This window comes from Tympanuchus pallidicinctus, unplaced genomic scaffold (genome assembly GCF_026119805.1).
Source record: "Tympanuchus pallidicinctus isolate F22 unplaced genomic scaffold, pur_lepc_1.0 scaffold10, whole genome shotgun sequence".
Classification (NCBI taxonomy): Eukaryota; Metazoa; Chordata; class Aves; order Galliformes; family Phasianidae; genus Tympanuchus; species Tympanuchus pallidicinctus.
The window spans coordinates 5297505-5441683 of record NW_026294619.1 but is presented as its reverse complement, the minus strand read 5'-3'; the positions used below and the strand labels follow the sequence as shown (position 1 = coordinate 5441683).

Genomic DNA, 144179 nt, shown 5'->3' with positions numbered 1-144179 from the left:
GGGGAAGTTCTTTACAAGGAGAGTAGTTAGGCCCTGGAACGGGCTGCCCAGGGAGGTTGTGGATGCCCCGTCCTTGGTCGTGTTCAAGGCCAGGTTGGACGGGGTCCTGGGCAACCTGATCTGAATGTGTACGTTTGGTGGCCCTGCTGGGCAGGGGGGTTGGAACTACATGATCCTTGAGGTCCCTTCCAACCCGGGTGATTCTGTGATTCTGTAACCGAGATCTAAAGCCAAACACACAAGTTTCTTATGTTAGCAGCTGGGAATAAGCACATAGATTTGGGTCCCAGGTTGTTCTGATTTTGTCTTTTGTGCCCTTCCTTCAGTCTGCTGACACTCTGGATTTTTGCTCTCAGCTGAGAGGGGGAAAATTTATTTTATTCTGACTTACACCTTTTAATCTGGTATTTGATTGATGAAGTAGGTAGTTACGTAGCTTCCTCACTTCTGTTTTTGCCTGGTATTCCTCACTGGTCCCTCACAAATTGCTGGCTGGGCACTGTGGAGAGAGAGGTGAGCAGCACAGCTCCACTGTTTGCTCTTTGCATGTCTTGTGCTCCACTGAGCACACTTGCAGATGCACAGGCTGAACATGGTGTACAACCACACCAGAAAATTATCATTTGAATGCTTTTTCAGAAGAAGTTTCTGTTTTATAATGTATGCCATTAAGAAGCAATTCAGTAAGTACTTCTGTTCTGTCACCATAATGCCTGACACTCAGTCTTTATGTTAGTTTTCTTTCTATTCTCGAAGAGCATACTGCTACATTGACAGAGGCCAGTGCCTTGCTTCACTCCTGAAATGCAAGTGCTGTATGAAGGAGGAGGGAATGTCAAACGAGGCTCCCCTAGTTCTGCCTGCTGTTGCAGAATCTGCAGAAGAACATTTCATTTCTAAATGTGAGGGGAACAACTGGGATTAAATAGCACTGTTCTTCAAGGAAATGGTTTCAGCTTTAAAGCATCAGGTTGTCAAAAACAATCCAGCAATTTGAAGTGCTGTTTTAGACAGCAGGGTGCAAGCTGGAGGCATGGCTGGAAGAGGGCGTCAAGCACTCCAGCATTTGTTTGTTCTCCCTGTAGGTATTCCATCTGGGTTTGGCTTCCAGCACTCTAGTTACAGCCATGTGAGGATGCAAGCATTCAGTGGTGGAGAGAAAGCAACTTCCCAGAGGAAGGACGAGATGCTGGTTGTTCTGCTTATACACTTCTGCTTGGCTTTTACTTTCTAGTTCATAAAAAGTCAAAGACCCTAAATAAGCATAGATAAATGTAAACATTTACAAATACTTTAGCTCAGGTGCTGTCTTGAAGAGGTACATTTCTGAACTGGGATCCTACTCATTTTTATTGGTGCCAAAGTTAAAGCAGATCTTCTTTATTCCTAATGTGAATTCCACAGTTCCTTTTTAAAATAATATTTTCTTTTAAATGACTTTATGCTATTATCCCAAAACTGAGTGGAGAGTTCCCTGAGATCTGTGAATGAATCTTTTTCCAGTGGTTGCTTAGGAATCTGTTGGGATGTTGAATGTCCAGCATGGCCTACACAGTGAAAGTACTCAGCACAGATGCCTGTGGTTTTACTTAGTGTTGGTGCTTTCCTTGCAGATTGCCTTTTACTCTTGCCTCTTTAGCTATTACATTGGGATGCCAGAATAGGATGTAGGGATGGGATGGGAGAAGAAGATATTCTTTAGGGTCAAGGGAGTGCTTGTCAAACTCAGCCACAAAAGACAGTAGAATTTATGTCACAATTTACACTAAATCTTTATTGTTTGTGATTGATATCACTTCATCAGTAAGCAACAGTGCCCAGCTGACAATACTTCTGCTCTTTGTAGTAACAAGATTGGTAGTTAATAAAGTCTCAGATGTGAAGCAGACCACAGGATGATGTCTATAGAGGAAAAATCTACAGTAAGTATGTCCAAAGTTATTTCTGGCAGTTCATTAAATGTATAGACTTAAAATTAGATGTTAAGTATAATTGCTAAAAGAGCACAGCCAGAATGCAAACAGGCAACTTGACAAAGATTCCTACATTGATTTTTGTGGCAAACACATAGCGAAGGCAGGCAGCCATTAGAAAATGTCTTTTCATACTCATTCCTGCTATTCTTATCACTCTGACTATTTCTGGAAACTGTCTTTCTCTGCCTTGAAAAGAGTGAAGACACGCACGTACAAGTTTGCCAACTATTATCCTGCAATTGCCATCTGGCCACAGATTCCAAGTAACTATCTAAAATAATGGAACAGTTCCTGGGACGTGTCATTCATCAGGGAGATCTTGGCTGGAAGAGTGATATGTTATTGCCAGTGTTATTGGGTAATTGGGTGTTAGCTCTTCCCTCCTGTGACCCTACAGCATTTGGAAAAACTAAAAGGTGGAGAATGACTCAGTACCTCAGACGGCAGCTACCTCTGGAACAAAGAAGGCTTTTTAAAAAGTTGGTGATAAGTAGATGCTTTAAAAACTCAGCTTTTCCACTATATATGTAATAAAGCAGCCCGGTGCCTCTAGCAGATGTGCTTGTTTTGTGAGTAGAGACCTAAGAATCTTTTTTTATAGTTGTCTCCTCTGCAAAAGCACTTTGGCTCTATGCAGTGATGAGCTCCATGACAGAAAATATCTGAATCAGATATGCTGATTCAGTTTAATCAGGTTTAAACATTTTAAAACCTTTTAAAAGTTCTTTTAACCTTTAGAAAGGGCTTAATGGTTAAAAAATAAAATAAAATAAAAAATCTGTAGAATTTTGGTTAGAAAATGTGATAGGGGCAGTTCTAACTTGCAGTTTGTATGCTACATAGTTTAACATCTTCTGCATTTGGGATAAAAGAATAAAGCTGATTGCTGGTGTTGCATTCTCTGTCACTTAAAATTTCAGTTCAGCTGCTGTGCCTAATCCTGACCAAATTTCTCCTGTAGGCTCTCCAGCAGTGTAGCAGAAATTCTGAGTCACAGCTTGAAGCAGTGATTGGGCACCTGGCAAGAAGGCAGGGCCAACCCAGGGGAGCTCAGGTGCAAGCAGTGCTCCTGATTGACCAGAAGGGGTGGAGCCAGAATCCACCCCTTCCCAGACCTCATAAATGAAAAAAGGGTTGGCAGCAGGGGCAAGGGTATCTTGTTGGAGATCCTTGTGTACTTGAGGCCTTCTAAGGGTAAGCAGGTTCTTTTCTCTGTTTCTGTGCCCACAGCTGCTGCGTTTGAGCAAGTGTTCACTTGCTGCAGCCTAGGACTTTGCTACTCTAATTGCCACTGCTGCACTTTCCATCGTGTTACAGTGGTACAAGCACTGTGTTGTTGAAGGTCACAGAACTGCAGTATGCTATGGGTTTGAGAAGCTGGCCCTCTCAAGGGTGTCTGTAAGAGATTGAATTTGCTGGGTATAAGGTACACTTCTTTCAGTAGTTGTGTTAATTGAAATCGTTTGGAGACCTGGGGTTTGGCTTCCTACCCTGTCTTTTTTGAACCAGCATGAAATTTGAGATATGGTACAGCTAGGAAGACCTCACTGGGTGGATGTGAAAAATAGAAGAGAATAAAATAACGATGTAGGGTGTAGAGCAATGGTAGCCCCCTTCCAGCCAACTCTCTCCAGTTTTATTGTCAAGCATGATGCCATATGGTATAGTATGTCCTTTAGGCTATTCCCTGTCAGTCTAGGTTTACTCCTCTACTCCTAATAAACTTGTATGAGCTTAATTAAAAGCATATGTTACAGTTGTACTATTTCTGATAGCAAATTGTCATTTTTACTTCTCAGTTTTCCCTTCTGTTCACAGTGCTTCAGTACTTGCACATGTTTTAGTACTGTGGTAGAAAAGTGCCATTTCCTGAATTCTTGATCCTACCTCTTGATAGTACAAATGGGCAATGCTGTGCTCAGTGAGGTCTAGCCAAACAAGGTGTTGCTGCAGGCATAAATAGAGACAGGAGCAACAGCATGGTTGTGCAGCAGGCGGAGGAGAAGGCTTTGTTGCAAGGAAATAGCCATATGCAATAAAGTGTAAATAATAATAATAAAGACCTAAGTGAAGTAAGTCTTTGAGGCTCTGTATCGTAAGTTGTCAAAGCATTTAGTGACGTGAATATAAATGTTAATGCTGTGTGCTGAGAAGATGTGTTAGGTGTCTCAAAATAACTTTCCTCTTTTTGCTTTCCTTCCTACTCCCCTGATCAAAGGTGTCAGAACTTATGTTAATGTTTGAAAAACCACAGTCAGGAAACCGAGGCAGGCAGCATTTTTTTTTTCCAATGAATTTTATAGGAAAATGCATGGTTGTCCCACCATTTGGTTAGTGAAACCCAAATATGTTCCTGCAAATAAGCACATTAAACTATACATCTTTCACACTTGAAGTGAAACTCATTCTACAGAAACAATAGATATACACAGAACAGAATGGATCCTGGTGTTGTGAAAGTAGGGTGGTTATGGTTCTCAGTGGCATGTCTTGTTTCTTGCTATCTATTATTTCCATGCATTATTATTATTATTTAGTGCTTTCCAGTATTAAACTTTTCTTACCATGCAAACTGGTACTTGTTGAAGGCATCAAAAAGTTGCTCTCTTTTAATGTCAATGCGTATTGTACTCTGAGTGCTTTTCTTAAATTTAATGAAATATTAGTGTTGGTCTCACAGACATAGTCAGTCTTGTGTAATGAAGAAGAGAGATGCAAAATCTGATAGAGGCAGAAAGAAATGCCTTCAAGTGGTTTAGTCCTCGACAATCTCCTTTCCAAATCAAACTAATCTTATTTTTGTGAGAACTGGGTAGAGGAATATACAAGGGTTTGGTAGGTGGCTTGGGCTGGGGAGGGAAGCTAAGCAGAGAAGTGTCACCTATCTATAGGTTAACTCCATTTTCTTGCTTTCTCTAGATTTTTGGAATGTGCAGCGTAGATGCCTTCACAGTTAGTGAAGGAGCAGCTGGTCAAGGCTTGTGTTTAAATAGTCTGGATTCTCCAGGGTAAATTCACTCTTTGCTTTTCACACTGTGATTTGCAGTAATTTTCTGGCTGTCCATCTCCATGCTAGCAGCCAGCACTCCTGCTGGCATGAGCTGCTCACTTGTCACTTGGCTCCAAACTGTTGAGGGGGGCAGTGGAGCAGCCTGGGCTGGAGAGAAGGGAGCTGAAGAGGTGCCACAGGAGCAGCCCTCAGCTAGCATAAGCCCTGCTCTGCTTCTGGCTGCCAACTGTCTGTCCAGCTGGTGCCAGGCTGGGGTCCAGCTGCAGCTCTGTCTTTATTCTCTGTTAGTCAGAGATGAAACCTATCTACAATAAAAACAATCTCCAAGCTGCTGCAGGTCCCTGTGTAACTTAGTATGGACTTAACAATCTGTATGGTTACAGACTGGCTTTCTGTATAATGAATGAGAGCAGTGTGTGCCTGCCTACAGTCCATACATACCTGGTCACACACATCTCTGGAAAGGCAATGTTAGACTGCATGTTCCTGATTTCTTCACTTTCTTTATGCCAGACATGAGATGTTCAGATCACCTCCAGGACTGGCATTTTCCTGGGAGAAAGGCATAATGTGTTGTTACTGCAATTGCTTACATGACACCAAGCACAATGGCAGCATGCGAGATGAACAAAGGAATGTGCCTGGGTACTGATACCAGGAGTCTGGATGCAAGATGTGGAGCAGGGAGAAGTTTGTCCTTCCTGGTACAGAATGTATCTCATGATGTAGAGCAGTAATGGAAGGGAAAAACTGGGATCTTCAGAGCTACTGTTGAGAGCAAATGTCTACTTTATTTGCTCCTTCTGTAGCTGTAATGAAATTAATGGGGCTGCCTGTGCATTGAGATACCAGGTTTTGCAGCAGGATTGGGTTAATAGGGACAGAAGTGTCATTTGCTGTTTTGGCTTATCTGAGCTCCTGAAGAGAAGCCGTGCTTCTCCATGGGCAGCAGGAGATGGATGTTATACATCATTTTAATTGCTCTAAGCAATGAAAGTGCTGCCTGCATGCATACCTTAATGGATGTAATTTACTGTTTTTGTGCAGTTTGTCACACCTGGACAAATGATTCTGAATAATGCTGTCTTGCTCAATAGCGTGTGTTTTCACTGTAGAGCAGACTGTCGGACCATCAAAAACCTGGCAAAATGATCTCACCAGGCCTTTCTGGCTGGGCATCCTCTAGCATGTTTAGAGACAATAATGGTGCTTTCATCAGCAAGAGGAATAGCTCCATCCATCTGTGCTTTCTGTCACTGGGACTGGTGGCACAGTGAGGAGCTTAAAAAATGGCTCACTGCATGTCTTGTTCCTATGAGCTGCACCACTGCTTGGGGTGAGATATAAAAAGTGCCACTTGAGAGCTCAGTCTCTCCAGTAGGTGTGTTTCAGAGGCACTGCAAGTCTTCTGTGAGTTCTAGATTGCCCAGAGAGGTGGTGGATACCCTGTCTCTGGAGATATTCAAGGTCAGGCTAGATGGGGCTCTGAGCAACCTGATTTAGTTGCTGATATCTCTGTTCACTGAAGGGGAGTTGGACTAGATGACCTTTAGAGGACCCAATACTGTGAGTTCTTGTTTGCATTGCTACCTAGTCTGAAATGAGCCCAAAGCAAACCCAACCAAAGAGTGGTTGGGTTTACCTACTCTTAGTATGGAGAAAGGATTTGGTTACTGAGCAGCATCAGGTTTGCTCCTGGAAAGCCACGTTGGCTTACATGCGCTTGTTTTTCCCAAACATCAGAAATTACAATGTGTAGAGGAAAGATCCTGAGAGATGAGTTGTATAGGTAAATGTGTCAATTTTAAGATATCATGAAATATGCTAGCCTGATACCCAGGAATGCCCGTGACTTTTCTGTTTGTTGTAGTATGTGGGGGTCCTCCAAGTCAGAAGCTTCTGAACTGTGGTCTGCTATTCCATTGGCATTTCACCTTGTTGTTTATGAAATCAGGGGGAACTTCCATCTGACTGAGTAGCAGTTAGCATGTGTTTTGCCTTTCCTAACTGAAGGATTTTTTTTTTTTTTCAGATAAATAGGGCCTTAATTAGGCTGTTCTTTGTGGAAGAGAAGCTGTTTGAAGGAGGATATTAGAGTGGTGGACAATTTTCTTAATTTTTCTGTGGATGGCTGAATTGAGGAGTGATATTCTTTGTGGGCTACAGCTACTTCTTTTGGTTACTTTTGTTATGTTGCTGGTATTTTTAACTGGAGCATGCACTGAATAAGCCGGGTACTTTTCATGCTTAATTCAAATAAGTAATTAAGCTCACTAGGGGATTCAATCACTCCAGTGAAATTCTATTCCTGCCTTGCTTCCAGACTTGGGGAGTGGGAATCTATTCAAGATACTGAATTCTCACTGCGAGACATGGTGAGTATCATAGCATATGTTGTATTACAGCATATGTTCTGTGTCTGTGAGGTAGGAATGTGCTCTGTCCCTTGTTTTATGGCTGCGAAGATGACTGAAGCACACAGGCTGCCTGATTTTTCAAAGCTATTCAGACAAAGTGGCTTATGGATTTATATGTGTTTTGTTCTGTTCTTCAAATCCCTTCCTGCATTAAAATCATTGAGTTGGAGACCTGGATGTTTTGGAAATTCAGCTGAAAGCCTTTCTGTAATTTGAGGTGTCTGAATACATGCAGAAAATCCCTTGAACAGACTTTCAAAGGTCATGCAGAGACTTTGGGAATTGAATCTGATTATGTCAAAATGCAGAGCTGAAGTTTTGCTACCTGATCATGAGTCTCCATTTCCAGTCAGACTGAAAGTTAAGTGGGAGGGCAGCAGGGCAAATGACCCACCTATGTTTCACAGCATCATTTTTGCAGCAGCCACCCCTTCTGCCCTGCAGGATGGTATAGTGCCAGTTTTCTGAGGACAACTCATACCCCTCTGTGCAGCATATCCTGAGAAAAAGGAGCTAGGAGCAAAGAACTGCGCTGCAGGCAGTGCAGCATTCCCTATTCTAAAGAATTCTGCTTGGGATCTGACAGTGTGTTTACCATGCAGGTACTGCAGCAGCACAGCAGGTGATTCAGAGTCCTTGGAGGCTGCTGGCAGTGGGGAGCCTCCTGAGCATTCTCAGTCCTCATGGCACACTGACAGCAGGGCCACACAGCAGGTGGCTGCTCTGAAACACAGCACGTAGCTGAGGGCATATGTGATAGCTCCCTCCAACAAATCTATTGTTGGAGGTACAGCAGAGACAAAGATTTTCTGACAGTTTTCCAGTGCCAAAACTGAGAAGGCTACGACCATCACTTTTCTGGTTTATTTTAGCAATCATTTACTGACTGTAGGCAGCAGTGTGATTTAGCAATGCAGTGTGGCGTAAGCTGCATCATAAAGCATTTGATATCAAACTAGAGGTAGCTGTAGGTACTGCAAATGCATCTCGTCCCTCCATCTCTGCGTGCTCTGCAGGTTGTATTTAACAACTGAGCAGCCCTCCTTGTATCACAGGCTATGACTTCAGTGGATCTTAGTGTTGCTTCTTGTTTTATAGGTGGCAGTTCAGCATGATTGCTGCGCAGTGTGCTGGGTGCCTCAACCTCTTGTACTGTCAGGGGCCTTCTCGTGGCTCTGCAGTCCACCTCATAAGTGCAGCTCTGTGCCTTGATGCTTAGGCTAACAGGGCTCCCTTTTCCATTGCCTCTGGGCAGTGGTGTCTTTCCCCTTGTTAGTGATAGTCTCATAGTGTTGCATATCCTGAGGGGATTGTTGCTGTTGTGAGCATCACTGATGGGGTTCTAGCCCTTGCTTTACATTAGGGCACCCAATTTGATGCATCTGTAGAATTGATGTGCACCATCTGTGCTTGCTCCTCAGGTGCTCTGATCAGCACAGTGCAAGGACAGCCCGCAGCTGATGAGTTGCTCTTGCTGGAAATTACAGTTACTAGGGATGAATGACCTGTTAAACTGGAGGGGCATTTGGGGAGGATGATGATTTGGGGGCCCTTTCCTGGGGTCCTTGATGGCCAATGGAGAGCAAGGTCTTGCTTGCTTTCTCCCTTTCTCCCAGAAGAAAATCCCACCATTAGAGCTGATGTACAACTTCACCTACTACTAAATCTTTGTGCATGTGTGCATCTCACTATTTTTGTGAAGATATGCCATTCCAAGTAAGCCAGTCCTTTAGCATGCCAGCAGAATGAATGCACCTAACATTCATGATGGTAGACATCAGAAACAACCTTTCTTCCAAGCACAGTCATACCATGACTAAATTCAATAGCTCCTGCTTGGTGTTGTGTTTGAGGCTGATTATGTTGAGACCCATGAAATTACTGCAGCCTGCCATATGCAGGGATAAAAACATTCTCCGTGTTAATATTACAAGTTTTTAAGCAGGAGGATTTTGCAAGAGATAAGGCAGCCCAGAACCTGCTTCCATAGCACCTGCCTGGGGGCAGGGACAGAAAGCAGTTGTGCAGCTGTGGTATTGACAGTGCTGCTTCACACTGACACAAGCTGAAGCTGTACAACCTCAGAAGAGATTCTCTGTCAGGCAGAGCAGGCTGCTCGTCTGAAGAAATGCTTGGGATCGCTGTTGCTGGGAATGGCCTTGCTAACCAGTTCCTAATCGTGTTGGAGCAGTTATGCAATTACAGATTGCACATCACTTGTAAACCCTTCTTTTCCTTTCATTTAATCTTGGGAGATAAAGAGCAACTGGTGGCATACACACAGCCTGCACAATGATGGCACAGCTGCAAGGCTTTTTTCTCCTGCTCCTGTTGCCCTCTTGCTGCCTGTGCCACCTGGGTGAAGGTTGTGCTGTGATATGGCAGAGTACCAGCCGACAGCCCAGCACATGGCTGCTGCTCAGGGGAAGCAGGGCTCTGTTCTGCCTCAGCCTTATTCTCTTAGGTTTCCTCTGACTTCACCGTGGGTAACACTTTCTGACTTGTACCTGATCTTGTGGGGGAGGCTGTGAGCAAGTGTGAATGTTTCTGAAGTGCTTAATTATCTGTTGTTATACACATTAAGCTTTTTTTTAATATATACTTAATATATACTTCAGAAGCTTAGGGGAAAAGTTTATTTAGCAAATCTTGCATGATACAGCCAAGACATATTTGTAGCAGGAGATCCCTTGTAGATGGGGAGGGGATGAGGAGCACTTGAACACGGAGACTTAAAAGTAGGATTAATGATGAAAGTGCAGACAGGTATGCAAGCTGTAACGTGCATCCCCTGTAGTTGCATTAAAGCCTGGCAATTTGGCACTGCTTCTGTGAACTTGGCCTGGCTGAGTGCGTTGCTTTCAGAGTTATAGGGACAAACCTGCAAGGAGGGATTGTTACCTGAAGGTCTCTTTCTTCTTTATAGTGCGGCATATTCAGCTCTGTAACCCACTATTTTTATGAATGTGCTATTTTCTCGATTGTTTTCCTTTGTTAACTGTGTTCTCTGCAATAAGACATACTAGCCAGACTACAGAATCACAGGCCTTGAAGCAAAGAGGGAAGGGACAAAGCACTGCCAGCACAAAGCTAAAGTGGACGCAAGCTAGTCTGGCATGGAAAAACGTGGCACAGCTCATGGATGAAGTGCAGCTTAACTGAAGTTGCTTAGGCAACTGAGAATACTCTGGTGCTGTGTGGTGGAACATTTAGTCTCTTTCAATTTGTCACTTGACAGTGTTCAGAGAATAAAGGTTTCTATGCCTTCACAAAAATGTTTCTTAATATAATGCTGTATATGAAATAGTTTATTTTCCACTTTCACAGAGGTTATGGTTAGAATAAAACTTTACATTTCACATGGGATGTGACATTGAGGAATTCTACTAGTACCAAATATTCAATCTGTAGTGTTTCCTAAGCAGATGTAGGACCAATTTTGGAAAAAGTTTCAGCTTTTATTTGTAAGGCAATGAAATGCCCATGCATGTAGTACTTTAATAAGCTTCAGTGCCTTGGAGCAATCAATCTTCTGCCTGGAAATTAAATACAGAGATCTTTTGGGGAAAATGTCATGTAATAAGCTGTGAAAATGGTACAGTGTTATTCTAATAAAATGAGCCTGGTATATTAGTGATTGCTCAGTTGTATTGAAGAAGTGAATCAACTGAGTCCAGAATTGACATCAGGATGTCAGTATTAGGGTATGGAAGTCATTTGAATGCCAGAGAACCTTTAAAACTAATTTAATCCAAAGTTACAGAGCAAACATTTGCTTTTTTTTTTTTCCCTTTGAGACCTGACCTCGTTATTATGTCTATCAAGGGAGCCATTCTGAAGGATATACAGAATATCTGAAGGCAATGCTAGATTTGCAGTGGATAAATGGTGCGGTGGAGGGGAGGGAGGAACAATCAGCCATAAATTCCTACCATCTGTCTGTACAGAGGGGTCTGATACTTCACTTCTGTGCTGTAGTGGTAATGCACAACGGCCTATGCTGTGAATTCATGGCTTTTCTTTGTAGTGTACAGGCTACCCTTCTGTATGCCAGCTGAATACCTGCTGAAGCTGTTAAGCCCAAATCTGGCAGAATATAAGAAAAGCTGTGAAATGTGTATCTAATACAGCACCAGTTTCTGACAGTGACCAAATGTGAAGTGCAGGACAGCATTAAAAATACACATTCCTCTGACTACTCACTCAGGCCCAGCCAAGATAAGTGTATTCTAGTAACTCTGATTTCTCTTTGAATTTGTCTGATCTCCTCCTGAACCCACACGTACTTGTACCATTTAGAGAACCCTGTGCAGTGTAGTTGAAGTTATGTGTGTATAGAACAAAGAGCCATCTCCTCTGGATTGTTCCCAACTTTTCTCCTGCCAATTTCTTTTGATATCTGCTAATCCTCGTACTGGATTGCCAAGTTGTCTTTTACACACACAATCTCCACTGACTTCAATATTTTACAGACCTCTGTTGTTCTTCATTCCCAGTCATCTGTTCTGCAGAGTTCATTTATGTCATGAATTTTTCCCTTGCAGTGTGACATAGCTCCATTATGATAATGTAAAGGCAGAAAAAAACAACCATGAAACCAAACAGATTGTGAGAGCTGGATTTGTCTTCAGATACTGTGGAGTAGAAGGCATATGAGCACTGATTTTTCTCTTAGTGGGGGGAGAGATGTTGTTTGTGCTCTCCAGAAGGGAAGCAGGTGGATACTACTGCCTACTGTATTGCATGCCCTGTTTGTTCACCAGTGCAGTGTTTGGAAAGAAGCTGGCTTGTGGCTGGCTGGGTCAAAGCACCTGGAGTGGATGCGAGATTGCCACTCTGAGCCATGCCACACATCCTGAGCTGTGTGCTCATTGCCATACTATGGTAAGGGAGCTGAGTAAACAGCATCTCCAGGGTGGTGCTTTGCTATTAATTCACATTCCTATTTTGTTCAGGTTTTACTACATAGAACAGTGCTGAAATAAACATGTTCTCATGCTAACTTCTTTACTGCAATATAGACATCTACTGCAGTACCTTTGTGAGCCAACAGGCTGTAAAACTGACTCGATTTTGAGTGAATAGATACTGGTGGAATTACACTTTTTTTTCTTTCCTTTTTTTTTTTCTTTCCTTTTTTTTTTTCTTTCCTTTTTTTTTTCTTTCCTTTTTTTTTTTCTTTCCTTTCAATGACAAACACGGCTTCCTGGGTAGCAGATTACAAGGAACCATAAAATGATCACATTGTTATTGCCCCTGCCAAAGTCTTGAAGATCTACATTTATGGAGGCTCCTCCCTGGAAACACCAAGTGAGCAGAAGAGGAGGAATGGCATCTCTCAGCAGGCCCTTCTGGTCTGGTACACTTAAAATGCATTACTGATACCCTTGAAAAGAACAGAAGCATTAAGACTGTTCTCCAGGCACTGCTGACTGGCAGTTAAGCCAGAGTTTGGTACTTCCTGGCCTCTGAACTTCTTCCAACGGCACTGTTGACTGGGACATGTGTGACTGCTTTGACATAAGAGGAACCTTGATATATTTCAGCCTGATAGTATTAAAAGGAGAATGTTACCAGCGTTATAAGCTGGCAGGATGTTATTGCAGAGCTGTTCACTGAGCATGGCTGCTGCGGTGATACTGGTGAGCTACAGTTTGCTCCTTGCTGAGGGAGCTGGAGGAACACTGAGAAGCTGGAAAGGATTCACAGAGAAGGAAGAAAATTGATGATGGGCCTGGAAAATTTTATTTATGGACAAGATTAAAGTGTTCAGTACATCAGACTAGAAAAAATGGCAGATGAGAAGACAACAGTTTTGTAGATATACTAAGAAAGGAGAGTTATTTAGGACCCCTTCTAAGGTCCGAAAAAGGAAGGTAAAGTACTGAAGCAAGGGAAGGGAGAGCTGCGTTGGATACAGGGAAAATCTTTTAAATAGGGATGCGTATACTGCAGTGAAGATATATATTCAGGTGAATAATTATGGCAATAGTCTCCAGACTCAAAGAAGGGACTGACATGATCACGGTCATGTCACAAACTGTTGATGGTTTATGCAGCAGTTTGGTCCCCACTGTCAGATGTGGCACTGGACCCCTGGGGTCACCGCCCTGTTTTAGTCTGGGATGACCTGTTTCCAAGTCTCCGAAGTTACTACATGAAGGCGAATCACTGTTTTAGTGGGAACCACTGCTTCTCTGAGTATCTTTGAGACTGTTATCCCTGTCTTCTAGTAATAATAATAACTATTTCAGTTTTTCTTACTCAGCAGTTGTTTGTTTTTTTTTAAATTAGTTCTGTTCCCTTCTGTTTTTCAGTGTTGTCTTCGGTAATGTCTTTCCACTACTCTTGGAACAAGAACTTACTGATATCATTGTATTGATCTGTTTTTCACGTAACATCTTTCACATTAGACAATTTCTCAAGGTGAAAACTGTCATGATGTTGATGCATTATATTAGAGAGCTGTGACCAGATCATCTAATCTACTTTCCTGGTTTTGGCACATTGCTTCCTCATGTAAGGGACTTCTTGCTATTTCAGTGATCAGTAAGGTTTTTTCCTCAGTCTTTTTTTCTTCAGTCACTTTATTTTTCTTAATAATGATCCCTTGCATGGTATTTCACCTTATTCCTTGGTAATGAATGTTCCAAAAACATATTTAGGATGTGATACGTTTCAATGCATTACCAAGGAAGTCAGTGTTAGTGTTCCTACTTTACAGGTTATGAAATGGAAACTCAGAAGGGAAATTGAAACCAGAGAGCCAGGGACTGAATCCCCAAAATCTGTTCTCTATCTGACAGTCTTTTCAGTAAGGGGCCCTCCTTTCTGCTGAAGTTGTTAATCTCTGCTAGGTACTCAGCTCTCTTGACTTTGCTGCCTCTACTGATGGACACATCTGTTGTCTTCAGGAGTTTACGTGAAGTTTGGATGTGTTGGAGTCTCAGCTTTTTTTAGGAAGCTAGGCTTCTTCCTGACAGTAGAGATGAAGCATCCTGGTATATTGTGTAGCTATGTCACAAGAAAACAAACTGAGTCCTGATGAGGCCTATGCTTCGTGTGTTTCTAAATTTAGCTTCTCTATAAGAATAAGGACTTGCATAGTGTGATCCTCTTGTTATTTAACTTATAGTAACATCTGAAAGTCTGTTCAGAGCCCCACAGGTCTGCACACCCCCTTAATGCCTTAAGCGGGTCAGCAATCCCATTCAGTGTATCTTCCTGGATATAGGAAAGGCCTAAACAGTCATGGAGAACTTAATTTCCTGCTGCAGACCAGAGCATAACTTCCAGTGTCACGTTTGGATTGTATCATAACCTTAAACAGCTGCTTGTCTCCATTTAGGAAGTGGAAAGTCAAAACTGACTGGATACTGTGATAGCTACAGCACTCCTTTGTGTTCCACCACTTGTAGGAGCAGGTGTTGCTTGTCTGTTTTAACCTTTGAGGAGATATATCTCTAGTCTGGTTGATTATTGGACTTACAGGAGTATCTAAAAGCTGCAGTGAATGACTTATGTGCTGTTGTGCTGGGTGTTGTATAGGACTGAGCATAAGGAATTTCTCTGTGTTAAGTGACAGGTAAGTTTATTGCCTTTGGCACTGGTGCTAATGAGTCATTAGTGCTATGCTGATAGAATTTTGAGTTGTGCTGTTAAAGTCACTTAGCTAAAGCCTTCCAGCCAGCGAGTGGTAGAGCTAGAACCAGAATGCACACACAGCTGAATCTTTTCCTTTAGTTTGTGACTAGACTATTAGCTAAAATAAACTTCAGGCTGACTTTATGTTGGCAGACATTATTATGTAACCTTGTGTCTATCTTAAGTGACAGAGGTAATGTACTTTTCCAATGGACAGCTTAAAGTGTACTATTTCATTATGCTCACCTGTTATTTCCTTCCTTCTCAACTGTGAGTAACCTTGTAAATGATTCTGATTAACCCAGATGGCTGTTTCTGCTATTCCAGCCCTCCCTACAGCCTATTCTGTTCTCAGCAGATGGAGTGGGCTTGGTGCTCCAGTGTTAGGGCTGCAGAAGACATGTGCATGCTTGGTGGAAGAACAGACTAAGTCACTCAAATATTTATGGTGTTCTTCCTGTTGAAAAGATTAATGGGGAGATGAAAAGTGCAGAAAAAAATTGCTTTGCTGCAGAAATAACTGTGTTTCCCAGTAAAGAACTATAAACAGCAGTACTGTAGGGATTGATTTAGGAAGAACAGAAACAAGAGGAATTCTGCAGACCTCAGTTGAATGATGGCAACTGTTAGGTCATGAGAAAGGTAAGGTGCTATTTAAAGTGGGGCAAAAAGGCACGGCTGAATTCAAGGGAAAGGAAATGAGTGTACATAATGCTGGCTGAACGTTGCTCAGATGTTCTGGGCAGTGAGACCTCTCTTCTGCTTCCCCAAAGGAGGGGTAGAGGGTTGCAGTATGTGGGATAAGTTGGTTTTTCACTGAACAAAACAAGCCTGAATTGTGTCCTAGAACTTCATGACTGTGCAAGGTTGTAGGGAGTAAATACAGGTATTCAGACATCAGACCTGTCTGTGTGAAAGCAACTACTTGCTATTCTCCTGGAGCAGGTGTGTGAAGGTGGATGCTACAATTCTTTGTCCAGAATCTGTCTCCTCCTGATTTTGATGAAACCAGAGAATTATAGTAACTCCTCCAAGTCTTCCATGAATCTTATTTTTCTTTGCTTATAGACCGAACTAGTTCTGGCCTGTGTTAGCTGCAGATGTATACAGCTTCTGAGGGAAATTTTAATGCTAAGCTGAGGCCAGATGGTCAGGCTTTTTGTCTTTTTTTTTTCTTTTTTTCCTGGGGAATTGGAAATAAAGGCAGGTGCCACACTTTGGGGATAAATTCTAGTCAGGTCATCCTGTGTGTATATGCCTGTGTCTCTGAGATGGTGAGGACTGTATTCATTTAGGTTACTCACTTCTTAGGAAATCCCTCCGTTTACTTGGAAGGATTCCAGCTCTGTTCCTAATCAGTGCAGTCATATTGATTTGCTGAATGAAATAAGCTTTGAATATTGGGTAACTTACCTCTGGGTAGAAATCAGCAGCAATGCCAGATTAAGTGAATCACAGAGATTGAAAGCAGTAGTGGAGTGGAATGAGACCTGACCATTTAACAATGAAGCATTTATGTTTTTTGAACTTTTTTTTTTTTTTATTTTCATTCCTGGTAAGCACACTCGAGCAGTGCTTGGTAGGTCAAAAGTAAAAGAATTCTGTGAAGTACAAAGATAAAATTTTGGAAATAGATGTGCAGCTCCTGTCAACATCGAGTAATCTTAGTTTCATAAAAACACCTTTTTCAGGTAGCTCATATCCCAGTTCATAAAACATTGCTGCCTTGATAGTTTTTCTGAGTTTTGATTTAAATTAGTGTATTTGATCAGCAACTCAGACGTGCTTCCAGATATCCTTTGTGCATGGAAAGCACACTGCTCACATTCAGCATCTATGCAGACATGTACAGTTAGGTACTGCAATGCATTTTCTGATATCTTACAATTTTGGAATGTGATTTTTGAGGCTCAACCAAGCCCTTGAGATGGACTTAGTGTGCAGGTATGGAAGCAGGCTGTATGTTTTGCACATATTATGTATGCAAACAGAAGAGCTGCAGTGCTGGTCCATTGCTAAGAGCCGAACAGCTGTCTCCTCCAGGAACCAATGCATGTACTTAGAAGTAGGTTTAAAAGATCTTTGCTTCATGGCTCAGATTGGGTCAGTAAATAACACTTCTTTCATGCCTTATATGGAGAACAGCTTTTTGTCTCAACAAAGAGAATTGAGAGCAAATTATGATTTTTATCTTTATTGATGTAACAGCACAGTACTGTACAATACTGTACTTCAGCTAGATCATCTCTAACCTTTTTGTTGGCTTTTACAAAGTTACCATTCTGTACCATTGTCACATCCCATACCATCTGCTTTTCTGTTATGCTCTTTACATCTTTTCCAGAAGTACTAAGGCATAAAGTCTCCTCCAATTTCTGCCACTTAATCTGGGTTTGGAGCCTGATTAAGTGGCACGATTTTACCCTATGGAGAACTTCAAATGTCATTTGGTGAATTGGGCTTTTTTCCCGCATTCTTCTGTAAAATATTCTTCCAGATCACTTGCCACTTTTCTGGAAAGTGCTGACACTTGATAAGGAAACTCATGCAGATAACAAGTCATGAGACTGTCTATCCTATGCCTCTTGACAAATCAGCTTAGGTGTTTTATTTTGTTTTGGGGTAGTTTTTTTTTTGTTTTTTAAGAAATTTTTCCAGTGAACTCCGAGGATGATTTTATTTTCCTGTCAGTGTGGTAGAATTTCTGTGACTTTAATATGTGATGAAAGTGTTGACCAGCTCTGATCATTCTGATTGTTGTGCTTTTCAAAATTGTCTTGCTACCTAGCAACTAATGTGGTCTTCATTCTTATTATAACACGGGTCAAATTATTTATGCTTTTAAATGTTTATTTAGCTACATCTGATGGGTGATTTGGGGACAGTGCTAGCTACATAATTTTCTCTTTGTTATTGATAAATAAGCATGTTTGTTTTTGCTTTGTGCCAAGTCAGTTGGGAGTTGCATTCAACAATGCAATACCATCCTGATATTATCATCAACAGAACCCCTAATAATACAGGTAGGTTTTGTAATATTCTGTTATGTTACTTGCCTATAACAACCTCATCCCCTGTGGATTGTGACCCGGTCCATGCAGAGGACAGTAGAATTGTTACAGGCTCATGGAAAACTGGCAGTCCCCATCTTCAAGGGCATACAGCATCTTCAGTGGCATGCTGTCCTTTGGGGCTTCTATTTGCTGCTTACTCATTTTCTTACAATGCAGTGATGCATACCCTTCCTAAGTACTGCATTTGGGCAGATCGTCTTTCTTTGACACCTTTATGGTTTCTTCCCCAGTTCTATATAACTTGTTTCAGAGTGCAAGGAAGCTCTGGAGGATTGTTCCAGATATTTTGCTTTAGCTATTATCTGCTTGGAGAGTTGCTCATCTGGAGAGTTAACCGCTCATTTTAATCCCAAAGCTATGTGATACAGCCTTCAGTAGTATTTGTAATCAAAAATAAATGTAGCGATTGTGACTTTTGCTTGCTGCAGGTATGGCGTGCTCATGACACACGGATTTCCTGAAAGAATAATTTTCAGAGAATCTCACACGTTGCTTCCTACTTTTGGATGTACTTTTACTTAAGGACGGGAAAGTTTTCATGAGCTTGAAGACAAATCTATAACAAAATCATAAAGAAGTGTTAAAACATTATTTAGCTGAGATGTTCTCCAGCAGTATGCACTCTGTGCATTAAGGTGGTCACACCTGTTTGGGTGTTATTGCTGTTTGTTACAGGCTAACCACAGGCCTTTCCTGTGATAATACCTCTTGGCTGTCCCAGAACTAAGCTGCAGATAGTCTCTATTTTGCTTTTTGCAGGGCACAAATCTGATGCTGAGAGTTCTATAGGTAATTTTGAGGAAATTGAAGATTCTTAAGAAATTGTGTTCCCTCTGACTCCAAAGCCAAAGAAAAAAATACCAGATAAAAATCCACTGGAGAATTTAAAGCACTGCTGATAGAAAATGTTTCTGGCAGTCCAGTGTGAGGCTAGTTTTCATGATATGCCAAAGTCAGGGTGGTTTAAGTGTTCAAGTTTGGCTGCTTTTCAGACCCTTAGAGCTGTAGCTTCTAGCTGTGTCTTGGTACTTGATAATTGCTAAGGATGCTATAAATAAGAACTGAAGGTCAGACCAAATATGAACTCAGATCAAAGACTCGCAAGCAAAGTAATAGCTGACATTCATTTTTTTTCCTGAACTGTTGCACTACAAGCTTCAGTACTTTTGTGTCACAGCCTGTAGTAAAGATTGGGCCATTGCAACTTGATTCTTTGTTGTTCAACTAAGGATGAACAAATCAGGATGAAACTGGCTTCCTTCTCTTTGATGTTCTCCTTTGGGTTAAATAGGATAGCACAGTAGTCTCTTGCTCTATACTGGCTTCTTTGTGAATGCAGTGACTTTTCCAGGTCTTTTTTTCCGTATGCTGGCTATTCAGATCTTGGCTGCATTAGAAATCCAGATCTTAGCATCAGCTGATGTTTGCTAGCTGTGCTCTGATGCTACTATCGTTTGCCCATAGCAGGACTATGTAAGGCTTTGGCACCCCACACAGCTGCAGAGGGCTTTGCCTGCTGTCCCCACGGGGGCAGCACACACCTATTTATGTCCTTCCCCACAGCTCCTTTTCATGACATCAGTGATGGTGAAGTATCCTATAGGTCAGGAGACAGATTTTTTTTCTCCTTTCTGTCTGATCACGGGCCTGTTTCCAGTGCTTGGTGAAAGTCATCTCTACCACTATGCTTTTTCTCCATTAGTCTCTTTTTCCACAGGCAAATAAGAAAGCAAAAATGAGAAGACGCCCTCATCCTCAGAAGTGTGACCAGCAGATAAATGGGGAGAGGAGTGAGACTGAAAACTCAGGAGATGGCTGTATCTGATGAAAGTGGTGATGCACACATAGCATGACTCAACTAAATTTTTGTGTGTGTGTGGCTTGAAGAACTAGGGGGCCAGAAAGGCAAGGCTGATATATTGAAGCATGGAACAAGACGTGTGTTGTGGCCTGGTGGGTCTCCACCAGAGGCGCACATTTGCTGGGCGAAGAGCTATCTTTATCAAGGTATCTTTGATAAAGCTTATTGTATTTGTGCTGGCTTCAAGGATGTGGTTTAGGACCCTACACCTCGTCTCATTTCAGAGAGAAGAGAGTGCGTGGCACTTTCAGATTCTATCCCAACCACAGCAGTTAACTGGTGAATGACTTTACCTCCTTCCTTGTTTCTCCTTGGAAACTTTGGTAAATGTAATTTCCAGGTGGGAGCTCTGTCTTGGCATAGCAAGGACCTGGGAGCTCTCTCTCCACATCGGGGTGGGCACTCCTCTGTCTGTCCCAAGAGTGTTGGTGCGTGGCTGTCGCCTTACACAACAAAACACAAATGATTGCAAGTCTCTAACTCACCAGAACTAGGCTGGCAGGGTTAATGCTTGAGTACACTGAATGTGTACGTTTGGTGGCCCTGCTAGGCAGGGGGGTTGGAACTACATGATCCTTGAGGTCCCTTCCAACCCGGGTGATTCTGTGATTCTGTGATTCTGTGATTCTGTGATTCTGTGATTCTGTGATTCTGTGATTCTGTGATTCTGTGATTCTGTGATTCTGTGATTCTGTGATTCTGTGATTCTGTGATTCTGTGATTCTGTGATTCTGTGATTCTGTGATTCTGTGATTCTGTGATTCTGTGATTCTGTGATTCTGTGATTCTGTGATTCTGTGATTCTGTGATTCTGTGATTCTGTGATTCTGTGATTCTGTGATTCTGTGATTCTGTGATTCTGTGATTCTGTGATTCTGTGATTCTGTGATTCTGTGATTCTGTGATTCTGTGATTCTGTGATTCTGTGATTCTGTGATATTGAAAATTGGTGAAAGGTTGCAAATGTTATGTTTTTATACCGTGTTGATAAAATGCAAACATGGCTGGATCTTCTCAGTTTTTCAGTGCTGGCCAGTCTTGAGATTACCACATGATGTGACTTTGTCCATCTCTAATTGGGTAAGGCCAAGCACTGCCTTGTGATGAGAATCACTGTGATTTGTCTCATGCCTTTATGTGTGAGATAGTACAGAAGAAAACATTCCTACCTTCTCTCCTTTCCCATAGCTTGCCTTTTGGGCTCAGTCTGTGTTTTATATCAGTCTCTGTTTGGATAGAGATGTAGCAGCCGTAGAATGTTGTGCAAAACAACGGTCTGGAAGCAGATCAAGTTACTGCGCCTGTACTATTTCAAAGCTCCCTTGAAGTGTTCTTGGTCTTTATTGCATATGGCAGGAATCTCTGTATTATTTTCAGTGATTAAAGAGAGTGTACAACTTATAAGGGCTGACAATGGACTAATTTTAAATACCACCAAAACTGTACACTTTCCTGCTGATTATCTCCATTTTTAAACGAGATGGAGAAAAAGTTGACATAGGGGTGATGGTCATTTTAGGCAGAATAAGTGGATCTGTTCCTCAGGCATGGCAAATAAAGGGCATATGAGGGAAAAGAAGGATAACTAGAGGAGGTTTGCCAATGAAGAGTGGAAGGGAATAGCTCTATCTCTATGAAAGTTGACTGGTTTTCAGAAGGTGAAATTTTGTTTTGGCTCATGATAGGAAAAAAAAAAAAAAGGGAGAGGTGATTTTGGAGAAACGTGCTTATGGGAATCTCATATGACTAAGGACAGATGATGACCGTTTTGAAGGGAAGTATGTACAAAAAGATTAAAAGCAGTTAAAGAAAAAAACAAGTATCAAAGTAAGCAAAATAAGCAACTGTACCACATTGTTGAGGATTACTTAACTGATCTTTATTGATATGAAACACCTTAACTAACTTTTTATTCTTATCTGTCTTGTACTCCTGGATGAGTGGCCTATTGTTGTAGAGCATAGAGGAGAGTGTCCATTACAAGCACTATGTGTCTCAGCCTGACCTGCACCTTCTCTGCAGTCTTGTGGATTTTGCAGCCCACAGTGACAGGGAATAACTATGTTGTTGCCTTGTTGGGATGGTCAAGGCAAGTCTGGGACTTCTCTTGTCTGACAGGGCAGTAGAAGGTTATCTGGAGGTTTCGAAGAGCTTTCCTCGGTTTGGGCTTCAAGTGAGATGGGGACATTTACTGAAAAGATGGGTACTGGTTTGTCTTGATGCTGAGCATTCTGACAGCTCTGATAATGTGATAGGAGGACAGCGCTGGACAAGTCTTTCTGTGTGAATAGGCTTCTGAAGTACGAGATAGGATGAGGTACCGCAAGAGCCACAGGAAAAAGCCATCTTTTATCTCTGATTTCTTTTTTAACATGCTTAGATACTTCATGCTCGCCTCAGTCCTGGTTTAGGCTGACACTGTTGACCCAGGTTGTCAGGACACCAAGACCAACTGCTCAACATATCTGATGCTGGGCTGTAGACCCAGCAGTCCCACCTTAGGCAGACTTCTATGTGGTATTGGCATTTGTGTATGAAGTTTTCATTGAGAAGCAAACGTTTTTATGTTCTGTTGCATTTTATTATCAGTGCAACATGGAAAAACCCTGTCTTGCCAGTTCCTAAAGCACAAGTAGCTTGATTTTTTTCTTTTTTTCTCCACATCTAAAACCAAATAACATTTGTTGGTTGAGTTGTTGTTACCTTTGGTCTTCCAAAATAATTTACGTGGATGGAAAGTTGGTGGCAACTGTACAACAGTTTTAAGTATGTGCTGCTTTGTTTTCCAGTGCTTACCTAAGTCATTAGAGCAGGACTGAGTAGTCAAGATCTGACTTCCAAGTAGTATTTTTTTTAGTCTACTTAATTTGCAAAAGTGAGTTTTCAGGACATGTATTTTATGAGAATGTGAAGTTTTTTCTTGCATAAGCTGCTCATGACCAACTGAGCTGAAGAAATAACAGGGCATGCCTTAGAGTCCCACATCATGGATCAGATAAGGAACAGCATAAATTTGAGCTGAAATAGCACTAGCTGTTGTATTCTGTGTGATGATAGAGATTTGACAAATATGACTTGTTCATCAGATCCAGCAAATGACTATACTGAATGCTTTGCTTCCCATGACAAGTACTGATCAGTTAGGCTTCCTGAGCTTTTTGGAATTGGGAGCTTGGTAGGAGATTTATTTCACATGAAAAGACAGGGCAAAATTTCTTTTCACCTACCTGTTTGTATGGGATCCATATAAGTGAACCTTCTCTTCTGAAGGAGATAAAGTCACTTAAGGGAGATGAAAGTAATTGTTAATGGAAGCAGTTGGTGGAAGCTGAGGAAAGTATGCTTGTCTTCTCTCAAGTGCAGGGCTTTCACTGTTTCAGGAAAGTGGTTGTTTTCTTTCTTTCATGTAGTATGTTTTGCCTCTGTACTGAGGTCTCAGCCCTAAATTTGCAAGGCACTGAGCCATACAGAAGAGAGTGGATTCTAAAATCATGGCCATTTCAAAGTTCTAGAAAACTATTTGGTTGATTACTGCTCTGAGACAAAGAGTTGAAATATGAGAGAGAAGGGAAGAAAGAGCCAGGGAGCAAATAGGAAACTGAAGTGATTTTGAGCCCCTTCTGTCTCTTCTACTGGATGGGGTCATTTAATTCAGCAAATTCTTCACAGGTTATCTGTCTTTTCTGTGTCTAAGTATGACCACTGTTAGCTAAAGATAGCTGCACTGTTGAAGCTGCTCTTCTCAAAGAAAGTGGAATGATGCATTAAAAATAACCGGAGTTCTTTACTTCATTTGTTATGTCTGGAAAAATCATGGTTTGCTGCAAACACTTCCCATTTACATTTGTCTCTTAAGATGCCTCTGTTTAAACATGTGATAACTGGCAAGAAAAGCCTAATTCAAAATCATAACAATTTCAATGACATAGCTTTTCAATGACATGGTATCTGTATCTCTTTGAAAATGGATGAAGAAAGTGATCCTTGGAATTGCAGAGAAGTGACCATCTGATACAGAGCCAGAGCATTTGGACACCTGCAACCTCAAACACATTAATGTATATTCTTTGTGGATATCAAGTTCTCTTAACTTCTCTCTGTCCATTTAGCCTAATTAGTCATCCATTGCTCTGCAACTCTATCCAGCAAATTAGCAGGGTACAAAACAGAGAGGGGCTTCTAGTCTTTCCTCTTCTCTGCTTTGCATCTTTTTGCATCACACTACATGCTCATTAGTCTTAAACATGGAAGTATTTTAAACACGTGCAGACTGATGTGGGTCTGGTCAAGATGTATTCTGAATGCTCATTGGTAGTATGGGGAAGAAAAGACAGTGAGTAGGGAAATTTTGTAGGTCATGGTAATTTCTTTCAGTTGGTGAAAGCTCTTGAGGTTTGTTAGATACTTTAGTGGGAATTAAACATCTTGGCAGTCCAATGACAGATGAAATTTGGCATGTGTAAGGCTACAATAATGCCCACTGGCAAAAGCAATTTAAGTTTCTCTTACCTGTGTCAGCTCTGCATTTGCAATCTGCTTCCAAGGCAGAGGAAGCATTAGGGTAGATGTTATTGTAGATAGCTTTATGCAGCGTACAGCTGCAGTTTCAAAAATGGAACTGAGCTGCTTGCATTAAGAACAAAGAAACAAGAACCCTCCACACGCAGTGAGCTCTGGATAATCTGGTCGAAAGTTGATGAACAGCACAAAACTGACACTGCAATTGCTTCCTGAGAATGTGAGGTCAGCAGGTCAAAAAGAGTTATCTAGTTGAAGGGATATTAAAAGCACCTCAAATTAAATGAGAGAAATGCTTAGAAGGCTAAGTGTTCCATCTGTATTCTTCAGAGGCCTAAGTTAACTACTCTGAGACATGGAAGAAAGTGTTACAGATGTTTCTTAGGGATTTTTCTTTTCCTTATATGTTTCCTTGCAGCAGTAGCATTGGCTGCTACCAATGAGATGGAACATCAGAATGAATTGCAGATTTGATCCAATAGGGAAATAAGTGAGATTTCAATAGCAAAATTATAGTGATACATAGTACAATGCTCTGTCCTTTTAGTACTCAGATCATCCCTCCTTTAAATAAAAGCACCATCATCTTATTAAGTGCTAGATCTGTAAAATTTTATGCTGAGATGGAGAATATTTAATTCAACTGGCCATATGCAGCTTTCAGGAAGTCTAAGAATTAAACACAACAAGTAAAGTTCTAAAATGACCTGGAAAGCTTAGCACTCATGATGAAAGTGAGATGTTTTGCTACTAAGTTGGCCTCTCCAGGAGCAAGGCATGATAGAGTACCTGAAAAATTTTATGACCTGCTGAGGTGCATAGCATGTACCAGAAAATATGAGGACAAACACAGCCCTTAAATGTTGTATAATGCTCCTAACATTGAAAACAAGTGTTTTATTTCCTACTTCTACATGTTTAAAATGTTCTCAAAACAAGCATAGTTTTCCCCTTACAAATGCATGATAGACAATATAGTCGTCTTCTAAGGTGATCAAGTGGCACTGGGTTTTAAATACCTTATTTCTTGATTTGTCTATCCAGTGCCAAGTTCCACTCCAATACTTTTTCCTGGAATCACAATCATTTGGGAGACATTATCACGTGAGCCCGCAAATTTTTTTTTTTTCTAGATGTTGCTACTCAATATATTTATTTTTGTTCTGTGAGTATTATTGTTCAAATAGTTGAAAGGTGAGATTCTTTCTTACAGGCTTTAGCAGCAAGGGAAAAGCTGGGGCAAAGTCCCAGCCAGCACACCTGGTGCCTTACATGTAAGATTTGGGCAGTGGAGAACAGTTCAGTAACCAGGGTCTGGCCAGCTCTAGTGCTGGTAGGTCCATTATGGGGCCTGCTCCATAACTATTTTTTAGTATGGGGGATAAAACCTAAGACAATCACTTCACAAGTGTCCTTGGAAGCTCTCGGTTTCCCCTTACAGATCTGTGATCTTTTGCTGCAGAATACAAACATGTCTGGTCTTTTTCAGCCTAGAGCTACTGATGTTGTGCAGGCTAGTACTGGTTGGGAGTTTTAAGGTCTGTTTTTATTTAGTGGTCTGGCTGGGTACTCAGATGGCCTTACCTTAGAGCTTATGCAAAACACCCTAGGGACACATTTTTCAGAAGAATTTTGTGCTTGACTAATCCCAAAGGAGATGGTAGGGATTGTTGACTAGTGTGTGCTGATGACTTGTATAGAACTTTTATCCATCCATTTCCTGAGACATTAGTCTGATGTATTTAGTTGGGGTTTTTTTGAGGGGAAGAAATGATGAAATTTGTTATCTCAAAGTCAGACCTCTTGTATATGTGTTTACCACATTAGTTTGCAAATTGAACACCATCTATGAAGCAGCCATATGAGATGTTCTTTGAGTGTAGAGCATCTCTTTTTGAGGAAACAAAACGAAGGCTGACTAGATCTTTAGCTGTTGAAAAATGGCACTTGAAGCTAGTCTGTTTTTACTAGTTAAGGACTTGATTCCTGACTTTAAAATCTTTTCTTTTTTCTTTTTTTTTCCACATTTTTTTTCCACATTTTATTATAAACACATAAGCAGTTGGATATTTTTTTTTTTTTCATTTGTGACTCTTTCAAAAGAAAAGTGAATATTATGGAGTCATAGTGTTTGGATGGGAAAGCAATAAAGCTTTGTCACGAGTCTGTTTGCTATTTTCCTGTAGTAGAGGAAAAACTCTGACATCTGCTGCTGCTCTAAAGGAGTTCTGCTCCTCTAGAATGGAACAGCTGTAATCTCACTGCTGCAGATTGTGTCTCTAGGTATTTTGTCAAGATTTCATAGGATTGTTACTGAGTACAGGATACTCACTGTGTTCAGAGCCACACCAATAAGGAATATTAAGTTTTCATGACTCCTTCAATCCACTTGAATTCTGAGCGGCTGCTATTCTTCTGTGAAAAGAACATTTAATTGTTTTAAAATACAATAGCATCTACATTTATTGATTTGCAGCCTGTACTCTGTGCTTGGCAGCAAACTGTTATTTACAGCTACCGTTATGGTTAATGAGTGGGAGCAGAGGCTAAGAGCTACTAACTATGCCTCTGAGCACACAAAGTAAACGATATATTTTTCTGCTGAGGGTCTTGCATTACAGTAAAGCTTAATGGGTTCCAGGCATGTAGTAACTATCTGAAAATTGTACTTCACTGTCTTCGGATCAGTAAGACCATCCGTGTTACTCCATTTGCTAATATGTACTGATACAGGCTAATACTAACTATAATGTATGTCAGCACTAGAAAGATCAATTGCTGGAGCAAACTGGCTTGTCAGTCAAGTGTTACGTACCTTGCTAGCACTGCTACGGGTTGATGGCTTACTTAGCAATTTTAAGGGTGCTAATGTAATGGTGTAAATTTCATTTTCTTTCTTCTTGCGCAGCTTGTCATTCTGGCCCAGTACCTCACAAATTGTCTTAGTGTCTTATGATCAGATGTCTGAATTTATTCAAGGAAAAAAAAACAAAAACCAAAAAAACAGAACAACAAACATTCAGTCATTTCTCACTAGCTAGAATTGTATTATTGTGTCAAGTGTATATTTGAGGGAATGAAAGGCAGGATCTTGACACAGCTAGTCTGGTTCCTGTTTTTCTGAAAACTGCTTATGCTTCCACCAGAAGTCCTGCAGCTTGCATTGTGTATTTGCTGTCCTGCTGGTAGGCTTTCATTCAAGTCCTACTAACTTATACAAATGGAAAAGGAATTGTCTGAACTTACGAGAGAGATGTGTAAGTTTTTCTACCCATGTTATTTAGGATATTACTAGGTATGTATACGCTGTCTAATAAGGATGATGCTGAGGTGCTGTTGAGTGATGTTCATTCCACAACAAATACAAAGTTAAGCCTGAAATTTTTTACAGGTGAGTATTTCAAATGAAAGGAAGAGCTTAAGCTGTGTACAGAGATCAGCCTGCTAGAGTTATGCTGAGCCATACACAGAAATAAATTCTGGAGCTGCAAACTGTCTGTTAGTTGTACCAAAAAATTTCTGGTATCACTTAGGATTCAAATGCTTATTTCTTCAATTTTTAGTCAACAGCACTTTATAAATCTGAGCTTCTGCACATCCCTGCAGGAAAGCTGCTGCTTGTTTCCTTCCTTATCTACTTTATGATTCTGAGATCGTTAAGTGCACTCCAAAATTTGATTGTAAAGACTATTTAGACTTTCCCTTTATAAAGGACGGGAAAGGTTACCATTGATTTCTCAGCCAATCCTATATATCTGGCAGACCTGTACAGAGTTTCCATTTCTTCAGGGAAGAAATTGTTATCTGTTTTTGCTGGTAAAGTTGAGAGGAATTTTCAGGCAAGAAGCTAGTGTGACATTTCAGATGTTTTGTGAGTTTCTAATGTTTTATTCATTTCTGTTGAAACTTTATCTCCCCTGAAATACTACTCACATTCATATATTGGAGAATTATTCACCTGCACACTGTTGTGGACACTTCTCATGTTTTATGGATTTGTGTGGCTATCTAGAGAAGATTGGTTGGCTAGAGAATAGCAAACAAACCCCTTCATGGCCTAGTCCTTGCCATGAATTACTCTGAATTGCACATGTAACGATAATATCTGATAGTCATTTTCTGATGGCCTATGTGAAATGAATTGGTGTACTCAGTCCAGTCAGAATGAACTGACACATGGATATCTGCCCTCGGCCTCTGATGAGAGTAACTGTGATCTATACAAATGTCCATGTCCAGCACAGATTTTTCACGAAAGAGCCACTCCTGTCTTTCTTTTGTTTACACTTCCTATATGTGAAATGAGAGGGGTTACCCTGCTTGCAGGTTATACAGGTCCAAAGCAGGATCAGAAAAGGACACCACAGGAAATTGTAGTAAATGATCTTTACTTCTTCTACTTTCTTTGGGGGGCCCCACCTCTTCATAGAGAGAGGTAATTTTCATTTAGGAAGAAAATCCTCTGTATCACATTCCAGATCTGCTTATATTGTTACTTCTGCCTTTTTCATTTTCTGCTTATCAAAGGATTTTCTCTTTTTTTTTGTCATCACTAGAGTTTGCTTGGCATGACCTATATGAAATAATGGAGCTGGGATTCAAAGGCAGGACTTCCATGTGGGTTGGCTATTAATGCTTTCATGAATTTGTAGCAGAATTGACAGTAAGATCAGTCTCATAGGGGAAAGCATGGCTTGCTGAAATGCATAGCAGCCTTGTGACCAGAAAATATCATTTCTGCATGGTGTGAAGTATGTGGTAAGATGGGGGAAAATACAATCTATGATGCAGTATACTTGGAGGATGAGTGGCAGCTGAGTGGAGAGATAGAATATGTGGGGAAGGATTTGTGTGAAGTGCATGGGTGGGAAAGGGTTTGTGTGCAGGGAGGTTCATGAAAAGGCTGTGAGGTAGTAAAGGAAATATTGGGCTTTGACACTTTATGTGCCTAGTGATATTTTTGGCTTGCAGAGGAGGAGAATTGTGGATAGAAGAATGGTATCATAAGGCTTCTTCTGAGGTAATAAGTAAGTGGCGCTTTGAGGAGACTTCCCCATAAGAATGGATGATTGTCTGAATGGTTGAAGCAGAGAAATGTGCGTGCTGGTTCATTTTGCTTCCCTTCCAACTAGTATCTGTGGTTTTTATATAGTGGCTTGGGGTAAAGCCTTTGTGTTGAATCATCATGGAAAGATTGAAACATAGAGTTCAAATCATGCACACTATTTCCTTAGCATCTAGATTATAGAGGAAGCTCTCTGAAACATGGGGCTTCTAGAAGTTTTAGAGAGCTGGAGCACCTCACCTACAAAGACCTGCTGAGGAAGCTGGGCTTTTTCAGCCCAGCTGCGAGGAAACCTCATTGCAGCCTGCCAGTATTTAAAAGGGGATTATAAAGAGGAGGGGAATCAACTTTTTACAAGGGTAGACAGTGATGGGACAAGGGGGAGTGGTTTTGAGCTCAAGGAGGGAAGGTTTAGATTGGATGTCGGGGAAATTCTTTACTGTGAGAGTGGTGAGGTGCTGTAACAGGCTGCCCAGAGAGACTCTGTCCCTGGAGGTGTTCCAGACCAGATTGGATAGGATCCTGGGCAACCTGGTCTAGTACCAGATCTGGAGGTTGGTGGCCCTGTCTGTGGCAGGAGGGTTGGAATTTGATCCTTGAGGTTCCTTCCAACCCAAGCAATTCTGTGATAAGTTAGAACTCATCAAATGAGAGACTAATTTAACTCTTTGCTCATGGTTCTGACCACTGGACAGTTCTTGGGTTCTATGTAGTCTTTATGGCTAAAAAAACCCAGCAACGTGGCCTGTAGTTGGGATAGCTGTTCTCTTCTCCTAGGACAGCTGCGTCTTCCTGCCTTTAGGTAGCTGTCTGTTTAGCAACATCTCTTTTGCAGTTAATTTTGTAGTATTTTAGTGCTGGAGAATAGTGGGAATCCAGAAGCATAATACAATTTAAAGCAAGTCAGACAAAACCTTTAATAATTATAATCATAGTGAGAGAACATTTGAGCTGTATTTCCCTCTCTAATTTTCTGTTCTCTTCTAAGTGATTGCAGGGGTCTGGATTATAAGAAAAGAAAGGGGTGAGGAAAAAATACCTCAAATGTTAACAAAGCCAGGCATTCATCCATGGAAGGGATGGGTTTCAGTTGATCCTTTACATGTTAACAAGGCCCAGTCCCCATGTCTGATAGAGATGAACTTCCACTGAGTTAGCCAGTAGAATTGGTACATCTAGTATTATCATATTGTAGAAGTAGAGGTTGTAAATAATCACAAACTACTAGCTTTTAGTCAAAAGCAGCGTACCTTTTATTGCAATAAATTTCATGCTCAGACTTCTTGAATCTTGAATATTAATAATTTTGCCACCTTACCAGAGTGTAGTTCAGAAACCAAGTATAGTAATGATGAAATGTTACCTGGAGTCACCCTATCCCTGAAAATTCAGGCTAAAGAAGAGGTAGCAGATTTTATTGCTGTTACCTGCAAAACCTAATGCTTCTTCCAATTTCTTTGAAGGAATGTCCAAATGTAAGTGAAGATGTTTGTGAGGTTTTATTTTTAATTGAAAATTAAACAAATAATCCTCTCCAAGGTTAAATCCAGTTACTTGCAAAGAATTGCCATGTTCCCTAAGATGACAGGCATATGTGTTGACCTGGCAACATTTGGAGGTGCTTTGTGTTTGGTAACACTTACCATGTTGCAGATGCTTTGCAAGTTCCCAAAACGCATCCTGTGAAAGCCAGCTTGTAAAATGAAGTTAGAAGAACTTCAGTTTGATAGCTCTGCTGAAATAGCTTTGCAATTTCTGGGCAAAGGGCACTGAAAATCCATGAAGGGCATAAATTCAGATGTGCTTTTTAAGGGCAAATTGATATGATCTTCACATCTTCACTGTGAAGACTGCAGTGGTGACCTCTCTGTGTCTATTGCCTTTCTGGCTTTTTGCTCTCTGGTTCCAAGAAGGTCTGAGACAAGCCCCTGGGCTTTTGTTACTGTGGACATTTTTGTTTGGTTAAAGAATAAAACAACAACAACAAAACTTTCCAAAGGACGGATTTGTGGAGGAATATGTAAGGGTTTGATCTACACTGCATTGCACTGGCATAGAACTGTATAGAGCGAATGGGGATGGCTCAGTTTCTAAATGTAAATTGCACAGGAGCAAGACTTCAGAAAGAGATTGTTACAGGTGCTTTTAAGACTTTAACTGTACATTGCCAGATTTGGTGGATAAAGGACAGTGATTCAAGATGAGGGCGAATCAAAAATTCCTAGTTAACGTGTTTTCACTTCTATTAATCTATTTATGCTGAAGATGTGGTTCTTTTGGATTCTGTTTCAGGTAATCTAGTTTTATTGTAACTGGTTATTGTTGGCATGGGAAACAAGGGAGCAGCTGCAGGCTTTGTTTGCTTTGATTTTGAATTTTACTTTTGGCAAAGGCAATTTTGTACACGGGATCAGTCATTTCTTTTCCTTCTATTTGTTATAAAACCAGATAAAAGTCTGCCAACACGGGAACTGGAAGAATGAGATCATGCCATTAGATGAAAAGCCAAAGGCGATGAAATGACCTAGACACCATATTCAGTGACCCCTTCCCATCAGTTACGATGAGACCGCATATTGCCTGCCCTGACACAGAAATAGTTTGTGTTTTTTCTATTGTATAAAGTTTTGTAATCAATCTTCTCTGACTCACATCGCGTTTTTCAGTCCATCCCTAGACTGACTTCTTATGAAAAATCCCTTTTCTCCTGTAGTTTCTACGTCTTGAAAAGGAAGCAGGAGAGTAGCAAACAAATACGAGGAGAGCTAAGAAATGTATCTACTCTCTCTCATTGACTCCAGATCCAGATCTAGATACAATTGTATCATCACTTTTTTTGTAAATACGTTTTTTATCAAGAAAAAGAAAAGTGAAATAAGAGTGAACATATCATGGTAAGACTGATGCTGCAAGCATTTCTTTGCTGGAAAAGGCCTGAATTGTATTTGGACTAGATGACATATTAACGTGGCTGTCTATTTAACTGTCTATTTGGTGTACTGAAACTTCATTTTGGCTTCATGCCTGCTGGGAAGAGATATGGTTATCTTAGTAGCATTACTGTTCATAGGAATGTACCATCGTTGTGGGTATCTAAGAAGGAAAGGCAGGTAATTAAAAATAGCTTTTTTTGGCTCATCAGGCATCATTTCAGTGCACAGTGACTTGTCTGAATTCTGTGCTATGTAGAGGTATTTAGCCTTGTATTAGACTTCTCCATAGTCAGCATTCTAACAGTCTTTTCAGCATACTGCTTATGGTCTGTATGAGATGTACTCTGTGCATCTGTTTGTGCTCTACAAATTCTCAGTTGTGTGTGCTTGGCCTTTCAAGCCTATTTCAGTTCAAACTAGTGACCTGAGAGAATACTACCTAAGGCCACAAGAGTTTTTCTGCATTTGAATCAATTGAGTTTAAAAACCTGGAGGAAAATAAGTATGGAAGATAACAGAGTGTAAAAATGGATACACAAAGTGGATACGCTCTTCTAGGAAATGTACATTGGGAACTTTTTCTTCTTCTGGCAACAGAACTTTCTTTTGAAAGCCCAAATGTAAAAAATCTGGAAAAACATCTCAAAAATTAAACAGGAGATGCCATTTTAGGTTGAAGAACATGACAGTATGTAGTATAACACAATTCAGACTTTGTTCCTGTAGGAATGTGGCTTGATATTAACATGTATAGCAAAGCGGGGACTGGCTGCAAAGCATTTTGCCACAGTGTTCAGCTGGACGTTGCTGGGAATCTGTCACACAGCTGGGTTATCACCTCAGAATTTGTTCCCAGTCCAGAAATACAGCATCCTTCACTTGCATTTGGTGTAACAGTTAAAGCCGACCATGAAGCAGATGTGACAAATCAATGGCAGTTTCTGCAGATGAGTAACAAGGCTCTTTAGGAGGGCTAAAAATAATCCCATGCTATAATCATGAAGAGGCTATCCCTAGTAGTCAATCTATAAATAACTAGCTAGTGACTAGTATGGCAGATTTGCATCTTTCGTATGTTTTAAGCACTTCTCAAAGCAGAGATAATGTGGTCAAGAGGTTAAAGCAAAGAACTGGGAAGTGAGGACTGTTTCCAGACTCTCAGACCTGGTTTGTAGGACTTGCAGAGCAGTGATACTGAGTTCGGCCTTCGGCTGTTTCAAAATTCAGTCATTTAAGATGGGAGGAACATTTTAAAATGTGGTCCCACCACTAGATGGGAGGAAATAGTTATCTTGATGGTAGTTTACAGCCCCCTTATTAAAAGGGAGGCACAGTGATTTACTGTACGTTCTGCTGCTTTTCTCTGCAAGCCGATTTTAGGCGTAGTCCATATAACCCTGCATAGCTGCCTTGACTCTCATTGTTAGACAGAAAACAAGAGCCACATCAGTCGTTTATTTTTCCCTTTCTAAAAGTAGTTTTCTAGATCCAGGTAACTGAATGACATAGTAGAAGTACTTGTTTCTCCTGTGCTGAATTATAAAAGGGAGCTGAGGGGATTTATCAGAGATGTGTCCACCTTCTCTGTGGGTGTCAAAAGGCAGAGGAAATATGTCTTACACATGGGAGCTGCATACTTATAGATGTATGCACACATTTCCACACTTTCTGGGGAATGCCCTGCTGCCTACTGGACTGAAAAATGATTGAAGTCACTCCTCTGTCTTTGGTTATGTGAAAGACTTGAGAAGCCTATTTGCTTGTTCCACTAAGTGCCTGCTGCAGGCAGGGCCCTTGCATGCTGTTGGCTGCCTGGCCTGTCTCACCAGCGTCACAGATGCTCCAGCTCTGTGGTTATAGCTGAGGCTGATTTAGAGTCATTTCCACACCTACTCCATTCTCCAAACAGCTTTCGCTTTAAATCATGGAAATGTACAAATGCTTGGGAGGCCTTCAAGTGGGGTTTTTGGAGGCATTGTGGTTTTGTTTTGTACAACTATTGTCTGTTACGATACCTAAACCACACCAACAGTGTCAGTTCACATGGTTCTTAATCTTAAAAATGTACTTGGAGAGACTTAGGGTTTGGTTCAACTCACAGTGAAAACTAGTAGCGAGTTCTGAGATTCAGTGGTGATAGCTGAGGCTTATGATTCAAACAGCAGATCCAGATGGGCTCCTGTATTCAAATTTTCCAGCAAAAGTGTTTGTAGTTAGAATTGGAAGTTGCTAATTTGTAAGAAGCTTTTAAAAAAAAGCTCCCAGTCTCCATCTCTTAATGCTGTGCAAGTTACATATCTCCCAGATCTTTGCTAATGCTAATTTAAAAGGTCAGAAGTTACTGTAACCTCGGTCATAGACTGTCTGAAGATAGAAACAGGCACAAAGCAGAGAATAGACAAAATATACCTGTCAAAATATGTCTAACTCCTCAAGTATTGTAGAGGTTTCCTGCTTCCTTTCTAGCATGTAAACGTGTGGTTTTACTTGCAAACAGCTAGTGGTGAGAACAATACACCTTTTGTATTTAGATACTGCTAATACTGGTGTTCAGTATTTCTTATTCTTTAGAAGTGATTCACACAAAGTTCTTCTTTTGCCTGGTCCTGCAGGCTTTTGGAAAGTTGGCTTGTGTGTGTGTGTGTATTTTTTTGATTAATGGAAGCTGCTTTGTTTAAGGATGCTTTCTTCAAATTATCCCCTTACAGTGGAAACCTGAAATCTTTCATTTTGCCAATTAAAAAAAGAAAAAAAAAAGTTCTTTTCTGACAAGTCAAAAAAAAAAAAAAAAATAGTTTTTCATCCAAATGCACTGAGTCGTAAGTTTTTTTTGCTTGTATTAAAGGCTAATTTTGGGGTAAAAAATGAGTATTTGGTTTTGATGAGAGAATACGGAAAAGAAACCCAGAGTAAGTGTTGGCAGTGGGGAGGAGCACAAATAGGACAGGCAAGAGGGTGGAAGGGAAAGTTTTGGAGGAAGTGTCAATGTGTAGCATGACAGTTCTGCACAAGGTGAAGTAAGAGCTGCAGAACTCTGTAGACTGGTCTGCTGCTGTCACAGTAGTAACTTCACAGAAAATTTCCACCGGAAAAATGGTGTCTTTGAATTAAACCAATTATAAAATGGTACTTCATTAGAGGAAAAGACACCTGAAAATTTACAGGTCAAATCAATATTGTGAGATGGTGATTTTTATTTCCATTTGTCTTAAAATACTTCTATTTTTCTTAGTTTCTGAACCTAAGATGTAAAGGAATTCTGTTTTAAACTGCAAGAAAAATTATTCTTTTACATTAAACCAGAGGGGTAAGCTTGAAATGAGATCTTTCTTTCCTATTTGCAATTAGTTGTCTTAATGGTGGGTAAAGTTTTTCTCCCTTTATTAGTGGAGATTTTTTTTTCCCCAGCACATTTTTAACTATTAGTAAGCCACTCAATATTGTGTTAGGCACAGATAATGTTTATTGACAGTTAAGATAATGAAATGTTTTGTTGGGAATGAGCAGTTGCAGTGCTACATGTCTATTGTTCCTCAGTTAATCCTGGCTTGCATGGCTTCTACTGCTGAATTTGAAGGCCTAAATGGATCACAGAATCATTAAGGTTGGAAAAGACCTCTAAGATCACCTAGTCCAAGTGTCATCCCATCCCTACCATGCCGACTAACTGCATCACTCAGTGCTACATCTATGTGGCTCTTGAACACTTCTGGGACAGTGACACCAGCACCTCCCTGGGCAGCCTGTGTCAGTGCCTCACCACTCCTTCTGAGAAGAGTTTTCCCAATATCCAGCCTAAGCCTCTCCTGCTGTAACTTAAGGCCACTGTGCCTTGTCCTAAAGTACAGAAGCACCAGTGTATACTCCACTCGTAAAACAGGATGCTGAGAAATGCATGACCTCCATGAGTAACTGAAACTCTGAGTTATCATCACCTATCCTTCCTCACATGGCCAGCTGCAGGTGTAGGAAGCAGGCAGCTGCCCAAGGTTAAGTCAGCTACTGTCAGCAGGAAGGGGATTGCTTGCTTGTCCTGTGCCAAGGCCCTGTGATTCTGCTGCTGCCAGAGGTGTAAGCCCTGACCCACAGTGCCATTGGCCTTGCAGCAGCTGGGTTTGATATCCTACACCTCCTTATTCTAGCTTCTTCCCTTCCTCCTTCCCACCCCTTGCCATGGCAGGAGTGGCTTGTCACTGGTCTCTCATCCTTGGGCATCCGAGCTGCTTTGATGTGTACCGATGAAATGCCCTCAGCTGGCTCTGCTTGGCTGTGCAGTAAGCCTGCAAGAGTTTTCTTCTTGCTGCTTAAGCGGCGCTGAGGTATTCATCACCTGCAGCTGCTGATCAAAGAGGAGGGAGACTTCTCATTGAAAATACCTCCCTGCAGATTAAACAGTGCCTGAGTCAATCTAATTTTTAGCAGACTGCCATGAATCTGTGAGCCTTTCTCTTTTTAGAGCAGTATCTGCAGCTTTCCTTTTAAGATAAAATGCTAGGAGAAAGTCAAGCTGACAGCAAAAATAATTCCTTATTTGTATATAGAGTTTGCATAAAGTACATTCCAGCAGTGTTTGTTCTGTCAGCTGTTGGAGAACAGACCTGTTTCTTTTATGTTTACGCTTCTGTTTTTTGGTCTGTGACATACCAGGCACTCTGGTAGAGTGGAAGCCTGGCTGGATTGAAGCGGTATATAAACGGTTCCATTTTTGGTGCAGATCTAACATCAGAATGGACATCTTTGGGATGTCAGAAAAGAAACTAATTACGGGCGTGAGTTTTGAACTGCCACCCTCTCCTGACAAATGGCCTGGGTAATTGGAAGCAGTAGAAGAATCCATGCACACTCTAATCTTGCTGGGGGAAAAATGTCATCTATCATCAAATAAATCTTTCTCTTTGCCAAATGAATGTTGAAATGAGAGTTCTCTAGCATTTTCTCTTGATTGTAGAGAAATAATAATCCAAAACACTAGTAAAATAAGTTACTGTGTTAGCATTATGTACGTGCAAGAAGCTGCAAACAAAGTATCCAAGAAAGGGAATTAAAATTGAAGAAGCAGGCTAGCATTTGGAGCTCAGAGATGTATGTTGTCAACATTTTCTCGCTGTTAGGTACAAAGGCCAGTTTTATCTGGGATGTCTTTTAAACTTAAAAGCTATCTGGTGTGTGCTGGAGTAGGAGCCATCTCACGGACACCCATACAACTCTGGCAGTGCAGGGTGTGACTTGCTTGCAAGTCCAGACCCCATACTGATGCAATGGGGATTTTTAGACTTCGTATTGCAGGGAATACAATCCTGAAAGTAAGATCTGAAACTGAAGATGCAGCTGGACTTTTTATTACTTCATTCCCCCTAGATCTTTGTATTTGCTGTACATTTATTACTTTTTTTGTTTCTTGCCATGGTAAGATCTGATTGGTCTGATATTTCTTGTTTCTTCTTTCCAGGCTGTTTTGGACATGAATTTTACCTGAATCCTAAATTCAAGCTTTTCTTTCTGGTGCTCTTATTATCTCAGTATTAAACAGAAGCCCCTTTTGGAATTAAACATATTGAGTGCTTTGAATATCACATATGCTTTGTGTGGTTTGGCACTTCCTAGAAAATGGCTTAAACTGAATGAGAGTCCTAATGAATTTAGCACACCTCTATTGCTGATCATAGCTGTATGATAGCAGGTTGCACATGGAGATCTGAGCCTTATTGCATCAGAAGCTGCATCTCCTGTGGGGAGATTCTCAGTCCTTAGAAGAGTCTGGGAGGCAGCTCTTGCCTCAGACACTTCCAAAAAAAAGAGTGAAGACAGAAAGGGCTGCAGGTAGGAAAGGTCTCTGCTCAGGGCAGACAAGGCAGAGCAGACTGCCTGCTAGACAAGGGCAGTGTAGGAAAGGGGAAAAGCGCATCCTGTTCTACTCAAGCGCATGAGCTCCATTAAGGAATGTACTAATGGAGATTAGAGTGGACAGTAACTCTAAATTTTGCTTTTAGTGATTTTTTTTTTTGTTCTTTGATTCATATTTTAGTGGCTTTTAAGTTTTAAACAAACATTTAGAAAAATCGTTAATGCTAAGTGGACAGTGTGTAATAACTGTCCTTCTCAGAGCTTGTTCTACAAAGTGTATGGGGCCTTTTTCTCATTCAGCTTTGAGCTGGTGTCTGAGTATTCTCTGGTTCTTCTGCCTTTAACAGTAGGCATCCTACTCCTGTGCCAAGCACGCTGTATTTTCTGACTGATAGGCCCCACATTTTTATAGGTCAGCCCTTCTTTGGAAGATTTGGAACTTGTGCAGCATATCTTTCTGCCTTTGTACATTTACCTCAGCCTTCTTAAAATCTTGATGAGGGCTTAGCTCTAAACTCCAGGGTGCTTACTGTCCCACAGTACCCCAAGGGAAGGTTGCTCAAGCTCTGATGTTATGGACATGCTTTTCATTGCGGAGCTCCTTCATACAACTCTCCTCTGTTGGCATAGAATCTTATTTATCCTTAATTAATCTGATTTGCACAAGCCTTCTTCATAGGAGACAGAGGACCTTTTAAAACTTCTGTAAGTCTGAGTCTGGTGGTGTTGCTGTAGAAATATTGTCAGCAGCTAATAATAAGGAGCCAGGAACAGATGCATAGCTTTCAGAGACTGCTAAAGTGAAAGGATTGTGGATGCACTATCCAGGAAAAATAGTCCTCTTTTCAATTTTATCTTGCTAACATGAATCTAAAGACTATCTTGGGGCAGTTGTATTTATTTATTTGTTTGGTGATACATCATAATTTTTCACCAATAGCACTAGGAAGAAGTTGACTTTTTATGATGTTCCACTGAAATCCAAACTGGAAAATTTCTGATTCAGGATATTGGTGGTTTTTTGTTTTTTTTTTTCTTTTCTTTTTTCTTTTCAGTGAAAATGTAGAATGTTTGACTTTTCATGAATAGCTCCTTCCCTCGGAAATGTCAGCCTTTCATACAAATACACAGAAGTTGAAATTCATTATTGTAAGTACACGGTGCAGCTTCTACTGCTCCTTTACATTTGGAAAAGTAACATTTTTAAAACAACCAGTACTGAGCAAGAAAGTCAGGTCTAGAAATGTGCCCAGGAATACAGTTTGCAGAGACTTTTTTTTCCCATAGCTGTCACAAAGGGAGCTGGGGTAGCACTTTCCCAGCCCTGCTCTTTTATTTCTGTCTTCCGGGACTCTAGCAGATAAGCTCTGGTAAATCATGCTCCAGCGAGATAAGATGTCACCTTTCTCTTGCTGCTCACCCTCTGTCAGTTTGCTGGACTTCGTGGTCATGTAACAGAACTGGCAGATAGATATATGTGCCTTTTTGTCTCAGCTATTCCAGTGAGGCATATTTGTCTGGTGCGTTAATTTACATTCCTAACGAAAATGGATTTTCGCTGCTTTGCTGCACTTGAGAGCTGGAACTGCAGACAGATAGACTAGTCTGTGCTGGAGTAAAGCTGGTGGAATTACAGCAGAGATGGATCTGGCCAACTCTGGGACTCCTCACCTGGTCTCAGTAAACTTGTATAGGCAGGTAGAAATGCAGGCAGGCACGGAGTGGAGGGAGGTGGCTTTAATCTTTATATCTGTGAGATTTCACTTCAAAGAAATTTCTTAAAAAAATATGTCATGTGTCATAAGTCATATGGGCTCAACTTGCTATTTATTAAGTGTTCCTGACGTAGTTAATGTTGAACGTGCATTTTGTTGGGACTGATCATATTTTTAAAAATTGTCTCTAACTTGGATCATTGTCTGTGTATCCCAGTTCATTACAATATTTAAACTACTACTGCTGAAGACTAAAATAGTTCCTGCTATTGCTCCTTGAGTACAAACTCTTTCTAACTTATGGGAACCAAGTGTTCATCTGTTGTTTATGCAGCATATTAAACTGTCAGGTCTTTCCCCACTCATAAAATTCTGAGAAGACTGTAATTTCTTAGTCTCCAGTGATGTTCATACTTCTCTGGAAATCATCCCTAGTGATCGAAGCCTAGAGCCTTCAAAGTACTTCCTGGGATCTGTTCTATAACCGTATTTCTGTAGGCTTATGTATGACTGGATATTCTTTACTGTATGCCTAAATTTTGTGTGGGCTTAGTAAAGATGGGGAGTTGGAGAACAGTGTGCAGGAATGGATTTGTTCTGGGGGTCCTGGGATAGCACTGCTTTATGTAGTTATGTTTCAAGAACGGAACAAAAGGCCATTGATAGGCTCTGCTAGATTCTCATGTTAGCCTTTTGGCTTCTTTTGTTTTTTCCTTTGCATTTATAGTTTTAAGAGGAGTCCTTCAAGCTTCTTTGGACAATTTAGAATGTTGGGACTGGTTTCCCTAGAGATATTTCATTAATGAAGCAAGTGCTATTTTCCTCTGGAGAATGTCGTGTAATAAACTGTTGATGTTATCTGTTATTTTTTTCCCTCTGTAGCATTTATCAAAGGAAGTGCCAAGCGTAAAAATGAATCAGTGAAACTCAATCCAAAGGCTGCTTCAGGGATGTGCTCACCTCCTCAGTCCTACTTCTGGCTTCACTAAGGTAAATGTGTTCAGGTTTTACAAAGCTGACATTTCATGATTGCCCTTCCAATATCTTTCCAACCCTCCTTTACTCACAAACCTGAGTATTGTGTATACGTGTGTGGTGGAGTAAGAGGTATAACTTGAAAGAAGGTAACGAGGAAAGCAGCAGAAATGACTGGGACAGCGGCACGAGTTTGGAACAGAAGGCAGGAAAAAGAATGGGGAAAGCAATCACAGAAGGCCCCTCCCCTGTGTCATCTTACACACTAGTTCTACACAAGACTCACCTTGTGTTCACACAAAATGCAGCCAGCTACCTTTTGTGTAGGTGTGGGGATCTGTCCTTAGAGCTGCCTTTCACTTAGTGCTGCTGAAGGAAAGGGACAGTTGCCAGGAGAGAATTAGGGACAAATAAAAAAAAAAAGTAATGTTGAGTTGTAGCCACAGTTGTAGCGCTCAGCATCAGCAGAGTACAAGCTCAGCTCCTGTGAGAGAAAATAAGATGGCCTTGTTGGAGACTGAAGAGAGAAGCTGATCTCCAGTGTGGGCCAGTGGTTTGGCAAAGGGAAAGTACCAAGTCAGCACTCTAAGCTGTTACTATTTTTTTTCATCCCATTTAAAGCCTATGTTAATATTGGGAAAATACCTGCATTTTTAATGGGCTTTTATCCATCATGGAATTATAAAAGCTTTCAGAGAACATCCGCTGCCTCTGGGAAGGCTAGAGGGACTAAACTTCAGATTTCAGAGCCTGAGATGAGGAATCTGCTGACAGAGCTTTAAAATAAGTCACAGTAGAGCAGTCATGCTTGTGAACCTGAAATAGCCAAGGGAAAACACCCTTGCCTACTCACTGGAAAAGCTCAAGACGAAAATCTTGGTTATCACTGTGCAGCTGAGCAGTCCATTCAGCTCCTTTGTGGAAAGTTAAGCTCTAATGTCAGCAACAAGGAGACTTTGGCTAGTTAAATCTCTATTTATAGATCTATTATATCAGTATACCTTGTGGACTGATGTAGCAAATTCTGGCAGTGTGCAGTGGTAAGGATCTTACCATGCCTGTAGCTATTTATATACATAGAGGAGGTTGAAACAAAGCTGGTTATTTCTGAAAATTCATCTGGTAAAAACAATGTGTGCTTCTGTCTAGATAGTGAGTATCTGTCTTATACACAATTTCTTTTAAACTTCTCTTCAAAAATAGCCAGCAGTTCAAAAACACTGCCCCCAATGAAAATGATTCTGTTGTCGTGGATTCACCAAGTGTCAGTGCATTCAGTTGCATTTTAGTTATGTCATTTGAGATGGGATGCTCAGTTTCTAAAAGTATGTACAAAAGGGCAGAAAGAGAGATTTCAGTATATTTATTGAGTTTTAACTTAGACAATGTAGGAGGGCTTGCTGCAATACCTTAGAGCTTTTGAAAACTTTCTTTGCCATGAACTACCTTAGGGCTTGCCATCTTAGAAATGAAGTTTAAACTAAAAAGTACTTATGCTAGTACTCTGACTAGAGATGTTCTGCATTTTTAGCAGATGTACCACTGACCTAATGAAAAAAGACAAATAATTCATCACATTTTTGAGACTCTTTTTTTCCCTTCCTGAAATTTGAATCTTAGGAAAAAAAAAAGTCATTGATTTACAGAGTTTAAAAAAAAAAAAAAAAAAAAAAGTAGTGAGGAGCTCTGAAAACACTTCTCTTGCTCACAGCCTCCCTTTCCACACTCAGATATGAATTCTTGTGCAAAATGAGTGCTTGACATCACAGAATCAGAATACAGATTGATGACAGATTTATGCAGGACTTCAGTTCTACTTAACATTCATTCTATTTTGAGGATTATAATGAATCAAAGCACAAAACAGAATCAACTCCACTGTCAATCTCATGTGATCAAAACATTTTTTTCTTATGTTATACACGTTTGTTCATCATTTGTTTGGTGTTCTTTTTAGATATAGGAAATGTTTCTGTCCTTTGATGTGAATATATGTACAAAATTGTTTGGAAAATGAATAAAAAGCATCTGTACTGAATGGATAGTAAGAAAATTCTTGCATTTCAGATGGATCAGAGGTCTCTGATAGATCTTTTCTGGAGGTGGCTGAGACCTGATATGTTTCAAGAATCCACTAAACAGTAAGTAAGCAACAGATGACTTAAACAACTTGAAACTCTTGTGTAGTGCTTGAGATATTTTAATTAGATGAACTGCTATAGAAAACAGTAATAAAGACAAGAATCTGCAGATTGGAGTATTTTCCGAGGCTATTAAGAATGACTTGGAACAAAGACTCTTGACCTGTTCCTAGCTCTAATGCTTACTAGCAGTTTAACAATAGGTATACTACTCAAATTCTGTTTTATTTTAACCATTACATGATAAGTATTAAGATTTATCAATACGTAACTGCTGGTGTTGCCATTAAGTCTTAATAGACATTCACTATACAACAATGCATGGTCAGGTAGGAAAGGCTGTGGATGTGTTATTACGTTTTACAGCTAGGGGGAGTAGAAACTCAACTTTGACTCATGGGAAATCATAAAATAAAGGAAAAAAAGTGTTTTGTTTTCATTGGGAAAAAGGAAAAAAAGCACAACTTTAGAACTTGCCTTACAACCACATTTTTTCAATCCCGAGGTGAAAAAAAAAAATGGAGCCATTTTATTTTAAAACACATCCTGGCTATAGTTCTAGGGATTTTGCAGGCTGCTGCCACAAATTTAAGGACAACTTGGATGCCTTGGTAAGTAGAGTGCATTTGATAAACCATGATCATGCTGACTTGAGCAAGGATTCTTTGGACTTTCAGGGTCCAAATGTGAAAGTCTGTGTGTCCGGCATTTCATTTCTTTGAGGAATCCTACATTATCTGCTTATCTAGTGCCAGGGATCCCAAAACTTTCATGATCTGGAATGATGGATTTTCAAAGCACACTATTTCAAGAAAATGGTGGAACATGGGCTGTCTTGCGGCCACATGGAACTCATACATGATCTACTCAGTCAGAATCACAGATGCTCTGAAGTATCACCGTCTTCCCTGCTGGCACCATGGCATGGGCAACAGGAACTCTGAGAAAACAGGCCATAGTATCTGCACTTCCCATCTCTCACTACAGCATGTACCACTGAGTTTTTGGTGCAGTTTGGTCTCCTTGAGACAACTCTGATCTTGATGAAAATTTGTGAAATCCTGCCATATGAAGAGTCTCTTGGAATCTTTTTTGTCTAGTGGGAAGGAACCAGGCAATGAATCACAAAAAGTCTTTCGAATTGTGGCATTTCCACATTGAATTTTGATCTTAGTGGATCATATTTTTCAATGTTAGAAAAGCCATGTGGTGCTCTAGTTACAGTTTTGGAACAGTGAAGCTTCAAGTCAGCGCTGGTCTCCATTAGACTGATTTCAAGACAATGCCTTATAATTCTCCAGCTCACCCGCAAGCTCTTAGTATTTTTCTTTCTATGCTGAATTGTTGGGGGGCCCTGCTGTTGAACAGTTTCACACAGCTGCTCAATTTCAGTACTCATATAATTCTTTGTGCATTCACATGAAAGAAGTAAGCCTTTGCTTCACAAGGATTTGTAACGAGGTGCTTTGAGTGAAAGAAAGTGTAGGTGCAAACTAATGGTGGTAAAGTTCTATTGTACTAGATTGCCAACAAAGGAATATTGGTGTAATAAAATTCTTCCATTTATTGTACTGTGCTAAACAATGGGTAACATAATGATATGAAGAAAAACAATGGACTGCTTTGAATTGAAAATGAGAGAGAATCAAGTTTATCTTAGCATTGATTACATAAATAAACATGGAGGAAGGGCTTGTTTGCCCCTGGAAAATAGCTGATACGTGTATTTCAAAATATAGCATCTTTTTCTTGTCAGCAGCAGGCATCTTATTTATGTTGCCAGCTTGGCTTTTCTCTGATGCTCATTATATGGTTTAGAAGGGAGAGAACATTATATTTTGAGTCACCTGACCATAGCTGGAAAGTGCATTCCAGTCACAAAACAAGCACAGATTGAATTTTCAGCCTTGCATATACTATCCTACCTGCTCAGCTGTAAAAAAGATAAAGCTTGTAAAGATTGTAAAGAAGCACTATTGGCATCTTTACTGTTACAGCTTTTGGCTGCTTTTCCTGTTAGTCACCAGCTGGTGACCATAGAGGCTATCCCCCATATGAGAAGTAATTTGGTTTTATAATTCGATATAAAGGTATTGAGATGATCCATAGACACACAAGCCTGCCTCCAACAAGATGCACATTTTCTGCCTGAACACCTTCAAACCTAGTCTTCCTTCTCAGGATTCACAATACAGTTTAATGGGTATCAGCTGAAAGAGCTAGAAGAGAGATTCTTTATAAAATCTAGATCCACGCTGCCCAAAGCAAGCTGTGAAAACTGTGGAAAACACCCAGAGGAGGCTATGAAACATAGAAAAAGCCAAGAGATCAGCAGCTCAGTTTATCCAGAGATTCTGCAGGAAGGTCAGGTTCCAGGTCCTTGAGATAGCTGTAGACCTTTGAGTGATGTCCACAAGCAGTATTGGCATGGATTGCTGTCCATCGGCTGGCCAAAAGTGCTTGCTTCATGGTTAATAGGTGTCTTCTCAAATCCCTGCTTCTACTTATCTACTGAAAGTATGACAATGCTATTGATAAGGGTGTACAATTCTTTTAGCCTGTTAACATCTCTCATACATCAAACCAACCCCATGTATCATGGTTTGCTAAACAAAACTCAGATGTGGACTATAATTTAATTGTTATGAAGGATATTCCTTGTTACCAGTAACAACTCAAGTTGTGTTCAAGTCTGAATCGTTCGTTATCGGCACACACCACACTAGAATGTAGGTTGTTTTCCTCATCACATCACATATGAGACTTACTGTTTTTTTCAGTGGAGAACTCTCCTGCTATATAGCTGACAAAAAGAAGAAAAAAAAAAGTGCTTTTGACAACACTGGAATCATTTGTGTGAGGAGGAGAATTTTGCTTATGCTTGGTTAAGCAAGTAGAGTTAGAAAAAGACGGTCACTGGCATAATGGCTTTGTAGAGGCTCTGATAAAAGGGATGTTCAACCTTCCATCCCAGAGGAATCACATGCAACCTGAATAGTCACTGGGCATACCAAAGGCATGCTCCTTTTTCTCACAGAAGGGTTGAACATCACTAGCAATTTCAATGGGGAGGATATGCCTGCAGGAGTTTGTGTGGATGCTTGGACTTCCTTCTTGACCTGTAAACTTAATATCAATTCAGCACATGTTTTCAGAGTGAAGAGCAGAGTGAAATGAAGCACTTATGGTTGTAATTTGTGAATTTAAACTGCAGGACTATTTTATGTCAGCTGAATGGAAAGTTAATGGGGGCATCCATGATTTACACCAAAGAATCTGACCCAAGTAAAGGGAGATGTTTCTTTGTGTGTCTGTAATTCCAGCTGACTTGGTCTGAGACCAGGAAGAGAGATGGAGTAGCTCACATGGAAATGCAGTCTCATGCATTATTATTTCATACTTGGCAGTTCTTTTGCCTTCTTACCTTACCTAGCTGTATGTGGAGGTTCGCTGGCTCCTCACTCACTGTACTAGCTTGCATGTAGAGACTTGAAAGTATAACTCTGACTGAAGTAAACATGAATCATGCTACTGTGGTTGTCCATACCCTCAGGAGCAGAAGCAGGAAGGTAGTAATTCATGAAGTGCTAAAGAAATTCACAGGAGAGCTTGATAGAGAAGAGACTGAAGGTTAGTTGGTCCAAACAATCTCAAAAGTAGCATTAGTCTCCCACATCCAGCTCCATAAGATCAGAATCATTTCTTTTGAAATGTGAAACACTTTCTAATAATCCACACTTGAGCAAAAGTAAAGAGTTCCCATAGAAATAATCAGCTACAGCAATCATGATTTTGGCAAATGAAAATTGCTGGGCCAAATTCAACAAGTTCTTCATCTGTACTCTGCTAAATATGTGCTGGCACTGAAGGGAATTTAGTCCAAATAAGAGGGTAGTAATTGTCTGGTGCTGCTGGGCCAAGTGAATAATTCTGAATCTGGTTTCCTTTTGACTGCAGGAACACCAACAACGCTTGTCTGTCACAGGGATGACCAAGAAGCTGTAATTGGTATTTGCCAAATAATAAATAGCACCAAATGAACAGGCAGAAGAACTTGATTGTGTCCCAGAATCACAGCTGAGCTGAAAGATAATAATTAGAGGAATAAATAGCTCTGCATGTTTAGTCCATGAGATCTAGCATTTGGAAAGAGAGTCTGGCAGTATTTTCAAGAAAGTTACAAAACTTGGAAGATGAGGTTTTTTTTGCTTGTATTTGCCGTGCTCTAGAAAGTATTCCTTCTCTTCCAGAGATGCCTGCAAAGACTGCTCTTGTGGCAAAAAAAAAAAAAAAACCCCTTGTGACAGTGGACATACTTAGAATAGGAGGCTTCATGAACCCATCCTTATTTGTGCCAGCTGAAACACAGGATAGTGGTGTTTTTTGTTTGTTTGTTTGTTTGTTTTATTACCATGAAACAGTGAGGATAGATAGGGAGCATGGCCATAGAAGATTAATCTGAGATAATAGAAGTGAGATGGGAGATGAACTAATTGCAGTATTAAGGTGATAATGTTTTCTTCCAGATGTCATTAACTGAACATGGGCCTAAACCACAACAATACAGACTTTCCCTTCCTTCCATCCCTTCCTCCTCTGATGATGTGCTGTTACAAAGGGAATTTGCATTCCCTAGAGGCATCCTATTTCATTTAGCAGCGTCTTTAAATTCGTAAGGAAATAATTGGACGTTACTTGATTTGTTAAATATATTTTTAATCGACTCCCAGAATTACAAGCTTCCTAGGTTTAAGGGTATTCTTCCTCCTTTGGTTGCTAAGTTCTCTAATCAAAGAATTAATTACATAAGTGTAAGCCTGAGCAGCTCTTATACATTTGCTAAAAGGTATATTGTGGCTAGGTGATCATAAATAATATCTCACTGTATTAAGTTACAATTCAAAAATGCAGCTAAGTGTGCTCACTTCTTCTCCCTGCTCTTCAGTGAGTGTGGTATCTCTGTGTTTCATTAGTGGTGGTAGTTGTTTTGTGTTAGTTTTCTTTTGAGAGCGGTGCCTGACTGGGATCAGAGCAGTGCACTGAACGCTGAAGAAAGCTGTTTCCTGCAAGATAATTTCCACAGTTGTTGAATAAAAATGAGATTTTGTTGGACCTTCCCCAGCCACCCTCATGCAACAATTGGTTTGTTCATTGTGGCTTCCCTCTTTGATGTATTTTCCCCTCCATTAGCCCCCTATTGGCAGCCCACCATTTTGTTGTATGCGTAAATGTCAAGTGGCTTCAAAAATGAATCAGAACACTATTTCTGCTGCCCTCAAATATCTGTAATCACCTCCGTTTCTGTGCTTGCCCTCCTAAATGCTCTTGGTACTTACTTAGTAGGGGCTAAGATAGACTAATTTAGTAACAGGCCAGTGTGAAGTGAATTACTGGAACTTAGTTCCTCAGCCTGATTTCAGATTTTTCACATCCTTCACTAGTTGTAACAGCTAATGTGTTTAATGTTGCATCCCACACCATGTTAGCACTAATGCCAGGATATGGGAGCTTTTGTGAGAATACTCTTTCCACGTTTGGACTTAATTTATACCAAGGCACAAACTTAAAAAATATTTTCCAGGAAAGTAATCTTAGTCATTTCTTTAAGTTTCAGGCTTTCAAAGGTATTTTTGAAATAAATGTGGAATTTAAATATTTTCTAAGATTTTAATATGAAATGCAAATACAGACAGTTGAAGCATTTAAATATTTCAGGATTTTTGTGGGATAAGCTGTTTGTATCCTCAACTCAATCACTGGCCGAGGTGAAGATGAATTTTCAAATTGTTTTGCCTACATTTTGTTTCAGTAAATAAAATAAATACATTTCAAAGTTTCAACAACAAAATGTCCTCTTCAGCTCCATAAGCAGCATTCTTTATAAGTTCTTTATGAGTTCTTTTTGAGTTTATTTCAGTCCTTATGAGTGAAATAATATGCTGTGGTTCCAAGGAGCTGTTCTGGCTTATTCAGCAAGCATGAATTTACTCCAAGAGCTGAGGTTTTGCACAACAATCCCCATCCTTCCACACCTCTAGCAATGGCTGGTATGATGCAGGCATTCTGTCACATGGTGCAATTACAGCTGGAGAGTCATATTAACATTCCATAGCAGTTATTCCCCAAAAATTCAAGTGGAAATGTAGTGTTGAGCAGAGCCTGTGTTTGTACAGAGACTTCCTTTCTACCTAGTGAATAGCAGTTTCACATAGTTGGTGTTTGTAGTTTGTGTACCATGATGGCTGCTCCAAAAGTAATGTCTTCTCTTTTATTGTGTTGGCTGACAACGTCAGAGGCAGATGTTTGTGGTATGACAGCAGAGCTTGAGCCTTCCCACAAACATTTCTTTATATTTTGTTGCTATGTGACAGATGGCAGCAGAGGGGCCATCTGACAAAATGGCACCTGACATGGAAATGTGTATGAAGCAATACTTAATTCAGAGGAAAAAAAAAAAAAAAAAAAAAAAAAGCACTCATTGACATTCTTTGGCAGTTGGTGAACATTTATGGAGACCAGACGGTGGATGTGAGCATAGTGAGGCAGTGGATGGTGTGTTTCAGCAGTGCAGACAGTGATGTGAAAGACAAGTCATGTTCCAGACAGCTATGGAGATTTTTAAAGGATGAGAAGCAGACTCTTGTTTATTGGTGGCAAGAATTCATAGTTAATGGTGGTGACTATGTTGAAAAACTGTGTTTTGTAGCTGAGTTTGCTCTGTCAAATAGTGTTATTGTGATCTTCGTGTCTGTTGTAGTTTCCATGGAGATAAATAGGAGGTGTTATTTTTGGAGTAGCCTATATGTGTCCTGCTACATTTGATATCATGTTCAGCTAGCTGCTGTTTGCATTGTTACCTCTATGTAGGCAGTCCCTGGGAGGTGCTCTTGGGGGTCTTAGCCTGACTGTGTTGGATCTTGTGTCCTTTGTGTGTGTCAGGGCTTTGGGGCACTTTTGACTGCTGCAGAGTTCTTTGTTAACATGTCTTTTGCCTGATGTTTTCATGGCATCTTGCACCCACTGGAGGCCAGTCCTCATCTTGCAGTGTGCTGTAGTAAGGAACTAGCAGAGAAGCACAGCTAAGCAGCCGTTATGCTTCTGCTTTCTAACGTGCAGTGCACTGTAGAAGTTTCAGCAAGACCTTTCAAATTAACTTGTCATTGCATACGCCATACAAAACCAGCTAGTTGTATTTTGCAGATGCTTACAGCACAGTCCTTGCTGGTTTGATTTCATTGATTCACCTCCGGCCGATAATGAATCCTGAACTTGTCAGACTGCTGGTGCAATGGTGTTGGGAATTCCTGTCTTCCTTTTGGCTTAAACACCTGTGTATCTCGTTGTTGTGCACAGTGAAGCTACCAAGCCAAAAAGTAGCCAGGATAGCTGTGATACAGAGTTTAATTTCTATTTTAATGCAAATAAGAAAGGGATTAATGTGAGCCCCTTTTCATGGAGTTTGTGTTGCTATCTAGTGGTCATGTCCCTTTTGGCCAAAATGGCTACTTGTGGTGGGAACGGGTTACATACGAAGAAAATGTGAATTTTGGTGACAGAGAACCACCTCCTTCCTGTCCATTACCTGTTGGCGGCCACCTTGTGAAAGGTTCTTCCTGCTCAAACCGTGCTGTGGTTGACGTTCTCTGAAGTAAGTTTTATTTTAGCTACTTTTCTGCTGTACTGTGCTATCTCGATTTTGAATATTGTACGTAAAGTGCCCCGCAGAGACACAGAATAGCAAGGTTAACTCTTTGACCAGGAAATTACTGAAAGAAAAAGAGAGCATGCATTCAGGAAAAGATATTCTTGTTAATGGAAATGGGAATGAGGTGCCCCAGCCACCCAGGCTGTGTAAGTCAGCAGTCACTCTCAGTGATATCTTGAGAAACAGCTCTGGAAGGGGCACTGCACATTCACTTTGTGGAGCGGCATTCATCAAAGCTTTCCTGCTTTCTCCTGGCCTCTGGGCAGCTCAGGCTGATAGCACAAAGTGCGTGGACACCTGAGGAAAAGTGGGGAAGACACTGCAGGACATAATCATCTCCACAAGTCACACTGGGAATCATGCCTTTTTTGTGGGGGCACAAATAGACAGCCACAGGGAAGTTTGTGGGGCTTCAAAACAAAACATTTTGGAGAGTTTGCAGATTTGTTTCTGGTGTGGCAGAGGACAAATGATTGTTTCAAACATTGTTGCCCGCTGCTCTGCCATGTGTATTTGGAGAGTCCCCTCTGACAAAAGGAACCGCAGTTCCTACAAAAGGAATCAAAGAAAATCAATGTTCGTATTACTGGACTATGTCTAGCAGAGGATGAGCAGAAACAGAGGCAGTCACCATGTTCCCTACCTCACTTGGGGGAGAAATGAGTGGGCAGGCAGGTGCAAGGAGGTCATCAGGGCAACCACAGCTCCAGATCTTCAAAGGTACCTTGGAGCCTTCTATTTTTTCTAAGGAATGTGGCCCTTACTTGCCTCCAACACAGTGGCAGCACTCTAATTCTTCATTTTGTACTTGCCTTTTTTTTTTTTTTTTTTTGTTTGTGTGTGTGTGTGTATGCGTGCGCGCATGTGTGTGTGTGTATGTGAGAAGAGGTTTTAGTAATATTTTCCAGAAGCAGTTTGAGAGCCTCTGGGAAAAGAACTAGGCAGGAGCAGTACTAGTACAAATAAACCTCGAGGTTATATGTAGCTAGAGATGACGAAAATAGCACAGACCTGGAACTACACTAAGGACAGGGGTGAAATAGGCAGAAAAAGACAGAGAAGTCTTTGGTGACTTGGAAGAAATAGATGTGGAATGTACTGGCTAGCCACAGTTTTCTCCCAAGAACAGCAGGAGGATCATTACAGATCTTGCAATTTGTAACAAACAAGGTGCAATTAAGGAGGATGATTCATTCTTAGAAACACATATTAATTAGTTCATGAACTGTGATGAAGATGAGCAGATATAAAATATTAATTTCTGTGTGATGTTTAATTAATATATCCTCAAGTTATGGTTCTCAAAATAAAAAAATAATATTTTCAACTAAAGTTTAATTCTGTGATAAGATTCTACTGAGTATAAGCTTTAAAGTCCTGCTTGCCAGAATAGTGTTTTAAGTCAGTTCTGCTCTCATAAGTGGGAGAGGATTGTATTTGTCTGAGACAACATACCACAGAGATACTTTCAAAGGTAACCTTGTTTTGTAGACTGCTAATGTTCTGATAATGGTGAAGAGAACATAAGTGATTCTGTTGTCTATAGTATGAGGGACTGGAGTCTTCTCTTAGGCAATTCAAAATGATGGAAAGCTGTTTTATATGTTGGCATGTTCCAGAAACATCCCAGTATTGCTTTAAACCTGTAAAGCTCTTCTTACTAGGCCTGTTGTAAGATTTGTTCTATGTTCTAGTGCAGATACTGAGGACTTCATCTCTGTTTTGCAGTGTGATGTATGCAGTCATCCTTATCCTTGCCCGTGCAGTAGCACTGCTTTAAAACCTTCTGTACTGCATAATGAAATGTGAACGCGTTTCCCTTCATAGGACTGAGCCATGATGAGACGTGAGCCACAGGAGAGAAATTCTATGTGCAAATATGACCAGAGCTGGAAGCACTCAGGGCTGGCTTTTAGAGGAACGTGATCTTATTTCTGTAGCGTTGTTTGGAAGTGCTGTAATTTCATGTGTATCGCTGAGAGGTTCTGTAATGAAAAGCCCGTGTTTTAGACACAATACAGGCTACACACACGTGGGTAGTACAGTGGAAAGTTTGTGCCTGAAGTCTCTGTGCTTATAGCTGTCCTCCCGTGCTCAAGTTCTCTGCACACCAGTTTTCTCTCTTTCCCCACCAAGAGCTCCTGTGTATTTGCTTCTGATAATGTGAGGATCATCACTGGGCTGTTTGAGGCGTGACTTGAAGTACCCAAACTTTTGATGAGGTGTTGTCTCATGTAAAGGATTTTACAGCTGAAATATGATACAGAAGCCCAGAGTCAGATTGTTTGAGGGGAAGCAGTGTCAGCTCTTGCTGGCTTGCCCAAATGACTTCACTGTTGAGCTGTCAACTCAGTACGTGTTTCAACAGTCCACACTACATGCAAGCAGACAAATGTATGGTCTGATTTGAGGCTTTGAGTAACTTTATTAAAAGTATTGAAATTCATTAGTAGAATATATTGAATTTAAAACACCAGTAGACATATACAAATACTTTGTTTTCTGGGCAGGAAATTCATATGAGTTGGTGAAGCACTGACTCCAGCCATGATTTGTTCTTGCTTATTCCAAGGCTCCTTATTTTTCCCAAGTTCTGTTTCAAATGAAGGTGTAACTGAAATAACCTAATGAATGTCAAAGAGTAGGATAAGTCTTCCCAAGTACAAGTCTGAATAGCATTGCATTCTTAATCTTGCCCTGAATTTGCTCCAGTCATCCCTTGGTGAAAGTACACATACATCTCCATGACCTGAGTCTAAAATCTGAGCCAACAGTGCAATACTACATGTAAGAACAGAAAGCCCAAGGATCTCCTTCTGAATAGTCCACTGCTCAGGTGATTGCCTGACACTATTTCTTATAGTTTATGAAAGTTTGAGTAACCGTAAAATCATATAGAGCCTTGTGAATCTCAGCACACAGTGCAGAACATTGGCCCCCCATCATTCTGGAGGGCTACTCTTTTCCATCTCTGTGAGAAGTAATTTTCTTCCCTAAAACATGTGAAATCATCTGCGGCTTGCCCTTGAATCCTGTAGTAGTCATGACAGCAAAGATGAGAAGATACCTACATTCATTTGTAAATAAACATTGACAAGCATTTCAGACAATAAGTGGTGTAACAGAGTGCAGCTATAACATGAAGAAGTCAGCAGACATTCAACCAGTGATTAATAGATTTCTGCGAGTCCACTTTCGTTCAGAGAATTTATTGCCCATAGGAGTTACAAGTGGATACCAAGGCTTTTTCCCTGTTGTATGTGGCAGTGATGACTCTTCTATTTTGTTGGCCTCAGGTGCCTGCCAAGGACAGGATTATCTTCTTCTGTTAGTATGTCTTTGGTCTACTCTTTTCATAGCTAACCGCACCCATTTCTGATCTGGGTGCACACAGATCTTGATACCATTTGTGGTGATAAACCTGCAGAGGAAGGAAAGCATGGCACCCATTAAGTTCTGGTCTCCAAAGCCAGCTTTGCTATTCTGTTTTTTTTAATGCAGGCATGAGTATGAGTGTGGTAAAACCGTATCACATGCTAGAGTTTAAAATGGTTACTTGGCGTAATGGCAGCTAGCAATATCAGTTCCCTATTCATGGCATGGATAAGTATGTAATATATGTGATTACATGCATGCATGCTGGTAATTAATTTAAAATGTAGCATTCCTTATAATCTGAGAATTTATGTGAAATTGTGATGCTCACTTCTTTCCTAGGAATAGATGTCCTGGATTTGATTAGAAACTACATGTGCAATACAGAGGCCAAACACATCTCCTACCAGGTGTTACAGTTATTCTGCCAGCTTTCGTGAGCATCATTTGCTCACATCTGCCTTAAGTCCTCGCTGAGATTTCTTCTACCTTTTGGGCAGAAAGATATAGTTGTATAATGAGACTTCTGCCACCTTTTGTGAGCAGCATTTGTCTTCAGATACCTTTTGCCTCTCCCCTTCTGGGTAGGTGATTGACTGCTTGACAGGGAACTAGAATAGTGACCTGAACGAGCCTGAGTCTGCAAGCTGGGCTGTGATGTGTCCTCTGATACCTTTTCCCTTTTTGATGGAAGCTTGTTTGCATAGTTGAGTTTGGAAGTGGCCTTGCGTTAGGTACTTACATGACAGCTTCTACTGGAACTTTCTGCTTTTCATAGCTGACGATGCTTCTGATGTCCACTTTCTGTGCAGACAGATTTACACAGGAGAGTTTGCGCATTGACTGACTTGCAGCACTCCCTGCAAGGGGAAGAACAGATGATTGACAAAGGCAGTCAATACTGTATTCACATTTTAACCACAAAACTAAATTAAACTCTAAATTATGAGCTCCAGCTGATTTCCAGCTATGGTTTGAACAGGAGCGTCTTTACTGGATAGATTTTGAAATGTCATCTGAATGTGGTTCAGTATTACTGTCCCTGCTATCCATGTGAAGGAAAAGTAAGTAAAGCTTCTTCTTTCTCAATGGGCATCCAAAGCTAGCATTTAAAAACACACCAAAACACATCAATACACATACTAACTGTTGAAAGTTTGAACTGGCAGAATGCTGACTTCATTGCACGCTTGCTGCAAATCTAGTATCAGACCCAGTAGAGTGCTAACCAATCCCCTCCTTCCTCCAACATTTGCACGTGTTTCAGGGAAATGCAGTTGTGTTTAATAACTAGGACGTATTCTCTGGAACGTTCTCTAAAACTGAGAACAAAACCAAACCATGTATCCTGGAGCATGGCAGTACAAACTGTCAGTTGGTAGCACTCAGCCACGTGTTGCTGAGATGAACAGCAGCAGCATTAATCAAACTATGAGAACGTACAAAGATCCAGCTCTAGGGGCACTAAGATATCATACTCAGCATGTGGATACGTCGTTTTATGAATGCTTAGCAGGTCTCAGTTTGGTTTTCATGTGGTTTTGTGAAGTGTTTTTATATTTGCATGCTTTTGTGGGTTTGCAGATGGCTTGCATGAGTGTTTTCTGTGATTTTTCTGAGCTCTTTTGCCTGAAGCTAATTGTGTAAGTGTGCTACATGTAGTATGTTTACATGATACGCATGGCCTAATCCAGAGGCCATGGACATAGACATCACTAGTTGTAAACTCATTCAGAATACGACTAATAAACATGGTTCATTTCAATGCACGTAAGTGATCTCCAACAAGATATTAAATTATATGAAACCTGGAGGAGAGAAAACCTTGTATAAATACCCTGTTTTCTTTGCATCTTTTGTTCTTATCTGTTCACTCCAAAATACTTGTTTAGAAAGAAGGAAATATTTAACGTGCAGAACTGGAATAACTTCTAACATCTCAGGGCATCAAAATTGTTCATGACTATATGGTCTGAGTTTAAATAAAAATTGAAAGAATATATATAATAGAATCACAAAATTGAGCTGGAAGGAACTTAGGGACCATTAATGGCCATCTAGTCCAACTCCCTGCAATGAACAGGGACACCTACAGCTACATCAGGTTGCTCAGAGCCCTTTCTAGTCTGACCTTGAATGTCTTCAAAGACGGGGCATATGTCACATTGCATTGCATCTTCAAGCTTTCACGGTTTTGAGAGAGAAGGCACAGAAACTCTGTAAGGATTATAAGGCATAGAAAACTCTCCTGGCATTGAGGTAGAAGACAACCTACTAATCAGCACAACATCAGATGAAATCTCCCATAAACCCCCTTCTGCTTTAGCACCTTTCCTTGCAGCTCTAATTCGGATTTCTTGCAAGTTTGATCACATGCATCAGCTCTGTGTGAGAATGAATCCTGCCTGACTCTTCAGACCAATAGTGCAGTGAGGAGCAATTCCTTTCTTAGGTTGTACACTTACCTTCTGCCTTGTGCAGAGCAAAGACGCCAAGCCAGACTGTGACCAGGATAACTGTGGTGTGGAGTTTCATTGCTGGTGGCTTCTCTCGAGGCAGAGAAGAAAGTGGTTATGGTGAGGCACCTCTCACGGAGCTTATATATTGTTGTTCAGTGGTCAGTTCTTGTGTTCACTCTTGGGGCGTCATGGTGGGGTTGAGTGCAAGTGGAAAAAATTGAGTGTCAGTACTTTTTCTGGTGACAGAACCACCTCCTTCCCCCACCCATCCTTCACTAGCCCCCCTGTGAAGGCTTTTCCTGCTCTAACCCCACTGTGGTTGCACTTGCTTCTGTGCTGCAAGTTGGGTTCATTTCAAGCTGCAAAAAGTGAGAGCTCTTGCTCTGTAGTGGAAACCTTTAAAAAATGTTCCTGTACTTTCATACCTCAAGTTACATTGCTGCAGCTAAGGCTGACCACAGAGGTACAGAATAACATTCAGGCTTACCACTTTGACCAGTGGGCTGCTTGAAAAGGGAATTGTGAGCTAATGGATGATGGAAACAGGAACAATTTGGCTTTTTCTGTAGTAGCCGTAGATTGTTCATCGCTTTAATGTATAACTTAAGATGCAGCTTTGGAGTGCTGTCGATCCCATCTCATGTGTGTGTTTTAGCTTGCCAAATCTTGTTTTGTCTGCAATCTCAATTCAAAGCAGATACAAGTAATGCTCTGGAAAAAGAAGATTGAGTATACTGTTATATAGAGAGCCAGTTCCACTCTCCTGCTAGCCTTCCAGAGCTATGTTACGGTGGCCTCAAAGAGGACTAAGAATTCATTAAGCCTAAGTCTTTTCGTATTACACTCTGTTACTAAGAAAGGAGATAGGAAAATTAACCAAGCCATCAGGCACAGTTCACAGGAGAGAGGAAAAAGGTTCACTACGCTTTTGTGTAAACGTGGTGTCAGTAACAGGCCTGTCAACTTGTTTTTCCATTTATGCCTCTGTCAGAGGTGTCCTTTTACACGGTTTGTGCAGTCAAATTACCCAGTGCTGTGTGTCCTTCCTATGCTGTGGTGAGGTGGTCTTGGACAGTACAGAGGTTTTATACCTGCGCATGTTTTCCAAGCATGCTGTGAAACTCCAGGCACCACATGTGGCAGGACCTGAGCTGACATTGTTATCTGGAGCCTCTGAGGAGAAGTCTTCCTTCCCAATAGAGAAGCCACACTTTTCATGCCTTCAGAGACCCAGCTGGGCCTGGTATCAATAGTTGAGACTCAGGCTGCCTGATGCATGAGACAGAAGGCAGTGGTTTAGAACAGCTGTCAGCACAGTGCCTGGAGCAGATGGGAGTCTGTTGTTTCCTCTCAGCAAGCTACTTCCAGCGTTTCAAGTTCTTGGTCTCCTCAGTCTAAATTGCTCTACAGGGGGAAGTACAGTCCTTCCCCAAGATTGCTCAGAAAAATTAAGAAGGAGCAAAGAAGTGAGCTCACGTGTTTGGCTCCTACGTTGTAGTGGCTGACCTGTAAGACCAGGAACAACTTGTAGCTCTTATAGCTGCTATAAGAACATGCTACTTGGTTTACTTGCCCATACATGCACAATATTTGTTCCTTACAGTTTGATTCTTTCATCTGTGTTATGCAATCTAAGGAAAATTAATGGAAAAAGTAGAATGTAAGCAGATGTAAGATACTTGCTGCTTTGTTTGAATGGCTGTTAAATCCACCTGTAATACCAATGTAAGTTGCACCAAAATGGAAAACTGGACCCAAAGCTTTGAAGCCAAAGCTTCTTCCCAGAGCACCTGAAGTCAGTGTGTAATGCCACACAGAGGAGGAGTAGCATGGACCTGAGCAGTGCTACTGGGGAAACTTGATGTTACCTCTTTGTCCAAGCACTGCTGCTGAATGCTGCCTGAAATAACTCCTAGGATGAGATATTTCAACTTGTTGGTGTGTAGCAGCTTTGAGATGCAAGGTAGCAACCTTGTCATTGATGACCACATTTTTTTTCTGTGCAAAGAGAAGGGATGCTCCCCCACTTCTCACTGATATGGTGCATACCTGAATATATAGACTCACTGATACTGCACCCACAGCACTGAGTGAAAGGGTCACCAGCTGTACGGAAAGAGAGCCAGCTCAGAAAAAGAGCCCCTTACAGTAGCTCTTGCAGTTTGTAGATTCATCCCTGAGGTAGCGTTAGAAAGTCTGTTTCTTCTTCATTTTTTTCACCATTCTTGAGGTGGGATGGAAAAATTGCTTTGTGGCAAATTTTCCTGATCTTCATATTTCTTATTTGCTGTGGCCTTCAGGGCTGTCCGTTGAACTTGATTTATGTCCAGTAAAGTCTGTTTTAGAGAAGAGTTTAATAATATGGAGTCCCCAAACCTTGTGAATAAACTCACTTTTCCTCACAATCTAATATATTTGCGGTTCTGCAAAAGCTAAGTGCAAGATCAGATGTCTGGTCTTTCTAGTTTCTTGCTGCTAATTCATATTAAGAAGAATACTAATAGGTTCCCACTGGACTTTTCTTATTATTTCTTCTCAGCTCTAAGTAAGTTGAATGCTAATGATCATTCTCCTGGGTGTGATTGACTCTTGTGTGGTTCACCTAACATAGAATGCTTTCTGAGCTTGCTGGAGTGAAAAGACTATTTCCAGCTTGTGATAAAGCCATGGATAAGTACGATTGTTTTGATTGTACAGTCTGAATTGTGGATTAAGGTGATTAATTTGACCACGATGCTTCCCAAACTCTTGGCTACATGTCTGACGTTTTGCACACTACTATAGCTGCATATAGGCAGTCAATACTGTATTCACATTTTAACCACACAACCTTCCTCTAAATTATGAGCTCCAGCTGATTTCCAGCTATGGTTTGAATGGGAGCGTCTCATGAATGTGCAGACAATACCAGTGATACAAGAGAGCTCAAGGTGTCTTTTGTGACACATCCTACTGTCTCTAAAATGTCATTGGAATCTTCATGGTTAAATCATCTACATATAGGTGCCCGTATGAAGTAGTGCATCTTTACTGGATAGATTTTGAAATATCATCTGAATGTGGTTCTGTATTACTGTCCCTGCTTTCCAAGTGAAGGATAGGAGAGCTACTTTTTTTGACAGTCTTATTACCTGTGCACTTTTCTGTGTTTGAAGAAATTCCAGTGTGCATTCAGCAAATTCATGTTATCCTGTAAGGCACTGCCACATGGCCCATGGATGGTTACTTGCAGAACTGCTAATTCCTGATTAAAAAATTCTTGTTTGCCTGAAGGAATATCTCTTCTGAGCTTGCATTAGTCAGAAGCAGTGCTATATGTTTTCTTGTAGTTCAGTACAAGTACATACTGTGTCACTCCAATTATCAGAGTGAGAGGGGATATTCTTTGATAAACATGGAGTGAGACTGAGACAGAAGTGAGGTCAAATGTTATCTGACCAGTTTATTATCAATTTAAGTAATGGGGAAGGGAAAGGCTGGTGATTATTATGAATTAGGGTGATTTGGAAAGCAGGCAATAGGAAAGATAGGAAAAGATCAAAAAGTATGTAAAGTGGGGATAGTCACCACCAAACACACAGCAGCGTCTCATTGTGTACTATTCTCACAGTCCAAGGCCATGGCAGGAATAAGGGTGCAGGGGTAGATGTTGACAGAATGGCTGGCCTTATGCAGCAAGTAGGTAAACATTAGGCAACCAACAGCGGGTCCAGGAAAAACAGGCAGGTCTCGGTAGCAGGCCCAGGAGACTCAGGCAGCAGGCAAGTATCACACCACAAGGTGTCCCATATCCAGCAATATTGGACTGATATCTCCTGAAATTTCATTCTGCTCTAGCCTCTTTCCTTGCAGCTCTGATCTAGATTTCTTGCAAGTCTGATCTCATGAATCAGCTCTGTCTGAAAATGAATCCTCCCTAAGCTCTTCAGTAGTGCAGTGTAGGCAGTTCTTTTCCTACTCTTAGGCTATAGTTACATTCCGCAGTGTGCAGAGTGAAGATGCCAAGCCAGACTGTGACCAGGATAGCTATGGTATGGAGTTTCATTACTGGTGGCTTCTCTCTCAAGGCAGAGAAGAAAATTATCATGAGCCACCTTTCACGGAGTTTACATACTGTACAGCTGTCTGGACATGAGGCAATGGATCACTGCTCTCTGCTGGCCATGTTTTAGTTTAGAGCTTGTTCATGATGCTTGACAGTTACTTTTAAGCTTTTGCTCTGTCTAAAAAGACTTGACTCCCACAGCCTTCGTCTCCGCAGAATAAAATACTTTTGGTTAGAGACTCTAAGATGCTGATTTTCCAATCTGAAATATTTCATTGTTTGTATTGACTAAGCTAGTAAATATTACCAGACACAATGAAGACATGGAGCAGCTGGGTCAGGTTCTCATGTGGAAGAGAAGAGAGATCTGCTTCAGATCACCAATGACTGTGTAAGCTCTGCCAGCAAGTGCAACAATCAAGATGAAACACAGCCCTGGGAGAGGAGAGCAATAGCAAAGTCTTGATCAAGATGCTCAAGGGCTCTCCACAGCCATCCAGCCCCTATTTAGGCAGATCAGCTTCTCTCCGTTTCACAAATATAATGACACAGAAGAATGAGAAGGACATGTGAGAACCATCATGCAGAGCAGGAGGCAAAGTCAGACCCTACTCTTATACAGCTCCTAACCAGCTAGTGAATGCACTTAGTTCTTAGTTTTAGGAGTTCATTTTAACTATAGCAATTTCTGTACATACCCTAATTCATGTCAGCAAACACAGTGAAGGAAAAAGAATATGCAATGAGCTGCACGTTGACCCTGATGTCAGAATTTCCTTACCAGGGTATGAGTCTGACATACTGCATCTTCTCATACTGTCCTTATCTTTCAGAGTCAGGCCAAGATCTTCACAAATAAGTCCATCAGGCAGTCCTAGAAATGAGTATCTTTAGTGACTATTCCACAGCCCCTGGAACTGGAAGATGCACCAGAGGGTCACTGAGCTAACCGAAGAATCTCAGCTTAGACACATAGTTCTGAAAAATCTTGACTATAAATATCCCAGTCAATAAAAGATTTAGGTGCCTTTATCTTTTCTCTGTGCGTATGTATACTCTTCTTCACTTACATAATTGAAAATGCTACAAATTTTCCTTGGAGGGTTACTGTAAAGTTGTAGATGTCAATTGCTTTTTATTGGCCTTTTTTTTTTTTTTTTCCTGCTGTTTATTAGGTTAAAATTTCAAAAGAACATCTACTTCAGTCTGCTCTCTTATTGCAGATGAATAATCAAAAAATAAATTTTTAGGATTGTAGTTTTAATGAATTATTTAAAAGGTGTCCTTCAATTGTCAGTGTACTTTGGAATAGTAAGTGAATTTTTTCCTTCACCTCTACATTTAATTCAAGTAGCTTGTGCTTGCCATCATTTTTTTCCTATTACATCTCATTCTCGGTTTCTCTATCTTCTTATTTGAATGAATGATATAGTTTCTGATTTTGCATTATTGTATGATCTGATACATAGGTCAGACTATTTCATTAAAAGTATCTTTAATCTCTCTTTGTCATCTGCAAGATTTCTGTTAAAATTCTTCATGAAATCCATACCAGGAAGAAGTCTGAATGCTGTGCAAGGATGTTGCTGTGTGGAATCATAAAGGTGGCTCTGACTCTTCTCTCAGCATGTACCATATTTAAATACCTTTATAGAATTGGGCTACATACCTCTCAGAATCTGTGGAATATTCTCAGGCTGCTTTATTTTTTTCCTTCCTTTGTTGTTGTTGTTGTTTTTTCTGCTTTCTCTTCCTTCCTTCTCAAGTAAGACATAGAATACAGTTTTTGTTTAGCATTTCTTTCTGTGCATGCCTTATCTGTGTAGGATCAAGGGTGTGGAAACCAAATCTTACTCTCTTAGTGTTCAGGAGAACATTGAGACTTTTTGTGTGACAACAGACCGTCTATGTCTGTGGACCCTGGATACAGATCTAAACGAATGGGCTGCTTCTAGGTAAACATGAGCTTTCCACAGAAAACTGAAGAAACTCAAGTTCTTATGTTTTCTCAGTAGGAACAGTTTCCTCGGCTGTATCTCACACTCCGGAGAGAGCCTGGCCAGTCAACAGGAGCTTGGATTTCTTTGCTCCATGAGGGTCACCGAAGGGAATATATTGAACTGAAGTTATTGGGGAAAAGGGGAATTGGAGATATAAGAACACAGATAAGTGGTGTTTGCATGTCTCTGTCTCATCTGTTGTACATGTAGTATTACAAATACACAGGGTTTTCCATACACTGCCAGGGAATAATTTTGTAGTTGAAACTATTTTAATGAATGTTTGGAATTGAGGGCTAACTCATGGTAACTCCTCTTGTTTCCACCCAAGAATTATTCTAATTTCTCAGCATTTGTTTACAGCAGCTAGAGAAAACCATGCATGCTCTCTGCAGTCCTGTGGCTGTCCAGTTCATCTGTGTTGACAGACCTGCTGCCTACTGCCAGACAGCGAATGCCCTTTCATTGCTGCCATTTCCCCACAATGGAGGCACCATGTTGAGTCTTTCTCCCATTCAGACACCACTATTTTGAAAACTTGTAGGGATTTATATCTTCTAACTTCAGTTGAAATTGGCCAATTGAATTGGAATTTATAAAGAAACAAACAAACAAACAAAAAACCACAGACGAATAATGCAACATTTGTTTTCTGAAATTTCCGAAAAGGAATCCTTGGGATTCTGTCCTATTTATTTTTTCAGCATGTAGATAGTTTCATTTGTTTAAAACAATAATTATTAGCATTTTTAATAACCAAATCTACACGAGTTCCTGAGATAGAGTTTAACAAATTTGCTAAATTTTAAGGAGTGATGGAAATACAAAAGGACCATGCCAGCATTTTTGCAAGAGAAATTTAAGGGATTTATTTTTCTCTTTAATGAGGATAATTTTTCTTCCTTCAAAAGCAGTTCAAGTAGGCACAGCATTTTGAAGAAGTACTTTTGTACTTTGTCTCTCAGATGAAGAACTATCACACTTTCTAACCACACCACTGCTGAGGTGCATTGCCTTTCTTCATGCTAGTTACTATAATCTGATGATTTTGGGCCACATCCTGTTCTGTGAAGTGTTGAAATATATTTTAAAACTGATCACGGCACCTGATCCTAATCTACTCTTGCTCTACGAAATAAAACATGGTGGTCATGCAGCTGTACTTTTCAAGTCTGTATGACTGAGAAGAAGTATTTTCCTTTCATATGGCTTTTCTGTTTCCTTAGTCATTTTGTCAGTGAGCCTGTATCAGTGATGGAATAACAGTGCAAATGAAGGCTTAGATGACAACGGCGAGGAAAAAAGAACTCAGCTCACACAGGCCTGCAGCAGACACCTACTCTTGACAATGTTCCACTCTGAACTTTCTGAAAGACTCCTTGGGGTTTATTCATTCTCTGGGTTTTTCCCCTCATAATCACTATGAGTGGGAAAGCGTGTGTTAGACAAATGCTCGAGTCTGTATTGTTCACCTGAGCTCACTGCAGTGTGTGATGCAGTGTGGTAGGCAAGAGGGGATGGGAAAATTCCCTCCTTAACCTTCCTCAAATTAGCATTCATGTTATACTTTGTAATTTCAAACAGTGGGCTGTGGCTGTTAAAACTGTTTCACTTTTCCTTTGCAAGCTAAGTTTATCTCTCAACTCAAGGGCTGCAGAAAACCCTACCATGTTTAAGGCAGCCATAAATTAAGAGCTCCCTCCCATGGCTGTTACATTTCTTGCACATAATTCAGCAGATTTTGGCATGGCCAAGGGCCATTTTATTTCTCCTCTATGGTTCAGTATGCCCATATGTGCAGCACTCTGCTCAGTGTAACAAGGCATGCCAGACCTGGTGATTGCCATCACTCTCCTCTCACACGCAAACCCGCCACAGGGTCCAGTAAGCTTACCTGCTTGTGCCAAGTCTAGTTTCCATTAACTCATTTGCTCTATACGTATGATCTTATTTATTGGCATGGGACACTGGTTTCTTCCATCCTCTACACTTCCTCCTTTGACAGAAACAGTTATTTTTGCAGAATCACAGAATGGCTGAGTCGGAAGGGACCTCTGGATGTCATCTGGTCCAACTCCTCTGCTCAAGCAGGAACATACTGAGCAGGCTGCCCAGGCCTCATTTTAAACACAGAAAAGAAGGCTGCTAATTTTATAATTTAAGGCACACACAAGAATAGGTGACCTATTTAAGAACCGCCCTGTCTATCCTAGTTCCTACCTTGTTCTTGCTCTTTTTTTGTCAGTCCACCTGTGACTTCATTGCAGGGGAGTTGAACTAGATGACCTCTAAAGGGCCCTTCTCACTCAAACAGTTCTATAGTTCTATGAGGTATTTTGCATCCTCTCACCATGTGCAACCAGCAAATTCATCATAAGTAATGATGCTGTTTTTGTATAGTGCTCCTCTCATGAGGTTCTCAAAAAGTTGGAAGAATATTGGAAAGTATAATTAGCATCCTCCATGTCAAAAGAAGAAAGGTCTAGCAAAGTAGAGAATTTGTGCTGTAGCAGTGCACTGTTCCTCAGATTGGCTGTGAAGAGGATTGTCTGACAGCTAGACTTCTCTTGGCCTCTACTCTGCCATGGATAAGGCATTGTTGTTAGAAGCAAGAAAAATTCTATAGCCTTTGGTCTCAAAGGCTCTAGGAAATAGCTACTGTGACTCTTGCGTTGAGTTAGCAATATCAGTTTTTTCTGTGGCAGTTAGCTATGGTTTTTAACATTTGGGTGAGAATTGTATGTTTTTATTGTTTGGAAGTGAAGACAACAGGAGAAGTGTAGATCAGGTGCTCCTTAAAGAACTGCAAGGGTTCCCTCATGGGAAACTGGAGCTAAGAAGTTAGCGAACTCTGGCTCATTCTCCAAATTTTTACCTTGCTCAATCCATCAGCCACCTGGTTGAGCCTCACAGTCATGATTTGTTACTTAGCCTTTAAGGTTTCTCTTGCTCCCATCTGATCTCTCCTTTGGTACCCTCTGATTAAATACATCTTAGTCATGTGTATCTTCTTCATGAGGGAACACTGCTCTTGCTGAAGATCAGTTTGACTGGATTGGGGATGAATGGGGTGAGACAGATGGATCATGGAGGCTGCTGCTACTTCTATTCTCCCTTCCTTCAGATCAAGGTGTATAATGTAGGTAGTTGTGTCATGAATATGGCAATAATGTGGTTTCATTTTGCTATTCTTCTGTAAGAACTCGGCCTCTTGGTCTAGAGCAGGTAAGTGTAAAGGAAAGAGGGAGAACATGATGCATTAAGGGAATATTGCTGGAGAAAGAAGATGAAAGTAGCCGGTCCAAATAAATTGAGTTTTTCTACTCACTTATTACCTATTCTTTGTCTGATGATGTAAGCTTTGCCTCAGGGAAAGAGAAAGCTGAAAGCTGAGTGATAAGGACAGGGGAATTAGCTAATGTGAGCAACCAGGGGAGAACTGAGATTGCAGAGAGAAGAAACTGGCAGGCAAGCATTAAGCTTCCTCTCCCTGAGCATAAGTGTTGGAGAAAGGAGAGGAGATTTTCAAGATTTAGAGGCCAAGTTGCCTTGGGGAAGTGTGACTTAATGAACGAATTTCAAGGGCAAACTGAGTTGCTTGCTCTTGTAAGGAAAGCACGTGCGTCACCTGCTGTGACAACCTTCATTCTTCCTGGTCAGGAACCTGCCCTGGCCTGCCAGTGCCTCGCTGCAGGTTACAAGGAGGAGCCATCTCAGCACTTCTGCAGCAGTCTTTGGCATGCAGGAGGTCAGGCAAGGAGCTTTGCCAGTCCTTGTAGGCCTGAAAAACTACTAAAACACATTTTTCTCCAGTAGAACTTGCTATTACGGCAATCCAGTTTTAGCTGACTTTGGGCATGTCCTTGCTTGGCCGTCTTCACAGTAGAAGGAAGGAGGAAAGATTTCAAACAGGTGAGAATCAGGTTTTGTGCCTTCATAATCTTGATGGCAGTTGTGCTTTGGAGGTTCCCTGTGCTCTGCCTACTTTGTGTGGGTCACTCTAGCTGGAGCCAAGCAAAGCAGGAAGCTGGTGAAGCAGAACAGAGATAGTTAAAAATCAGCATGGTGTACTACTCTCGGAAAGAAATAGACATAACTGTAGAGGCTGGTTTTGCAAGGCCTTACTTTCGTCTAACAATAACTAGATACAAAAACTCTTTTTAGCAGCTGTTGAGGAACATCTCCTTTTGAGTCTTATTTCTATGCTCTACATCTGGTTTACAGGCACGCTTGTGAAGCACAAATTCCAGTTTTCCTTTCCTTCTTAAACTAGCAAGACTTTCCACAAGCATGGACAGACTGTTTGATATCCTGCCAAAACCTACTGAAGTGTTGTCTGAAAATTGGACTGGACTGTGCCCCAGCACCAACATCAGCCTGCCTTTGCTACCGCCATGCAGCCAAATTCACTGCTTGTCACCAGTGTCTAAACTCTTCAGTGCAGACGAGATGTTATTACACCAGAGTACTGGGATCTGTCTGGACATCAGGTCCTGCAGTGCTGGGATATCTGGGCTGCTTTGCAGAGTTGTGTATAGTGAGGCTAACAGAGGATTTGGTTAACCTGACAGCTAATTTGGTTTGACTGTGTGAAGTCTGCTGTTTTCTGTTGGACAGAATTTTTGGGGTGAACATATTGGAAGGGTAACAAATCCCTATGCGTGAGGGATTTTAATTTCCCAGTTAGAAGGTGGGTAAGTTGCTTGATCTTGGTAAAGCAATAATAATGATAATGTTTTCCTTGATCAGCCACATAACGGTCTTCTTTCTGAGTGAACTGAGTGACTTAAATTGTTTATCCAGATATATCTAAGGTGCTTTTTACTATAGGGCTGATCTTCTCCAAAGGTGTTTTTTCCATTTCCCTTAATATAATGACAAGAGATCAGGCCCTCTTGGTACCTGTTTGGCACAGGTACAGTGTGAACAAGTACACTGTTGAACAGCACTTAATGCACAAAGGCTGTTGTTTTTGTTGTACCTATTGTGTGATACATGGAATTGTGACAATGAAATAAAATATTTCTCAGCATCTTCTGCCCTCTTTGCTATAATTGCTGAGCAAGGATTTCTCCTTCTCACACCATGTGAGTTAAATAACCAGATTCAAACTATCAACAGTCTGTCATTTTGATTTATCTTGGTATATTAAAATCCTGAACAGGATCAAGAGGAATTATTTGCTTGTAATTTTTAAAGGTTCAGATGTAGGACATGTTGATTTTTGAAAGTGTTGAAGCCCATCTAGAAGCTGATTTGGATGAAGCTGGGCAAGGTTTTCGGAGATCTTTAGTAGCCTGTTATAAAGAAATGAATAATATTCATTTCCAAAAGTATGAAATGGGGACATAAATGAACCTACTGACTTTGTGTGGATCACTCAGAACATTTCTGAAAGCCTTCTGTGTTTGTTCCTTGTGTACTGTCCTGTTTCATACCTGCAGATTCAGTTTGTGTATAGAGATCACACCTGTCTGCCCTTCACACTGGAGTTGTGCAGCAGGTCCTTTCTAGGAGAGGTTTTGTTTTTCCTTCCTGTCTGATGGTGGCTTTTGTTAAGCCTACTTCAAGTTAGAGGCTTGAAGAGGCTCTTTTTTTTTCAGAAAGCACTAGAAAAACACTCTGAATGTCTGGGTTCCTGTCTTGTCCTGGTGGTTATTCCTATAACATTTCTGTGTATCACTTGTGTTGGCTATGCCTACTAGGTGAGGATACTTCTATTTCATTCTCTGCATTCTTCACTTAAAACATATACTGAAAATCTCTTAAGACTACATGACATTCAACTTGTACAATCCTGATCAAGCTGAGGGCCCTCAAGATTAAAAAATCATGGCACTTTTTCAAAGAAGGGATTTGCTTTTTTGTGTTTAGAATTCTAAGTATTTAGGGATATGGCCATGTAATATTGTCAAGGTCATCTTAAAATGTCATGAGGAATAGATTTGTTTTTTTGAATCATAGACTGGACATACAGATAGCAATGGAACAATGCCATGTCCAGGGAGAACTAATCCACCAGACCCCTGAAAGTAAAAGAGAAGTCAAAATTCTAAATTTCCATAGAGGAGTATATGCTGAGAGAGGGGAGGAGGCAGTGTTAGGAAATGCAACTATTCTAGCTGTACTGGGAATTCTGGCAATTCTGAATGTCAGGTGCCAAATACCTCAGGCACAGCTTTGAAATTACACAGTTCTTATGGTTTCCCTGCTGCTTCTGTTGGGCATACGATTCAAAGCAATGAAAACTGAGATGAGTATCAGCCCACCACTACCTTCGCTTACTGCTGTGCCTCTGACTTGGTTTGAAATGACATGCCAAGCATTGGTTCTTGTGCATGAAACAGCTGGATAAAAGGTATTAAAGCACCCCAAAGCAAAAATGGTCTCACATGGCAAAAGCTGGGCAGGATTCATGGTTTTTCCTTTCATCACAGGTTTTTCTGTTTGAGCTCAGTCTTCTCTTAAGCCATTGGCAGGTAATTGCATACTCATACACATTGCTGGCTTAGCAGGCTGCCTCTGTGCTGGGTGCTTTAGCCTGTGCTCACATTATTGCAGTGGCAGTTCCAGGATGCAGAGCTTGTGTCTGTTTTTATGCCTTCTGTAAATGCCTGGACTCCAAAGAGGCTTTGATCAAGATGAGCTTTCCTTCCTGCCCCTGCCTGTATAGCTGTTTTCCAGACAGCTCACAGACAAGAAGCAAAGTGCTTCTCCAGGTGAGTCAGGCTGTGAGCTGCCCCGCTTGGTGGATGTAGATTCCTGCAGGCTCTACAAGTTCTGCTCCAATCCCACCTGAAAGTGGCTGTATCTGTTCTTCCTGTTAAGCAGAGTAGTTGCTTCTGAGTGTGGCCTTGACTGTTTTACCAGAGGGTTACAGACCTTACCAATGAATTTTGGGATCCTATTCTGAGAATATGAAAGGCTGTCAACTTATATAAAGTCTTATGCAAGAAATTATTCTAGGGAGAATTCAAAGCTGATTTTTCCTCCCACCTGTGGCTATCCATTACATTTTGCCTACGTGTTCTTTCCATGCCTTTTTTATAGTGAACTTAATACCTAAGCTGCTGAGCACATTAGTAATGCTTCATTGCAGCCCCTGCACTTTGATGCCACCGCTGTTATTCCAAGAGAGGGAATGTCCTTGGCCACTCACTTGGCTGCTCTGTGACCAGGAAACAACACCTCATTAATATCTTTTACTGACTGGTGATTGATTGCTGGATGCCGCTTTGTGGAATGAGAGAAGGAAAAGACTCTGTTGTGGCACTTGGCCTATCTTCTGGATATTTAAAGGTCTGCCCTGCCTATAAATAAACTGTTAACAGGAATTGTCTCACTGCAAGTTATTGATGGCCCTGCTGTCATGACAGCAGAGCCTCTGCCCTGTGCCAGCGCAGACCTGGTTGAAGGATCAAGGTCTGAGGCCTGCTGCATTGCCAGTGTATGACAGTGAGTGTTGCAGGGAGAGCAGGCGGCTTGGGGAGAGCAATACTTCCATCCTGTGAAGCATGGGACCCCTGGCACACGCTGCTAGTGCCTGGGTGCAGAACCGTGGGTACAGAGCTTATAGCAGGTACAGGACCATGAGAGACACCACTGCTGCTGGCTTGCATGCCTGCTTTTACTTACGTCAGGGCAGCTTGCTGCTAGTGGGGTTAGCTATCCTGTGTTTGACTGTTCTCATCTTTCTAGTATGCCATATGTTAAATTGTATCTACTGTGATAAAAATGCCTCTTCCATGACTATTTTTCCTTGATGGAGAAACTAAATGGTGCTGTACTGTAACAGTAAAGCAAACAAGTACAGATAGCAGCTTTTGAGTATGGCGAGAGCGTGCGGTCCAATTTATATTCTTGTGGGATGGATTTTCCATGAAGAATTTCTGCCCCTAATTTAGAAGGACCTTTCTTCTGGGATAGTAAGCGATAAGACAACATGCTGCTTCATTCTGCACTTCACTCAGAGAGTTGCTGAGATTTTTATAGCAGTTGTCCACAAATGCTATGTTTCTGCTGGGGAATGGCAGGCATCTCTGGGTTTAGTGCATCCTAATGGTCAGAAGTTGTACTTTAGGATTTGCACTTTAGATTTTCAGTTGAGAATTAAAGTATTAGTGCTGATACTCTAAAAGAAGGAGACCTTTGCTCAGATTTGTACAGTACTTTTATGGCTTTAATTTCATTACTTAAAAATTAAATCTATTTTATATCTCAAATGAACATAACCAACAATTACTAGAAATTAAGAATTTTACAATCATAAAGGAATTAGAAAATGTCATTCATTGAATGGGTGAGCTTTTGTAAGTAGTTAAGTCAAATTATTTACAGAAAGAACGAGGTGCAGTATCTTTAGCTAAATTACCATATCACACTTCATAATTAAAGTACAATAAACTATTTCCTGAATAAAGAAAGTTTCTATTCATTCAAATGTCAGCACCTACAGAGTTTCTATATTGGCATATTCACTGCTGTTATCCAAAATTCTGTAGAATGCTTTACTTAAGATTTTAAAAAATTATTCTATGTATAAAATTTATTAAGGGATAGTAAAAACAATTTAAAATGTTAATTCTCAATGGATGAATCTGAATTCTAGTTTCCTTTCAAAATTAACCTAACACAAATAATAGGTAGGAATTTTCCTCATTCACCTCCCATCTACTGCCATTGGAATATTAAAATGAAAACAAATATATTGCTTAAGTACAAGGGTGGCTCCAAAAGTATTGTCTCCTACGTTATTATGTTGGCCCATGACATCAAAGGTGGATATTGGTGATATGGCAGTAGAGGTTGAACCTTCCCACCAGCATTCCCTTAGGTTTTGTTGCGATGCAACAAATAGCAGCAGAGGTACAGTCTGAAGAAACGGTATCTGATATGGAAGTGTGGATGAAGCAAAGGTTTGTCACTGAATTCCTCTGCGCAGAAAAAATGACACTCATTCACCTGCATCAACAGTTGCTGAATGTTTATGGAGACCAAACAGTGAATGTAAGCACAGTGAGGCAGTGCATGGAGTGTTTCAACAGTGCTGACAGTGACAAGGCACGTTCCAGGTGGCCAGGCACAGCTGTCACACCATGTAATGCAGCGTCTCAATCATCTCATCCATGCAAATTGTCTAATGGCGGTGATTATGTTGAGAAATAATGGTTTTTTTGGATGAGAATTTGCCCTATGAAATAGTGTTCTTGTGCTCTTTGTATTTGTTGTCGTTTCTATAAATAGGAGGCATTACTTTTGGAATGACCTATGTATAGTTTTGAGTATCTAGTTTTCCTCTACTTAATTTATTTACAGTAATTGAAACTGCAAAATAGCTAAGCCTCTCTAATTACATATAAAGATTTCTGAATTGAAAAAAATACCAAGTAGTCAATAGTGATTACAGCAAATTATGGGAGCTGGGCAGTAAGAAACCAGATGAGATTTAACAAAGGCAAGTGTAGAGTCTTGCATCTAAGGAGGAATACTTGCATGCACCAATACAGGTTGGGGAATGAGCTGCTGGAGAAGAGCTCTGCAGAGAGGGACCTGGGTGTCCTGGTGGATGACAGGTTGGCCATGAGCCAGCAGTGTGCCCTTGTGGCCAAAAAGGCCAATGGCATCCTGGGGTGCATTAAAAAGAGCGTGGCCAGCAGGTCAAGGGAGCTGTTTCCTCCCCCTCTACTCTGCCCTGGTAAGGCCTCATCTGGAGTACTGTGTTCAGCACAAAGAAGACAGGGATCTCTTGGAAAGAGTCCAGTGGAGGGCCACAAAGATGGTGAAGGGCCAGGAGCATCTCTCCTATGAAGAAAGGCTGAGTGAACTGGGTCTGTTCAGCCTTGAGAAAAGACGACTGAGAGGGGACTCTGTCCAGGGGGGCAGAATGGCGAGGCCAGACTCTTTTCAGCAGTGTGTGGAGACAGGACAAGGGGAAACAGCCAGAAACTGGAGCATATGAAGTTCTGCACAAATGTGCACAAGAACTTCTTTATGGTGAGGGTGACGGAGCACTGGAACAGGCTGCCCAGGGAGGGTGGAGTCTCCTTCTCTGGAGATGTTCAAGACCCGCCTGGATGCCTACCTGTGCGACCTGCTGTAGGGAACCTGCTTTGGCAGGGGGGTTGGACTCAATGATCTCTGGAGGTCCCTTCCAACCCCTACGATTCTGTGATTCTGTGATTTGGAGTAAGAGTTCAGGTTTCTGATACTGATGCATATCTGGTTTGCCTTCATGTTGAAACTAATTTAAGATTTCCTTTTATTACCTGCCTGTATTTTAAATTACCAGAATGTATTCAAATTCTGTTCAGGAAATGAGCATTTAACTGGTATTGGATGCATACCTCTTTGGGATGGGGTAAGGTATTTGTGATGTTGGGTAGTACCAATGGAATGCCCACTGCAGGTGGCAAATCCATCTCTCAGTTCTGAGGGATGCTTTGTGTATGTAGATTTGAGTAGATAAGGAAACATCTTCAAAACTTGAAGACAGAACTCATAATTCTATTTATATATATATATATATATAGTAAATAGTCTACATTCTGTTCTGTTTTTGGCACTGGAGGTTGAACTAGCAGTCAGATGTCTTGGGATACTTCTTTGCTTCATTTTTATTTTTATTTTTTTTATTTTTGCCTGTTGTTGCTTATGCTGTCACTTTGCAGCTTTGATCATGAAACTGTTCTTCTTCAGGTGCTTTTAAGAAAGTATAACTTCAGATCAACTGAATTCATAAGCATAGAGCCCAACTCCCTCCTGTTTAAAGAAAGCAGTGCTTCTCAGTGTTTAAACGTGCACCTCCTGAATGAGGAAACCGCAGCGGAGAATTAAGATGTTTGACTCATCTGAAAGAATTCTGCGAAGTAGTTTTGTGAAATGATGTAAATAGAATGGTAGGTTTTGAAAAACTACTTACTGCATATTTAACAGAAATGAAAACAGACTGTTTGCTTTCTCTTTGTAATGTAGGCATAATGAAACTGTAAGATTTCGTTGTGGAGAGATTTCACAAAGAGCTCATATCAAGCTGGCTAAAGTGCAGTCAGTGAGCAAGCAGACCTGGCTAGTGGATCCATTTTACTTCCTTAGCTATAGTAAGTTATAGAAATTTATCCCAAATCAGTCTCAATTCTAACAGTTGCCTTTTTTTTATCCTTTGCAAGAAAAATCATCTTCCGTCTAACATCTGCAACAGTGATAAGATCCAGATATATTTGTTGGTGTTTGTATTTTATGACAAGATGATAGCATTTTACTTCTTTACTTTCTTTTTTCCTTCTACAAATGATGGTCAATTGGCCTCAATCTTTCATGTCGTCTTCAGGATATTCGCTGTTGATGTTTAAGGTTGGAGTGATATGACACACTGTACAAAAATGCACAGCATTTCCATAAAAAACGAAAAGTTGAATGTCTGTGTACAGTACTTAGTTTTATATTATTTGCCTATAGTTGCTCTAATCATGAACACCTTTTAAAACAGATTTATCATTGTATATCCTCTGATGAGTGGCATGCTATATGAGTTCACAATACTTTATCTTGGGCTCAGCAAGATTGTTGGGCTCAGGATGCTATCACATTAAGTAAATTAGCTTTACAGTGAATGACTGAATATTTACAGAAATATCCAAGGTATGTTGTGTATTAAGGTTCTTCTTTTCAATGTTCTTCCTAAGAATTTGTATTTGAAGAAGATTTACACTTTTTTTGTCTGTCAGTTTATCACCTCATGGACAGGGAATTACAGCATTTTTGTATGTCCTAAATGTTTGATTTGTTGGCTGCTAACCAAGGGAGATACAACAGATCACTTCTGATTCCAAAGGAGATGACACTGGCTGTGTAAGCTCAGAGCTCAGCATTGACTCTCTTATTACATCTTTTCTTATACATGGTTTAGATCAGTGTAGGTGATTCCTCCATTGCGTTGCAGATCTTATATTTCTTATGTGTCCGTCTGTGGTTTCATCAATTATTCAGGGATAATTGCCTCATGTAAATGTAATGATCACTTCAATTGAAAGCTTAAGAAGGTTATTTTTGGCCTTAGGAAAAATGTTCTTTGTCATCACCATAAGATCAAGGAACCTCAATCTTGCACCAGTAACAATTTTAGCATATAATATGAATGTGGGAGAGGAACATTCCGTGAAAGGCAAGCCTACGACCTAATAAACTGAAAGGCCCATTACAAATAGGCACCCAAAACAGTGTTTGAAAGAAGAGCCCTAAATAGAACATTGAGGTTCTGACTGCGTCAAATGATTTCATGACATACTTCAAGTCTTCTGAGCAACATAAATATTTATTTATATGTATAGTATAGACATTATATATGCTTCTTTTGAGATTTCTGGAGATATTTTTAGATGAAGATGAGAAATCCTCTGTACATCTTTTTAAGTATAGAATATTAATAGCTCTTTGTAATAGCACCAGCTAGATTATTCACAGGATGGAAGACGTCTGAGTCCTTTTCTCATTTGCTTTACTTGTCAGGTAGGTAGGATGTGATGCAATGCTTTATTTTCAGGGTTTTTTTGTTACAGAACATTCTGTGATCAATATTTACCTGACACAGAGTTCATTGGTCTTCCCCTGTGTTTCTTTGTGTGTGCCTTTACTGCTCTCACATGCAGAGAAGAGAAAAGGGAAATGGTTAAGTAATTCTGAATGTGGTAACATAGAATAAAAAACGGATGTATTTAAATGTTCATCTGGAAAAGGTAAAGCTAGCTAAACAATCTCTTTTGCACAACAAAAGAACTTGAGGTCCATACAACTTCTCTCCTAGCTGACATTTTCTTTGAAGATTAAATTAGTACACATGACAAGTAAAAGAGATACATACTAATGGTTGTAAGGATGGGGCATGTTCATTCAAAATGCTGAAATAGCATTATTAAGAAATAGATCCAACAAAATGAAAAAGTAGAATAAACATCAAGAGTATGAGTAATAGTTAAAAGCTTAAAGATGTAGAGTAGGATGAAGTGCAGCAGAATTTTTTTCTTTGTTTTCTATTTCATTTATCAATAGATAAAACCCACTGCAAAGGCCAGAGATGAAATAGACTTTGGAAGTAAAGAGGACAAGGAATTATTGCCTCTAGCATTAGGAGTGTCTGGAATTGTTACATGACACTAAAGAAAAACCATCATAGTCTATGAACAAGGAACTTCCTAAAGAGCTGTCTACATCCTTTTTTTTTTTTTTTTTCATTCTCTATATAATTGTGTGCTGGGGAATTTTATTTTATTTTATTTATAGTGTTTGTTTGCTGTTTTGTTCATGCTAGCCTATGGTATAATTAGTTTATTTTGCATATTTCGTTAGGCTTGTTTCCAGCTGTTCCATCCCTGGCTACATTGTATAGCTGTGAACAATTAGTATCTGAAGTTGCCAGTGGCAGTGTGAGAAGCATGGGTAAAGAATCTCAAAAAAAAAAAAAAAGGTTTTCTTGATCATGTTTACAAGTGGATTCTCAGTTCTAATGTCATATTCCTTGGATGTGTGCTTATGGCCTTTTTGTATCAGAGAAGGCAACAATTTTGAAGGAAGAAGTAGCATCTTTTATTATACCAGTTGAAATATTCAGAATACAGAAATAACATCAGGGTCATGAGAGGTTTAACTGATGGAAGAATGGAGTAAACCTACCTTCAGTCTCTTGGGGACTAAAAGAAAAACCATAAATATTCAAGTTAGAGGGGTGCTCCTGTGTAGTGTCCCTTCCTCTCCACATTCTTTCTTATTTTGTTTCCAGGAGTTTATTGAGTTTATTTTTGGAAATGGTCTCTCCTTTTTTGTTTATCAATAGCTACTTTATGAACATGCAGTCATAAGTTGTCATTTTCAGGCTTTCTGAACATCCAGGGCCACATGTCTATGAGTCTAAACCCCTACTAAAGGGTAGGGGTTTGCACACCAAGAGCAAAAAATAAGTGTGAATAGATGAGTGGATTAATGTAACGAATTCAGAAAATCCTGTGTAACCTGTGAGTCAGACAAACAAGTATTTATGTTAAAATCATTTACAGGACTCACCGTGGGAAAACACAGACAATTTTAGTATCCTCAATTTGAACTCATCACCTACATACAAATACATTGAACAGTGCCAGAGATTCCCAGATCATGGAATCATTTGAGTTGCAAGATCGAGTCCAACCTCCAGGCCATTTCATTTTATTTATATTTTTCTCGTGTTGTCAATAGCATGTTTTGCCCCTAGCCATGTAATACTCTCCCAGACAGTTCCCATGTACAGCTTGAAAGGTAACAAGAACCAAAATGGCAGATGAAGACAGAGCCAGTTGGTGCTAGACAACAGATGTTGGGCACATTTACCTTCCTGATATAAACCTTTGATATCCAAAAAATAAAATTGTTTTGTCAGCAGCCCAAGGTGGATGGATGGTTGCTAAGCTGTCATGTCATGAATTAACCAAAGCTGAATCTAATACAGACTTGGAAAAGACTATTTTTGGCCACTGTATTTGATTCTGACCTGGAAGTTTTGTGGATTACAGTGTTGCTTTCTTTCCAGAACAGGTAATCTTCTCAGTGTAGAATGTGTATCTCATCTGTATAAGTTGAAATAATCATGTTAGAATTGTTTTTATTCAATTTCCTATTACATAATAGTTTTCCACCTTGAAACCATTCCTGGTCATTATCTTATTTCATTTTTGAAAAGACTGCAGGCTGGTGGGAGTTGGCTTCTCTTCCCAGGTAACAGTGATAGGACAAAAGGTAATGGCCTTAAAATTGTGACAGGAGAGGTTAAGGTTGGATATTAGGAAAAATTTATTCTCAGGAGTGATGGATTATTGCATTAGGGTGCCCAGGGAGGTGGTGAAGTCATCGTCCCTGGAGATGTTTGAGAAAAGGGTAGAGGTTGCACTGAGTGACATGGTCTGGAGTGGTCACAGGCATGGGTTAATGGTTGGACTTACTGGTCTTTCTGACCTTAATGATTCTATGATTCTGTGAAATGAGAAGGGCAGTGGACAAGTGGGACTCCTTGTGATATTTTGAGGAAGCAAGTGAACAAACAAAAAACCCCAATAACACCTAATCGTTACGCTTCTGAAATAATGTCGTAGTTCCTGAAAAGAGCTTTATATCAGCTGCTTCCAGTCTTCTAGTTGCCTGCCTGGCTTGGGGCTGCCTCCTTGAACTACATGTCCCATGGTGCCCCTGCAGCCTTGGCAGTCTCCTCCCTGCAGGGGATCTGGTGCCTGTCACCTGCCTTTGCTGAATCATGTGTGATGGTATTCCCTAGGAAACCTGTTTGCAAGCAGACATTTTTATGCCTAGTATTTGAATCAAAATCCTGTGTTTGCAATCTTCTCAGTCCTTTTGGTTTCTAAAAGAAAGCCAGCCAGCCCAAGGTGCAATGGCATTAACTCTTCACTCAGCGTGGGAGAAAAACCGCTGTCCCCAGCTGACAGGTAGAGAGACAGAGGCATATTATCTAATCTAGGGTGAATAGCATAGCTTGGGAACAGAGTCCCAGTCGGATTCCCCCCTGCCAAGTGGTAAAATAGGTGACTTAGAGGTGAAAGGCTGCAGCTGTGCAACAGCCCCGTTTAGCAGCAATTAACATTCCTGAAAAGCCTGCCCAGGCTTATGTTAAGTAGCCACGATTTACTCCGTTTGAGTCTTTATATAAGGTTTTACATGCCAGCTTCAGAAAGCTCAGATGCCTACAACCTTAAATTTTGATTTGTCTTATTTCTCCTCTTGCTTTAATCAAGTAAAATTCCTTAACGTTTTACAGGAGTAACACAGAGAGATGTAATTTCTTCTGAACAGGTGAACAGCCTGGTGCTGTAAAACCTCGCTAAGGCATTGAACAGATCGGGTTAAGAAGAAGAAATGAAAACCAGAAATGAACTTTGTAGCTCAGTTCCTTCCTGTGCTGGCACAATAGAGCACTGGCAGCTGCTGCATCACCCAAGCTTCCCTGCCTGCAGTACTTGTGCGCTCCTGCCTCTAGTGAAGAGGTACCTCCCCTTCTAACGCAGCAAAGCTAAATTTAGCCCCTGCAGAGTGCACATTTCCTATATTTAGTGCTGTGAAAGTCAGACTTCAGCAAGTAACTGGCTAGCTATGAGGTGCTCTGCAGTCCAGGAGACTGAAATAGACATGCAGCTAAGTGCCTCCTTGGGTTTTCCCCCTCTGGCCAGCCTGCAGTGACAGTGGAGAGGCCTCTGCAGGGCTGGGACTTTTAAAAAATATATATCAGGGTAGTACATGAGCAGAGTGCTGCAGAGCCCAGTGCTGCTGGGAGGAGGCTGAGCATTGCTGCTGCCTGTGTGATGAAGGCCGGCTGCTTGCACAGCCCTGGCATCTTCTGGGAACACGGCAGTGGCTCAGCTGGCTGCTGTGATGTTCCCCCTACACCCTGCCCACTGCAGGGGTGACTTATGCTACCTTTTACTCGTGTGCTGAATGGTTGTGTATCCATATATTGCATCTGCAGAAACAGGCGTATATGCGTGGATATATGGCAAGCACCTGATTCTTATCTACCTAAAGATTGCCTTGTGTTACCTTGGCAAGATTTGTAAGGCGATGTAACATCATTCGCTAAGCTACGTAACGTATTTGGCAGCACTGTACTTTGGGTCCTGCATCAGTACAGCTGATGCATGTTGCAGGTCCTGTGGTGGAGGTGGAAATGTTGTTGTGGCTCATACTCTCACAGCCCCCAGCCATGTGAATGAGTGGGGTAAACACGGTGGCACCCAGACGGCAGCAGGGCTCCCTTTGCCCAGTCCTGCACAGGCCCCCAAACATGATGTGCACCGCTAGAGGGCTCAGAGACTGTGCCTTACCACATCTACAAGTAAACGTGCATTCAGATTGCAAGATGTGCTGGCACTGAAACCTTTTTGTGCTACCTGGGAGGTTAACAGAGTGAGTGCAAGTAGACAGGTATTCAGTGATTGCTCCAGACTGCCTCTTGGATACCACAAGCCATACGATTCAATTCCTTTGTGAATTAGAAAGCATCTTTTGGGCAAGCATCAAATTGATTTCATCAAATAAATCACTGTTGTTTTTTTCATTCAAGTCTTCAGAGTCTTCACCTTGAACAAGATTGGATTAAAGTTTGATCAAAAGGACTGATGCATTAAAGAGACAGGTCTCCATCAGGGTATTTGAGGAGTCCTGTGGGAACCTGTTTTCAGTAAGTGTTGTAGAAATAGAAGTATGTAAGGCTGGAAAATTCATGAAGATCCCTTGCTGTTGTAGCCATTGGGTCATAAAATAGTAAAACCTTCCTAAATTGATCCTATTCTTTCCTAAAAGTAGCCATATTTTTTGCCCCCTGTACTCCTCCTACAAGGCTCTTCCAGACCAGCACAGGAAGAACTATTTTCTAATCTCCAGCTTAATTTTATTGTGGCTCATTTATTTCCATTTGTTCTTGTGCCATTTGTTCTTCATTAGCTCCTCTTCCTCCCTGATGTATCACATCTATAAATATACCTGGGATATTCATATTTTGTGCCAGCCTTTGCTTGGCTGGTCTAAATTGCAGATTCTAAAATAAGTGTCAGTACTTCAGCCACCAGGCATAAATACTTCCTTTTCTACCTTTTTTTTTTCCCACTTCTTTGTACAGAGCATTGCACAATGGGGTGCAATGGAATGGGGTCCCATGCAAGGGGAGCATGGGGAAAATTGGCTGTTATGTCTTATTTTGAAGTGTGGCATCAGAGCAATTTTCTGAGAATAGAGGATTGCACTGAAAGGACCAGTGTTATGATGCAAACTGCCAGGTAGGGATCTATATGGACTGCTTATTTCTTCTAACACTTTGATTTCTCATTTTTTAAAATGCAAAGTAGGTTTGTTACTATCAAGAAAGTCACACAGTTATAAACCAAGGAGCATAACATCAGACAGGGATTGAGAACAAAGCAGCAGAAGCAGAGAAAAAAGAGCAGAACTTCAGAACACCTCAAATTTTCCCAGATTTTCTGTAAAACACCTGAATTATATTAGAAGTATTCAAGGCAGCGTCCAGATATTCGTTGCTTCTTACATATAGGCTGGTCCTTGGAAAGAGGAAGATGTTTCTAGTGTTGCAGCAATATTCCAGACTGAAGCGAGCCTCATGTTCCTTTTTTCCTCTGTCTCCTGGCTGAGTTTCAGTGCAGATGATGAGTGGCTGCGTATGTTTTTTGACCACTCCTTTAAGCTGGGTACAAGCAGCAAGGAGCTGAACTCTGAATCTGTGTATGAATGGAGAAGAGGAAAATATCTCTGAACACCAAGGTTGGGCCCATGCAAAGCTTGTAGCAGAGAACATTCTGATAAGCACTGAGTAACTGTCTTCATCTCTGGAGTCATGTAACCTGAACCATCATGAGGTAGGAGGTGTCTGCAGCACGTTACTGCCAAGAATGACAGGCACAGAGATCATCCCATCCTGCTCCAGTTCTGATTTCACTTGTCCGTTACCCATGAAGTGCACTCTGACTTGAATGTTCATTCATATACACAAACATTAATTATCTGTGAAAGCACATCTATCTTGACATCCTCTGGCCCATGTTCAGGGCAATGTTTTGTTAAAAAAAAAAGAAGCGTGTATGTGGTGTGGAATGGAGTGTGTTACTCTAGCTGGAGGCCCAAAGCTGCTAGAAAAGAATGGAAACGGATAGGGATTCCATGCTGAAGGTAATTAGGAAAGATGAAGTATTTAAATGAAGTGAAGGCTTCACTGTGCTTAGTGTAAATGCTGAATTTTACTGGTCTGAGAAAAAGGGCTGAAATACAGATAATTAACAAAATTAGGTTTGTTCTAATAATTTTTTCATATGCTACTGAATGACTCAACTTGCTTTGTTGTGAAAATGATTCAGCCAATGTCCTGAGGACTCCAGGAAGACTCAGTACACAGAAAACCAGCTCTGATGTGTCAGCACATGAATGATCTTATCTTACCTCCCAGGTAAGATCCAAGACTTGAAGGAAATGGGGGCCTTGTTTGCCAAACAGTGCTCTTTTCAGTAAAGAAAGGTGAGGTAAGTAAGGTGCAGTACCACTGCTTCTACAGCAGCAGGGTGATTCCAAGTGACTTCCTATGGTCTCACTGTGTGGCAGGTCACCCAGGTGATGTCTAAAAACTGGCTTCACTGTGTCATCCTTGCTTCATCTAAACTGGGGGTGTAGACAGAGATGGATCCCTGTGTGAGGCAAGCAGAGAGTTCCTTTTCATGTGGAGCAGAGGTGCTCCAAGGTCTGGCTGGGATGAGTCCCTCTACTCTAGGCCATGGATGTCCAACCTTTAGGCTTGTCTGGGCCGCACTGATGGAAGAGAAATTGTCTTGGACTGCATATGCAGTATGTAATATAGTAAATATATGTAAGTAACAAAACATATTTTATTGTTTTAGTATTTTTAATTAAAACATTAGAAAAGGAACAAAAAACCCTATGAAATCAGTGAGATATATGACTTTGGTTTTTCTGAAACTAACGCTTCAATTTGCTTTGATGGCAGTGGCTGCTATTCTCAGTGAGCTTGTCAGAGATTTCTGATGAAATTTTACTCTTCCTGTGCTTCATCCTTGAAAACAGTTGTTCACAAATGTACGTGCTTCCAAAAGTAATGACAGCGAATAAGGTGTCTCAAGTATATGGAGCCTTAATCATATAAAAGAATCGATAATTTTTTCAGCAATCTTGAAAACCTGTTCTTAAGTCCCTTTATCAAAATGGAAAGCATGGCTGTGTATTTTTTACTGTTTACAGGACTGTGTTTAGCCAAACTGCATACAGTTATTTGCCATCACTTGAGTCAGCAGCACACTGCGCTCCATGTACCAGGGTGCAGCCCAGACAGCGCTGCTCACGCAGTGCTGTGCGGTTGTTGTGAGCAATGGGTGCGTGCATGGAGCCAGGCCGGACTGCTTGGTGGGGCAGAGCCGCTGCCACGCTGAGGTGTGGCAAGGAGTGGCTGCAGGGTGGGATGGGATGCAGCCCGTGGGCTGTGGGTTGGATGTGCCTGCTGTAAGCAGTAACGTGGTATGGTCTTCGCCCGCGCCTCCAACCTGGGATATGTCTCCTCATCACATGATGGCAAAGCTGTGGTGAAAACCAGCTGTGCTCAGGTCAGTAGGCAAATTCCAGTGACTCTATGGCCAGGATTCCACCTTGATGAGCTGCTCAGTAATGCCATCCTTCTCACAGCTGTAGCCTGATTAGCCAAGTGATACCAAACTGCTCACTAGCCAATGAGTACCAGTTGCTCGTTTCCTATCTCTCAGGTGCTTACTTCTGTTGGCAAAATGTCCCTCTCTCTGTGTGTCAGGCTGTGTAAGGGAGGATGGCACCCCTCTCCCCTTCCCCAGATGGTCACTGCTGTCTCCTTCTCAGCCACCAACAGCTGAACGTGAAAAGATTCATGACATGAGTGTTGACATAGCGAGAGGCTGAGAAATTCCCTGGCTCGTCGTGCTGTCCTCAGCCTGACCTTCTACTTCATCTGTATTTTTGTGTGCGCTCAGGGTGGAGGAGGGAGGCCGTGACTCATCCTGGGGGCTGGTGACTCATATTTTCAGTCAGAGCTGAAGCGTGCTGAGGGTGTCTTGAGACCATGCCCAAGCTTCATGCCCGGAAGCTCAGCAGAGTGGAGGACTCTTTCTGTCAGGCAATGTGCATGGGTTTTCCTCACTGTGATTTCTAGCTCCTAATTGTCTTTTCTCTATTTTGCTGTTTCCTCTCTTGCTGGTAGCTTTTCTCTCCCCCGCGATCCACCTCTGCTTTGCAGTTAGAGAACAAACCTATTTTACATACACGCAAACATTTTCTTCTAACATACCGTACTCTTCTGCTGGTCAGAGAGAACAGACAAGTATTTCCCGTCTGTATGAGATGCAGCTCTGTCATAGCTTGGAGAGCCTGCATCAGTATGCTTAGGTTGTGCTAAGAAGCACCACATTCTTTTGAGCACTCATTTGTTATTAAAATTTACATGTTAATGTGTGTCATTCTTCGCAGCTGGTATCACTATGGGTTAAGCAGTTTCTGAGCGTGAATCTGTGGTTCTTAAAATATCCATCCCACTTGAGGTTTGTGTATCATGCATGATGACTGGCTGAAGCAACTGCTAGGCCCAAGAACTACTTGTCTCCTCTTACGTGAGTCTCACCTTCACATCAGACAACAGTATTAAGAAGCAGGTTGTATTGGATTGTGGAAAAGAATGGCAGATAAGAGGTTATCCACAGCTGCAGGTGGTCTGCTCCAAAAGGAGGTGGTGAGAGAGTCTTGAGACAGGCAGTGAGAAGTTGCAGAAAGAGTTCTGCCTGAAGTGGTACTGGAAGGGGATCTGAATGAGAAGGGCACATGAGAGGTACACTACGATGGGGAAACTGAAAAAGAGGACAGCATTGGAAGAGAACAAATAAGTGAAGCAACTCTTCTTGCCTATTTTGAACTGAGAAATATGGCATTCAAAGGCATCTATGCAAAACTAAACTGTTATCATACACTGTGTGACTGAGGAGTTAGCAATGCTTCACTGTCATTTCATGGCTTTTAACTGAGGTTACCCCAAAACAATGAGGGGCATGATGGAGTTCTGAGCATGAGGAGTTTGTTTGGGCTGGAAGGCAAGGGGGAGGGAAGTATAATGGAGAAAAATGGAAAAACAAATTGTTTTTTCAGTTTTTTCAATTTTTCTAATTTCTTGTTTACTTGTAAATGGTAAAGCACATAAAAAATACAGGGATGGACTTGCAGAGATGGGATTAAGAAAGCTAAGGCACGGAAGGAACTGGATTTGGTGAAGGATGTTAAAAACAGCAAGGCAGGGTTCTACAGATTCATAGGACAGAAGAGACAGGCCTAAGAGAGTGTACCCCCTCTGCTAAAAGGGAAAGGAGAACTGGTACAGAGAAGGCTGAGGTACTAAATGAGTTCTTAGCCTCATTCTTCGCTGGCAGTCAGGATTCTCACATCCCTGAACCTTTCGTTCGTGAACCTCTAGTGGGAACTAGGGGAGCAAACTTCCCTCCACTGTAAGACCAGAGCAAGTCCAAGACAGACTCATGAGACTGAATGTGTACAAGTCCATGGCAATGGGTGATATGCATTCCAGGATCCTATGGGAGCTGGCTGATGTGATTTATTAGTCTCATGAAAGTGCCAGGGAAGGTTATGGAATGGATAATCTCAGGAGCCATCATGGATCAGTTAAAGATCAACCAGGGGATCAGGCCCAGTTGGCATGGGTTCATGAATAGATCCTGCTTGACAAACTTGAGTTCGTTCTATGACAAGGTGACGTGCTTAGCCGATGAAAGTAAGGCTGTTGATGTGGTCTACCTGGACTTCAGTAAAGCCTTTAACACTGTCCCCACAACATCCTCATAGGGAAACTGGCTGCCCATGGTTTGGATGGGCATATGCTCTGCTGGGTGAAACACTGGCTGGATGGCCAGGGCCAAAGAGTTGTGGTCAATGGAGTTAAGTCCTGTTGGTGGCCAGTCACAAGTGGTGTCCCCCAGGACTTGGTTCTGGGATTGATACTGGATCAGTGGGCCAAGGCAAACTGCGTGAGTTTCAATAAGGCCAAGCGTTGGGTCCTGCATTTTGGTCACAACAACCCAGGCAACCCTGCGGGCTTGGGGAGGAATGGCTGGAAGGCTACCTGATGGAAAAGGACCTTTGTGCACTGATGGACAGTCAGCTGACAGCACACAGCGGTGTACCCAGGTGGCCAAGAAGGCCAGTGGCATCCTGGTTTGGATCAGGAATGCTGTGGTGAGCAAGACTAAGGATGTAGTCCTGCCCCAGTACTTGGCACTGGTGAGGCCTCACCTCAAGTACTGTGTTCAGTTTTGGGCAAATCAATACAGAAAGGACATTGAGGTGCTGGGGCAGGTCCAAAAAAGGACAATAAGGCTTGTGAAGGGCTTGGAGAATATACCCTATGAGGAGCAACTGAAGGAATTGGGGCTTTTTAATCTAGGAAAAGGGGGCTGAGAGGAGATATTATTGCTCTTTTCAAATACCTGAAGGGTGATTGCAGTGAGAACGGGGCTGGTCTCTTCTCACTGGTGACAGGTGACGGGACGAGGGGAAATGGCCTGAAGCTCCACCAGAGGAGGTTTAGGATAGATATCAGGAAAAACTGTGGAGGCTGCTAACAAGTGATGTCCCCCAGGGGTCTGTCTTGGAATGGTACTCTTTAACATATTAATCAGTGATATAGATTATGGGAATGAGTGCACCCTCAGCAAGTTTGCTGATGACACTATGCTTAGTGGTATGGTTGATACATCAGAAGGAAGGGGTGCCACCCAGACGAACCATGATAAACTCAAAAGGTGGGCCCTTGTGAACCTAATGAGCTTTAACAAAGCAAAGTGCAAGATTTTGCAGCTGGGTCAAGGTAATCCTGGATATGTTTACAAACTGGGAGAAGAACTCCTTGAGAGTAACCCTGAGAAAGACTTAGGGGTTCTGGTTGATGAAAAACTTAACAGGAGCCAGCAGTGTGCACTTGCAGCCTGGAAGGCCAATGGTATCCTGGGCTCTCTCAGAGGGGGGATAGCCAGCACGTCAAGGGAGGTGATCGTCCCCCTCTATTCTGCCCTTGTGAGGCCCACCTAGAATGCTGCATCCAAGTCTGAGGCTTCAAATACAGGAAAGATGTAGAGCTCTTGGAGAGTGTCCAGACGAGGGCCACAAAGATGATCCAAGGACTGGAGTACCTCTTCTATGAAGATAGGCTGAAGGAACTGGGCTTGTTCAGCCTGGAAAAGAGAAGGCTGCGGGGAGATCTCATTGGAGGTACTGGTCTTCCAGTATTTGAAGGAAGTTTATAAACAAGAGGGAAATTTTACATGTGTAAATAGTGATAGGACAAGGGGGAATGTTTTTAAACTAAAGGACAGGAGATTTAGATTAGATGTCAAAAGGAAATTTTTTACTGAGAGAGTGGTGAGGTGCTGGAACAAATTGCCCAGAGAGACTGTGGATGCTCCGTCTCTGGAGGTATTCAAGGCCAGGTTGGATGGGGCCCTGGGCAGTCTTACCTAATACTTTATCCAGCAGCTGGTAACCCTGCCTATGGCAGAGGGATTGGAACTTGTTGATCCTTGAGATCCCTTCCAACCCAAGCCATTCTATGATTCTACAAAAGGGAAGAGATGCAAACAATTTACTGCCTAGTTTCATCACATTCTTTCTCTGACTTGTTTCCTTTTACCTAAATTGTAAATAAAAGGAGCAAAGGGAGAGAGGAAAGTGAAAAATAATCCAGTTTGGGGATTTTCACTGAACAAGTAAATTTTTTGATATTACTATGAATATTTTTCTTTCTCTTTATTCTTTTTTTTTTTAAAGACAGACAAAATCTATGTTTGTTGGATAAGTAAACAAGAATAATGTGAATTGAAACTTTGAAAAGAATTTTCCTGAAAGAATGAAAAAAAAATGGCTCCTGATCTCTGTATCCACCTTTGCTATAGTAGATTTAAAGATGCAGTATACATACGAAGAATGTAACTACTGCACCATTTACTGAACTGCAGTGCATCTCACATTTTGTGTGATAGGTTAAAAAACTTGTATTTCATGTGAGCCAACTCATGATGAAGAATGAAAGGAGAAGTTGTTAACAGATTGTGAAGGAAGTTAAGTCATTCTGCACTCTTTTCTAACCTTGATGTTTAAAAAGAGTTATCAGGCCAGGAAGTGTATATATAGAGAGAGGTTCTCAGATCAAAGTGTCCCCAGAAAAAGATTTGCTGCAATAAAGTAGCTTCCAAAAAAGTTGCAGAGCTACTGGAGCCAAGGCCCCTGGAAGCTGCCAGCTGTGTTGTGTGTCTTTTGGCACCTCTGCAACATACGCAAATAGCTGGAGACCTTTTTGCAGCCAGGAACAAGTGAGACGAGAAAAGGCCCTGTTTCTAAATTTGAAAAGAAAGCTGTAAACAACAGGCATGCTGATTGTAAGTCTGCCAGGGGACTTCAGGAGTCTGCCCTTTGGTCCTCTGTGCAGGCAAGGTTAACCTCCTTTCTATTTTTTTGTAAAAGTAGATGATGCATAACCATTGGTCTGGGTTTGCTCTTTCATGAGAACTGAATCCCAGACTGGTTAGAGTTATCCCAGTGTGATCAGAGTCCCCACACTGACACCTTAGCTTTGTTAAGGCATTGCTTGCAAGATGTCCAAAGTGGCTGCTTTAACAATGCATGGTCCTGTTCTGCTTAATCTCACCTTTGTGAAGGCTGGGCAGGATTGATTTTAGGGGAAATCAGAGCAATAAGTAAAGACCTTAGGCCATGGATTTCTCTGCCAAGTAGAGTAAATGGCTGTTCTCTCCCTTGTAACCAGGAGTCCTCAACTTACCACTCTTCATGACCACCAGGTCTTTGGCATCCATCCAGGTGAATCTGTAACAGATACTAGATGTCTTTGCTGTTCCCTAGTCCTGTTCAAATGGCAGCCATATTACCAGCCTGCACGAACTTGGCAAATCCTCCACTGTGGGCCACAGATTCTGTTAGTACAGTTCTAATCATCATTAGTGCAGTCAAGAGACAGCAACATGTTACTGAGACAAGCAAAGCCATATGCTGAGGAATCTTTTCCCAGATTTCCATTATTTACAGTCTGGGTCTCATTTTGAAATTATGGTAGTTTATTCCTATCTTAAAATCCTGCTACTTTATTTCACTGAAGTGTTTATATATTTCACTTGTCTAAGGAGAAACATTATCTAACAAGACAGTTGAGGATTCTTATGGCCACAGTGCTGTGTCAACAGCATTTTAGTTCCTTTAGGAAAAAAAAAAAAAGATTGTCTACATTTATAGATGGTATTATGCATCATTGAAAACTGTAGCAGAGTAGGCAGCTGCACATGGTATATTTCACACCTCATATACTCAAAGCTGCTAGAATATCTTTTCAGTTATTCCTTCTTGCAGGCAAGGTTGTGAACTCAGAGAAAACATAAACAAATTTCTAGTAATAGAACCATAGAATTATAAAATGTCTTGGGTTGGAAGGAACCTTAAAGACCTGATTCCAATCCCTTTCCACGGTCATGAACACTTCCCACTAGACCAGGTTGCCTGAAGCCCCATCCAACCTGGCCTTGAGCACTTCCAGGGATTGAGGCATCCACATCTTCTTGGGGCAACCTGTTCCAGTGCCTCATCACCCTCATAGTGGAGAATTTCTTCCTTATATCTAAATCTACCTTCTTTTAGTTTAAAGCCATTACTTCTTGTCCTTTCACTGCACTCCCTGACAAAGAGTCCATCCCCATCTTTCCTGCAGGCCCCCTGTAAGTACTGGAAGTTGGTCATACGGTCTTTCTGGAGCCTTCTCTTCTGTAGGCTAAACAACCCCAACTCTCTCTGACTGTCTTCACAGGAGAGGTGCTTCAGTCCTCTGAGCATCCTTCCGGCCCTCCTCTGGACCTTGCTCCAACAGCTCCATTTTCTCATGAGAGTAGACAATCCCCTCCCTTGACCTGCTGGCCACACTTCTTTTGATGCAGCCCAGGATATGATTGGCTTTCTGGGCTGCAAGCAAATATTGATAGCTAATGCTGAGCTTCTCATTGAATCATAAAATGGCCTGGGTTGAAAAGGACCACAATGATCATCTGGTTTCAACCCCCCTGCTATGTGCAGGGTGGCCAACCAGCAGACCAGGCTGCCCAGAGCCACATCCAGCCTGGCCTTGAATGCCTCCAGGGATGGGGCATCCACAGCCTCCTTGGGCAACCTGTTCCAGTGCGTTATCACTCCCTGAGTGAAAAACAACCAACACTTCAAAGTCTTTTTCTTGAAGGCTGTTTAAATAATTCTCCACCCAGTCTGTGTTTGTGCTTGGCAATGCCCTGCCTTTGTAAGATGCAGAACCTTACACTTGACCTTGCTGAACTTCAAGAGGTTTGCATGGATCTCCCATATTGCTCAAGGTGCTTCAGATTACCAATTTTTTTGACTTTTTTGCACACCTTTCTAGTACTCTGAGGTGATCTTTCAAAGTTTTCAGCAGCTCAGAGGTGAACTCTGGGTGCAGGCATTTCTTCTTAGCACTGCTTCACCAGTACGCTTTATATATAATTGTTTAATCATTATTTAATCATTTTTCTATTTCTCTCTTTGTGAATATGAGTTGCAAATGATCAGTGTTTATATATATATTTTTTAGATCTTGACAGCATAGAACAAGTTAACTCTGTGGACCACAAAAATGTTCTTGCTGGCCCTTGGTGATCTGTGGTTTGAGACGATGCTCTTTCCTCCATCTGGCCAGTCACATTTACCCAACTGCTTTGGCATCATTACAGAGTTTCCCAGAATCCATAACCCCCATATCAGAAATGGTTGAGGATTATTCAACCACATACGTAAACCTTGTTCTCCCCAAGTTATGCTATAGATTTAGCTTTTTCTCATCTTTTCTGTGGCATGCTTAAAAATGTTTTGATGGTGTTCACTGATTGCACCTGTCACCACAACAAACTCAACTTTATTAGTTGTATGTAATAATGTTTAATAGCTTTCACAGCATCCTCTGGACACCACAAATGAGATTGGCTTCTCTGTTTCACAAGGGAGCATTGTTCTTCCTGTTTTATGGGCAGATAACAGGGCCTTGAGGAGACTATCAGGAAAACCACTGCAAAACCCAGTTTGTTTTCTGTCTTTTTTATTATCCTAGTCAGAGGACAATGCTTCCTCACTGGCATTACCCTTGTGCTGTGCGTTACAGCTTGCTTAATTACCAAGTACTGATGTTCTTCTGTGTGAGAATATTTTGTTCCCAAATCTTCATAACTTCAAGACACAAAAAATAACTGTATGGATGAAAGAGCTGTTACTTTAGAACAGCTGTTGAAATGCATATAAATACTCTGTTGAAATTGCTTTGGCTGTTTTGCATATTGTTTAGTAAGAGGCTTTAATAAAAGTTTCTAGCATGAAATCTCAGATCTTGCTTATAGCAAATGCTGCTACAAGCTGTATTAGATTAAAGCACTACCAGAATTCTGGTATCAGAAGTGACTGAGGAGAAAATTTTCTTAGAGACAGATAGTGAAAGGTGCTTCTTTTCACCTGCTGCACATTGCTTTTTAATCATTCTATCCCAAAAGTTTGTACATCTGTGGTTTCCGAAGATGATCTGTGCTAAGTGTTTGAATGCCCTCAGTTACATTCCAAGCAAAGCGTTTCTGTAGTAGCACAGCTGATGCCTTATTTTTTCACTATCAGAATGGGAAAAGTATAAGGACAGTAGGAAGACAAAGCTGTTCTCTCAGTCTGGGCTAGGCTAAAACTCATTGCAATGAGAAGGAAACATATCTGATATGCAGAAAAAGAGAAGGCTGTCATCCCTATGACACTGTCCTTAAAGGTGTATGCTCTTTGTTCTCATTTACTGAGTTGCTGAGTGACTGAAGTAAAAATATAGACTTATAAAAAAGATATATACAGCTGCATTTCAGACATTTAATGCAACTATGGGAAAACTACATGGAACAATACTTTACTAGCATAAATAGATAAATGCATATATATATTGATCAGATCTTGAGTGGGTAAACATTTGCTGAGTCTGTTGACCTTTGTGGAAGTATACCAGTTAACTATATCTGATGATTTGTTCAGAGGTATTTTAATATCTAACATAAAATGCACAATTAAATGTAGATTTGATGTCTGATGTTTTCTCCATGTTGCTGTTTATTTCTAAAGCAATTTAATTTCCTAAATCTCATAGTACAACACATAGCATTCAGCTAACAGAAGCAATCTAAAAATCGTCTTATTATTGTTACTGTAGGAGCACAGCTCTGCTGTTTTCACTTATGTTATAAGGTGGAAATTTAAAAATGTCGCATTGCTGATTGTGATTGTTGTTTGTTTTTAAACGTTTCCAACTTCTTTCTTTCCATGCAGGGGATGATTTGCTGAACAAATACTACAGATTAAGCAGACCTCAATTTTCAAGGAGTATGCTTGCAACTGAAAGCGTTGTGACTTTGACATGAATTTCAGGTAAGACCAGGTACAAACCATCTTTCACTTTGCTGTGGTTTCCTACTTCTGAAATGGAAGATAAGGGCATTAACTTGTCACTGATTGAGCAAATATACCTGTTTGGTGATGATGAAAAACAGCAAAATAAGCTGCTATGGAAGAAAATAATGAATGTTGTCAGTATAGGTTACTTACACACTCTCTGTATTAGTTTGTACATGCCTCTTTCTATGTCTATTTTACCTATTTGTTGTGGGAGCTGGTCCTTTACTTCCAAATACACCAACTAATGCTTTTGAGCTCTCAAAGTCATGGTGTAGCACCTTGTGAAAAATGTGTTACCATCTGTCTTACATTTATGTAGCAAAATTTTCTCAGTGGGTGAATGTATCAGTGGCTTTTATGAGAAGAGGCCAGGGGCTGCCCCATGCTGCACACCGTTGGTCCTAGCTGATTCCAAAACAGCCACTGCATGATACAGCTAAGCCTGTCAGTAAAGCCAGTGGTATCTCTGAAAATATTTTAAGAAAGGGCAAAACACTTTGGAACAATGAGGAATGAGGGAAAAAAAGAAAAAAAAAAAAAAAAAAAAGTGTGAGAAGCAACTCTGCAAACATGAATGTCAGAGCAGAAGGAGGGAGAAGTGCTGCAGGCACTAGAGCATTGATTCCCTTGCAGAATATGAAGACTATACAGAATATATAGAAGAAACCATGGTGCATATTTCCTGAAGGCCATGTAGCCACAGAGGACTGCTTTTGTGTCTGTGAAGGACTGCAATCCATGGGATGCATCTAGATGGGAGCAGGGGCAAAGTGCAAGGAAGGATCATGTTTTCTCCCTCAGTGCTGTTGAGGATGGGAAGTGAGAGAATAGCTGGGTGTATGTTTGGCAGCCAGCTCAGGGTGACTCATCACTGCATTTCAGAGTTCTTCAGCACATCACTGTGGCTTTTCTGCAGTTCCTTGACCTTAATGTCAGGTAAGGCAGATTGGCTCAGTGAGCAGCAGCGGCAGTCTTTTGGCCTACTCTGTAACGCAGCTCTACATCATGGCTCTGCTCCTCTCAACCAACAGTGTGGAAGGGGCAGCTATGTCACATTACAGCTACATCTGTGGACACACAGCTGCACAGCATCTGCATTCTTGCCATGGCTGTGTGTACTCTTGGTGATAGCTCACAACCCTCAGGCTCCTTGCGCCAGGGCAGTTTGCAGACCTCAGCAGTGAATGGAAGGGCAAGAGGTTTCCATATGGAAGTTGTTCTTCGTTACCCTAACAGATGACATTTTGAGACAGCGTTACAATCTGAACCTGCAGTGAGACTGCAGTGAGTCTGTTATGAAGCTCATTCTTCCACTCCCAAACTGCTCTTAGTGTCTTGAATTGAAGATAATTCCAGAAACTGGGAGTCACCAAGATTTATGAAATTAAAGGATTAAAGGGGGATATAAATTTAGAGACCAACAGATAGGAAAAAGGGTTGTCAGATAGTTGTATGACTATATAAATGCATACTCCCATCTGATTGACCAAAAGTGGTGAAATAACGAACTTCACTCATCTTTATGGTTGCACTGCTTTATGCTACTTGCAGACTGATAGACACGGAATGAAAAATATGTATTTTCAGTTTGTTTTCTGAATGTGAAAGTTGGAATGGCAACCAGCCCCTCCTCCCCTCCCCCCAGGAAAGACAATATAACAGCTTTCTGGCATAAGGACAATACATTCCATGGAAACACATCTTTTTCTATGGTCTGGAAATTGCTACTGTTATTGTAACATTTGTGCCAAAGTCACTCAAAAAACTGCACTTCTCAGGTCACTGTACTTTTCAAAGTGGTAACAAGATTTGTGACAGAGAAGTGCAAGGAAGTAGAGGCTGAAGGGAAGTCAATTATCAGTCTACAGAGTCAGGCTGTCTGCCTGGTAATGTTTCCAATGGATTGGGCATCCTACATTTTATTAACTCAAAAAACCAAACAAACAGAAAGAATCACACTCAAAAGAGTTCCTCTGGGGAGACTGAACATGATTAATAACAGTATGAAAGAATGGAGTATAGATTAACAGAAATGAGCATTTTGTAAAGAGAGGAAAGTGGACATCACCTGTGTCAAAGGGAGAAGGTGATTGGGGGATAGATTTCAAGGATGGAGGGCAAAGGTTTACCTGGCAAAGAATGTTGAAGAGGAATAATCTTGTGCAGTTTTCCTTTAATGAGACTGGAATGAAGGTATCTGTCTAGTTTACTTCAGCAATCTAGACGACAGCTCAACAGTTAATCTTCACTTAGCAATCAGCCACTGATGCTGTGATGCATTACAGAGAGAGTCTGCATTTCAAAAAATAAAAATGATTTATTGAGAGCAAATCTTAACAGGCCTCTGTTGGGATAGAAATGGAACAAAGAGACTGATGCATTTGCAATTCCACACTTCCAGTAACCTGATTACAGAACTTGCTTCTTTTAAGTGAAAGGTATGACATTTTAAAGCATGCTTAGATTCCTAAGGATGCACAAAGGTGCCTCGTGGCATTCCCAGAAGTGTCTAAATATCATATTTCAGGATAATAAGTAAAGTAACTTTCATTTCCTTACTTGAATTTTAGATGTTTCATTTTTTTTCAAAGCTAATGCTAGGAGGTCAGATATACCACAGCTTATGTTTACTTCATGACTAATGTGTACCTGTGGCCATGAGTATTGCTTACTTATTATTTATAGCCATCTTACAGCAGGAATGAAGATTTACTATGTGTTTTTCTAAGGAATTTATGAAGGTTATTTTCTCTCTATTTTCCAGTACTTGCATAAAATGCATAACAATACAGAGTACTGTTCATTTGGTGACATGTGATTATGTGTTAATTGCTCTGAATCTGGAATTATTTATCTCTTTACATTTATGATTTTCTCTCTAAAGAATTCTTGTTCTCATCTGGAGAGATTTGATTTCCCAGGGACTATTTGATAGTGCCTCTTATTGTAAATATTGGGCTGGACAGGGCATGAAAATGAAACCTTACATTTAAGAAATGTGGCAAGTAATCAATAAACAAAGTGTATGCATTGCAGAACGTGCAGATTGAAACACAGAGCAAATACAAGAAAGCAGTAAACCAGTTGATTTTCTTCTTGTTGCTACTTCGTTAGCTTTTGCTATCTCCCTTCTTTTCCTCTTTTTTTTTCTTCTCTTCTTTCTCTTTGCCTTAATGACCTTCTTGACCTTAGGTGGGAAGCTATATTCTTAGACCTCAGTTCAGCACAGTATTTAAACACAAAACTTAGGCCTGTTTGTAATTCAAGGTGATAAGTCTTAACCTCCCCCCATAAAATTCTGGGAAAGGAATGGTAAGGAATAGGAGCTACACTAGGGAAAGAACCCTTTTTGCAGGCAACCATCAGGATGGCAGGATGTTTTCTGTGTATAAGCACAGTATCAAGTGCATGTTGTTACCAAAGGCAAAGAAGAAACCAGGAAAAAATATTTATTGAAAATCTGTCATGGGGGATTGAGGAATTAAGAACTACCACTGGTGTAGCAATTGCAGATATTAATGTGAATTTAATTAAGATAAAAATATATGCCTTAGGGTGCTGGAAGATTACTCTTTAATTATTCATCCACAGACTTGTTTACTTGTCAGACAAGATAATCCATCTGCCTGAGTTTTCAAGCTGTGGTCCCATTTTTTTCACCAGATTTAAAACAAAATGCAGTATGGCCATGCTTGTTTAAAGGCTTTTCTTGTGTTCCACGTGTTTTGTTCTGAGGTGATGATTTCAGAGTTTCTCATTCTTTTGCATCTAGCAAAGTTTTCTCACACTGCCAGTTTGGATCATGCTTAGATGTTCTGATTATTCTGTGGGGTAAGTTGAAATGCTTATTGCTGTAATTTCTGGCAGTTAACTTATTCCAATTATTAATGCAAGAATATAAATCCTATTGGCCAGGAGGAGTATAACCGTGAGGACGTTGTTTAAGTTGGCTGGTTAGTTCTGGACATTTTCCCACTGCTTATGTGGTTCCCCTGTGCAGTGCTATCTCAAATTGAGTCATGGAACATCCTCAAAGTCTCCTTTTTCAGTAAATCAGTGGATTACGGATATCATAGTAACAGAAAAGGCCAAAGAACAAAAGGGGACAAAATGAATGAAAAGGACTGAAGAGGTTTGTGAAAAGTTGTGGTGGCCGTAAGTAGTTTGCAGCACATGATTGCTAATAGCTGTGACAGCTAGAACTCACAGAACAGCTGCCACAAAAAAATACCAGGCTCAGAAGAGGTATTTTTCCCGTTGGGTGCATTTGGATGTTATTTTGAACTGTGTGCTACCTTATGGATTTAGTTCTCACATCTGATCTTAGAACAGTGCTCAGACTTTAGAATCCCAAAGAGAGACAAATAAAAATTTCCAGGAAACCAAGCAGGCCACTTGCTCTTCTTACAGGACAGAGGGTGGTAGGATCTGCAGGTGACTCTGGTTCATCAGCTGCCTGATAGAGATAAACCCCTTCAGCCTCTTCTTTCAGCACTTCATTGTCCTCCATCCCAGAGAACAGCAAGGCAGCATATTAGCAGCTGCTCTGGGAGCTGCTGAAAAACCCTGGAGATACTCTCTGCTAAGTTGCTGGAGGCACCAGTAAAATCAACAATCGTTGGCATGCCAACAGGCTTGAAAGGCTGTCCTGCAGGTGGTATCCTTAAATCCATCACATCTTAACTCAGTGGTGAAAGAGTGGGAATTTGTGGTGAAGCGTGAGTCAGGCTCCAGATCGAGCCTGGGAGGAGGCAAATGAGCCTGAGAACAGGATTTGTAATACATGTAATTAATGCTATTGAACAGTGCTGGATAATACTTGTTCTTCCTGTAAAATCACTTGGTGTGATGGTTGGAAAACATAAATAGTCTCTGGCTATCTGGCAAAAAAAGTGCAAGTAAAGGCATCTCTGCATTCCAGATAGGACACAGCAGCCCAGGAAGGCCAGCCATATCCTGTGCACAGCCAGCAGGTCAAGGGAAACGATTGTTCCCAATGCACTGGTGCAGCTTTGCCTTGAGTGTTGTGTGCAGTTTTGGGTGCCACAGTACAAAAAGAACACAGAATCATTAGAGAGTGTCCAGAGGAGGGCTATGAAGATGGTGAAGATTCTGGAGGGCAAGGGGTGTCAGGGGCAGCAGAAGTCCCGTGGTGTGCACGGCGCAGAGCGGGGCAGGCTGATGGCGGCTGCCGCTCCTCATAGGGAGCGGAGGGGCAGCGCTGAGCTCTGCTCTGTGTGACAGCGACAGGGCCCGAGGGAACGGCATGGAGCTGCGTCAGCAGAGGGCAGCTGGGGGTGAGGGACAGGGGCTGCACCACAGGGCACTGGGCACAGCCCCGAAATGCCAGAATTCATGAAATGTGGACAGTGCTCTCAGACACAAGATCAGATCTTTTGGTTGTCCTGTGTGGTGCTAGGTGTTGGACTCGATGATTCTTGTGGGTCCCTTCTAACTCAGGATACACTGTAATGATTCAGCTCTTGGAAGAGAAACGGGGAAACCAGTGGCCACAGAAATCTGAGTGAGAGCAAGGAATTGGAGGCACGTAGTACAGAGCTCTGTGCAGGGGGGCTGTAGACTTCCCTCTTCCTGTCTCAGTGCAGAAGCTCTGACCAGCTTCTTCTCTAGTAAAACACAGAAGTGACACAGTCTACTCTTTTCTAGATGCAGGTACATAAAAAGGAGAGGCAACAGAACAGCAGCAACGTAAGAATATGAGTTTTCTGAGGAGCTTGGAAACTTAGGATTCACAAACAGTGCTTCTGTGCTTGTTCCAGAAAAAGATCCTTAAGGAGTCTTCTGATAAGAATCATGTAAAATGGATCATGAGGAGGGATGTGGAAGGTCTGAGAAGCATAAAGATTACTGAATCACATGGGATGGATTTACTTGTTGTTAAGTATTAGCAAACTTCAGGTTTTTGCTCCACAATCCTGATGCAAATCAGAGCAATGATTTTGAAAGTTGCCTTTCAGTTGAAGGTATTTTCATGTTGAATGGGGCATGCTTGTGGCAATCACAGGCTGTAGGAATATCTGGGGCAATTTTACTTTTGGTCTTATGTGATGCATATGCTCTTACAGTTTTCCTGACCACTATTATGTAGCTTCAGAGCACTGTAGGAGTAAGGAGCTGGAAATAACAATTCACAGCAGTGTTTGTGGTTGGCCTGCACATTATCAGTGCTCTGTAATCAGATGCTCGTGTGCAATCCTACAGAACACATTTTGTCATGCTTCTAGCTTCCCAGGGGTTACAGTTTTCACACCAGACTGCGAGTTTTGCACAAAGACTATATTTCACTTCCATTTATTAATTTATTTATTTATTTGCTTTGGAGCTTAGGAACTAGCACATGAATTGAGAAACAGTGCTTGCATTTTATTTTGCAGGAAGGTAGAATTGAAGTAGAATTGTGAAACTGGACTGGTTGGCTATCTTGTGTGTTAGCCAAGATAGGATGAATCAGAACATTATAAAGAGGTCTTAGATATGAGTGTGGGGGCAATTAATCTTCAAGTTGAGATATCTCCCTGATCCTGAAACAATCCAACTTTACTGATGACATTTACTACGTAGTAAAGCCAGGATTTGGCTGGCTTCTTCAGCAGCTTTTGGCTGAACAGGTATGGAGTGTAGTGGGGCTGTTCTTCTATGGAGAGTGAACATTGTGCTATTTTATTTTTCAGACTGCCCTATGGGATGCATTCTGAGTCCTGTGTGCATTACATTGTTAATAAATAGTATAAATATTTACACATTCTGCTTCTTTGTGACTCTCCAAATGGACTCTCATGAGAGAGAGAGAGAGGAATATTACATAGTTCCCATGCAGCCAGCAGGGTATGAACTGATATTTGACCCTGTGATGACTGAGCCTGTCAGAATCAGAGATTTATAGACAGCCATGACATGACCTTTATCTAAAGAGAGAACTGCAGGGCTGTGACTGTGTCACAAAATGCAGGATTGCACATTGCACTGACTCATGCTGGAGGGAAGGTTTAATTTGCTGGCAAATGTGTGCTTGAGTTTTCACAGCCAATGGAGAATGAAGGGAACATTATTTTTGGAGAACTTGGTTTCACGAGGAGCTAGTGAAACATATTGAATACATATTGAATAAAAAACTCATATTTGTTATTTGTTATCTTTTCTCAGTGACAGAAATAATGGCTTCCGAGTTGATTATAAATGGAATATGTGTATTCTCAGTGGCTTCATTCTAATTGCCTAACAATGAGATTTACTACAGTTTCTGTACATAAATAAATGAGCAGATGTGGCTGTGCTGCATTCAGCAGGCTCATCAGACTTCCCCTTAAACTAGATGAGGTGCACAAATCAGCATGAAAGAGAAGGTTTTCCTTGGGCAAATAACATGAGCCTGCTTAACTTCTTAGGCAGCATCCTCACTTCTGCCCTCTAAGAGGAATTAGATTTAAATCATCAGCTGATTTCTGTAGCCAGTGAACTTCACATCAAGTTATACCAATTTGACCACGGTGAAGTTGGACCTCATTTAGGTGGGACATGTGGACCTGAAATGCTATCAGTTGTACTATACATAAGCTTAGTGAATCATTCATTGCCCCAGACAGATTCATGCATTCCCTCTTCATTACTACAAGTCTTTTCCCCTATTTAAATTTTAGTTTGTGTACTAATTATAGCTGTTACTAATTTCTGTAAAATTAATTTGTCATACAATCTTTGTTTCTTCATTTCTTCTATAGCTGCCTTCTTGTGGTCATAAAATGATCAAGCAAGCTGACTCTTTTACAATAAACTAGAAGATAAAAGGGAGAAAATGTGTGTACAGATGCCATGAACATTGTGACCCAAGGGTAATTTTGCCAACTGTTAGCAGTCTTCCAGCTTTATCAGCTCAGTTCTTAATGTGAAAATTATTCTGACCTAGCATTTTATACAGAGATTTATTATGAATAAAACACAAACTGGGTGACTATTCCTTTGTGTACATGCACCCACCCACACACTTTTATAATTTATTTCTTCTTCCTTTTTTTAACCTATAATAATGAGAGAAAAGCCCAACTGAGAAGTATGGCTTGGCAGAAATTTAGATTAGTTTGTTGAAAGCATTCTGTATTGTTACGGTGTAAAAACAGTTATTCGCTGCTAGGTTGGAAATGGATGTATAAATCATCATCTTTTACTCACTTACTTCCCTAATTTTCTTGCTTAATGAAATAATGTCACTGAGTAGTTAGATTTATTTGCGGTGTGCTGAAAAAATGTAATAGCATGCATGGGCAGGTGACAAGAATTAGTGGCTGACTAATCAATTAGCTACTTTTAATGATTGCCTTGGCCTGTAATGGTACCTGAGACAAGACTAACTGCTTTTCTCTGAGCTTCCTCTTGGAGAGATCCTGCTAGACAAGGTATTTTGGAAGTCCATGTAATTTTGAGATGCTGTGTGCCTGTAATATGGCTTTTCAGTCATTGATTTTCCTGGTGAAGCCAACCTTCTATGGCAAACCTTATCTGAAGGTGGCTTCCAAACGTAGATTGGATTCCAAAATGTAGGAGTCAAAACATGTAATATGAGAGTCCAACATGTGAAAATAAGAAAATATCCAATGGCCACATATTCTCTGTCTCTGTCTTCCATGTTAACCTCTAATGAAACTTTCTTGGCCACCCAAGAGACGAGAAAGAGGGAATCTCAGTGGTTTTCACTGCCAGCTGATTAACCTACTGCAAAATGGAGATCCCTGCTGATGGGATGTCAGTATAAATATCTCCTTTGTTGACTGTTTATTGCTGCTGAGGTCAATATCCTTTGACTTTGCAAAAGTAACAGAGCTCATAATTTCTGTATTCTGAGGATCTTGTTTTCTCTATTCTTTTTCCTTTTTGTTCTGAAAGAGAATGTTTCTGATGGCAGCATGTAGAGTGTGTGCCTGTGTGCCAACACGTGTTTCAAAGGTTGCCTTGACGCTGGCACTGATGAAGTTCCCCTATTTTTAAAGCCTAAACTTGCAGTTCAGCTATTCCATATATCACTCCACTTAAGAAAGTCATCTGTAACTGCTGCCTGGCAAGGTGACAGCTTTGTTTACTAAAGCTACTTTGATCTGAAATAAGTAGGTAAATTGCTCTGTAGGTGATTAGATTAAGAAGAAGATACATGATAAGAAGAAAGTTACTCCTTCTGCTAGCTGCATGATCTGCTCTGGCTGTTTGATAACTAAATCAAATAGCCAAAATGTCATTGTTGACTAATCAGCTGGTCTGTGAGGTCAGGTTCAGCTGTGAGCAAGGTTTTGTCATGCAGTACTAATGAAACTGGGAAAATGTTAACAGTTTGTTAACAGCTGTATGGTAGGCTTCTCTTAAATTAATGCATCTTTGCTTATTTGTTTTATTAAGACCTGAGAAAATTAGAGGGAGCTGATTTATTCTTTCAGAAGGCATTGAGGGGTGGAAATGTGTAAGGAGGTAAAGCAGTTGAGCTAATACAAGCTTACACTGAGCTTATGTTTTATCTTCTATGCGCTTTGAAATGTTATTCTTGCTATGTTTCAAGAAACCAATATTAGTGTTGTATGTCACTTTTTGGAAATAAGTCATCTTTGCAAGTGAATACAATGCTGCTGCATTTGTCAAGTGAGACTAAACGTTAGGTTTTCCTGAATGGACTCTGGTTGACCTTTGCAGACCCGTGAGAAATTAGTCATGGATTATATTGGGCATGAGTCAATAAATGGAAGACAAGAATATTAAAAGGTAGTTTCCGTGATGTCTTTTGAACAGATGACAAAAGGATAGCAGCTCTGGTACAGTTTAATCCCATGGGTCCTTATGTTCTGAAGAACAGCTCTGCCTTTCCAGAGATTTGCACTGGATGCCATATGGAATTGGATCAAAAACTGAAATGTAGGAATTATAGGCAACCTTCAGATCACCAGTGCACTGCCTACTCCTAAATCCCACCCTGTCTGTAAACTAGACTAAACAGCAGTTGGATTGCTTTATGGATCATTTGTCTTTGAAAGTGCGAGAGAGACCATCTATAGAAAAAGCTGCAAGGTACCATATCACAACTTCTCTAAGAGGTCCCCTATTTCAGTAGTTGCCCTCCCTTTTTCGCTACTCCTTTCTGCAAAGTACCTACTAGATCAGTTAGATCCCTTATCTCAGAAGAACTGTGCCACACTGTGAATCGCTGTGCAGTAAGATTTCTTATAGTGTAAGTTCACCTGTAATAGACATGGGGAATAATTATGATGCACGTGCTTTTAAAACCAGTTGGGAGATACCAGACTTTCTTGGGAAATATTTTTGTATCTTAAACAAACATTTATAAAAAGCTTCATTAGCTTTCATTTTAATCTACATTTGTAATGATTTCTTGATGTTTGTTTAAAAAAAAAAAAAGGAAAAAAAAAGATAAAAAACTTTTTTATTTTATGGCCCAAAGGTTGTTTTGTTTCATGAAATATTGGATATATATATATATATATATATATTTTCATGAGAACAAAGGCACCACAGTGTTTGAAGATGTGAGAAGACTTCTATGCTGGTTGGCCACAGAGGCTGTTTGAATGCTGAGGGGAAGGTGTGAGCTTCCTGTTGTGAGTGAGCTTGTTCTGCATCAGAAAAAGAAGGAAGTGTTTCTAAGCCTGTTGTCTTGCTGCAGTCCATGGAGCTCCCAGTGGGTGAGGTCTCCTGTGGAAGTATTGCCATGCCCCAGTGCACCAGATAACAGGGAATCCATCTGGGGAGTGTGTGGGCTCCAGGCAAGCACTATTCCTGCTGTTTGTGTGAATACAGCAGCAGCAGTGCAGCTCTAAACTCTCTTCACAACAACTATACATTTCCTTTTTGTGTGAATTGTGGCACTGTTATGATTAAGACTTCTATCTGAGGGACAGATCCTACTTGATGGATCAGCTGGGGCCTGATGGCATTATCATCAATCTTCCCAGAACTGGACAATGTGTTCCAATACTGAGTCAAAGGACAACACATGAGGAGCACCTCCAGGCCTATGCTAGGAGAAACAGAGTTGATGTTCATTGCCTGTTGCAGTCAGTCTTTGCAAAACGAGTCCTGTATATAAATGGAAAAATTGTGCCTTGGGAGGCTATTTTATAGGGTGGAAATAGCAAGATTCTTGTCACGGCTTTGGCACTAGCTGGATAAATCCTTTCCCTTGGCTTTCAGGAGCCATCAAATCAGCCACAGAATAATATTTACCTCTGTTATCTCGGAGGGCTAATAACTGGGAATGCTTTGAGGTTTGTAGGAGAATGGCACCAAATTTATTGAATACAACGTATGGCATAAAACACCAGGAGTGTTTTGAAGGGATAGATGAAAAAGGGCCAATTATAGAGCCCTTTGAAGTCCATGTTAAAGTTTTCTCAGGTTTCTTTGGGCTTTTAATCAGACAATCAGTGTGAAAGAAAAAAACCTTATGCAAGGTCATGATCTACTTGTTTTATACAAGTAAGCAAGCTGGCGAAGCTATGATGTGATCACCTTTACGCTGGTTCTCAGAAAAAAAGGAAGTTGAGGGAAATGATACTGAGATTCCATTGGTGCTTAGCCAGGTTGGAAGTGGATCTTGGAAACTCTCTGGATTTTTCTGTCAATAGATAATGATCTGGTGATGTGCACACACAAAAATTAGAAAGAATACTCTCTCTGGTCTCCCTGCTCATCAGTTACTCTCACAAATAGCCCCGCCAGCAGCTCAGAGTCACATTGCCTGGATTATTGCAAGAGTCAGAGCCCAGCTGAGGAATGTGACACCTTGGGCCATTTATGTAACGCCAAATCACGTAACAGGTGAGCAGGGAGCCCATGTACAGTGTAAATAAATCCTTTTGCCATTTTTCCCTGCATTGTCAGGCTAGTTCTGATGAAGGAAATGTGAAAAGTTGAAGCCAGGGATCAAAGATTGGAGCCTGATGGGATGGGATTTTCAGGAGGAAGCGCTGCATTGAGGGTGCTTTCATCACGTTTTAAGTGAAGACCGAAACGTTTTCCCCACTTCCTCTCTCTCATTTGTTAGATTGCTCCCACACTGCCTTGGCTCTGTTCTGGGGATACTTGTGCTGTGAGGAGAGGGGCTGGTTGATGCCACAGTGTGTAGCATGGCACCAGGAGCTGTGGTCTGCATGCGAATCACCGTGTGAGTCCAGATCAAGTTACGGTGTCTTGGTTTCTCATCAGTGGGTGATGCATTATAGAGGATGCTGGGTTCACCCGGTGCTTCCCAAAGGAGTAGGTAGTTGTCTGCACTGCCTCCTCCACACAACTTTTATCTGGGAGCCAGTCAGGCAATGCATGCATAAGGTTATAAGGTGCCTGTGGCTTCTCTTACACTTTTATCACTGTGCAAGCAGCTGGTAATCAACAGCTTTTCTCTCCTAATGAATTCATGTTAAAGAAGAGCTCATACATCTCTTTCCCATGGCCAAAAAAGAGTATTTACATTTGGCACCTGTTAATCGTTCAGGATCATTGATTTGCTCAACAGGGGCGCACCACAGATTCTATAATGTATCCTACATCTTAAGCAGCCTCCTCTCCACTTACATGCAGCATAGTGTTATACCTGGAAAACTCAACCTGATTTTTAAAAAAGGACATTTCTCCACGTTTACTAAGTCTGCTACACTTATCATCAATAAGAATATTTAATAACTAGTTGCACTTTCTCAAGGGGAATATGGAGGAGCATTGCTCCATTGTCAACTGAGTATTTTTCATCCATGTTTCATAATTTGCTTCACTTTTTTACTTGTGCTTTCTCTGACAAGCACGTAATTAAAGGCAGTGACGTACACATCGTTTTGTGCACAATAAATATATTATTAGCATTTTTTATCAAGTTAAAGGGATATGATAGAGAAATAATACCTTTGGTAAAGTTGATCTCAGAAGGCAAATAGCTCTTACATCTAATATAATTGCCTGTAGTGAGCATATCATATCTTCTCTATCATGGTGATACTTTCACATTAGGGGAAGGTATGAACAAAAGGAACAACAGTGCTCTCATGCTGGGTTATGGTGAACAGGAAGTGCTGCTCTGCATGTGTCTACAGTTGTGTCCTTGTGCTGCCTCCCTTACACCAAGCAAGTGGTCATCTTACCATCAGTATATGCATATACTAAAAGCAAAGCAACACCCTTAAATTAATACAGCTTTGTATTATGTAGCCATGCAGACGTCAGTCTAAAGTCCACTGGATTCCTGGGGGATCAGTTTGTCCTCTGAGTTCATGTTCATTATCTTGGATAGAGGCAGGAGAATGACTACATCAGAAGTAAGTGGACAAACATAAAGAATTGTGAAAGTTTTCTCTCGTCCAGGACTCTTTGAAATACCCCAAGTACCAGCCTTCAGCATGCAAGATATTCAAGCTGTCTGCAGAAACTCTCTGTATGCTGTACTGCTAAGCAACTGAAGTTTTCCTGTTTGCTTCTTTTAGTCTGTGTTAAACCCTCTTTACTGGAAACAGTGGTGAGAGAGTGGAAACAATTTAATAGCATTTGCAAAGCAGGGAATGATACTGTACTAGACTAGACTTGCTGTAAACCCACTAAGCTTCATGGAAAGTGTTGGTTGTGGCTTTGGGACCTTTGCTTTGGTGTTGAGAAATATGCCTTTAATAGTTCAAAAATGAGACAATTTCTGCTCTGGTGAGGATTTTATGTAGAGAATTCCCTTGGAAGATTGGTCAGTGTCTAATGTACTTAGCCTGCTGTGTGAAGTCTGCTCGGATCACCATTCTGCACTGTGCTTTCATTTGCTGACTCCTGGACTCAGACCTGCGTCCCTGATGTCCCTCCATTGATTGTGACTGGATTAAGCTAAGCAGTCATCCAAGCATATTCATTTCATGGCTGTTTGTGGGCTATGTTTTGGAGGTTATAAGGTTGCTGAATGTTATAAATATCTTTATAGATCAACCTTATAAAAACACAGTGCCTTCACTGTGTTCTCATGTCTTTATTATTATCATTATCAAGTTACTCCTTTGAAAACTTCCATGGTTTAAAAGCAGAAAAAACCTTCCATTACAAAAGCCTAGCAATCTCCTCTATACAGTATGATTTAATGTCGAGTCATTAGCATTGGAGCATTTTGACTCAATTTATTAGCATTTGCCCTAAGCCACTAAGAGCCATAAGCCAATGCCACTTCCAGCAAGTGGGTATTATTTCAAAATACTCTGTACTCAAGAATTTTTCTAAGCTCTGTAGTTTGTAAAAAGCTCTGCTAAGTAGAACAGTGACTATTCCATGTGTCACTAGCTATCTATGGAGACAAGTTTTGAGAACATGGTGCTAAAAAGAGTTCACATTTTCTTGGCTGCTGTATCAAGCAGCTTTATGTCAATGTCTTCAAGTTACATCCAGTCTTGACCTTCAGTGTCCGGCCTAGGACTTTCCAGAGGGAGATTCTTCAAATGAGCAGTACCAGGATAGTGGGGGCAAGTGTCTGATCTGTTTCATATAGGCTACCAGAGAGGATGCACCGTTGCACTGTGTTTTTCAGATCTAGTTCCACGAAGAAGCTGGAATGCCCCCATTAGGTGCTTTGCAGCTCTTTTCAACCCACACCCAGCAGCTGTTTCACTTAGAGGTGTATGATCTCTGTGTGTGTGTAAGTCTTCCTGGAAAACCCTGACTAGTTTATGCTGCTGAGCACAAACTCAGCTGTTTGATTTCACTTGGCTCCAGCCTTAAAACCCAGCAAGACTCTCAGGCATCTCTCACCTGCAGGACCCCAGTGAACAGATATTCGCAGCTCATAACAGTCTGTTTCAGACTGTGCACCAGACAGCAGTGGTTAAGATTACTCAGGATGTGGTGAAGTAACTTGCGGTCCCTCTTCTGCCTTCTTTGAAGTAAGAATTTTCCTTTAGATTTTATGCTTAGAAGGCTTGCCTGTCTTCTGGCAAACCTAGCTTGTTTTACTGAAGCTACTGTATCCTCATGAAAAACTTAGTACTGGTTAGAGAAAATAGTTTGCTACAGTTGAAAAAATGAGGTGATGGAATTTTTAACAACCTCTCTCACTGGAGGACTCAGTGAATGGTAACACTGAATAGATTGTTACGAGCTTTCACAAGGAGTTGCTTCCTTCTGAGATGAGTAAAGGACCTAGAAGCTTTTTTCCTTCCCCTTCACCATATCTGCACTACTAAGCAATTATAACTAAGCAATTACATCCCATAGCAGCCATGCAGTAATGTAGGCTGATGTGGTACAGGGGAAAGTTTTCCCTTAAATCTCTCAAATCCTATCTTTCTTTCTGGCAAAGTGAGTCTGTACTTAAAATATCTCACTTTCCCTGCTCCCCTTCTCTCCCCATGCCCTTGCTGCTCTCTAAAGCACTCTGTTCCCCTCATTTAGGCATGTACTGTCACTGTGCACAGTTCCCAGGAGCTTTCTCTGGATTTCAGTGTTCTTTAGTTGGTTATGCTTTGCAGCTGCACCACCTTGTCTAGCACCACACCACTATTTGAAGAAATCCTTGAGGAAGAAAAAAGGCCCCCTTCCTCAATGGACAGACTTTCTTTTTCTCTTCTGAGTAAAAGCAATGTGCACTTGACCAAAGCATCCATGTGCCAACCTTAGCAGCTCTTTACTTCCGAGTGAGAGATGCAAGATAAGCTGGAATGGAAGAACAAAAGAAAATACTAATAGCTTATTAGTGCTTTTGAAGTGAGACTGAAATCGATTCTTATGCCATAAGGAGTCACCTCTGTAAAACGAAGTGAAATTATTTGGTAATAACATAGCAATCTAAGTGGATCAAAGTGTGCACACTTCCTAAACGCAAATTATATGTCATATTCTAGTATAAAAATGGTAGCTCTAGTCAGGGGGACATGCCTTGCAGTTCCTTGGCTTGGTGTCTATAAGACACTGTCGTAGATTCGCAGAATATCCTGAGAAACACAAGGATCACTGAGTCCAACTCCTGGATCCCCACAGCACCACCCAAAAATCAGACCGTATCTTCGAGAATGTTGTCCAGATGCTTCTTGAACACCAGCCAGCTCGGTGTCATGACTACTTTCCCAGACCTCTTAAAGAACCTTTTCTTTCCTTGCTACCTTCCTTTTTCCTTGCTGGGAAGGGTGTCCTTAGCACGCTATGTGTTTCCTGCAGCACGTCAGTATTCCACTGTTGTGCAGCTTTAGCATCTCAGAGGCAGTAGAGTAGCTCCTCAGTTTTGTCCCGAAGGACTCTATCCAGGTAAATATGTATTGGCACAGCTGGAAAAGGTGACACCTGCCTAGACCACTAGTGGACTGTATCTTGTTAGCAGTTATCCCTAAAGAGTGTTGACAGCAAAATCCAGTTTACAACTAGCTCGTTTACAACTTCTGTGTGCTGTAACTGGACTAGCAGTGAAGGGTGAAGTGGGTTGGGTGTGTTTTGCTGCCTGGATGTGTTGTTCCACACCACCATTCCTATCAGATTCTGATGGGTTAGAAGTTCCCCTAGTGGGTAACCTAGCATTGTTTTGTTCATTGTGATGCCTGTGCTGTCTGGGAAGCTGCTGTGCTGCTGTACTAGTTCTGGGAAGACCTGCTGGGCATCAGAACCCTGAAGAGCTGGACACATTGCTCTTGTACTGTACTGTAGCAAGCAGAAAACACCAGAGGTGGAGCTAGTAGTTTCACACTATGATTCATCTAATCTGTTGTATTTAGAAGTGTCTTCCTTTCTCATCACAGTGTCTTAGCTCGGTGTTTTCACGGAATTTAATTGCATACAATGTCACTGATGACTACTATACTTAATTTGCAGAAAGATAAGATGCTAAGAAACACAGGGCATGTTTCATATATCTAAATTACATACTAAATAAAGCACAGTCTTGGCCAAGTTAACCATGCTGTCCTGGAATCAGGCAAGCCATATTAGCTGAAGAATGCATCTTGATTAATTAGCAGTCAAGTAACGATGACAGTATTCCTTTGAAAATATGAAATAGCATCTCTGGATGGGTCTTTCAGCAGAACTAGCCTGCTCAAAGCAACAGTGTGATCTCTAGCCTTGTTCTGCTTACTCAGCTCTCAAGGAGAGTGGATATAGGTAGGAGAACTGGACTAGATCCTCTCAGGTCCCTGGGTAGCACTTCAGCCACTGGACAGTTTTTCCATGGAGACTGTTCACAATTGGACTGTTCAAAGTGGTTTATGAGAGGATTTTTCAAGAGTCTAAACACATTTCATGACTGGTGTTAATGCTTATTCTCCAGGACTCCTTGGCATTGTGAAGATTTTTTTCCTACATCCATTCCTTTATCCTTTTTTTCTTTCTTTATTCTTTTTTTTTTTGCAGTGAAACAGTGGCTTACATGACTGAAGTCTTTTTGCCTTGCTCGAGCACTGAAGACACAAATTGCAACTTGAACAATCTGTTGGAGCATGGTCCTCTAAACTATGGGTGTCCAACCCTTTGGCTTACCAGGCTGCATTGTGTGAAGAGGAATTGTCTTGAGCCACATATAAAATATATAATGTAGCTAATGTATCTAAGTAACAAAACCTATTTTATATATTTGTTATTAAAACATAAAAAAGTGGGCAACAAAAACATAAAACTGGGGGATTGGACACGTATGCAACAGAATAATCAATTTGTTCTCTCAATTGAAGAACTTAGCATGAATCAGTTAAAGGCCTTTGCCCAGGCAAAGACTGGAAGATGACACAGGTGTTTCTGTGCTGGACTTGCAACATGGAAGTCTCTCAAGAAATAGGCAGTTATGATTATTTTTGTTGGACTTAACTTTCAGTTTTTTTAAACTCTGTTCACACAAACACTCTTAATTCTAAGATTTCACACCCTGTGGTGCCAGTGATTTCTTAATTTTTTTTGGTTGCTTACTGATGGCAATTATTAGTATGGTAGAGCGGATAGAGGGTAGACTGGGCATTTCAAAAGGCTTGCCAGGGGTCAGGTCAAAGTATGTACACTATATAGATGCTCATGGCATGCAATGTTGTTCAGGCAGAGCACAGAGACTGCATGGAGGCATTGGTTCTGCATTTCCTTGGCCCAGAACAAGCAGTGCAGCCGCAGGCTTATCTCACACTAAACAGGTGAAGTCCCACTACTGCATCCTATCTGTAGTAGCCAAGGGACCAAGAGAGAAATTCAGTTTAACAAAAGTATTGACTAAAATCATGATGTACATTTCTTTCTTGTAACTTGCAAATGTACTCTGTGTGAAGTGGTTGCAGAACACTGATGCTCTTTCAGTCACTGTATCAAGTAAATGCCATGGTGATCTACACATTTACTGTGTACTGTAAATGTACATTTACAGCACTGTATTACTCAAAGCCCTTTTTCTCTTGCCTGTTCTGTTAAATAATGCAGAGAATAAGAGTGAACAATAGCTCAATTTGTTGGCTTGCCTTGATGTTTCTGTGCCTGTGACTGCAATGTTTGCTGTGCTGCAATTTAAGTGCAGATTCAGCACTGTGTGTGCTGTAATTCCCACCTGCAGTGAAAGCCACCATCAGCCAGAGACATCTGGAAATTGAATAATGTTGGACCACCAAAAGTGCAAAATGCACATTGTGTTGCTAAAAAGGTTCAGATTTAGCATTTGTAAGTGTGGTAAAGAAGGATGTTTCCATCAATTTTGTGTCATCTAGCTTTCACCCTGGACCATAGATAAAGAAATTGAGATAGGTAACTTTTTCCAACCCAAAGCACTACATTCAGCAAATAAAATCATTGGAAAAATCTTTTTGTTGCGGCAGTGCAGTCTGAGAGCTGTAACAATTGCAAACCTGTTACAATTTAATGACCATCTGAGTGCTGATCTCGAATTAAGTTTACAGTCATGAGCAATGAGTCAATTCCTAGCAGAAAAGCCATAGCAATAGCTTTTGTTAAGCCTATGTTGCTTGCCTCAGACATACAGTTGTTGCTGAATGAGCCAAAGGCCCTCAGCTGTTCTCCTAGACTTCAAAGAGGTCCATTTAGGTGAGAGCAGAAAAAGCTGTGTCTGTTATGGTAGTTAGGAATCTTCAAGGCCATTTTGTATTTTCACAGGTACCAAATTCACTCTGATTATGTGAAACCAGGATAAACAAGCTAAGCAAGGAACTTTCCTTGTATCTTGATGCCACCAGTATCAATGGGCTTTGGACTAGGACTTTGAGAGAGCATGCAAACAGGCAATTGCAGAGTAAAATCACATGATGCCAAGGAGATGCTTGGCGACAGTGGCAGAGGGGATGCTGGTTGTTTGCCTTCCATGTTACAGTACTCTGGATAACAGCTAGCAAGGTGAGACCCACAAAAGGCCACTGTAGATGCTTTACAATGTTGTCTTCCATATGAAAATAGAAGAAGGGAATGAGGAGGAAAAATACTGTGAGCTAGCCTGGGCAGAAATCAGTGGATTTAACCATGGCATCTGTTAGTTTTCAGTGAAAGATGGAAGCACTTAATTTTGGATGACTTCTGTTGTTACGGCAGTGATTTTGCTGATGAATATATCCTAGTCAAAGCTTGTTCACTTTTAAGATTGGTCTGAAGCCAAACCTGGAGTCTTAAGCAACTTCAGACTTGGAAGGATCTTGGACAATATGTGTATTCTAGTTGAAGCAAAACCTTTAATGAAACCTCAAACAACTACAGAAAGCTAGGACTTCAGTTCTGGAGCTTGGGCTTTATTAATTTGTTGGGGATTTATTTGCTTCTGTTCTTTTGTTCTCTTTCTTCATCTGTGATTTCGCCGCCTCCTGCTCATACTTCACTGTTAACTCATTGCTCCTGGACTCATCTCTCTGTTTCCTTTGGTCAAGAGTTCAGAGCTTCCAGCTCAGATTAAAAGAATTATATCAACATTATCAGTTAGACCAGATTCAACTGGCAAATCCTCTTCTTTTCAAGGATAGTATTTAATATACTGTACTAGCTTTTTGCTTTGCAAAGTTTCTGTGAGAGCTTTCTCCAAATTCCTGAAATTTTGCTGGTATTAAATTATACTACTCATTGTGTCTCCTGAGACACTGAAGCATGTTTTTCTTGTAAGGAATTACGTAATTCTTCAGATGGTAGCATGTCTCACTTGCACTGCTTTCTCTACAGTTTCTTTCTCATTCTCAGTTTTGTCACAAAAAGCACCATTCCTGTTCTGCGCCTGCATTCTCTGTTCTCCACAACTTGGGACCAGGTTCTGTGGTGTAGTGGCTTGTCTGGCTCAAACAAGGCCCGGAGAATTTGATTCTGCATGTAAACTAAAGCTCACGTCACACAAAAAATATCACTGTGTCTTTCTGTTTAATGCAGTGGGACTTACCATGGACATGGCCTTTATGTGAGGCTCAGGCTTGCAAATTTGCTGTGTAACAGAACAATGGGGCAAAGCTGTCTTTGGAGTCAGGGGAATAATGGCTATTATAAAGCTGATATACGGGTAGGAAATTTAGAATCCATTCCTGCAGCAAAGCTTTTCTTTATTCTTTTAAAATAATTTAAAGCTAATGTAAGGCAGAGTCTGTCCTGCTCTCTGAGATGAAGTCAGAATTTTGTATCTGAGAAAATAAGAGCAGGTTATACAGTGTTTGTCCATCCTCTAATATCTTGGAAGACTCTTTCACTAACTCAGACCCAGTTTTTCCAATCTTCCTTGAAGACATGCGCCAGCTATGCTAAGATCCTGGAAAGTGTTTAGATGTCTGCCTCTTGCTTAAGACTGAATTCCATTGATTTTGGCTGACATCTGCAAGCGTTCCCATTGATTTCAATACATAAGACTGAAATCGATGCTGTTCAAATATGCAGCTCTTGAAAGACTGAGCCAAGCCTGCTGGATCTGACCAACAGACACTTGTGCTTGTCTTTAACTTCAAGCACGTGTGCAGCCATAGTACCTTTTCTAAACTTCTCAGTGTACAGATCCGGATTACTCTGAAGTGCATCAGCTGCACATGTACCAGTACCCTGAAATAATGAGGAACAAGGCAGCAGTCCATTGCAAAACTACCCTATCTTGAAAAGTAAGTCACGGCACAAGCAGTGTTTTACCATTGGTAAAGTGTTGTCAGCAAAGTCCTGCGGCCTGTGGCTCACGCCAACTGCTCTGGAACTGAGTGCCACTACTGGTAATGTTATGCTCTGCCTGTAAACAGTACAGCAGCCTTAAAGATGCAGGTCAGTACAGTAACATGTTGCTGATGTGATAAACATGAGTTTGAAATAAAGCTTAAAAACAGAAAATGATTTGGTGGCTGTGTGTCAAGGGCCAAGTATAGTCAAGTTCTCCTAAGTGCCAGCTGGCCTTCTCCCAGGTATTCTTCCTCCGCAGTCTGATTTCCCTTCAGCTGTGTTGGCATCTCTCTGCTTTGGTGCTGCCATGACTTTATGCCAGGCTTATCTTGCATTGCACAGTCCCAAACACTGGACTGGAAGAGGTTGAAAGATCTCTCTTGATTTTACAGGAAATGTGCCATGTTTCAATAGGGTTACAGGTTTGCTGTTTCTTTTTTCAACCTGTGCTGTGTTGCTAAGTCTGGTATATTTTATCATTAGTATCATGGGATTTGATGTCCTGCAAAACTTGATTAAACAACAAATCTCAGCCATCACTTAAAAAGCACATTTCTAGGCTCAGTGTTGTTGGGGAGTAGCTGGAAAAGACTCTGAAGTACTTAAAAATACTAAAAGTGAAAAATGTTGAAAAAAAATGGTGGCGCTTATGTACTCTGAACACTGAGGAATTTGAGGTTTGGTGCATTTTGCTTTGTGAGTGCAAAGATTACCCTTTAGTTTTAGTTTGTCTAAACTAAACTAGTTTGTTTTTTAGCTTTAGTTTGTCTAAAAAAAAAATCACTGGCAGTGCTGATGGTGTGCTGTATGCAACTCTGGAAGCATGACTGGGCAGTGCTTAGCCATTACAAAAGAGGGCTTTTCTCTTAGCTGTCTGAGCTAAATACAAACTTTTGTTATATATGAAATGCACAGAAAACTTTGATGATGTTTTATTTATTAAATTATTTATTCATTAAAAAAAAAAGGGTTAATTGAAAGTGTTAGGCCTGTATGGGAATTTGGTAATGCAATATCTGCATAGGTTCTCAGATCGGCGTGACTCTTTAGGAGTGAGATAGAGAGCCTCTGTGCCACAGAACACATCAAGCCGAGGAAGTGCTTTGGGCTTTCTGTGCCACCTACCAGCTCCCAGATGAGTTTGGTCTGAGTAGTCATGTTTCTGAGGCAGTGGCATCTGGTTTGTGTTAGCAAGAGTGGAATATGGTTCCGGTCCAGTAAAGGTGCCCTAAAGAGGTTGAAAGGCTCCTTTTCCTAGAATAGGAAATGGAATTACTCCATTTAGGAATGTCAAAGCAGACAGAACCTTGAGAACTTTTGCAAGGCAGGCACCTTGTTCCCTTGTGCGAAAGATTTCAGGCTAGAATCTTATTAGCTCTGGAGTGATACCTTCCTACACACAAAGATTACCTAAGCATTATAGATGGATGCTACAACAAAGACAATAACTAAGTTTACTTCCTAGCTTTTGCTAACTGGCTGTCCTAGGACTTACAGGAGGCACGCTGTCTCTGTTCCGCTTTTTGTTTTATGATGTGTGATTTTTTTTATTTTTTTTTTGTCCACATCCCATTTCTGCCTTCACTTGAGATACGTTTTGTTTCCCACCCACAGATTCCCGCATCTAAGAATTACTTAACTTTTTGAAGAGGACTCCTGTGAAATGTATCCCACACAGATGCACTGCTAGGGTGGAGCTGGGAATAGAGCATGGGTGGAAGGAAGTGACTGGGACAGATGAGGGAGAAAGGTGGCAAATGGGACAACATGACCCTACAGTTTCAGTGGACAAGGGACCAGAGCTGCTTATTCTATAGCATTATGAATCTGGGACCCTCAGTGTCCTGAGTTGAAGGACCATGACTGTGGTAACAGTAAACTCCCAGCCAACCTCAAACTTGTGTGGGATTTGCTGCTCTAGCTAGATGCATACAAGTCAATGGAGCCCAATGAGATTCATCCCAAGTACTCAAACAGCTGGCTAATGTCATTCTGAGACCTCTCTCAATAATTTTTCAATGGTTGTGGGAATCTGTAAAGGTCCCTATCAACTGGAAGCTGGCAAACGTTCCAGTTTTTAGGAAGGGCAAGAAAAAAGACTGTGGTAACTATAGGCCTGCCAGTCTCACTTCGGTACCTGGCAATTTTCTGGGGAAGGTTATACTGGGAGTTTTTGACAAACAGCTGAAAAACAATGCAAACATTGGTCACAAGGGGAAAGTCCTATTTAATGAACTTAATCTCTTTCTATGACAAGGTTACCCACCTAGCTGACCAAAGGATGCCAGTGGGTATGATTTTTTGGATTGAAAGCAGAGCTTTCAGTACTGTTTCAGTACAGTATCATGCTACCTTTCTGGACAAAATATTTAGCAGAAACTAGAGAAAAACAAAATACAAGGAACATTTGGACAATGTTCTCATACTTTGGGTTTGGATTTGAGGTGCTTATGTGGAACCAGGAGTTATATTCGATGGTCCTTGTGGGTCCCTTCCAATTCTATGATTCTGTGATTCTTAGCTGATCTTACACTGTCACCCCAGAGGACTCCATGAACCCGTAGTGTGCACACAGAATCGAGAGCAGCTTAAGTAAAGATTGCAGCAGGAGAAGGATTTACTATGTACTGCCATCCCTAGGGCAGGTGTTCCCACAAATGTGCCTAGACATAGTGCCTGTCCTTTTCTATCAGCTTCTTTGCATGAGTACCTTCTCCTCTTGTGCTCATCTCATGATTTCCTTTGCCTGTCTACACAGGCAACAATCTTCTAACAATCTTCTCCAGCTTCTCTCTTCCTTTTAATTTCTCTTTTATTTTGTTACTTGCTTGTCTCAGAAACTGGCTCTCATAAAAACTCCCTAGTTACCATCACAGTCTCTGAGAATGACAGTGTCTTTGTGTGCAAATGAGTAAGTTGTTGTAGAAAAAGTAAAATTGAAAGAAAAATGAGGCTATAGCAATGCCAAATCTATTATTCATTTATTGGACAAGTGTAGTTTGAATGCTCACATTTGAGAGTATGCTAGTAAATATGTTAAAAGTGCCTGGAGCTCGGAAACTGACTGTCTGACACCGTTTCTTCTGAAGCTTATAATCTTAAGTTGATAGCTGGCATCATCATGGCTCTTGAGCCAGTGCTGCTGAAACTGCTAAGTTTGTCACTGAATCAATGAGCCAAGAAACTGAACCCTAAATTATGTTCCAAAGCAAAAATCCTACTTTGGATCTTCCTGGAAGAGCTAACAGTCTTTCTTGTTGGAATACCGCTGCACAACTGCTGTGCAGCTTTGAAAACATGGTCAGCTCATTCTTTGCATGAAACGATATACGCAGAGGAACTGAGGTCATCCAGATAGTTAACTTTATTTGTCTATTCTAAGCCAAGAATATGTTACCAAAGGTGGCTCAGGCCCCACGGTGGAAACCCAGTCCATATGAAAAGTAGACAAATACAGTATGCATATTTTTCGAGAGAGTGGCTTGGCCTGACCTATTCCTGGGTTTACCCAGAAAAGATCTCCCAATTAGTTATGTCATTGACAATTTTTAGGACAATATAAATTACTCTCAGTAAAGCTAGGTTAGGCTTTTGTTTTTATTGATGGATCTGCACTGATTTTAAACAGCTAGTGACATCTTCCAATTTTAAATACCTGGAATTTCGCCATGGTGGGAAGACATTTGTAGCATTGAAGTTTTGCTGGAGGCTGTAACCCCAAATGCATTTTGTCAAAGATCTGCTGGTACTGCTTTCTGCACACTTTTAGCTACTAAACACTGAGAAGCTAGTAGAGATCATTGGGTTGGTTCCAAGTAGGAAGTGGAAAGCAGGAAAGATTACTGCTTTCTGGAAAGTTTATAGCATCCTTCACTCCACTTCATTTGGAGTGACTTTGCTGGAAAGCAATTTATATAAAGTTGCTATGTGAAAAAAGTTCTATGTGTTGAGAATGGCTATATATGGATATATATAAAAAAAGGATATTAACATAGATTTGTGTAGCATTAACATGTGTGTGTCCTAAGCAGTATTAGTTGGGGGATACAACTGTCAGTGCAGCTCAAAGGAATCCTCCAAAACTTCTGCTGCAAGCATGTGGGCTGGCAATTTATTGAATAGCTCCAGAGGGAAGAATTGTATTATTCAACAGACAGCTGATGAGTGCTACATTTTTTGTGAGCCTAATTGCCTTTCACCCATAATCACTGACTCTCATCACATCTTGTCCATCCTCAAGCTTTCCAGTTTGGGTATACTCAATATTTTTAAACATTCTGGAATGGGCAATCATACTCTGTCATCCTGCAGACAATGAATTTCCACTGACGATCCCTGCATGAGAGAAGAAAGAACAGATGTGAGATGGCAATGGCAACTGCAGAGTATAACACTGTATGAGTAAGAACAACTTTACACAAGGTATTGTGGCAACAAAAACATTTATCTACCATTAGCTGTGTTTCTTCTGAGTGCTTCGTGTTTTTATAGAGTAGAAGGAGATTGAATATAACTGCTAGTTACGAATCTTTCCCACTCCTCTACAGAATAAGAAAATCAGCTCTCTGAATAATCATAGAATCATTAAGGTTTGAAAAACCACTGAGATCATCTAGTCCAATCAGGTCTCTGAATATCCTTCAGAAGACAATGATTATTGATAATGATCAGTCCTAAATTAACTTTAAATCGGTGTTCAAGTGTTAAAAGATGGTTCTGTCAGAAGTTATTGAAGTACGATCCATTGCTCCAGAGTCTGAATGAAGTAAAATAGGTGAGTTTCAAGCTGTTTCTAAGAGGAAAGTTGTACACTCTGTGTTTTTCTCTTTTTCTCTTTCTCTCTTTCTCTCTTTCATGTCTTCTAGCTAGTGACCTGTGTGAAAGATAGGAGGGAGTCAATAACAAGAGAAATTAAACTTTCTTCTCATTCTTGATCTCCACAAGTCACATGTGAGACAGAAAACATTTACAAGTGTAAAACGAGCTTTTACTGGTTTGTGAGTAACTTAATGTCTGGTTTTGCTCAGTGGAGTGATAGAATATCTACCAACAATTGTTAGAAGCATGGCTGGCACAGGAGGATTCAACAGTGGGGGCCAGTGATTTGGTATCAAATAACAGGCTGCAGATTTCCACCCTAGCTTATTGTTCATTATATTTCCTTTGACCAAAAGGCGTGAGTTTAGAGGGTCAAATACTAACCTCCTGTGGAGCATACACAGTGCAAATGATCAATTTAGGCTGCTTAGTGCAGTCTTACTGGGGCGTTTTGGTCTAAAGCACAGTCCTTAAAAATAGCGGCAGTCTTTTAAACTGGTAATGGGTTTGCACCAAAAGGTTTCTGAATGTTCCGCTAGTGGTGGTCTTGTAAACCTGACACATGGAATGGGCAGTGCTTCCAGATGAGTTCAACAGGAGCTTTCTTTACAAGAGCCCTGCACAGACCCAGCTTTCTGGTGGCCAGCTCCAAGTGGTGAGGAGACTGGTGAAGAACCCATTGCTACTCAGTGATCTGCAGACACAAGGCCAGATGTTATAAGGGCTGCTGTTCAGTGGTTCCATTGCCTGGGTGAGTGTGTCCTGCAGCAGGATTCATTTGACTCTTCAGCTCTATATGAGCATAAAGCCTCTCATTTCAGCTTTTTCTAATTGAAAATTTTACTATGCTGATTCAGAGATTAATGCTGAGTGCCATTTGGAATTGGGTTTGTCTCATACTCATCAGCAAGTTCTTTTTTGTTTGAAAGTTTTTTCTTGATAGATTTTTGTCTTTTTTTTTTTTTTTTTTCTTTTTTTCTCATAAGACTTATCAAAGGTTACTTTGGTAATGCAAAATAAATTTTTAGGTTCATTTTAGGAAGATTTCATTTGGATTGTGTGCTTTTCAAAAACACAGTCACTGAGTTACCCAGATATACAAAAACAGAAAAGATAACCCATGGATTAATAGGATTTTATGGATCATAATGATGGTCTGCTAAAGTAGCACCTATTGTCAGAGAGACTTTTAGCTCAAAAGCAGAGGTATAGTCATTTTTTTCTTAAAAAAAAAAAAGTATATATATATTTATATCTAAAAATACCTGCTGTTTGAAGTGATGAGGAAAGCTTACACTAAAATATCTTCAAAGGCGTTTTTTTGTGCTTCTTGTTAGCTCAAGAACATTCCCTGACAGGGGGTAAATAGCATGAGCACAACTTTAATGTGCCTGAAGATAAAAAGCAATCTCAAAATTTACAGTGTGCTTACACTGACAAGCTGCACGTGTCTGCTTCTGACAGGCTGGGACTGGGAGAAGGGTTTTTTTTTGTTGTTCTTATTCTGCCTTACTCAGTTGTAAATAACTATGGGATGGCAAACTGTGCTGAGCTTTGAGAGAGTCACTGATTAAGCCACTAGGTGAATGTGAACTGCAAACTGATATAGCAGGACTAGGCAGAACAAGCTGGTTTTAGGCATTCTGAGATCTCTGAGAGTACATTAGCTCAAAAAAAAACTTCTTAGATTGCATTTGTAAAACGTGTTTTTTATAGTTTTCACTTGCTACTCTTTTATGTTCTTCTCTATTGTCACCGCAGTGGCAGAACAGAGGTGCTGGTGGCTATTCCCTCTTTCAGGTCCTGTGGTCCCACAACGTGTAGAGATGTGTCTCCTGACATCCCTGTGGTGTTGCCTCTGCTTTTGGTCAGTCCCACACTGCCAGCCCACAGTGTACAGCCTTCAAAAGTCACAGGCAGAAATCCGCTCAGAGGCAAAGGTTCCCTCAGCTGCTCTTTTCCAACTTTGTCTTTATGACTCCTGATGTTGCCCTTGTCCCCAATTGAGGGTGACTGGAATCCAGTTACTGGAGAGCACACTGTGTTATCTGTCCTGCTCTCTACAAGGGCACTGGGAAACCAGGATTAGGAATAGCACTGGGAAATATTTATGAGGAAAAAAAAACCCAAAAGAAACAGAAAAGCAGAGTAGAGGTGTCCCTTGCAGTCTTACAAAGTGTCCCTTACAGTCTTCTATCTAAAAGGATGCAGAGATACTTTTATGTCAGCTAACTGTGAAAGTTACTCTTCTACTTGTAAGAACAGATTACAGACACAGGTTCAACTTGCTAATAAATAGAGCAACAAATATTAGTCTGCAAAGTATGTCTATAGATCTGGACCAGTATGATGGTGTGTTATCATTTCTGGAAAGGCTTTCTTATTATAGGAAATCCTTTTTCTCAGGGGATCTCTGAGAAGAACTCTGTCAAGCTGAAAGTATCCCAGTGACAAAAGCATCTTGGCTCCTCTGGGTGTAATTAGAGACAGCCTGAAATGTCGGTGTGTTTGAATTCCCGTTTTTCTCTCTCTCTCTGCTCCTTTAGCTAGGCTTGGCAACAGTGGTCCAGGCAGTGTGCCTTGTCTTGTGTCTGCATTGTGTAGGGTAGCAAATACTTTAATATACTGGACTTAAGTAAGAGGACTGGAATGATTAAAAACCAACAGCAGAGAAATAGCTCAAAGAACTGATGAATTAAAGATCAGCTCGAGATGAAGGAATCAAGAGCAGTCTTCCACAGTCAGATTTCTGTGACTGCTTACACTCACTAAAAACAAACAGCACTGTTGAGTTTATGTTTGGTCCAAATTCTAAAACTTTGTAATTGTGCATAGTAGAGAGGGAGGGGGGTATGTTTTTAACCAAGCAGAGCAATCATGTGCTCATTTGCACGACTGTAGCGTCACTAGCCTTGCTCAAGAGGAATAGTACATGACAAGTAATGGCCAGATCTGATCAAGGAAAATTAGTAAACTCATTTTCTGGAAGGGGATTCACGTGTATCACATTAACAATAATTCCTGGTGTGAGCTCATATCTGCTAGAAATGTGTTACAGTGGATAAGGGCAAGTTACTGCATTCACATGGCGGTGTGATCTTCTCTTTGCATGCTGGCAGAATCTCTGCTTCTCTTCGAAGAAGGGTGGGCCAAAATGAGTCCCTCATCCACTGAAAGGCCAGACTTTTCCAGTCTGAGGATTTACTGGGTTAAAATAGATACTAGCTCGAAATAGGTAAGTAACAATTTTGAAGATGTGTTGTACTTTACAGAGCTCAGATGTAACCATTACCATATAGTTCATTACTCAAATGGACAAGACAGATGATCCCTTGTCCATGAAGGTCCACTTCTCCTGACACACAGCCCTGGACTATTAGCCTCATGCACTGTGGATTTAGGTCCTCAAAAGTAGCAGCCTAATGCTGAGTATCACAGCAGATGATGTGTAGCCATGCACTGTCTAGGGGAAGTAGGAAAGGAAGATCTGTCACTTTCTTCTTTTTTTTCCTAGTGAAATAGATGAAAAACAAACCTGTCCACAGCAGAGAAAGTTGTTGTTGCCCCACGGATGTAGTAGTCATAAGTGTACATCATCATGTCCATATCTTCTCCATAGTGCCCCGGGTATTCTGTTGTTAACCTTTATGTGAAGGAAAAAGAGGATAAAGCAATTCACAATCTTATAGAAAAGTCCAGTTGACTGAATGCAACTCAAGTAGTTTATTTTCCAGTTTCTTTGAACGTTTTAGTTTCTTAATAGAACTACAAGATGCAGTTTTACTTGTAAGGCTGCTTTTCTCTTCTACACAGTTAATTTTTGTAGCTTTCTGAACAAATGTGCTATTATAATTGTTTAGAGCAGCTTGGAATATTGTTTGTGGACATATATATATATGTAGTTGTAGGATAGAAGCAGCCCTAGCAAGAATTTAAAGCTTGTCTACTAATTAGATTTTTACTGCAGGGATTTTCCTTTTATCAGTCTGCTTGGGTAGCTGCTGTAACGTTCTGTCAATGTTGCTGCGCCAAACAACTATAAGCATTTATCCATTTTTGAATTATAGTTAAGGAATATAGCAATTAATCCATTCTTCTTTGTTCTTTCAATTTTCTGTCTATCTTGTGATGTAAAAATATTGACGTGGACAGCATTTGCTCAGTGTATTTTCTCTTAGAAGCTCAAAGTGCTTATGTACTTATTAAACAAATTATGATTGCTGCTTCCTTGGGAAATGCAAAAGTAATTCTGTACTTGATTTTACAGACGTTACACATTAATGAACAGATGTTGGGAGGAGCTGGGACCTCGACCAGTAATTTATGCCAACATTATGTTAGAGATCAGGAATGGAAACCGGGTGCTCAATCTTCTCCTACATTACACCATTTAACGTGAGAGTTGGTGGTGGTGTTGGATCAGCTTTGCTCCAGAGTGGCACAGGGAGAATCAGGTCCCCTGTAAGGGAAACGCCGTCCCGTTTGAAATGGCTGGCTGCCCTCCTGTGAAGACTGAAAGAGTTAGGATGCCTGTACAGAAATCCCAACAGCCAGTTTTCTGACTTCATTCAGCCCAGCAGCAGTGTACTAGAACAGTGCTTGAAGGTGAACCTAGCACACCCCAGCCAAACAGTCATTTGTGTTTTCATATTTTTAAATCAGCAGAATGTGAGCACAAGATTAAATAGTTTACTTGCTAGGAATGTGATTATTGGGATGATTTTAATTTTTTAAAATTAGGTGCTTTACTGGTATTTCAGGCCCAAATCACTAACTGTTGGAATTCTCAGAAATTGAAAGTTTACCTGAAAAGTGGCTGGCTTTGGAAGATATTCTATCAGATTGCATTTTCATAGACATACTTCCAATAACAAAAAAAAATTCTTTGAAGTTGCCATCTCTCTCTGTGTATTTTGAATGTATTTATGATCACTTTGTTTTCCCCGTCTTATGCTTTTTAAATCTTTGCAAAGTAGAACTGACTTAATTCTGGGTCATTTTCATAGCTTTTCAAAATGGAAGAAAATCATAACATCATTCCTAACAATTCACTATTCCTTACCAAATGAAAAACTAGACTAAACGTCAAACTCTGGTATATCCATACAAGGTCCTAAGTTTCAACAGTCCACTTCTTTGAACTCCCATTCTCATGCCTTCTGCCTTTTGGCTATGACAGCCATCAGTGAAAGTACAGGCTGTGGTACAAGAAACACCAAATGTGTGTGGGAAGCAGATCAGGGCTGGACATGGTGTTCGTTGTCAAAGCTGTGACCAAGGGCTGGAGGTTTGTGCAGCATTGTGCTGTTGATAAGAAAAGAGCTGCAGTATTTCACGGGTCGTGGAGGCAGCTACTGCAGTCTGGGAGAAGAAAATGTGTATGCCAGCAATTTTTAGGACAGATGAATAGATTCATCAGAGTCATCAGTAGGCTCTGCAGGTGGGAAAATCAGAGCTGCAATATTCAGTCCAGCTCCCATGAAAGTCTGAAATGAGATCACTGTGGATTTTAGGGGAAATGACTCAAACCTGGACAAAGAATAATTACAAAATATTACAAAACTGCTTATCATGGCTTCTCATCACTTAGCTGGTAGTTTTTTCCTAGACTAAAGATTGTCACCTTAATGTGTTTCCAAATCACGGCAAACATAATTAATCCACTGTTTTGACTGGAGGCTGATTCTGTCAGCTGACAGAATCATTTCTGCTTTCAGGACATTTCCTCTCATGCTCCCATGTGTTTGTATTCGTCAAGGTCAGACAGTTTACAGAACAGATTTGAATACTTTTTTTTCTTTTTGCCTAGACAGTCTGTGACTTGAATCTCTGATACACCTTCCCAGTTAAGAACCTTAACCTGAGCATAAGCCGATCCCTTGGTATAGCCAACTTGCCAATAACCTCCGTTTGTCCAACAGCTGCTTTTGGGGCTCTGCACTCTGTGTCTAGAACTCTAATACAATTCACGAAGCCTGACCTTTGCTACCCATATTTTTTTCAGTGTATTTCTTTGCATGCGTGAGTGAAGCTATGAGTCTGAATCTGGGAACTCAAGCATGTTTCTGGATCCATAACCAGAGAACAAGAAACAGGGACTTCAACTATACTAGTAAATTTAACAATACTAGAGAATGTTTCTGAGCACTGTAATTTGATTGACTAGGCTTGTAAATTCCAAGAACAATCTCTGTCTTTCCTAGTTTTCGACTGGGATAGAGTCAATTTTCTTCCTAGTAGCTCGGTGCATTTAGAATTGATAATAATGTTGGATGAGAATAATGTTAATAGCACACCAGTGTTTTAGCTGTTGCAGAGCAGTGCTTACACACTTTTAGTTTTTCATGCTGGCTGCCCCACAGCAAGGAGCTGGGAGTGCAGAAGGAGCTGGGAGGGGACTGAACCAGGACAACAGACCTAGGTGGCCAAAGGAATGCCTCAAACATGTGGCGTCATGCTGAACAATAAAACTGGGGGAGCTGCTTGGAAGAGGACTAGGGAGGGGCTGCCACTGCTCAGAGACTGGCTGGGCATTGGTCAGCAGGTGGTGAAGAAGTGCATTGTGCATCACTTTTTTGTGTACTCTTTTTGCTGTTACTCTTTTTTGGCTTTAAAAAAAAAAAGTTCTTTTTTTTTTTTTTTTTCTTGTAGGAACTGTCTTTATCTCAGTCAGTGAGCCCCAACTAGCACAGTTTCAATGGATACTGTTTGGGACCTGTGAGATCATTCCCAAAAGGCAGATGTGGGCATGTGGGCACTGTCATTAGAGGTAAGAAAGTTCAGTAACATAACTGCTTGCCTACACTAGAGGAGATCCTCCATATATAGTTTACTAATTTGTAGCTTGAGTGCCTGAGAGTGCATCCTCCAAGATTCATGGGTCACAGAAGATTTTTAAAATACAACATAAGAATCAGGTATGGACTAGGATTTCATTTCACATTCCTACATCAATTTCAGAGTTTTGGGCTTGTTTGGGCTATTATTTTGAGAAGAAACTAAGATGTGTGTTTATATATGTTCTACCAAATGTGTTTCATAACATCTGTTTGGCATTCAGCAAGGAAAATGTTCTGTAATCTTGACCAGCAGTATGTGCTGGGCAGACCAGACTCAGAAAAACACAAGGTTAAAAAGCTACTTCAGCTCTACTCAGAGGCAGAAATTAATAACTGAGAGTCAGTCCTTTTAACTTGTTTAATGATCTTTCCATTTTAAAATTAAATCTGATGACAAACTGGTGAATAAATGTGAAGTGTCTTACAAACATTTTACAGAAGCAGTCAGTGCAATCAGTGTTATTATGAAGTAAATGGGTACAGCAGGGAGGCTTTCCTCTCTTTTCTTTGCTCCTATTACCTTTTCCCTCTTTCTCTATGCTAACAGCTCCACTCTGTTGAGCCACTCATTGGCAACTCTACTAAGATAAATTCAAAAAGCAAATTTGCAATTACAAAATAATAATAATATTAAGAGGACTTGAACTATTCTGAAGATGTTCTTGTTACATGGACAGATGCCTACTAACTCCATTCATTTTGCATGGAAAAGTTAGTGCTGTGAAAGCAAAATTCAAGTTCACTTGTGTCTGTGTGATTTGTCTGATTCTTTTGATTTGATATTTTCTGTACTCATTTATGGAATTATTCCCTTAAGCCAGTCTAACCCAAGGTCATCTGGATAGTGCAGTATCCTTTGGAGGGAAAATGCAATTCGTTATCCACACAGCAGGGCTCTGCTGAGTAACCCTTCTCTATTTTCCCCATTTTTTACAGAATCACAGAATCCTTTGAGTTGGAAGGGACCTTTAAAGGTGATCTAATCCAACTCCCCTGCAATGAACAGGGTCATCCTCAGCTAGATCAGGTTACCCAGGACCTGATCCAGACTCGCTTTGAAAGTCTCCAGGGCATCCAGCACATCTCTGGGCAACCTGTTCCAGTGCCTCACCAGACTCGCTGTGATAGATTTTTCCTTATATCCAACCTAAATCTACCCTCTTGAAGCTTGAAACCATTTCTCCTCGTTCTGTCACCGCAGACTCTGCTAAAGAGTCTGTCCATTTTCTGTAGCTCCCCTTTAGATACTGAAAGGCTGCTATCAAGTCACACATTGGAGCCTTCTCTTCTCCAGGCTGAGCAGCCCCAGCACTCTCAACCTATCTTTGTAGGAGAGGTGTTCCATCCCTTGGATCATTTCTGTGACTCTCCTCTGGATGTGCTCCAACAGGTCTGTGTCTCTTTTTGAAATCTCACAAAATTTATCTCCCCTGAGAGATCATAATCTAGTTTTTAATGCATAGATATATCTTATACTTGATTTCTTTGTCTTGAAAGGGAGAATTAGTTCACAAACATGGTAGCATTTGTGAGCTACGGTAGCATTTGTGAGCTACGGATGGCAATTTATGGTTTATACATGAGAGGATTCAAAAATCAAAGAGGAGGCACCTTTTCCCCTTTTGGGAGGCTTTATCTGCCACAAGAAGTCTGGAAGAGCAAGGACCAGGCCTTCTTGTGAACAATCATCAGCCTGTGTGAGGGCCCTATAACCACTTCTAGCATTGATCTCCTAGCAAAAAAAAAAAAAAAAGGACTAGGGAAACACAAAGTAGCCTGAGAATTGCCAGGTGCTGAGACAAAAGGGCTACTGCTGTTTGGGTTGATCTGAGGCCTCTATGACCAAATGGTGGTGCTTGTGGCGCCTTAAAGGCTGTGAATGACCCCCCTCTGGAGGCATTCAAGGCCAGGCAGGATGGGGCTCTGAGCAACCTAGTCTACAGGGAGGTATCCCTCTCTACAGCATGGGGTTGGAACTACATGATCTTAAAGGTCCCTTCCAACTCAAACCATTCTGTGATTCTGCCTTGCAAATCCACTTCAATAGTACTCATTGTAAGATGTTTGAATGCAAGACACTTGAAGCAGTTATGGCACTGTTGAGAGCAGGAAACAGAAGTTCTACATTAAAAGCTGGGAAATATAAGCTTCTGTGAAGGGACATAAGTGAATGCAACATATGTACGAGGGAAGGCAAGAAAACCTGTCAGAAAAGTATTGGTATAGGTTTGTATCTCTTTACACTGGTTTGCACACCCCACCCCCATACCCAAGTTTTTCTGATATACTTTACTATAATCCTGTAAATGTTGCCTAAAGCAAGAACCCCCTTCACCTCAAACCCCCCCCCCCCCCAAAAAAAAAAAAAGATCCCCCAAAAACCAGAAAAATAAAGGCAGGATCTGTTACGGGATTACTGTTGTTATTACTTCAGTCTGAAAGTAGTAATGTTGTTTATTTTCCATGGTGAAGAATTACTGTGTTAGGGATTAATAGGAAACAGGGTTATGCAGTTAGCATTGAGAAGAATGTTTTGTGCTAAGCTAAAGTGATCCTTAGCACTCTTAACAATTGACTTCAGAGATAGTTATCATGAATCTGTTTTTCGCTGATAAGAAAATCTAGTCACACTGAGACCTCTGTACTGTTGTATGTGCCTCCCTTTATGGAAGTAAGTGGGAACTTTGGACATGCCTTGCCTTCAGATATGAATTGGACAAAAGAAATGAGTCTTTTAAAATATCAAAGACAGTCAGTGGTACAGCTCATGGTTTCCTGCTCCAGCTGTTGAATATAGTTATTCCCTGCTAGTAATTACATTGTTAGAGAGTGCATTGGCCTTTTCTCTTGTGCAACTACAACACTAACAAGATGAATGACTGCTCTTTAACCCTCTTTTTCCTCTTCCTTGCTGAACTCTCCCAACAAAGCTACAGCCAAAAGAAGGAGCTCTTTTATTTCAATAGGAAAGCACAAGCTTTAACATTAACTTTCTGACCTGTGGGGACAAGGAGTGTCCCATGAATAGCCATACCTTTTCAGATGTTTTACAGAATTTACTTGTGTAATTCATCATGTACATCAGGGCACCTTCTGCCCATTTTTCAAGAAAAACATGTTTGAAATAGCATTAGCCAGCTTCTTCTGTAATACCCGTGGAAGGTGTCACTGGAGGTTGGACTGGAAGGTTGTATTTGCTGGGGTGACAACAAAGTCGGTAAAAAAGAGTGGAGAGGAATTGAGTTGTCCAGAGGCATAATTTTCTGCCACGTGTGTTCTGACTTCACTTCTAGTTTTATATCTCTGGTGTTGGTAAGCCTGCTTAGGATCTTATCAGTTTGAAAATGGCTTTGGGAGCTGGTTGAGTCAAGAAAACAAATAAGTTCTTTAATCCTCATAGCTCTTGGAAAATGTAATTGTTTGCCTGGATAACGTCACTGTGACAGCTAGCAGCCACAGCTCCAGACAGACCTTCTGGCACATGCACTGCTGGTTGTTTGGAGAGGGAAAACAGTCATAAACAATCTGTGCAGACTTGGGGTTTTTCTGTGACATGTGTTTTCTTTAGAGAGTACGGAGTCAAGCTTTCAATTTCCTGGCAAAGAGAAAAATCTGAGGTCTAGTGGGACCATTTAATAATGTTGTCTCTGTATCTGCAATGGATTTGCTTCCTTTGTGGTCTCAATAAGAATACAATTTATTTTACTGTGGTAAAATTCCCCAGACAGGTAAAATAATTGGACCTTTTCTGCCTCCTGTGGGGAATGTTGATTATTTTCAGCATGGTAAAAATGTGCAGAATCTGTTGCAAGGCTTAGCACGATGGGGAAGGAAATAAAGTAGTTGCAGAGAAAAAATAAAATAGCAAGTACAAAACTATGAGACTAGTATATTTATTTGCAGTATGTGCTTACTGTGCAGGTAAACTGGGAATTAATGGTGAGAAGATGAACTGTGAAACAGAAGTGCTGGGCTATAAAGTATAGAGATATAGATGCTACCAAGTAAACTAAGGAAACTCTTAAAGTGCATTTCAGTCTGCATGACGGAGTTCTAAAGTAGTATTTCAATAAATGTCAGTGGGACTCAAGACACAAAGAAGATTCCAGCTGTAAAAAGTGGATCAAATTCTAACAAACCATTTGTATGGCTCATATTCATGGGGAAACACTGTCTCTTTCATTGTAGAAAACAGCTCATTTAAGGACAAATAGTCCTGAAGAAGAGCCAAGAAAAACCATACATGAGGATCAGCTGTACTACTGCTTATACATATTTGCCAGAGAGACATGTAAGCAGACAGCTGGAAGAAGAGATCAAATACCAAGATGAGAACTAATTTAAAGCAAGGGGTTTTGTTGTATCTCAGTATTTCAGCTTTCCTGAGATATGCCTTTCTGCCTGTAGCTGGTTTCACAATTCATTGCAAGTTAAAATTCAAGGCTCCTAAGAAATTATGCTGTGTGCATTGTTGTTGTTGTTGTTTTTTTTTAATATGGATTTTCCTATGCATCACACATGATCCATGAGGTACCAGAGTCATTACATACTTTCCACATAGCTCTGTACTGATAGATGCTTTGCTTGTAATTAATCTGCTTCCAAGAAATAGGAGTCAGCAAGACTTGACTAGCTGTTTCTCCACAGCTGTTTTGTTTTGTTTTGTTTTTTGACAACTAGTTTCTGGAAAAGAATAAATATAATTATAGGCTTGAGTAGAAACTGTTATATATAATGCACTATACTCATGCATATTTTTATTGTGTTTCATATGTGTATACATTTTGAGGTACTAGCTGTGGTAGTCTCGAACTGCTTTGTGGATTGTTTGAAAAACATAGTCTCTGTGGCAAATGTTTCTTAAACCGAGTGCAAGATACAGACTAGAAGTGTGATGTGTAAGTGAGGGTTTCTAACGATAACTTGGAAATGTCATTGGAAGTGGATTTTTGAGTGAGCTTAGCAAATGGGAAGTTTGGTTGCTATATATAGTTGTTTAGCTGTTCAGGCAAGTCGCATCTGTAGCAGAGGCAGTTCCTGGGCATGGGGTTTCATGCTACCACATTGCAGTTCGTGTTGCTTATATTCTATCAGTCCCCAGATACTAGTGGGGCAGAGTAAAGGGAATAAAACAGAAAAGGTGTTGTTCCTAGCATACAATGAGCAGGAGACCACTTTTGAAGAGAAGGGATAGTTTTGGTGCATGATGTAAGTCTGCCAGTGGACTCCTCCTGTTTGGGATTACAGGATAAGTCTGGCAGAAAGAGACCTCAGGGGGTGTCTGGTACAGCATCTGCCCAAAGATGGGTTAGCCCTGAGGTCAGATCAGACCAGGCTGCTCCAGACTTTTTCAAGACTGGTCTTGGAAACTTCCAAGGATGGAGTTTGCACAGCCCCAGCAAACAACCTGCTCCTCTGCTTCACTGTCCTCACAGAGGAGAATATTTTCCTTATATCCAGTCTACATCTTCCTTGGTTCAAGTTATGTCTTGTCCTCCCACTATGGATAACTGTGAAGGGCCCAACTCCATCCTCTTAACAGTGTGTACTTACTGGAGGCTGTGCTTCAGGCCCACTGCAGCTGCTCCTTCTTCACAGTGAGCAAGCCTTTCCTCAGCTCAGAGGTTTAGTGCTCTATCTCTTGGCTGTTTTGTTGCCCCTCTGCAGGGCTTTTTCTAATTGACTGACTTTTTTCTTACATCAGGAGATAACCACAGAACTGGATGCAGTATCTAGATGTGGCCTCATGAGTGCTGGCTGGAGTGGGACAATCACTTCCCTTGAACTGCTGGCTGCCCTGCAGTTAACGCAGCCCAGGGTGCTGCTGATCCTCCCAGCTGCCAGGGCTCATTGCTGGCTGCTGTGCAGGTTGCCGTCCTCCAAAACAAGGAAGCTTCCAAATAGTCAGTCCCTAGTCTATATTGTTACTAGGAGCTTTTCTTTCCCATAAGCAAGACTTGTTCAATTTCATAATAATGTCAGCCCCTTCCTTCAGCTTGTGCAGGTCCCTCTAAGTGCTCACCCTCTAATGTGTCAGCTTTTCTCTCCAATTTGGTGCCATATGCAAACTTCAAAAGAGTAACTTCAAATGTGACTCTTAAGAAGACACTGTGCAGCAGACTGTTAAAGTGAGAGGGGATATGAAAGTGGCAAGACAGACCACTGGCTTGAGCAGAACAAACTGGGCCGTCACAGAGTAAGCAAAGCTGGCAATACTCTGGTGCCAAATAATTCTATAACGAACCCATGATAACACAGTGCATCCCAAAAGCTTTTCACACATCAGGTGAAGATCTGTGAAAACCTTCTCAGAGATTTTAAACTGTGATATTCAGCTCTCCACTCTGACAAATGTAAGCATGTGGGACTTCTTCCCTTCTTAGGGACAGAAACACTTCACCTGCCTTTGAAATGCTGCTTTGTCTGCATGGAAAGACTTGTAGCTGCAAATTGTGTAAGGCACTCTTCCAAGCAAAGAAATGAAGTGCTGTCACTGGACAATATAGGAGTCTGTGTGCAGCTGGGATGAAAATGTCAGACATCAGTAACCCTAAACATTTATATTTGGGCTTGCACTACTCTGGATGGCAATTTGCAAGACAAAGCTGTTCCAAGTTGTCAAGACAACGTCTACAGAACTGTCAACAACAATTAAAGAAGCCAGAGAGGATTTCTGTTGTTTCACTGAAAATATAGGCAATATTAGAGGAGTAAGAGAGTTTGGAAGAAGTGGTTAAAAGTTAGTTTTCCTTGGAGGGAAGAGTGTGGGCAGTTGTGTAAATAAATCCAGAGGTGGAGAACATCCGTAGGCAGGGTAAAACTGGAGAGCAAGCAGAAGAAAGTTCAAAGACTTTTATAGAGTTCCTGTGATTTTATATCCTTAAAAATAAAAAATAAATAGAAAATATCTATCTTCCTCCTCTGCAAGAATGAAGTCTGCAAAGCAAGGCGCTGCTGTTGGTTTTGGCCAGTAGCCAGCCAGATAAAGAAAGACCAGCGGGCATGTAAAGAGCTTGTGCACATCTCAATGGGAAATATACTTCAAAGCTGAGTTCTAGAAGCAAAGATTCAAACATGGATTTTTTCACTTCTTTTTCGTGTTTGGTTTTTTTTTTTTTTTTTTAATTCAGAGGGTTTGTTATTTGTATCAGTATGAATAGCTGGATTAGTAGCCCTGGAGCCTAAAATTAGGAGTTCCTTTACGTAGAATGGACAGGAGCAATGGGAGCTTTCTCTACGCAGTCTGCTATTGTGCATCCCCCTCAGTTTAGAGGAACCACAGTTGGGGCCAGTTGGAAGCTCCACTTAAAAAGCTCGTTTTTTCTTAGTCTCTGTGAGATTATCTGCACCAGTTGTGATTGGGTGTTGAGGTGAGACCACCTTTTCATTAGGTTTTGACTATGATCAAGATCAGTTTTGACTTTGGGCTTCCAACAGCATTGACAGAGGGAACAATTTGTATGCTATAAAAATTCAAAAATCCAAAGCTATGTGCCAGAGGATTTTTTTTCTGTGGTAGCTGGAAAGAAGTTCACTACAGTCAGTCATTACAGCAGAATAGCATGGCATAGAAATGCTCCTGCTCCTGTGAAATTACTGGATCAGGAAGCAGGAGCTATATGACTTTGGAAATGCAGTTTCACTTTGGAGACTCCTGTCATAGTTTCCAGCTAGACTGCTGCTGATACTCAGACTTGTTCATTTAGGGCTAGCTACTGCATTCTACTGTATAGCGCTCTCATTCATTTCCCTTAGTCATACATCCCTCAAGAAGCCTGTGGTCAGACTGTAAATGGATTTTTTAGCACCATAAAATGCAGTTAAGTTTCTCTTAAGGAAGGATGTAGATGGGATTAGTGGCCAATGACACTTCCAGGAACTGCTGAGGAAGAGGGTTAATAGGTTTGGCTTCTGCTTGAACATACCAGCACGAATATGGGCACCTCCGGCTGTAGCGGCAGCAGTAGAATTGCCATTCACGGTCAAGCACAGATGGAAAATACTGACTCTGGAAACCAGCCACCAACCCGTTGTTTGAGCAGGTCTGGTACCTAAGAAAGAGGAACAAGAAGGGAACTCGTAAGGAAACATTGTCTCACATTACTTGATGGTTTTAAGCACTTCGGAAAACAGCTTTTTTGGTTCAGGTTAGGAGCTGAGGGCTTTGCTGTATATTTAGTTAGCACTGTATAATAAAGCAGCAATAGTTAACAAATAATGTCTCAGCAATTACATTGCACTTAAAACAGTTTTTATGTATTTATGTATTTAATCATTCCAATATGTAAACGAGGCAAGAAATTGTTCTGCTGTTGCCATTCTCAATCATTTACAAATCATGAGATTTACTTCAAAGTAGTCCATTGACTGTTGGTATTTGAGCATTTGGAGTTCACTGGGGTCATTTTCTCAACTGCTTCTATACAAAAAGAATCCTTAGTAGATCTTTTATATGAGAAGATCAGCACTTTCTTTTCTTTCTTTTCTCAATAATTTGTTTTTCAAGGAGAAAGCAATGACGTTTAGCAATGCTAAACATTACAGGCTGGAGATGAAATGATGAATTAATAATAATCACAAGAGGAAAATTGAAAGCCATGTCTTACAAAATTATAAGACTAAAATTTTTTGTAATGGGATTTTTAAAAGAAAAATCTATTTCTTCATGTTTTCTGTGTACTCAGGAAATCTGTCATATAATTAAATCAGTATCTTCAAGGAGAATATGCATGATCTTCAAGAACACACCTCTCTTTCTGCTCACCCTGCAAGTATGTGGACACTGATACCCTAGGTAGTTGAAGTGATAACCATAGTTTGAATAGCTCACAAAGCATGAAAACAGACAGCTTATTAACTCAGATGTTGAGCATTCATTTTCTCAAGGACGCTCTTATCCTCATTGCTTCCCTGTTGGAGAAAATTATTTGAATTCAGTTTCTTCCATTTCCTTTCTCACAGGTGGTAATGTTTGCAAAACTCGAGTCTCAAGGTCTTGAATACAAAAGCTGAAAAATGGATAAGCTTTGACCAGCACATAGATGAATTTGTACAATCAGAGAATCCCCAAGGTTGGATAGGATCTCTAAGGTCATCCAGTCCGGTTCCCATCCCATCCAGTTCTTTCAGCTCCCACCTTTGAACCATGGGTCTTTTCAGTATGTCCCCTCCATGCTGTTGCATTGTTTGGGCAGTATTATTTACATTTGTTTGCTTCCCCACATCTCACAATTTGCTGGGGCCACACATATGTGCTGTGCTTTCTGAGGCTCTTCTGAAGACCTCCGCAGTGAAGTAGTGATGGGGACTCTGAGTTGCTATGGTATCACACCAAGTAAAGCGGTTTGGCTCACTCTCAGAAGATTTCATCAGGACTTTGATAGGAAGTTGTTCTGGTTTTTTTTGGCACATAGGCCATGGGAACATATGGCTAAGGTTCTGTGTAAACATATTGGATAGGTTCAGATGATTGGTGTTATCCTGATAGAAGAAAAGATGATGCACAGAAATATAGGGAAATGGTTGTACCTGTTGCAAAATGAGCAGTTTTCTGCATTAATCTATGAAGTAGAACCGAACTTACATTTTCTTCTGCTTCTCCCCTTCCCATTTAGTCATTTCCCCTGTTCCTTGTGCCCCTAGGAGATTTTACAGCTCTTGTTCATAGATGTAATAGTGGGAGTATTTTTTTCCCCATTTCCTTACATACATTCGTAGCCTTCTTAAAAATTATTTTCTTTGATGCAGAGTGTATTTGGGAATAAATCATTCCTTGTAATTACATTGCTATTGTATTTTAAAAACATTCAAAGGAACATTTGAAGTGATCTTTTAAGCCCTAGTTCATTTATTCCCTCTCTACTTCTGTCGCATATACATAAAATTCTGCAATCTTTTTTTCAAGCTCAATATTTGATTCAGAGGACTAAAGATAATGGTGAAATTGAAGCACTTTTCTTTGGCTTTGAGACAATGCAAGATGATTTTTCTTCTCATCTTCCTAATTTGCAACTCAAAATCATCCAAAAATTAAGAAATGCTCTCAGAAAATGGAATGTTTATTTGTGAGTTTGTGTAAAATCTCTTCTTCTCCTTCCTTTTCCCATTTGGCCTCTTTCCTACAATCCAAAAGTAATGCTTCAAGTGAAACAACCTATCAGCCTTCTCCTCATGTACGTTGTTAGTCAGATACTCTACATACTAATCTGAAAACAAGTCTTAACCTGTGAAGATTTCTTTCTTCTCTATCCTAACTACTTGTGTCACAGCAGATCTTCAAACTCCTAAGCTGAATCAAAAACAGTGATTCAGATCCTTTGATTTATGACGAAGTCAAAAAATGGCCTTTTTCACCAGACCTACTCTTTAGCACTTCTTGTTAAAGAGAATAATTTGGAAATGTTGCTGGGTTCTCTGTACTCTCAAAGTCCTGACACTGCTAAGAAGAGAGGAAGATACCTTTTGGAAACTGAATGCAGAGAAGCATGAGAAACCAACTGGAACTATGTGGGATGAAACTTGGCAATGGATGGGTTGTTTTATTTTTCTAGTTGGCTCAAATTGGATTGCATGAAAAGTTGCCTTTTGGGTCTGATAGTGGTAGAAGAGGAGGTGAGCTGGCTAGTAGATGAGGAGTGGGCAGATTGGTGAGGAGATGTCAGGTGCTGTTGAATGGGATGTTGCCCTTTCCCCGTTCGCTGGAAATGGCTGCAGAGTTTTCTGTGGAGAATAAGTAAACTATAAAGCCTTATTTTTGGAGGGCGTTCTGTGTAGTAACAGGTAAGGATATGGTAGCTGAGACTTCCCACTCACTGCCTGCTGCAGCTGCTGTGAAAAGCCTCTCACACACCACATCTTCTTCTGAAGTGGCCAATAATTAATGTTGTATGATTTTGTCATGGCAAGCAACCAAAGAAGGTGTTTATGTTAGCAGTTTAGTTCACATCAGGACTGCACTTCCAAAATAAGTCTCCCATTCATCCCTGCTTACTGCTGTTTGCCATTGTATAAAGATCTTGGAACATTTAAGCTGAATTTGCTGCAGATGAGATTTAACCAGAATATTTATTCAAAAGCTTCCATGGTTGCATAAGTACATGGGGCCAGACTAGATCTGATCTGAAGCAGACCTACTCAAAATGCATGTATGGAACTTGGGCCCTATGCACAAGCTGTTTCACCCTACAGATCTGCTTAAACCATCCCACAGGATTTGTACATGTTGATAGCCACTGTATGGATCCTGGACTCAACTCAGTAACCTGAAGACAGATCAGGTGCTTGCAGCAGTATTGTGTTGAACTGAAGTGCCAATTGTGGTAACTTCTGATTATGTCTGCATCTTGTTGTTCTTTGCTAGACTGTGTCCCAGTGTGTTATGCCTCATCTAGTGCTTTATCTGAGACCCACTGTCCTTCAGATACATTAGAAATTAGCCGGAGCAATGTACTGTCCCTGAAGATGGTGACATGTAGAGGAGTAAATCTGTCAAGCTGCAGCAATACTTTTGAGCCCATGTTAAGCCTCTCTCTGGAAAAACACAGTTTGTCACACAGCACAGTAGACACCTGGTCGTGTTGCATAAAGGGCAGCTTGTTCCTTATAACAGGGTAAACTGAGAATGTAGTTCTACATACTTCCAAAAGCTACTCATTTATTTATTTATCTATTTATCTATCTATCTATTTATTTATTTATTTATCTATCTATTTATTTATTTATTTATTTTTGCTGTAGAGCAGATGGCTTCTGTAAAATTTTTACAATTAATTTCTTTCTCTGGAACCTGTCAGAGAGGAATGGATCTGTATATTATGTCAGATATGACATACTAATGCAGTGGCAATAAAAATACATGCTTTCTTCTGCAATCCCGCCTGGAGCGCACATGGACAGAGTTGGCCTAACCTCAAGCAGCTTTTAAGACTGAGTCCAGAGTGTGGGAGGCATGTGTTAACAAGATACTAGGCACGCTGTTTTCCTCTGGTGTCGTTTCACCAAAACCTGTTACTTTCAGTTTCCAAAACTTCTGGCGGTTTGGAAGGGAGGCCCTGTCATGCTGTCCTGAGTGGTTTTTATGGACTGTCCTTCCCCTGTATAATTTGGTCAGTTGCATGAAGAAAGCTAATTTAATGATCCTTCTATTAAAAATGAGTGGGGAGAGATAAATGGCTGAGGACATGCTCAGGGCACTTGAAACACTGACAGTCAGACTATGGGAACTACTTCTCTTCATTTGATTAGCCCGTGCCAGTCTCCGGTGGCCACTTCTACAAAGTAGTCTTTACTATCTGTTGTGGGGTGAGCAGACATGCTGTCACTTGCTTCCACATATCAAAAGAAACCTCATTCTGAACTTCTGCTATGTTTTTATTTCCCTCATAAGAGACCGATAGTCATTCAGGGGTAGGTGCTGGCTTTCCTTTCTCCTCACTGCTCAGAGAGAAGGCAAGTTCGTAACTCCACTCTCGATCTTTTTCTCACAGCCATTGGTGAGACCTCCCTATCCACCTAAAGACCTCTCTTCTTTGCAAGTGCTCCCACTGGACTCAGGCCACTGCAGATGTGCTAAAAGCCTCTAGCATTGTCCCTTTAACATAAAGTGTAGAAAAATTAATGTTTACATAGATAGTGCAAATGGGAATATTTTAAAAGGCAGCTTGACTGTCAGAGATGGAGAACAAAGGGGTGAGCAGCCTTCTGTCTGAACAGGAGGCTCCTACAGACATTTCCTTCCTTTGCTTGAGTCTTATCTTTGCACCCAGTTTATAGGAAATTGGGTTGTATGCCTGCTTGAAGGGTCTGCGTGTATGCCTTTGTGTGTTTGTGTATGGAATAAGAAATCAAAGAAAAGCAGGAATGGGGATGAGGTGGGTGAATCTAGACATCTGTTTTTTCAGAGTTTCTTCCAAACACTTTCTCATAAGTCTAAACAAGGAAAAAAGGCAATAAACATGCATTAAATAGCTCTTTGCTGGAAACTTTTCTATTTTGTGCCTTATGGATAACTGGGAGTATGCTGAGGATATAGCACTGTTCCATCTCTCTAATGTGTAAATCAAACATTTTCTCCTAGAAGGAAATGTTGCCTTTCACTTGCAAGTTTTAGTTTACTTGTTTGTTTCAACCTTGTCCTTTCATATATTCGCTTTTAGCCAAGAAAAATCATTTTTCTTAAATACTTCATTGGAAGTCTGGTCTGTCGAGACATCTCTGTAGTATCCAGGGAAGCAATGAAGCAGTCTCTCCAGCTTAGACCTTACATTTTCTTAGTTGGTGAAATATTTACCCAAGGTCAAATCTCCTCCAGTACAAATTGAAATATAAACATCCACTTTATTTGGTTTGAAGAGGCACAGTTCCTTGTGAGGTCACAGCAAATAAATAACTAGAAGGACTATGTAGAACCAGAGGGTATCCTGAGGACTTTTGCATACTCAAGACATGATTATTTCCAAATTATTCAGGAACAGGTTTGCTCCCAGCTGAATAGCATCTTGGTTTGCAGATAGCTAGCCTGTAGAGGCAGTAGAGCCAGTACTGAGTTGTTGGGACAGATTCAGCAAAGCCTTTGTCCGCATACTGAACTTTGAACTAGAACACATTCATAGATTTATGGAGCTGAGAAGGCTGAAAAGAAATTGGTCATCTAATCCAATCTCTTACCCAAATATTCCTGAGAGTCTTATAAGACATTCACAGGTTTTTGTGTCTATTCAGCAAAACACAAAAGAACATGCTCTCTTCAGAAGTGCAAGTACATAGATGATTGGATAGATGCCTAGTATGGATCCGTATAATCACCCTCTCTTTGTTGAATCCTTTTTTCGTATCTGTAAGATGAAAAATGGTATGGATTTAATCCTAGAAGTTTATGTACTACCTAATGGTAGTTTAGGAAGCAAACTTACTTAAACTATCTCTGCCAGTCATCCTTTCCTGCCCTCCCATACACCCAGCTCTCCCAGTCCAACACCCTCCACATCCTTTCTGCCATTTTTTTCTGTAACACTGATGGCCAAAGAAAATAGCATGTTGGAGATTGTCTTCCTCTTTCTGCTTTGTATTCCCACTCTGTTTTCTCTCTAAAGCTTTCCTTGGTTTGATGGTTTTTCTAAAGAAACCTCTCTTGGGTTTGTCTCTATTGTACATAGCATAGCAGTCAGAAATGCTGATCTAGTTGTGAAATGCCACAAACATAATTTATCACAGATCAGGTTTTTTTTGTGTGTGTTTTTGCATGAAGGCAGAGCAAGGAATAAAAAAACCAAACCTCAATTACAGCAAAGGAAATGTAGCTTAACCTTTGGGAAAAACTTATTAGCTTTGTGATTATTGGTGGAAGAAACCATTGAATATCCCTGGCTGTAATGTGTATAGTAAGACAAACTACCCTGTGACCAGAGCTGAAGAAGAAATATTACAGTCCTTACTCCCAGGATTGGAATAGATGAGCTAGTTCAGCAGAATGCTGCCTCAACTGACATGAGGATGGTGTATGGCTCACCAACACATCGGTTAATCAGAAGATCAGCACAGAAACAGAGGTGACCAAACAGGAACTGATAGAGATTATGATTCATATTTGTAGTCCCAGTTGATTACTGAGTGAATCTTTTTAGAGCTTGAAGCAGCTCCAAAGAGCACTGAGATGAGTATGGAAGAGAGAAAAAAGAGGCTGTTATGAGAAATAATGTAATGACTACCAAGAGAGTAGGTGTAGGATTATCAAAGGCTCTGTAAGTTATATCCATGTTGTCACATTAACTTGAAGTTTGAAGTTTGCCCTTGGACGCTCCAGGCTGGCTCTCTGCTGGTCCAGCTGTGACCCCCTTCCAGGATAAACCTACTGGATTCTTGGGCAGCAGTGCCTGGGAACAGCAAGGTATGCTCTTGAATGCAGCAAATCCTCTCCATGAAATGCTGAATATGCAACCAGCTCAGCCCTGTAGTACAGAAAACTGTGGAGTACAACCAGACAAAGCTAGGATGAACAGAAATAGCCAAAATAATTAGGTTCACAAATTCACCTTTGCAAAGAGATGTGTGTTCCCAAAACACTTCGGTGTATTTGACACTCAACTCACTCCACCTCCTAGATAGGTAGAAGAAAGAGATCTTTACAGAGCAGAAGAGTAGATGTAAGGATGATTGACTGGAAGGCCAGCTAGGGAAGAAGTGCCTATGAAGTTCCACAAGCTAGGAGAGAGAGTTAAACAGAGTTAAAAACATTAAAGAGGGGTTGGACAGGACACGTGTTTGGAAGAAAGATAGGATTGGGTGAAAGGCAAGAGTAAAACATGTAAGGACAAAGTGAAAAGATTAGTAAGAGGTAGAAGAAATCAGATTTAAATAATATGCTGTGGATTTAGGCACACTAAGCATACGGAGCATGATGACAAATGTGGCCCCAGACAGTAGAAGAAAATGTTCTGTATAGACTTACATAGTGTCCTGTTTGTGAGAAGCAAACTCAAGCAATTGCTGCCAGGGATTTTTGGAATGAAAACAATTTTATTTTGAACAACAGAAAGGTCTAAAGCAAATTTACTATGCAATAAGTAGAAATTGCATAAATGTGAGAACGATGATGAAGTCACCCAGTATTATCACAGGGTCTTTTTTCTGCCTGTTTTGCAGCCCTCACCCTTTATTTTCTTATTCCATAGTGAAGTATGGGGTCAGTTCTCAGCAGTTGCATCAGCCATAGGAATGTATCACATGGTGAATGAAATACTATGAATAATTACGGACAAAATTGTAACTCATTTATAAAGCAGAAGCTTTGCATTTATTGTTGACCTGTTCCCATATGATGTGAAATCTAGAAAAATTATATTGCAATTTCTGGAGCAAAACCATTTACAATATTTGAAAATATCCTTGCATTCATTTCATTTTGTTCAAAGGATGTTTCATATTTGGAATGTTTTAAAAGTATATTTCACATTTTATGAAAAAATCAGAAGAAAATTAAATACTGGGTATATACTGCCTAAACATGAAATACTATACATATTTCCATGTATTATTGCAGCCACAAAATGTGATCACTTTTGCCTCAAAGCTGAATAGGAAATGTAACATCTAGTGCACCAAAACTGACTGCACCAAGGAATTAACATCATCTTCTGTGATCATTATCGTGCATGCATATGCCACCATCACCACTCATTAGTGTGGATTTTTGGCTCCTGTAGTACCAGCATAACTCAAAAACTGCCTTTCACTGGGCTAAAGCCAAAAAGCTTAGCAACAAAAACACGAAGAGAAAAGCCAGCACGATAAAGAGAAATTTTTGTCCAGTGATAAGAGCAGGAAGTTGGAGTCAGGAGCTAGACAATTTGTTCCCCAGTTTAGGCACTGATTCGTTGTGTGGCCTTTTGAGAGCGACTTTGTCCTGCACTCCCTGAAGGTTTTCTCAGCTCTGAAATGACAGCCGCAAGACCAAGCCACCATGCAGCTGAGGTTGTGAGTGACCAAATGGCACAGCATTTGTAAAGCACAAAGACCCTCCAGCAGGAAACTGCTACAGAGAAGGCAGAGGAGATGCTGCTCACCCCTCACGCATGCATCATGAGGAATGTGTTCAGGAAGCGAAGCCGCTGGCTAGGATCACAGTGCTATGCACTGGCATTGCTATGTACGAGCACCCGCATTCCAAATGGGGTATCAGAGCTGTGCCCTCCCAGGGTGGGTCAGAGTGTCCTACCATTCAGTTCCCGCCCTGTTGATCTCTTCCCACCAGCACTCTGTCGGCTCACCGAGGCTCTGGGCTGCAGGCATGCAGGCATAGTTCCACAGTCTGTCGGAGCCTTCCTTCTTGCTGAAGACACTCCTGATGGCCACGATCACCTGCCCGTGTGGGCACTGAAAGTTGAAACCCTGCCGGTATACATTGACCCACTCATCGTTATCTCCATAGTTATAGGGGCCGTACTCATAGTCACCATACTGGCCCCATGCCACTGACACCAGAGGCAGGAATACCCACAGAAGGACAGGGTCCATCCTGAGGATTTTTCTGGCTTAGAAATGCCCCACTGGCTTGTTGGGCTGGCCCTTTTATATTGTTTCTAACATTTGGCTTCCAGATGTTATGTTTCCAGATCCAAATGCAATGTGTCATTGCTTAGCAAACCTTCCCTGAGTTGCAGACACGTCCAATTGCTTTTAAGGTGGAATTCTGCAAGTACAGTAACTATACAGGCCCTTGGAGTAGAGGGGTCTCACCACCACAAATAATCTATGCACTCAGCACAGAGCTAGCACTTTAGAGCTAGATATAGGTTATAAAAAAAATACAACTGTCACAGACACCCCTCTTTCATCCACAAGACAGCAGTTAAGTTTGAAAATGACTTTATTTGAAATTAAAGCTCTATTAGAAGTCACTGTTTTCCATCATGAATAACATCCAATAAAATGTGGTCATTTTTTTGCACACTCCCCACTTTCTTTTCCTTAACTATGTTTGAAGGGATTCTGCCAGTTCCTAGAAAGAAGGGAATAGGGTAGGGTGGAGGAACTCACTGCTCCTGTTGTGAAAAACCCTTTAGACATTTTAGTGTGGTTTGGTTAGAGGAGAGGTGGAGCCCAAATGACTGAGAATTTGTCTTGTCCTGGAAACAGCCACACTATGAAGCAGGGCATAAGTTTCCACGCAGAGCGATTTTACTATGACTGTGAGCGAGCACCATAAAGTGGTGGACTCAGTGGGTATTTTAATGTGAGGATAAAGCATGTAAACAAATTATGATAAATTTCATGTGACACTATAGTCTAACGGAATCTTTGAGCAAGACCTTTTATGCTACCTCGCTTTTATCATTGCTAGAAACAAGAAGTTACACCTGGGAACTTCTGTGCTGCAAATTCAAAACCTGGCTTACTACTTGGAAGTGATTTATATGCCATGTCCTTCAACTGTTTGTCAGAAAACCACCCTATTCTAGAGAGCATGGAATGGCATACTTTATTTAATTCTGTACTTGGCTCATCAAGATCCAAGTGACTTGAGGATGTTTTAATAAGTAAGAAAGTTCAAAGTCAAACTAACATACTCTGCATGTGCATATGCTACTTGTACTGTGTTACTATTGAAAAGTACGACCTTTGGATTGGCTCCAGATTCACAGAATCATAGAATCATTAAGTTTGGAAAGACCACTAAGATTATCTAGTCCAACTAAGCAACTAATGACTCTGATCACTCTAGACCACATCACTCAGTGAGACTACCTTTTTCTTGAAAACCTTCAGAGATGGTGACTCCACTACCTTCCCGGGCTGCCTGTTCCAGTACCCCATTCTTTCTGAGAGGATGTTTTTCATAATATCGAAGCTGGACCTCCCTGGTGTAATTTAAGTTCATTACCTCTTGTCCTATTGCTAGTTCCACATCTTTTCCCCTGGGAAAAGAGACTAATCTCCACCTCACTACAGTCTCCTTTCAGGTAGTTGTAGAGAGTGATAAGGTCTGCCCTGAGCATCTTTTCCAGACTGAACAATCCCAGCTCCTTCAGCCTCTCCTCATAAGACTTGTGCTTCAGTCCTTTTACCAGCTTTGCTGTCCTTCTTTGGACACACTCCAGGGTCTCAATATCTTTCTTGTACTGTGGGCCCCAAAACTCAACACAGTACTCAAAGTGTGACCTCACCAGTGCTGAGTAAATGATCTCCCTAGTCCTGCTGTCTGCACTATATCTCATATAGGTCAGGATTACATTGGCCTTCTTGGCCACTTGGGCCCACTACTGGCTCATGTTCAGCCAGCTGTCAACTAACACCCTCAGGTCCTTTTCCTCCATGCCGCTTGCCAGCAACTCTGCCCCAAGCCTGTAGCTATGCATGGGGTTTTAGTAAACGACTTGGCACTTGGTCATAGAATTAGCCTCAGCCCATTGATCCAGATCCCTCTGTAGGGCCTTCCTACCCTCAGGCAGATTGCCGCTTCCTCCCAGTTTAGGGTCATCTGTAAACTTACTGAGTGCATTTAATGCCCTCATCCAGAGGGCCAGCCCCAGTACTGAGCCCTGAGAAGCATCACTCATGACCAGTCACCATCCGGATTTAACTCCATTCACCACCACTTTCTGGGCCTGGCCTGCCAGCCAGCTTTTTACCCAGCAGAGAACACAACTGTCCAAGCCATAGGCTGCCACCTTCTCCAGGAGAATGTTCAGATTCTATCTCTTCCAGTGAATTTACCACGAAAGATCCAGAGCTTGTTTCTTGCTGCAGACTTCTCTTCCAACCCTTCCACTACTCTTCTTCCTCATTTTGGCCATGCACAAACAATTTCATGGGAACTTTTATTCTTTTAGTAATCCTTTTTGAAAGAAGATCAGTGATTGATAGATGAGTGGATTTGCTCCAAATAGCAGCCCTTCTCTTGCCATCTCCAGACTCACAATGCCTGGTCATTGTTTTGTGGGCACCTTCACTGATCAGCCTAGACCCCAGGAGCTGCCTTCAGCCTCTTAAAACAGGTGCTTACATGCCTGTAGGTAATGCCTTTATTTATTTATTTATTTATTTATTTATTTATTATTGACAGTACAGGTTTGAGCTCTTTGCATGAATCAC

At 40.9% G+C, this 144179-nt stretch overlaps 2 protein-coding genes and 1 long non-coding RNA gene across 3 annotated transcripts; 1 reads left to right on the top strand and 2 right to left on the bottom strand.

Moving 5' to 3' along the window:
• Positions 1–39385: 39385 nt before the first annotated feature.
• Positions 39386–91822, top strand: LOC128072152 (uncharacterized). The gene is made up of 4 exons (XR_008202151.1): positions 39386–39491; positions 40940–41047; positions 43100–43173; positions 91723–91822. It is a non-coding gene; the product is annotated as an uncharacterized LOC128072152 (long non-coding RNA).
• On the bottom strand, positions 53284–56924 carry LOC128072141 (lymphotactin-like). Its single transcript, XM_052665639.1, has 3 exons — positions 56719–56924; positions 54996–55113; positions 53284–54299 (listed from the first exon to the last, which is right to left on the bottom strand). The coding sequence occupies exons 1-3, from the start codon at positions 56786–56788 to the stop codon at positions 54194–54196; spliced, it is 294 nt and encodes a 97-aa protein (XP_052521599.1). The 5' UTR covers positions 56789–56924; the 3' UTR covers positions 53284–54193.
• Positions 91823–115897: 24075 nt separating the features above from the next.
• On the bottom strand, positions 115898–141646 carry DPT (dermatopontin). Its single transcript, XM_052665567.1, has 4 exons — positions 141304–141646; positions 132518–132643; positions 121289–121396; positions 115898–117270 (listed from the first exon to the last, which is right to left on the bottom strand). The coding sequence occupies exons 1-4, from the start codon at positions 141600–141602 to the stop codon at positions 117204–117206; spliced, it is 600 nt and encodes a 199-aa protein (XP_052521527.1). The 5' UTR covers positions 141603–141646; the 3' UTR covers positions 115898–117203.
• Between the last annotated feature and the right edge of the window lie 2533 nt (positions 141647–144179).

Excerpts from the sequence above, each read along its gene's own strand:
- LOC128072141 (XM_052665639.1), bottom strand. The coding sequence starts at position 56,788 with ATGAAACTCCACACCACAGTTATCCTGGTCACAGTCTGGCTTGGCGTC. Across the intron at positions 55,114-56,718 it reads TGCTCTGCACAAGGCAGAAG|GGAGTGCTGCAAGTCAGTCA; the intron begins GTAAGTGTACAA and ends TTCCCCTTGCAG. Across the intron at positions 54,300-54,995 it reads GTTCCAGTAGAAGCTGTCAT|GTTTATCACCACAAATGGTA; the intron begins GTAAGTACCTAA and ends CTTCCTCTGCAG.
- DPT (XM_052665567.1), bottom strand. The coding sequence starts at position 141,602 with ATGGACCCTGTCCTTCTGTGGGTATTCCTGCCTCTGGTGTCAGTGGCA. Across the intron at positions 121,397-132,517 it reads AGGTGCCCATATTCGTGCTG|GTTAACAACAGAATACCCGG; the intron begins GTATGTTCAAGC and ends CTTCACATAAAG. Across the intron at positions 117,271-121,288 it reads ACTTTCTCTGCTGTGGACAG|GGATCGTCAGTGGAAATTCA; the intron begins GTTTGTTTTTCA and ends TCTCTCATGCAG.